At 33.0% G+C, this 120584-nt stretch overlaps 4 protein-coding genes across 11 annotated transcripts; 3 read left to right on the top strand and 1 right to left on the bottom strand.

Annotated features, from left to right (window-relative positions):
* The first annotated feature begins 2128 nt into the window (after positions 1-2128).
* LOC141345769 (trans-1,2-dihydrobenzene-1,2-diol dehydrogenase-like) lies at positions 2129-11010 on the top strand. Its single transcript, XM_073850667.1, has 7 exons — positions 2129-2288; positions 2380-2491; positions 2570-2733; positions 4999-5251; positions 8303-8427; positions 10541-10691; positions 10780-11010. The coding sequence occupies exons 1-7, from the start codon at positions 2199-2201 to the stop codon at positions 10887-10889; spliced, it is 1005 nt and encodes a 334-aa protein (XP_073706768.1). The 5' UTR covers positions 2129-2198; the 3' UTR covers positions 10890-11010.
* Positions 11011-18371: 7361 nt separating this feature from the next.
* On the top strand, positions 18372-28453 carry LOC141345955 (trans-1,2-dihydrobenzene-1,2-diol dehydrogenase). Its single transcript, XM_073850874.1, has 7 exons — positions 18372-18496; positions 18943-19054; positions 21068-21231; positions 22377-22629; positions 24601-24725; positions 26042-26192; positions 28344-28453. Exons 1-7 carry the CDS (start codon positions 18407-18409, stop codon positions 28451-28453), a joined length of 1005 nt encoding a protein of 334 aa, XP_073706975.1. The 5' UTR covers positions 18372-18406.
* Positions 28454-33773: 5320 nt separating this feature from the next.
* On the bottom strand, positions 33774-65724 carry pkma (pyruvate kinase M1/2a). Of its 3 annotated transcripts, none has more exons than XM_073850983.1 (11): positions 65584-65724; positions 54577-54755; positions 52902-52993; positions 49966-50097; positions 49610-49796; positions 48408-48678; positions 48164-48314; positions 47915-48067; positions 42444-42610; positions 38013-38194; positions 33774-34650 (listed from the first exon to the last, which is right to left on the bottom strand). In XM_073850983.1, exons 1-11 carry the CDS (start codon positions 65628-65630, stop codon positions 34544-34546), a joined length of 1668 nt encoding a protein of 555 aa, XP_073707084.1. In that variant the 5' UTR covers positions 65631-65724; the 3' UTR covers positions 33774-34543. The 3 variants fall into 3 exon arrangements, with proteins under 3 accessions (XP_073707084.1, XP_073707083.1, XP_073707085.1); XM_073850982.1 differs by lacking the exon at positions 42444-42610 and adding an exon at positions 45030-45196 and having other exon boundaries at positions 65584-65723; XM_073850984.1 differs by lacking the exons at positions 42444-42610; positions 65584-65724 and adding exons at positions 45030-45196; positions 63231-63381.
* Positions 65725-70991: 5267 nt separating this feature from the next.
* On the top strand, positions 70992-105367 carry LOC141345611 (protein mono-ADP-ribosyltransferase PARP6). Of its 6 annotated transcripts, none has more exons than XM_073850490.1 (23): positions 70992-71205; positions 75575-75705; positions 76763-76840; positions 78647-78741; positions 78830-78890; positions 79836-79926; positions 80020-80086; positions 81854-82003; positions 84518-84668; positions 84897-85028; positions 88643-88738; positions 88809-88901; positions 88993-89118; positions 90804-90869; positions 91780-91847; positions 91943-91991; positions 92673-92785; positions 95073-95145; positions 97608-97677; positions 100325-100404; positions 100496-100559; positions 100708-100792; positions 102656-105367. In XM_073850490.1, the coding sequence occupies exons 2-23, from the start codon at positions 75703-75705 to the stop codon at positions 102756-102758; spliced, it is 1914 nt and encodes a 637-aa protein (XP_073706591.1). In that variant the 5' UTR covers positions 70992-71205; positions 75575-75702; the 3' UTR covers positions 102759-105367. The 6 variants fall into 6 exon arrangements, 5 of the variants coding, with proteins under 5 accessions (XP_073706591.1, XP_073706593.1, XP_073706592.1 ...); XM_073850492.1 differs by having other exon boundaries at positions 92676-92785; XM_073850491.1 differs by having other exon boundaries at positions 90807-90869.
* Positions 105368-120584: the final 15217 nt, after the last annotated feature.

Here is a 120584-nt window from a genome sequence, read left to right on the forward strand (position 1 = left end):
ATATTATATCATATCATATTATGTTATATAATATTATATTATATCACAATATATGAATTTATTCATATATATTCATATATTATATCAAAATAAACAAATAAATGTAATATATTATATTATATTATACTAGATTAGATTAGATTAGATTTTATCAAATATCAATCATATTACATCATATTATATTATATGTAACCCGTGGCCACAAAACATCAAAATGTCATAAGTAGCAATAGCCAAAATAATAGTCAAAATGATATTTTTTTCTTTTATGCCAAAAAACATTGATATTAAGTAAAGATCATGTTCCATTAAGACATTTTGTAAATTTCATACCATAAATATATCAAAACCTAATTTTTGCTAAGAACTTTATTTAGACAACTTTAAAGGCCATTTTCTCAATATTTTTTTTCAGTTTTTTTCACACTCAGATTCCAGATTTTCAGATTCCTATTTATTTAGCTTTCAGATTATGTACAAATTTATTTATTTATTTTAAATAATTGCCGCATATGACTGGTTTTGTACCCCATTGTCACATATATCCTAAAAATATTTAAAATGTTCTTTAGGATATTTACAAATAAGGAAATAGAAACATAAACTAAATGTAATATGCTAATATAATACAATTTGTTTAATTTCCATGTTTCCTTTTAGATGTTTACTCTAATTCACATCAGATTTGAGCAGATACTGAAGTTTCCACACAAGGTTTCATTACACTTTAATTCTTCCTGTTTCTCTTTAAAAAATGTTATTAAATTATTACAACATGCATACAATTAATTATTATTATTATTATTATTATTATTATTATTATTGTTGTTGTTGTTGTTGTTGTTGTTGTTGTTGTTGTTGTTATTATTATTATATGCTGTTCTTTTCAACTTTTTATTGATCAAAGAATCCTGAAAAAGTATCACAGGTTCACTGAAAAAAAATAAATAATTGAATTTATAACATTTTTTTAAGGTAAGTGGTTGCAATCAATTTATTTTAGCTGCATTTAAGTAAAAAAAAATGTTAGTGAAAAAAGTTAGTCAACAAAATGTGTTTATTTACATGTAGCTAAAATTAATTGATTGCAACCACTCACCAATTAATAATTTTTTTCAGTGTTCCAAAAAAAAAAAAAATTCAGCTTTGCATCACAGAAATAAATTAGATTTTTAATGTATATTAAAAAGAAGAACATCATAAAAAATATTTCACAATATTACTTTTTTTCTGTATTTTTTTTTTATTTAAAAAAATAGCCTTGATGAGCATTAGAAATGTATTTAAAAAAAAAAAATCTCACATTCTCACAGTTTATTCGCTATAGTTTATATAGTTTTGGTCCCAAATCTTTATCACAAATTTTAAAAGTAATAATTTATTTAAAAAAAAAATAAACAACAAAAATGTACTGACCCCAAACTTTTGAACAGTAGTGTATATTGTTAGAATTGGAAAAAGATTTCTATTTTAAATAATTGCTGTTCTTTGTAACTTTTTATTCATCAAAGAATCCTGAAAAAAGCTATAACAGGTTCCAAAAGAAAATCTGTTTCCAACACCGATAATAAATCTAAATCTAAAGGATCACGTGACACTGAATATTAGAGTAATGATGCTGAAAAATTCAGCTTTGCATCACAGAAATACATTTGATTTTTAATGTATTTTAAAATAGAAGTACATTATTTTACATTATAAAAAATATTTCACAATATTACATTTTTTTCAGTATTTTTGATTTTAAAAAATAGCCTTGATAAACATTAGATGCACATTTAAAATCTTACTGATCCCAAACTTAAATATATAGTATATAGTATTTTAAAACTACTATGTGTGTGTGTGTGTGTTTTTAAACCTCTTGTGATAACGCTAAATATAAATTTGGCAGGTCTCCATTAGAGTGACACGACAGTTTCTTGATCTGCATTACACAAGCAAGAATACAGATAAACATGCTTTATCAACATTAGCAAGCACATTTAAGATCTGGTTCGTGCTGAGTCACAATGAGCTCATCATATTCAGCCGTGAATACATTATAGAGACAAAAACGACATTTACAACCATATCTGACTTTATAGTTACACTTTATCAGATCACATGACGTCCTGTGAGCTCACCTGCACTCTGAACCGCAGATAAAAGCCTTCAACGGCAATGCCAAAGCATGCACTCTGAGGGTGAAAGCAAACATGGCAACTCGCTGGGGAATCTGTGGAGCTGGAAACATCAGTCATGATTTCTGTGTGGCCCTCAAGACACTTTCTCATGAAGATCACCAGGTACTTTCTAAATCAATTTAACCCTATCTTAACTCAAATCTGATTTAATTATTAACTTTTCTGTCTCTGTCTGTTTCTGTGTGTGTCGTAGATCGTTGCAGTTGCAGCAAGAAGTCTGGAAAGTGCAAAGAAGTTTGCAAAAACTCACAAGATCCCGACTGCATACGGCAGCTACCAGGATCTGGTGAAGGATCCCAATATCGGTGAGTAACCAGCCAGAGCTTGAGAGACAGAATTAAAGGAACAGGCACTCATAATGATTTACAAACGTCTCCCGTCAGATGTGGTGTACATCGGCATTCTCCACACACAACATCTGCAGGTGGGTCTGCTGTTCCTCAACTCTGGGAAGAACGTGCTTTGTGAGAAACCCTTCGCCATGAACCTGCGAGAGGTCAGAGAGCTCGTCTCCGCCGCCCGGGAGAACAACGTCTTCCTCATGGAGGTAAAAGAAAGATCTGATCTACTAATGTAGAAGGGACAAAGAACAAACAAGGCACAAAAACTCTTTGGATTCTCTATGAAAGACATTTTGAGGTCCATGTATAACACACAAAGTAAATAGTGTCTAAACTGACATCAGTCTCCACTCTTAAAAATAAAGGTGGTTTAAAAGGTTCTTAACAGCGGTGCCATAAGAGAACCATTTTTGGTTCCACAAAGAACCATTGAGTCAAACGTTCTTTAAAGAACCATCTCTTTCTCACCTTTTATAATCTGAAGAACCTTCTTTCTCCTTTTGTGAAACAGAAAGGTTCTTCAGATGTTAAAGGTTCTTTATGGAACCGTTTAGACAAAAAGGTTCTTCTATGGCATCGTGAAGCACTTTTATTTTTAGGAGTGTGGGTGTTAATTTACAGATACTTTAACAGCATCATTATTGTTATTTTACTTACAATGGAAGCAATCAAAATCAACGAAGAGCAATGATATTCAAAGGCTACACTGTCTTGTTTCCAGCCAAAATATCTAAAAATTCTTAAATCAAGAAGGATTTTCTAAACTAATAAAAAATATACTTGCTTTCAGAAAAAAACTACCCAAAATTAAGTGCGTATTTGCTTGAAACAAGCTAAATAATCTGCCGATGGGGTAAAAAAAAAAAAAAAATCTTGTTTTCTGTTTGAAATAAGATTTTTTTGCTTACCCCATTGGCAGATTTAAAAAAAAATATATATATTTTGACTTTTTATTTTGAAAATAATTTTTACTCATCTAGAACATCCTTCTTGATTTAGGAATTTTTAGTTATTTTGGCTGGAAACGATAAATAATAAACTAAAACTAAAAATTCCTAAATCAAGAAGGATGTTCTAGATGAGTAAAAATTATTTTCAAAATAAAAAGTCAAAATAATTTTTTTTTTTAAATCTGCCAATGGGGTAAACAAAAAAATCTTATTTCAAACAGAAAACAGGATTTTTTTTTTTTACCCCATCGGCAGATTATTTAGCTTGTTTCAAGCAAATAAGCACTTTGTCATGCAAAAATTGTTCTATTCATTAAGTGCTTATTTGCTTGAAAATAATTTTTACTCATCTAGAACATCCTTCTTGATTTAGGAATTTTTAGTTATTTTGGCTGGAAACGATAAATAATAAAAAATAATGGAAATAATGACAAACAATTAAAAAAAACTCTAATTTATGTGAAAGATGTAAAAAAACATTATGACACATGCCATTATAAATATAATTGTGTACAATATTGTGGTATATATATATATATATATATATATATATATACTATGTACATCTCTCCCCACATTTTCATTAACTTAATGCATTTTACTTTTGTGGATTCTCATTATTCACATTCATAATTATCATTAAATTATTCTGAAAATAAAATCTTATAATTAAAATCTACATTAATCTACTGCACTACAAAAATGCATTACTACTATTATTTATAAATGCATTAATTTATTTTATTGATTAAGTTTTTCCAATAATTGCATTAAAGTAATGGAAATATAAGGGAAATGTGTTTACAACTTAACAATCGCTTTTTTGTCATGCAAAAATTGTTCTATTCATTTTAAATGTTATTTATTTTCACCTGGAGATGTTGACAGTTTTTTGTGATTCTATAACTTAGTTCTCTGATAAAATTTATAAATATATTCAACTGACTGAATTTAGACAGTACAAAAGCAAAACATCTTTGCACCGTATTTGCCATGGATATAATACATATTAGCATAATGTGAATAAATAAGATGAATAAATAAACAAGCTTTCCATGGATGTGTGGTTTGTTAGGATAGGACAATATTTGGCTGAGAGACAGCTGTTTGAAAATCTGCAATATAAGTGTACGCAAAAATTTAAATATTGAGAAAATCGCCTTTAAAGTTGTCCAAATTATGTTCATAGCAATGCATTTTAAGTGTTACTAATCAAAAATTAACTTTTGATATATTTACAGTAGGACAAAATCTCATTTTCATTTTTTGGCCTAAAAGAAAAATCAATCATTTGGACCCATACAATGTATTTCTGGCTATAGCTACATAAAAACCTGTACGACTTAAGACTGGTTTTGTGCTCCAGGGTCACATATTACTATCTTAAAGTCAACACACTGTCAGCTTTTGCACATTTTTTTTGCTCCACACGAGTCCAAAAGAACAGAATGAAGAATCTCATGACAGCTGAAATGAAAGATGGCACCTGTGACTTTCTCTCTGATTTTCTGTCTCTGTCAGGCGGTGTGGTCCAGATGTTTCCCAGTGTACGCTGAGGTTGGCAGGCTGCTCTCAGAGAAAACTATCGGGGATGTGAAGATGGTGATGGTGTATTTTGGCCTGCCTCTGCTGGACCGCGAACGCACCACACAGAGAGAGCAGGGAGGAGGAGCGCTGATGGACATCGGCATCTACTGCCTGCAGTTCGCACTCATGGTTTTCAAAGGGGAACGGCCAGAATCCATCCATGCCACAGGAGTCCTGCTACCCTCAGGTAAAATAACCACCACATTAGCTACATCCTATTTTATCTGAGATGCTTCTAAGCTTGTGGAAGGCATTTTTTAGAAAGAATGTTCACAGATGAATAAACATTAGGGTCAAAGACGAAAAAGGGTTTAAGCATAAAAACAATAAGTGTAATACTGCTTTAAGTTGTTGTTGTTTTTCCAAAAAAAAAATATTAAAAAGTTGTCTGTTTACTTTAATTGCATTTTTGTTTGTGTTTTTCTGAGCAAAAAAGAAATGTCATACATTTTTCCCTAATTTACAGAGGTCACACACTAAAATGTCATTCGGTGTAACAATCTTGTCAGGCATATTGACAACAAAAATCAATTTAAGACATATTAAAAGACAAATTGCTAACCCCAAATACTAATTGTAGTTTTAAAATTGAAATTAACCACTATAGGTTTTGCCCATTTGTCAATAATATTTTTTTACTCATTTAAATCACTATAAAATTGTATTCTTTTATATATTTCAATATGTAAGATGTCCTTATCAAAAGAAATTTACAAAAGTGATTTTTGTTTTGTCCATAGAAAGCACATTGAATGTAAGTTTAATGTAAGTAAGTGTCTACTTTTAAGGTTTCAAATAAGTTTTTGGAGAATAAAATGTCAAAATTTGGTTGAAATAATCTTACATTGTCATTCAGTGTATGATATTTATTTATTAGGGAAAAAATGTATGATATTTATTTTTTGCTCAGAAAAACAAAAACAAAAATGCATTTAAATTAAACATAATTTTTATCTATATATATTTTTGCAAAAACAATAACAATTTAAAGCAGTATTACACTTATTGTTTTTATGTTTAAACCCATTTTCATCTTTGACCCAAGTCAGAATAAGCATGTTGTTTGAAATTTTACATTAATATTGTGTTACACTGAATGACAATGTAACATTATTTCAACCAAATTTGAAACCTTTAAAATGGACACTTTACTTACATTTAATGTACTTTCTATGTACATACAATCACTTTTGGAAATTTCTTTTGATCTTAACGTCTTTGATTCTGAACAAACATTGCTCCAGTAGAGTTATCTGGTCTTTAATAACGTTTTCAGAACATTAACACAAAAAATGATTTATACGTCATTCATGGAATGTTTTTCTGAAACATTTTAGTTTTTACTTTTTTAAATGTAACTACTTTCTACTTTCAGATGGTTCAGAGATGATTCAAAAGTAACTTATCCATCATATTTGCAAAATGTTAAAATGTAACCTTCCCTTAATGTTTTCTTATCATATATTTGTCCCTAATTTACAGAAGACACCCACTAACATGTCATTCAGTGTAACAATCTAATCAGGCATATTTACAACAAAAATCAATTTAAGACATATTAAAAGACAAATTACTTTTACCCCAAATACTAATTAGTTTTAAAATTAAAATTAACCACATTGTCAGTAAGATTTTTTTTTCTCATTTAAAACACAATAAAATTTAATATGCATCCCTTATTCTTTAATATATTTTAATATATGGGTCAAAGATGGTATGATGTCCACCTCAAAAGAAACTTTAAAAAGTTTTTTTTTTTTTTTGTCTTTAGAAAGCACATTCACTGCAAAAAACAAACAAACAAAAAATGCTTTTCTTACTTAGATTTCCAGCCAAAATATCTAATAATTCTTAAATCAAGACAGATTTTCTAGACAAGTAAAAATTATTGTCTTGTTTTCAGAAATAATAAATAAATAAATAAATACAATTAAGTGCGTTTTTGCTTGGGGTAAGAAAAATAATCTTGTTTTCTGTCTGACATGAGATTTCTTTTCTTACGCCATTGGCAGATTATTTTGCTTGATTTAAGCAAAACTCACTTAATTTTAACTTTTTCTGACAAAAAGACGATAATTTTTACTCTTCTAGAAAATCCTTCTTGATTTAAGAATTTTTAGATATTTTGACCGGAAACAAGACAAAAAATCTAAGTAAAAAAAGGTATTTTTGCAGTGTAGACATTTGCACTGAAAAACAAGACAAACAAACTGAGGAAGAAGATACATTAAATAAAAGTTCTGTCTATATTCGAGCAGGTATTCAAGCATTTTTTTGTTTTGTAAAATAAAGTAAAAAGTAAGTTGTGTATTAAAATTTAAAGCATTGCCAATGCAAAACATTTACATTTAGAGACCAAATTACACTGTCAAAAATGCTTTTCTTACATTTTTTGTCTTGTTTCCAGCCAAAATATCTACAAATTCTTAAATCAAGGAGGATTTTCTTGACAAATCAAAATTATTTTTTTAGTTTTCAGAAAAACAAGTCAAAATTAGGTGAATTTTTGCTTGAAACAAGCAAACTAATCTGCCAATGGGGTAAGAAAAATAATCTTGTTTTCTGTTTGGTTTACCCCATTGCCAGATTATTTAGCTTGTTCTAAGCAAAAACTCACTTATTTATTTTTTATTTTTTTGCAAGCTACACTGCAAAAAAAAAAAAAAAAGAAAAAGAAAAAAAAATAGTTTAGCCTCTGAATTAACAATATTTTTCTTACACGATTGGCAGATCATTTAATTTGTTTTAAGCAAAAACGAACAACATTTAGATTTTTTGAAATTGTGATTTTTTTCCCCATAAAATTTTAAGTCAGTTTACCTGTCAAATAAATGCATCCTGATTTAAGAATTTTTATATACTAGTATAAACAGAAAACTTTTTTAAAAACAGAATTTATTTTAAATGCATTTAATTGTAGCCACTTAGTAAAGCTACACTGCAAAACTCACTTAATTTTGACTTGTTTTTTTTTTCTGAAAACAAGAAAATAATTTCTACTCATCTTGATTTAAGAACTTTTAGATATTTTGGCTGGAAACAAGAAAAAAAAAAAGTAAGAAAAGCATTTTTTGCAGTGTATTCCTTACATTTTCTTTAGTTTGTCTTAAAAAGTCTTACATTTACCTTCATAAAACCTGCAGAAAACTTGTGTATCCTATAATGGGAATGTTAGAAGATTCTCAGTGCATGTGTTTGTAATCTGGGCTGTTCTATATTTTTTTGGATCTTCCTTTAGGAGTTGACGAGTCGATGGTGGTGGTTCTGAAGTTCTCCGGGAACAGGATGGCCATATGCGCTTGCAACATCGCTTGTCATCTTTCAAACGACGGCACCATCTGTGGAACCAAAGGAATCATCAGAGTGAGTGCCTGAATGAGAGCAGACACACACGGCACACTTACTTCATTTCACATCAGGACTGAACTGAAAAACACTCTTATCCTACATCTTTCATTCATTCATTTTCAATTCATCCGTTGATTCTGTTCTTGTTGATGCATTTCTAAAACAAACTAATTTTGCATTTAAATGCAGTTAATTGTTGGCACTTGGTAAAGCTACACTGCAAAAAAAAAAACTTCCTTAGTATTTCTGTCTTGATTTCTAGTATAAATATTTATAGATTCTTAAATAAGGATGCATTTACTTAAGTAAAATGACTTAAGTTATTATGTTTTGTTTTCTGAAAAAATATCAAAACTTTTGCATTTGAATTAAGTTTTTTTATTTATTATAATTATTTTACCTGTCAAGTAAATGCATCCTGATTCAAGAATTTTTAGATATTTATACTAGAAAAAAAAAGACAAATATACTAAGAAAGAAAATCATTTTTTTTAAATTAGTAAATTAAATATAAGTATATAATACAAATTAATATATGTATATAAGTAATATACAATACAAAAACAAAACTACATGGCTGAATGTTATTTTAGTTTTTTTTTTTTTCATTTTTCATTTTAATTGTAGTTAAAGTATTTAAAGAAAATGTGTATTTTTGACTTTTTATTATTTTATTATTGCTATATTTTTGTTGTTATTGATTTAATTTAATAGAAATTTGAATTAGCTTTCATTTTTGTATTTTCAGTATTCTTTTTTATTGTTGCTGTAATTTTGCATTTAAATACATTTAATTGTTGCCACTTAGTAAAACTAAGCAAATAAATGCATCCTGATTTAAGAATTTTTAGATACTAGTATAAACAGAAAACTTTTTTAATAGCAGAATTTATTTTAAATGCATTTAATTGTTGCCACTTAGTAAAGCTACACTGCAAAAAAAAAGAAAAAAAAAAAAAGAAAAAAATAGTTTAGCCTCTGAATTAACAATATTTTTCTTACACTATTGGCAGATCATTTAATTTGTTTTAAGCAAAAACGAACAGCATTTAGATTTTTTGAAATTGTGATTTTTTTTCCATAAAATTTTAAGTCATTTTACCTGTCAAATAAATGCATTCTGATTTAAGAATTTTTAGATACTAGTATAAACAGAAAACTTTTTTTTTTTAGAAAAACAACAATTTATTTTATTTAAAAAAATATTTAGAATGTTTTTTTAAATTAATTCTACACATTTCTGGTACAAATTTGTGGCCTTGTTTCATTAATAGATTTTTCTTCTCCCTTATTCTTTATTTACTTTTAGGTTTTATATAATTATACATGGGTCAAAGATGAAAAAGGGTTTAAGCATAAAAACAATAAGTGTAATACTGCTTTAAATTGTTGTTTTTAAAAAAAAAAATTAAAAACTTTGCAGTAATTTAATTTAATTGCATTTTTGTTTTTGTTTTTCTAAGCAAAAAATAAATATCATATATTTTCCCTTAATTTACAGAAGACACTCACTAAAATGTCATTTGGTGTAACAATCTTGTCAGGCATATTTACAACAAAAATCAATTTATGACATACTAAAATATGAAATACTTTCATCCCAAATACTGATTAGTCATAATTCTACATTTTATAAATGTGCCACTATCCTAGTAAGCGAAAAAATAAAATTAAATTTAATATGCTCCATTATTCCTTTATATATTTTAACACGTACAAGTTAAAATAAGCATGTAGTTTACATTTTACTTAAATATTGTGTTGCACTGAATGACAATCTAACATTATTTCGACCAAATTTTGACCTTTTATTCTCAGAAAACGTATTTGAAACCTTAAAAGACACTTTACTTACATGTGCTTTACATGACCATTATTTTGATGTGGACGTTAAAATATTTTGTGAGTAAAAGACAATCACTAACCTTGTCATAAAAATGAACCGAAATGGTGCAGTAAATGCAATTCATAAAAGTTCATGTCAATTGCATTGCTGAAAATGTACTATGGTTAAATAAAATTTGCTGCATTTTTTCTCATTAATGTTTATATTGCTAAATAAACTAAGTGTAATGTCATTTTCAACAGAATAATGCTGTTTTCATCAGTTCTCTGCTTTGTGCAATAGGTTCCGCATCCCATGCATTGTCCAACCATTCTGGAGTTGAACGGGAACAAGACGGAGTTTCCTCTTCCTGAACCCGGCCTGCCTCTGAACTTCCATAACAGCACCGGACTGAGATACGAAGCGGAGGAAGTGAGGCGCTGCCTGCTGAATGGTGACACACCGTTAAACTGTTAAAGAGCATTAGTGGATGTAGTTCTGCATCAGGATGATGTTCATGTTTATGTTGATTTGTCCTGCAGGACTGAAGGAGAGCATCAAGATGCCACTCTCAGACTCAGAGCTGCTCATTGAGATCATGGATGAGGCCCGGAAGCAGGTGGGCGTGGTTTTTGAGCAGGACAGCCAATGACTGGCCTCCGTTCCTTGACTGACCTGATTGGTTGGTGCGACTCCACACAAGAAAACAATCATGCTTGAACATTTGTGTAATGAAAAGTTGTGTGTGCACAATAAAAGTGACATAAACACAGTGGAATCTGTTTGTCAATTCACTATGATAGTCAAAAGAGTGATTAATGATCTAATATTACTTTTTCCAAGTAACTAGTAAAGTTACGCATTACTTTTTAATTGAGGAGAAAACTTCAAAACTTACTTTCCCCCCATTTATTGAATAAAAGCTCTCCTGTCCCCAACAACAAAACAAACAAAAAACTAATTAATATGTAGCCTATAATTATCTAGGTTTTGCTACTCTTGAGAACCAATGCACATTTAAATCACATTTAAATAAATTATGATATTTAGACTCTAAATACAATTTGGTGATATTTATTATCATTCTTTGGGTCTGAATGAGTTAAGATGAGTTTTCCAACACAGACACAAGTGTTGCATTATAATTTTTAACATCTATTGTTGTATATTATGTACCTCTGTGTACTGTTTTGCTTTCACATGCAACTGAAATATGTAGGCAGTACATAATATATTGTGCAGATGTGCAGTATGTAGCCTCAGATGTGAACTTGGAATTCTGAGAAAAATAGTTAGAATTATTAGATTTAAAAAAAATAATTAGCTTTTTAATTTATTTATTGTTCCTGGCCAAAAAGCAAAGCTGACATGTAAACTTGGAATTCTGAGAAAAAAAAAGAAGAGAAGAGAAAGAATTGTGAGATAAATAAAAAAATCACAATTACCTTTATTTATTTATTTTTATTCCATGCTAAAAAAAACTGAGTCTGAGATGTAAACTTGGAATTCTGAGAAAAATAGTTAGAATTATTAGATTAAAAAAATTATAATAATTAGCTTTTTAATTGATTTATTGTTCATTGCCAAAAAACAAATCTGACATGTAAACTTGGAATTCTGAGAAAAAAAGAAGAGAAAGAATTGTGAGATAAATAAAAAAATCACAATTACCTTTTTTAATTTATTTTTTATTCAACGACAAAAAAAAAAAAAAAAAAAAAAAAAAAACTGAATCTGAGATATAAACTTGGAATTCTGAAAAAAAAGTTTGAATTTTGAGATAAAAAAAAATCACCAAAAATTCCTTTCTTTATTTATTTTTTATTCCATTATACAAAAAAAAAAAAAAAAAAAAAACAGAATCTGAGATGTAAACTTAGAATTCTGAGAAAAATTGTTAGAATTATTAGATTAAAAAAAAATTAGCTTTTTAATTTATTTATTGTTCCTGGCCAAAAAACAAATCTGACATGTAAACTTGGAATTCTGAGGAAAAAAAAGAAGAGAAAGAATTGTGAGATAAATAAAAAAAAATCACAATTACCTTTTTTATTTATTTTTTATTCAATGACAAAAAAAAAACTGAATCTGAGATGTAAACTTGGAATTCTGAGAAAAAAATGTTAGAATTATGAGCTTTGAAAAAATCACCAAAAATTACTTTGTATTTATTTTTTATTTCATAATAAGAAAAAACTGAATCTGAGATGTAAACTTGGAATTATGAGGTGAAAAAATGTTCAAATTGTGAGATTTAAAAAAAAAATCACAATTACCTTTTCAATTAAATTTTTATACCATGACAAAAATCAAATACCATGACATCCAACTAAAATATGCAGGCAGTACATAATATATTGTGTAGAGATGCAGTAGACCAGTGTTACCCCTTCAGTCGAATCACTTCGACGTTACATTGGGATCTCGCCTGAGAGACCGATCATCTCTGAGCCTTATATAAAAAAGGCCAATTGCAAATTGGCGAGTGGACGTGCGCGTCGGCCACTCCCCCGCACATGCGGGTATATAAGAAGGCGGCGCGCATCACTCAAACAGACTTTCGCTTTCAGAGCCGGTATGCTCAAGCCTTCTCTCCTCAAGAAAAAGGAAAACTTCACGTTCCTGCTGCTCTCTCTGCTGGTGTGCGCCGATTGAAAGAGACAAACTAAAAGAGTGAATTTCTCGGCGCCGCCAGCGGGGTCCCGCGGGCGGCCGTTTTCACGGCCATAAAAGCCTCCTGCGTTCCAGCGAGCAAGCCCCATTGAATGCACAGTGGTGCCGCGGTTTCCTCCCTGGGCAGACCGGGACTAAAAGAGCAATTTCTCACGGCTGTGTAAAGACGTTCTTTTCAGAATGGCTTTCCGGCCGTGCGCTTCTGGGTGTGGCAGTTTCCTCACCTCACTGGACGGACATGAAAGCTGCTTCACATGTCTGGGCATTGAACATGCTGAGGCAGCTTTCACGGATGGTTCATGCATTCATTGCGAAAGCATGACCATGGGAATGCTGAGGACTCGCCGCTCGCTCGCGGGCAGGCCCCCCTTCGCGCCCCACGGCCTGCGGAATTTTTCCGCCGCTGTGGCGAGGCACGAGGGGGAATTTCGAGTCACGGTGCCGAACGTTCCGCCGGCTCCAAAAGCCCTGCGGTCTTCCGCCCGCCAGCATACCCCCGTCGAGATGCCAAAGCAGTACGCCTCCCCGCCAGCCGGGCTGGGCGTCTCCTTTGGCGCTCCTCAGGAGGAAGAGATGTCTGACGCTGCGTCAGAGGGAGAGTCAGGGGGTGAGGACGCTCTTCCGGCGGCGCGGCGCCCCTCCGCGGTTGCTGCCCCGTCGGAGGCAGACTCCGAGCTCTCGACTATGCTCCTCCGAGCCGCCAGGGGGATCGGCCTGGAGGTTACTCCATCGGCCTCGGCCGATCCTTCTCGGCTGGGCGACTGGTTCCTGGGGACGGCTCCGGCGGCATCGCCTCGCCCTCCCCCGGTGCCATTCTTCCCGGAGGTGCACGAGGAGCTGGTTAAGACCTGGCGGGCGCCCTTTTCATCTAGCCCTCTGCCCGGCTCCTCTCCCCTCGCCACCCTTGATGGCGGGGCGGCCAGGGGGTATGCGTCGGTTCCCCAGGTCGAGCGCGCTATGGCGGTGCAACTTTGCCCGCGTGGCGCTGCCACCTGGCGGGGCCGGCCGCGTCTCCCGTCCAAGGCGTGTGAGCGCTCGTCCGCCCTTGCGGGCCGCGCTTTTCACGCTGCGGGCCAGGCCGCCTCGGCCCTGCATGCGATGGCAACCCTGCAGGTCTACCAGGCCAAGGGGTTGAAACAGCTGCACGAGGGTGGTCCCGACCAAGGTACGATGCAGGAACTCCGCGCTGCCACCGACTTCGCCCTTCGTGCGACGAAGGTCGCGGCGCGGGCCCTTGGTCAGGTGATGTCCACGGCTGTGGTCCAGGAGCGACACCTGTGGCTCTCTCTGGCCCAGATGGCAGATGCCGACAAAGCACGCTTTCTCGACGCTCCCATCTCCCAGAGGGGCCTATTCGGCGACTCTGTCGAGGACTTTGCCCAACAGTTCTCGGCAGCCCAGAGACAGACGGAGGCGTTTCACATCCTGCCCCGCCGCGATGCTTCCATCCCGCCGCCGGAGGCACCGCCTCCGCCTGCACGTCGCCGAGGGCGCCCCCCTGCGGCCGCAACATCTACGGCTCGCCCCACCGCGGAGGCCCACGACGCCAGGTCGGCGAGAAGGGCCCGCAAGCGCAGAGCCAGCCGCAGGAGAGTGGCGCCGCCCGCGGCACAGGGATCGGCCCGAAACACCCGCAAGAAAACTGCGAAACGTCCCTGACGCGGGCCTCCAGAGGTGATTGAGACTGCTCCTTAGGGGATGCTAACAATCTACGCTCCCCGCTCCCGGTGGAGGGCCGGGAGCCACTGTGTACTTCAATGCTGCCGTCGGCTTTCGTCGACGGTACCCACTTTTTCTCAAAAAGAGCAATTTCTCACCTCTGGCTTCGGCCTCGAGTTTCCTTCTGAGCAGCACTTACACTCCTCGGAACCAGACTCGCGGCCGGCCTTCGCCAGCGCGGGATCCAGGGAAGAAGGTAAGCACTGCTTAGTGCAGTTAGACACTTCTCCAGGACGTTCATCCTTCTGGGTTCTGTCTCCTTCCCTGTCTCCCCCTAGGCTGCCCCACCACGGTCACGTCGGTCAACGTTCCCTTGATACCACTACGATGGTTGATACGGACGGTACGGCCCGGCCCCAGGCGTCCGCCCAGACTCAGAGGTACCCCTTACTTTCTTATTCGGGCAGGCGTGCCTCTGTTCTGCTTGCGGAGGTCGCGTTCCTACTGGCGAAGGACGCGATCCAGCCTGTCCCTCCCCCGGGACGAGGTCGGGACCTTTCAGTCTCGACTTCACGTGTCCAGTTAGTGTGGTGGGTTAATACCCGCCCTGGATGGAGCTCTGTCCCGATCCCTTTCAGGCTGTCGGCACACTCGCTCACGACGAAGCACATACAGCTATGTTTCCGTCTCCAGGGCTGGGTTGCAGCCATCTGCCTGAAGGGCACCCGCTGTCTCGTCTCGATCTTCCCCGGCGCACACCCCTCCGGCGGTCTGCCCCGGGGGTCGAGCGCTCAGCGCTAGGTGCTTCCATTTGGCTAGTCCCTCTCCTTCCTGCCTTCTTTAGGCCATGGGAGCTCCCCTGTCCCCTTTTTCGGCAGACAGGTATTCGCGTCTTCAACCGTCTCTTCGACTGGTGCTTTACCAGCCCACTCGTGAGTTCCGTTGTGCGAACATAGGGACTTGGTGCCTCGGCACCCCCGCCATCTGGTCCTTCAGGCCAACCGAGGGAATTCGTTTCCTCGGTCGGGAGCCTGACTCGGTCCTTAAGACAGCCCGCCTTACTACCTAGAGCGCGCAGTCAGTGCTGTAGTTCCTGAGTCAATCAGGCACAACATAGCGGTCCTCTCAACTGAGGCTCCTGGGGCACATGACAGCTCTAGCCGCTAAGAGCCGCTAAGCTTGTTCATGTGAGACCGCTTCAGCACGATCGAGTCCCAGGATGGGCATGGCATCTCGGCCCACTCCGGACTGGCGTTTTCCCGCAGTTTGGCCGACAAGCCAGCCCGTGGCTTACCACGGGTTGGGTTGCCATGTACGACAGAGGCTTACAGCCTCTCCATCTGCTCCCAGGGAGTACGTGGCACATTTTGCTACTTGCCATTCACTTGAAGCAGGTAAACTCAACCGTGCAGCCTATCGGCTCTCACGGCAGTCCACCACCTGCAGGATGGCGACTCCACCCCGTGACGCAGCTAGTTTGGAGCATATCGGTAGGCCAGCCACATCCGCTCACCCCCGATTGCTCTCACTGCCAGCTGCCTCCTTCAGAGTAGCGCTGGCACTCAGCTGACCTCCGGGGCCAAGTACGCCCTTCCCCAGTGAGCCTCCTTGCACAGACTCTGTGCAAGTCCAGGGAGGACGAGGAGTAAGTCTGTTGGTTGCGCTACAAGAATGGCCCACCCGGACTCAGGTCTAGTAACCGTTCCCTCGCGGCAGTCCCTCCCTGTAGGGCACGGTATGACACCCAGACCTCTCCGGTCTTCTCAGGCCGTGATACAATTATCACTCAGTCCGAGCTCCCTTGACTAGAGGCAGGCTCGCACTGAGATGAGGTCTATTTGCTGGCTTTCCACAGAGTTACACGGTTGCAGTATGCTTCCCTTCCTGCAGGAGAGTTTGAGCGCAGACTGTCCCCTCACTCTTTAAGTATATGCCGCTGCTTCGCCGCGTATCACATGCAGTAGATGGAGCTAAGTAGGTAAGCATTCACTGGCCGTGAGGTTTCCCAGAGGTGCCCAGAACGCACCCCACACCCTCTTGGGGCCTTCCCGTCGCCTTCAGAGCCGCGGGACGCTCCAATTGAGCCATTGGCCTCAGTCGAGCTAGCATTACTGTCATCAAGACAGCGCTCCTGACCGCCCTGGCTCCCGTTAAGAGGGCAGGAGACCTACAAGTTTTCTCTGTCAAGTAACGCCTCATACCCTCTGGGACCCCCCCGTCGCCCTTCAGGGCCGCGGGTTGCTCCTTAGGAGCCTCGGGCCTCAGTCGAGTTAGAATTCCTGTCATTAAGACAGCACTCCTGACTGCCCTGGCTTCCTTTAAGAGGGTAGGTTACCGACAAGCTCAGGTTCCTCAGAGGTGCTTAGCACACACCTCATACCTCTTGGACCTCCCCGTCGCCTTCAGGGCCGCGGGTCGCTCCATTGGAGCCACTGGCCTCAGTCGAGCTAAAATTCCTGTCATTAAGACAGCGCTCCTGACTGCCCTGGCTCCCATTAAGAGGGCCTACAAGCTTTTCTGCCAGCAAAGTGTGTCGAGAATTCGGGCCCGGCGTCTTCCACGTTACCGTCGAGACCCCGGCCCGGTGCCCAAGGTCCCCACCACGCCTTTCCGCGATCAGGTGGTGGACCTGCAAGCTCTGCCCTGGAGGAGGCAGACCCAGTCGTGCTATGTTGTGTCGTTAAATATGTGAGACTGAATCACTCGGCACTTCAGCCGCACCAGCAGCTTCATCTGCCTCGGGATTCAGCAGAAAGGGAATGCTCCCCGAACTGAGGTTGGCTAAATGGTGGTAGATGCCTCTCCCTGTTATACCCAGGGACAGCCGTGATCCTTGGTTCATGGCACCTCACCAGCAGATGTATAAACCGGAAGCTGCGGGCTGGGCGACACCCTACCTTCGCTTGGTTCTCCAACCTTGCGTAGAGGCCGTTCTCCCGTGTCCTAACATAAGGACTCACAGGTGAGCGGGAAGACCGGCTGGTGTCGGCTTGCTGCGCCATTCCCACGTGGATCCGTGCGCTATTTCCCAGAATGTTCCCTCCGGCGAACCCTGGGTCCTCCTGCCCCGCAGTCAGGGCTAGGCGCGGAGTAGTCCTGCACTGTGATCCTGCCTGGGTCTCCTTCGCCCCGCAGGTTGTGGCTTAGTTTTTATTTATTCCAGCGGAGGAGACCGCTGTTTCCCTCGTGTATCCCTAAAAACCTTTATGGATATATTGAATTATTCTTATTTCCACATGTAGAATTTCATGTGCTCCGCCCCCCCAACCCATGCTTCAGTACAACTGGCATCCCTGGTGGGCCCCCTTATTGGGCCCCAGGGCGTTGGGAAGGTTACGTTACACTTCGCCTGCCGGCACGTATACTTGTCAGCACGTGAAGTTGTTGCGTAACGCGGCGTCAGGGTCGTGGCCTTTTCCATGGGCTTGTTCCCAATGTAACGTCGAAGTGATTCGACTGAAGGGGTAACGTCTAGGTTACGAAGGTAACCCACGTTCCCCGAAGGAGGGAACGGAGACGTTACATTCCCCTGCCACGTCCCTGGCGTCGCGCTGACGCCGGCTTGACGGCTCTTCAGCGAAAACCTGTTTGAGTGATGCGCGCCGCCTTCTTATATACCCGCATGTGCGGGGGAGTGGCCGACGCGCACGTCCACTCGCCAATTTGCAATTGGCCTTTTTTATATAAGGCTCAGAGATGATCGGTCTCTCAGGCGAGATCCCAATGTAACGTCTCCGTTCCCTCCTTCGGGGAACGTGGGTTACCTTCGTAACCTAGACGTTTGTCACCATCTGCTGGTTCTTCCAGTCTCTCACAAACATACAGACAGACGCCATCATGCAGATCAGATGGGGAATCTGCAGCGCTGGGAAAATCAGTCATGACTTTACAGTGGCACTGAGGACTCTTCCAGCAGAAAACCACCAGGTAAAGAACCGAAACACACACCTGCTGACATTACAACACCTCTGGAAACTTCATTTTACTGTCAAACTATGATATTAACACACATGTGCACTGAATGAACGCGATAACACAGTTAATCCTGGTGATACACATCACGGACACACACCTCAATCTCATGCATAAGACACTTTAACATGCATTTCATAACTTTTACATGACTTGCTGAATGTAAACAAAGCGCCCAGTTGAATTAGGAAGTTTTACTGTGTAGCGGGGAAACAGCGACACCAGTGTGATCTGGCCAACATCGGTATTGCACTGTGCTTACGGAAAGAAAACAAAACTCGCTGTTACATATACAATAGCATTTCATTACTTATAGAATGAATACATTTGTATTAAAACTAAAATCTGGTATTATTAATATTTAAAGAATGATACAATGATATTTCATGGCTAAATGACAGGTGGTGGCTGTGGCAGCACGTGACCTGAAGCATGCGCTGGAGTTTGCGCAGAAGCACAGCATCCCGAGGGCGTATGGCAGCTATGAAGAGCTGGCTAAAGATCCAGAGATCGGTGAGAGACTGAAACAAAACAACATCATCACGTGTGCATTATTTAAACCCCCTCCATCAACTCTAGTCAACAGAATCTCAATGATTGGGACAAGATAATAATAAGAATTCATCATCATTTCTTAAAGAATCGCTCAAATAAATTAAGAACCTGTTTTATTAACTTGGTGGAAGTCCATTGAAATGAATAAAAAAGTAACTGCAACTCTTTATCTGTCATTTCCAACTTTTTTTTAAAAAGTCAGAATTGTGAGATTTTTAAAAAAATCACATTACCTTTTTATTTTATATTCCATGGCCAAAATAAATAAATATATAAATAACCTCAGTCTGAGATGTAAATTTGGAATTCTGAAAAAAAGGGCTAAAATTGTGAGATTTAAAAAAAACCTTTTTAATTCTTTTTTATTCCATGACAAAAAAAAAAAAAAAAATCTGAGATGTAAACTTGGAAATTTGAAACAAAAAAAGTTAGAACTGTGAGATTTAAAAAAAAAAAATCACAATTACCTTTTTTAATTATTATTTATTCCATGACAAAAAATAAAAACCCAACAACAACAACAAAACTGAATCTGAGATGTAGATGTAAACTTAGAAATCTGAGACAAAAAAGTTAGAATTGTGAGTTTAAAAAAAATCACAATTATCTTTTTTAAATTATTAAATTATTATTTATTCCATGATTTAAAAAAAAAATCACAATTACCTTTTTTTAATTATTTTTTTATTCCATGGCAAAAAATAAAAAATAAAAAATCTGAGATGTAAACTTGGAATTTTGAGACAAAAAAAGTTAGAACTGTGAGATTTAAAAAAAAAAAAATCACAATTACCTTTTTTAATTATTATTTATTCCATGACAAAAAATAAAAACCCAACAACAACAAAACTGAACTTGGAATTAGAATTGTGAGATAAAAAAAGAAAATCACAATTACCTTTTTTATTTATTTTTTATTCCATGACAAAAAAAACTGAATCTGAGATATAAACTTGGAATTCTGAGGAAAAAAGGTTAAAATTGAGAGATTAAAAAAAATCACAATTACCTTTTTAAATTATTATTTATTCCATGACAAAAAAAATAAATAAAACAAACAAAAACTGAATCTGAGATGTAGATGTAAACGGAATACTGAGAAGTTAGAATTGTGAGATTGAAAAAATAAAAATAAAAAAAATACCTTTTTTATTTATTTTTTGTTAAAAAAAAAAACCTGAATCTGAGATATAAACTTGGAAAAAAGGTTAAAATTGTGAGAGAAAAAAAATCACAATTACCTTTTTAATTATTATTTATTCCATGACAAACAAAAAAAAAATCATAAAACAAACAAAAACTGAATCTGAGATGTAGATGTAAACTTGGAATTCTGAGGGGAAAAAAAGTTTAAATTGTGAGATTAAAAAATTCTCAGTTACTTTTTAATTTAGTTTTTATTTCATGGCAAAAAAAAAACAAAACAATAAAAATTGAATCTGAGATCTAAACTTGCAATTTTGAAAATAAAAGTCAGAATTGTGAATTTAAAAAATCACAATAAATATTTGTAAGTTGCCATATCAATTCCAACAGGTTTTATTTAATTTATTTGATTTATTTGAGATATCTAGATATCTTTTTTTACTGTTTATAATGTGTTACTAATGCAAAATGGAATCAGCAGTAGTTTAACAAGTTTTATATGTTTTTTTCTTTATATTTTCTTTTATTTAAATTCATTTTCATATCCTACAGCAACATTTAACATGCAACGATGTAAAGAGGAATTGCAACTTTGTGTCTCAGAATTGTATCTTGCAGTTCTGACCTTGCTGTTCATTCTGTGATAAAATGTTGCAGTCAAATGTTGCAATTTTCCTTTTTCACTGAGTGACTGTACTACAAAAATATTACTTGCAGAATATGAGGAAAATCATTAAATAAAGAGTAAAATAAATAAATCCAGTAGATTGATGCTGGAATCTGATGTTGGCTGATTGTGAAGGGATTGTTGTGGATGTGTTTTAGACGTGGTGTACGTGGGCACCATCCACCCTCATCATCTGGCGGTGGGCAATCTCTTCATGAACGCTAAGAAGAACATCCTGTGTGAGAAACCGCTGGCCATGAACCTGAAGGAGGTCCAGCAACTGATCGCCACAGCCAAGAAGAACGACGTCTTCCTCATGGAGGTCAGCAGACGCTCAAGTCTTTAAATTACAGTCATGCATGACTTTTTTTCAAAATAGAAATAAGTCTTTCCTATCACTTTGTATCAATATAACATAACCTTGCTGAATAAAAGTATTCATTTCTTTCAAAAAAAGAGAGAAAAAGAAACACACTGAGTGTATAATGTTTCAAAAAAAAATTCTGTTTTGAATAAATGCTATTCTTTTGAACCTTCTGTTCATCAAAGAATCCTGAAAAATAAAATGTACCACAGTTTAAACAAAAAACAAGCAGCATTTATAACAATCAGAAGTGTTTCTTAAACCCCAAATCAGCACATTAGAATGATTTCTGTAGGATCATGTGACACTGAAGACTGGAGTAATGACGCTGAAAATTCAGTTTGATTAAAGAAATAAATTACATTTTAACAGGTATTCACATAGAAAACAGCTATTTGAAATTATAATAATATTTCTAATTTTTACTGTATATTTGATAAAACCAATGCCGCAAATCAGCACATTAGAATGATTTCTGAAGACTGAAATGATGCTGAAAATTCAGCTTTGATCACAGAAATAAATTACATTTGAACAGATATTCACAAAGAAAACATATATTTTAGATTGTAATAATATTTCACAATTTTACTGTTTTTACCATATTTTTTAAATCAAATAAATACAGCCCTGATGAGCTGAATGGATGTCTTTCAAAATCATTAAAAATTCTTACTGATCTTCTGAATCATATGTATAACGTTTTAACTGGTTTAAAAATAATTTAATATTTTTTTTAATGAATTTGTGTACATTTTATTCAATTTTATTTCAGTTATTTTAGTACAAGTTTAAACACCACAAAAAAGGCGTATCTTAATTTGTCTTGTTTTTAGTCAAAATAATTTAAAAGAATTCTAAATTAAGATGTATTTACTAGATAAGCAAAAGGACATAAGATATTTAGTCTTATATTTAAGTGCAAAATTCCCCCCCCTGGAAACAAGACTAAATATCTCATGCTTATCTACTAAATGCTTCTTAATTTAAGATTTTTTTGATATTTTGACTGGAAACAAGACAAAAATAATAAATAAGGTAAGTTTTTTTTTTTGCAGTGAACTAAATGAAAATGCAAAAAGTAACTTTGGCCTTCTCCGCAGGCCGTCTGGACACGTTTCTTCCCAGTCTCGGTGGAGATCAATCGGCTGCTGTCCCGGGGCGAGGTGGGCGAGGTGAAGGTGGTGCGTGCGGATTTCGGCGTTCCTCTCACGCATGTGGTGCGCTCCGTACAGAAGGAGCTGGGAGGAGGAGCGCTGCTCGACATCGGCATCTACTGCGTTCAGTTTGTGCTCATGGTGTTCAACGGAGAGAAACCAGAGAGCATACAAGCAACCGGAGTCTGTCTGGACACTGGTACTCAACCAACAGAACATCACAGATATTAAGCACAGACTACTTTTATACTTTTATACACAAAATGCAGCTCAGTGCGCTTCAGAGGTCAACATTTAAGGCATTCAAAATCATTTAAAAAAAAAAATATATATATATATATATATAATAATTAAAAAATGAATACACTGACTAAAGGGACAATGGCATTTTAGTGCCACGTTAAAAATTAGACTTTGTTGTAATATTTCGACTTTATTCTCAAAACATTTTGACTTTATTCTCGTAATATTTCAGCTTTATTCTCAAAATACTTCGACTTTATTCTCAAAATATTTAGACTTTATTCTCGTAATATTTCAGCTTTATTCTCAAAATACATCGACTTTATTCTCAAAATATTTAGACTTTATTCTCAAAAAAATTTAGACTTTATTCTCGTAATATTTCAGCTTTATTCTCAAAATACTTCGACTTTATTCTCAAAATATTTAGACTTTATTCTCGTAATATTTCAGCTTTATTCTCAAAATACATCGACTTTATTCTCAAAATATTTAGACTTTATTCTCAAAAAAATTTAGACTTTATTCTCGTAATATTTCAGCTTTATTCTCAAAATACTTCGACTTTATTCTCAAAATATTTAGACTTTATTCTCGTAATATTTCAGCTTTATTCTCAAAATACATCGACTTTATTCTCAAAATATTTAGACTTTATTCTCAAAAAAATTTAGACTTTATTCTCGTAATATTTCAGCTTTATTCTCAAAATACTTCGACTTTATTCTCAAAATATTTAGACTTTATTCTCAAAAAAATTTAGACTTTATTCTCATAGTATTTCAGCTTTATTCTCTTAATATTTCAGCTTTATTCTCAAAACATTTTGACTTTTTTCTCAAAACATTTCGACTTAATTCTCAAAAAAATTTGACTTTATTCTCATAGTATTTCAGCTTTATTCTCTTAATATTTTGCTTTATTCTTGAAAACATTTTGACTTTATTCTCGTAATATTTTGCTTTATTCTTGAAAACATTTTGACTTTATTCTCGTAATATTTTGCTTTATTCTTGAAAACATTTTTACTTTATTCTCATAATATTTCAGCTTTATTCACATAATATTTTGACTTTATTCTCAAAACATTTTGACTTTATTCTCAGAAGATTTCGACTTTATTCTTGAAAACATTTCGACTTTATTCTCATAATATTTTGACTTTATTCTCAAAACATTTCGACTTTATTCTCATAATATTTTGACTTTATTCTCAAAACATTTCGACTTTATTCTCATAATATTTTGACTTTATTCTCAAAACATTTTGACTTTATTCACATAATATTTTTACTTTATTCTCAAAACATTTAGACTTTATTCTCTTAATATTTTGTCTTTATTCTTGAAAACATTTTGACTTTATTCTCGTAATATTTCAGCTTTATTCTCAAAATATTTAGACTTTATTCTCAAAAATTTCGACTTTATTCTCATAATATTTCGACTTTATTCTCAAAACATTTAGACTTTATTCTCAAATTTTTTTGACTTTATTCTCGTAGTATTTCAGCTTTATTCTCTTAATATTTTGTCTTTATTCTTGAAAACATTTTGACTTTATTCTCGTAATATTTCAGCTTTATTCTCAAAATATTTAGACTTTATTCTCAAAAATTTCGACTTTATTCTCATAGTATTTCAGGTTTATTCTCATAATATTTCAACTTTATTCTCGTTTCATTTTTACTTTATTCCCATAATATTTCAACTTTATTCCTGTTAAATTTTGACTTTATTCTCATAATATTTCAACTTTATTGTTGTTACATTTTGACTTTGTTATCTGAATATTATGACTTCAATCTCGTAATCTTAGATTTGTGGTACTAAAGAGACTTAAAATCCATTCATTTTAATATTTTTACATTTTTAAATCGTCTTTATTTGTCAGTGACAGAGGTTTGTTTCAATGTAATATTGACAGGTGTAGATGAAGCGATGATCGTCACGCTGAAGTTCTCTGGACACCGATTGGCCGTCTGTACCTGCACAATCACCGCTCAACTTCCAAACGAAGCCTTAATTGCAGGAACGAAAGGCACCATCAAGGTCTGTTGAATCTAAATCACGTGTTTCGTCTGCTTCTGATGTGTTTGTTAAACAGGGTTAAAGCACTAAAAGCTGTGCAGAAGATACTTTCCATTCCAGCTTACATACAACTCCACTCCTCTGTTTGAATTCTCAACTCATGCAATGTAAACATTTGGTGATATATTACTGGAACTGCTGACTAATACAGCTTTTAAAGTTAAATGATTGCCATACTGCTCAAACTCAATTACATTCACCCAAACAACTCACAATGATTATTCAGATTATTTACATTTGCATCCATTTTTCTGGCAGATGCTTTTATTCAACATTACTGCCTTGTATCTGATCCAGGCCTGCAGGACACATCACTTTTTATTGAAACTAGTTATATATCTTTTCATTTGTATATCTGTCACATAATTTTCACAATTAAAATGTGTCTCAATGCGTTTCCCTGGTCAGAATAACGAGATTTAAAGTGGTTAAAAATAACGAAAATAAATAGAATAAGAAAAAAATGAATAAAACAAATAAAGAATTAAAACAATGTTTTAAAAAGAATAATTTGACAAGAAAATTAAGGATTTTGTTTTGCAATGATTAAAGAGACTAATATATTTGATGTTAGTATTTTTATTTAATATGTTCATTTAATATGTAAAAAATTTCAATATCAATTCTAAAAATGAACTTTAAAAAAGCCTATAGCAAGAATATAGCAACTTTAAACTTGCTTTTTATATAGCCACTTTTATACATAAAATGCGTCTCAATGTGCTTCACAGGTCAGAATTACAGCATTTAAAGCATTTTAAGAATTATTAAAAAAAAATGAAATTCATTTGACAAGGAAGTGATGGAAGAAAGTAACAAAATAATTTAATACAACGACTAATAAGACTTTTTTAATACATTAATTCTAATAAGCAAATGCATTTAATGTTAAAAACATTTTATTTAATAATGTGATGCTGTTTTATGTCTGACGATTGTGTTCGATTACATGTGGAAGCATCTTTTTTTGGAAATTCTGTACAGAAGATGTGCAATAGCGACCCTAGTTGTGTAGCAAATTGAAGACACAGATTCTCAGAGCACAAGAACAGCTTAAGTAAACGTCAAGTACACTTAAATGTCTATTTAAGCATATTTCTGAGAAGCACATTTCTGAAAACTTTGCAAAAAGGAGACTGAAATAATACTTTCCTATTTTTAAGTTTAAAAGAAGTATACTAATACCACACTTGAAAGGGTTATCAGTCAAACTACAGGAGTTTTAACCTTGTCTTATAGGTCACTCATAAAGGTTTGGGGTTGTCTTTGTTGATCAGGTTCCGGCTCATATGTGGTGCCCGACGTCTCTGATGGTGAACGGTGTGGAAAGCCATTATCCGGTGCCGGAACCGGCTCTCCCGCTCAACTTCATCAACAGCACCGGCATGAGTTACGAGGCTGAGGAGGTCCGACGCTGCCTGCTTAATGGTACAGAACTATACAATCATCATTTCATCATTACATTCTGAAAAACACATTGTTATCAGGACCAATGAGCACCTTATGCTTATTTCTTACTAATTTTAGTCTGCTGATTTCAAAAATAGTGTCTTTTTTGCTGGACCACATCACACTTTTTCATCAAATTTGATGCATTTTGTAGCATTTTTGCTTTTAACTGTTATTTTTAAGCTGAAATCAACTTGAATTATCCTTTAATCTGAAGAAAAACACCACAGACACATGATTCCTGTCTGAATCTCAAATTCAGAATCAACTATTTGATTCATTCTCAGCAAATGTTTTACATGCGTGACATTATTTTATGCCCAATCCTTCTTATTTTTTATATTTTTTTGTCATTAAAACTAAAACTTTTTTATTGATTGATAATTGCATTAAAGTACATTAAAGCTGATGCACAAATTTGACCTGGACCACAAAACCAGTCATAAGGGTCATTTTCTTATAAGTAAGCTTTTTATTGATGTATGGTTTGCTAGAATAGGACAATATTTGGCTGAGATACAGTACAACTATTTGAAAAATCTGCAAAAAAACTAAATATTGAGAAAATCGCCTTTAAAGTTGTCCAAATGAAGTTCTTAGCAATGCATATTACTAATCAAAAATGATGTTTTAATATATTTATGGAAGGAAATGTACTAAATGTCTTCATGGAACATGATCTTTACTTAATATCATAATGATTTTTGACATAAAATAATATTTTGACCCATACCCCTATGTTTGGCTAGTGCTGCTTAAGACTGGTTTTGTGCTCCAGGGTCACATTTATCATTTGAAAAACATTTTTAGTGATATTTTTTAAACTCACCATTGTCATTTTTTTTTGTCAAGAATTGCACAACATAAACTTTTTTCATGCAATTATTTTTTCCCATTTTTATCTCACAATTCTGAAGTTTGCATCTTGTAATTCTGTTTTTGTTTTGCCATGAAAAAAAAAAAAAAAAAAAAAAGATTTTTTTTTTCTTAAAATTCTGATTTGTTCTCAATTGCAAGTTTATATCTTACTTTTATATTTTCAGAATCGTGCAATTTTGCCCTCATCTCTTATAATTTTATCTATAATAATTTTCAATTTTTTTCATCCCATGGCAAAACAAGTTTCATATACACTGCTGCTCAAAAGTTTGTGATCAGTAAGATTTTTAATGTATTTTAAATACACTTTTTCTGTTCATCAAGGCTGTGTTTATTAGATCAAAAATACAGAAAAAAATGTAATATTACGAAATAGTATTATGATGGAAAATAACCTTCTTCTGTTTAAATATACATTAAAAATGTAATTTATTTCTGTGATGCAAAGCTGAATTTTCAGCATCATTACTCCAGTCTTCAGTGTCACATGATCCTTCAGAAATCATTCTAATATTCAGTTTTAATATTTTCAGTTTCTATTTCTTTTTTCAGGATTCCTTTTTGAATACAAAGTAAAAAAAACAGCATTTATTTAAAGTATAAATCTTTATTTATAAATCTAAATTTAACAATATACACTACTGTTTAAAAGTTTGGGGTTAGAAAATTATTATTTTTTCTTTTCTTTTTGAAAGTAATTATTGCTTAAATTCACCAAAGATGTGATAAAAGTGATAGCAAAGAGTTATAATGTAATTTATATTTGGAATAAATGCTGTTCTTTTTCACTTTTTATTTAGCAAAAAAAAAAAAATAATAATAATAATATTTGGTTGCACAACTGTTTCCAAGACTGATAATAAAAGTAATAAATCAGTATATTAGAATGATTTCTGAAGGATCATGTGACACTGAAGCCTGAAGTAACAGCTGATGAAAATTCAGCTTTGCATCACAGAAATAAATTATAATTTAAAGTTTATTAAAATAAAAAAACATTATTTTGAATAGTAATAACATTTTGCAATATTACAGTTTTTTTCTGTATTTTTGATCAAATAAATGCGGCCTTGATGAGCAGAAGAACCATCCTAAAAAAACATTGCAAATCTTACTGATCCCAAACGTATATATTAGGCCTTTTTTGGTGCATGTGTGTGTTATTTAAGCATTAACCACAAGATGGCACTTTTGTGAGATGATCAGCATGACCTTCCTGTGATCGGGTCTCTGGTGGTTTCTGTGGTGCAGGTCTGAAGGAGAGCTCACGCATGTCTCACGCAGACTCCGCTCTGCTGGCTGAGATCATGGATGAAGCCCGACGGCAGGTGGGCGTGGTCTACAGCCAGGACAGCCAATGAGCTTTCAGCTGCCATCGCTGCTCATATCATCACCTTTAGTCAGTAAAGGTTTCTGGTGCTCATATTATATTGATTCAAACACAAAATAAAGTCAGTGTTTTATTCTGTTGACATCGTCAGTGTCTTTCTGTTTTCACTAAACACTTCTGCATATGGTATTTGATCATTCAGTCCCATTTCTTCATAATAATCCACCTGCTGCTTAAGCAAAAACTGTTTTTTAATGCACCTGTCAAGTTTGAGATTTTGAGCTTATTTTGTATTTCATCAAGTGTTTTTTCAGACTGGTGGAAAGAAAACACTCAAAAGACACTGTTAGGTGTTTCTTTTTCAAGTTTAAGTTTATGTCTCGCAATTGTAAGTTTATGGAATATACATAAACAGTCAGAATTGCGAGTTTGTATCATGCAATATTAAGAAGAATTAAGTCAGAATTGTGAGATAAGTCACAATAACCTTTTTTTCTTATCTTTTCTTTTTAATTAAGGGGAGACACTGCAGGCAAAAAACTTTTTTCATGCACCTGTCAAGTTTGAGATTTTGGGCTTTTTGGTTTTTCATTTCAACGTTTCTTTTCTGTTGCTTATAAACTTGCAATTCTGACTTTTTGTACCTCACTTTTTCTCAAATTTGTGAGATATATATCTTGCAATTGTGAGTTAGAAAGTACAGTTCTGAGGAGAAAAAAAAGTGATTTTTATATCTCACAATTCTGACTTTATTTCTCAGAATTGTAAGTTTATATCTTACAATTCTGAGAAATAAACAATATCATATCTTTTTTTTTAACATTAAGAAGAATTAAGTCAGAATTGTGAGATAAGTCACAATAATCTTTTTTTATTTTCTTTTTAATTACGGGAAGATACTGCTGACAAAAAAAAAAAAAAAACTGTTTTTTAATGCACCTATCAAATTTGAGATTTTGGGCTTTTTGGTGTTTCATAAAGTTTTTTTCCAGACGAGTGGAAAGAAAACACTCAAAAGACACTGTTAAGTGTTTCTTTTATAGCACTTTATCTATTTGTGTCAATAGATTTCAATTAACAGAAGTTTTTTCTCCTATGAAGCCATAAATCTCCACTTCAGTAGCGCTTACAACAAACTTTACATTTTTTATTCCTGTCTATATCCTGAAGGTTTTTACAGAGGGATTTGTTTTTACAGAGGGATTTGTTTTATACATTTTAGTCCCCAAAAATGGTAAAAAAAATAAAAAATAAAAAAATAAATAAATAGTGTTTCCTGTCTGTTCTAAGTTTTTTCTAAATTATGGAGTGACGAAATGAGATACTCTTTTAAAACATTTGACTCGAATATGTCAAAAAAATTTTAACAAGAATTTAGATTTTCTAGTGTCTAGAAATGTTTGCAAATAAGTGCATATTTCATTAAATAATGCCCCATTTGCATATTTCAACCTAACATTTTAGAAAACCTGTAATACAAAAAATGTTTGCAATTATCAATGTAATTTTGTGGTCCAGGGTCAAATGTGTGTATAAGCTTTAATGCACTTATCAAAATAAATGCAATCAAAGCAATTTAAATTTTAAAGTAATCAAATTTTAATGTTTTTTTAAGTCTCTTTTGCTCATCAAAGTTCCATTATTTGATCAAAAGCACAGAAAAAAAGTAATGCTATGAAATATTAGTGCAATTCAAAAGTTTTTAATTTGAATATACGTTAAAATATAATTTATTTTTGTCTCTTCTATAGTCTTCAGTGTCACAGGATCCTTCAGAAATCATTCTAATATTCTGACTTATTACTTTTATTATCAATGTTGGAAACAGTTGTGCTGCTTAATATTTCTTTGGAACCTGTGATACTTTTTTCCGGATTCTTTGATGAATAAAAAGTTAAAAAGAGCATTTATTTAAAATCTAACAATGTACTGTAGGTCTTTACTGCCACTTTTTATTGATTTAACACATCCTTGCTGAATAAATGTATTGATTTCTTTCAAAGAGAGAAAGAAAAAATGTCCAAAACTTTGAAGGTGTTCAAAAGTTTTCTTTTTTAAATAAATGCTGTTTTTTTTCTTAACATTTTATTCAAAGAATCCTGAAAAAAGTATTACAGGTTCCAAAAAAATAAAAAATAAAAAATAAAATCAGCATATTATAATATTTCTGAAGGATACAGCTTTGTGTTTAAAATATATTAAAATGGAAAAACACTATTTAAAATTGCTTTAACATTTTTGAAATATTACAGATTTTTTTCTGTATTTTTAATCAAATAAACAGCCCTCATGATCATAAAAGTCTTGTTCAAAAAGCATTCAAAATCTTATTGTTCTCAAACTTTTGAGCAGCAGTGTATATGTATTAATATTATTATAATTATTTATTTTTTTTGTGGTGACTAATACAATTGAAAGAATATTTTTGTTCCTTTTATATGATCCTTTTTGAACAGCTGATACTGATACGCCTGCATTAATGAACTTATCAGCTCTGGCTCAGTTTCTCATCTGATAAAGCTGGTTTGTTCTGTAGATGCTGTTATGTAAGTGACCTTGAGCAGGAACACAAAGGCAGTATTCATGAGGAAAGCACTGCCAGTACTTTATCCAGAGAGTATTCGACCTCATCTGTGATATAAAACCCACTTGTTGACAAATTGCACTTGTATTGTAAGAGATTAGACTGTCAGCTTTAGGCCTGAAGCTCTAATCAACAAATGCATGAATGCAAATGATGTCAAGTTTGATTTCATGCCTCATCGTGTGATGTATGCATTTCTCAGTGATACCTGAACAAAAGTTTTGCTGAACATCAGTTTACAAAACGTATTTTTAAGATCACTTTTTAAAAAATTTTAATATCTGAATACCTCAAAACAAATATTTTTTGTAGCAAATAGTAATTTAATAAATCAAATGTAAAAACAAACAAAGTTGATAGTTGTGGAATGAGAAAAAAAATATTTTGAAATATGCTTCCATTTCATGTTTGATGTTTTCAAGTCTTTAAAAACAAATTTTAATTTTTTAGCTTTTGAATAAAGTCCAGATATTTTACACTTTTTGTATTTATAGAAAAGTATACTATATGTATGATGTGATTTTTATTTTATTTTTTATTTTACTTTTTTACTTGCAGCATTAGTGCTATCTGAACAATAGTGCTGCTAAACATCATTTACAAAATATATTTTTAAGATCAATTTTGTAAATATTTTAACATTTTTAATATTTGAATACCTTAAAATAAATATTTTTGTAACAATTTATTTTTATAACAAATACGAATTTGATAAATAAAATGTAAAAAAACAACAACTAAAAACAGTATTGTATAAGATGATAGTTAAAAAAAACTGAAACATTTCCATTTCTTGTGAAAACAGACTTGTTTGATGTTTTCAAGTCTTTAAAAACAAATTTTAATTTTTTAGCTTTTGAATAAAGTCCAGATATTTTACACTTTTGGTATTTATAGAAGGGTATACTATGATGTGATTGAATGTGATTATTATTATTATTATTATTATTATTATTATTTTCACTTTTTAGTGCTGTCTGAACAATAGTACTGCTGAACATCATTTACAAAATGTATTTGTAAGATCACTTTTTAAATTCATTTTGTAAATATTTTAACATTTTAAATATTTGAATACCTTAAAATATATATTTTTGTAACAAATTGTTTTTTTATAACAAATAGTAATTTAATAAAATATATAAAAACAACCAAATACAGTATTGTATAAAATTATTTTTTTTTAAAGAAAAAAATAATTTTGAAATAAGCTTTCATTTCATGTGAGAACAGACTTGTTTGATGTCTTCAAGTCATTAAAAACACATTTTTATTTTTTAGCTTTTGAAAAAAGTCCAGATATTCTATACTTTTGGTATTTATAGAAGTATACTATGATGTGATTGTGATTTTTTTAAAACTTTTTTACTTAGTGCTATCTGAACAATAGTATCGCTGAACATCAGTTTGCAAAATGTATTTTTAAGATCACTTTTTAAAAATAATTTTGTAAAAATGTTAACATTTTTAATATCTGAATACCTTAAAATAATTATTTTGTTAAAAATTATTTTTTATAATAAATACTAATTTAATAAATAAAATGTAAAAAAACAACAACTAAAAACAGTATTGTATAAGATGATAGTTAAAAAAATTAAACATGCTTCCATTTCACGTGAAAACAGACTTGTTTGATGTTTCAAGTCATTAAAAACACATTTTTATTGTTCAGCTTTTGAATAAAGTCCAGATATTTTATCCTTTGGTATTTATAGAAGGGTATATACTATGATGTGATTGAATGTGATTATTATTATTATTATTATTATTTATTTTTTTTTTTTTACTTTTTAGTGCTATCTGAACAATAGTATTGCTGAACATCATTTACAAAATGTATTTTTAAGATCACTTTTTAAAAATAATTTTGTAAATATTTTATTTAACATTTTTAATATCTGAATATATTAAAATACATTTTTTTTTGTAAAAAATTGTTTAAAAAAAATTGTGATTTAATAAAATGTAAAAAACAAAACCAGTATTGTATAAGAAAATATGCTTTCATTTCATGTGAAAACACTCATTTAATGTTTTCAAGTCTTTGAAACTTTTTGTCAGCTTTTGAATAAAGTCCAGATATTTTATACTGAACATCATTTACAAAATGTATTTTTAAGATCACTTTTTAAAAATAATTTTGTAATTATTTTAACATTTTAAATCTTTTTTGTAACAAATAGATATTTCAGCATTTATTTTGAATATTTATATAAAAAATTATTTGAAAAGTAAAATGTAATATATATATATATATATAAATTATAAATATAATAGACAAAATATATAAAAATGTAACTATCTACAAATAACATTAGTGAATAAAAATATTAAAATATATAAAATCATAAAATTTACAATTTTAATATTTGATATATAAACTTTTTTGATATTTAAGATTTATTTTTTATATAAATATAAAATATTTTACTGAAATATAGACAATATCACAAAAAAATGTATGTGTGTGTATATATGTATAATTATATAAACTTCTTTGATATTTAAGATTTTTTATATTAATATAAAATATTTTACTGAAATATAGACAATATCACAAAAAATTTATGTATGTGTATATATACATAATGTAATAGAACATTAATGGTTTAAATTATTTTTTTAAATACTTAATTTAAATATACACACTAAAAATATACAAAATCATATTCTGTATATTTCTGTAAAATATATTTTTTATATAAACCACCCAAAAAAATAGACACATATATACATATTTCTTATATAACCACAGTAGTTCAGCCAGGTGCTTATCTCCTTTATTAATTCAGTCTTGAATAATACAACACTTCAGAATGATACTATAGTTTACTCTTACAGTTATAAGTACATCTTGCACTCTAGTGACACAAAGCAGGTAGATCTGAACACTCTCACTCTCACTCTCACTCTCACACACATTCAGGAGCAGCAAAGACAAACAAGTGCTTCTTGAGGGGATGAACAGGAGAGATGGATGCTGGGAATGCGACCGATGCTGCTCAATCTATGCTGCCATTCATCTCTGGGAAACTCTGCCGTTCTCTTACTCCACTAAACGCAATGAAATGAGCCGGACGTGGACAAGCCAACGATAACATTTCAAAAATATATAGCACATTGGTCGCCTCGTCCCAAATCAAACGCTCTCATGAACTAGTGCAACACAGAATGTAACATCATTAGGAGTGTGAACACAGAGAGCACACAGATAGACCAGACTAACACTACAATACAGTTACAGTATGAGTGAGCCCTTCGTCACACGCTCCTTTGATCAAGGGCAAAGGTTCATGCAGACAGACAGCTCTGCTTACATGAGTGTCAGACTGAAAAGGAAATGAAAGTAGTGAGAACAAAACGTCTAAGTGATGATGGTCCACTGGCCTGTGGGAGGAGCCAGGCTCATGATGAAGATGAAGATGACATCAGGTCACCGGTCTCAAAGCCTGCTGGAGTCGGGAGGGTTCGAGGGAAGGGAGGGAATGGAGTGATGTATGAACAGCAGAGGAGTGCGCTACGGTCCCGTTCAGCTTACTGCACTGGGACGACACGCATGGTGTTGGTGTAACCGGATCCTGGACGCCAGCCGGTCAGGACGATCACCACATCACCGGTCTTGAAGAACCCACGAACCTTACCTGAGAGAAAGAGCAGAGCATGAGGCTGTTTTCCCACACTGACAGCCTTTGTCTAATTTTTTATACATTCACATTATTATTATTTTTTTTTAAGTTAAAGGAGAAGTTCACTTCCAGAATGAATAGTCCAAGACGTCTTTCTTCAGAAAAACATTTCAGGATTTTTCTCCATATAGTAAACTAATGCGGTGCCCACCACAGAAAGAAGTGTCTTATCTAGTGGAACAATCTGTTATTTTTCTAAAAAAAAAAAAATAAATTAAAAAAAGTTAAACTTTATATACTTATCAACCTCTTGTCTAGCTCTGCGTGAACTATTCTGTGTGTATTCCGGTTCAAGATAGTAAGGTTCTTTCAAAAAACTCCCATTTCTTCAACTTCAAAATCATCCTACATTGCTGTTTTTAACTTTTTTTTTTTTTGTAAAGGGCGTTTGAGATCTTCTTTGTATGTTCACTTTTGCAGTGATGTAGGATGACTTTGATGGGCGATATATCGGCGGCCATATCGGTATCGGCCAATAAATGATATTTTTAGTATTATCGTTATCGGGCCGATAACAAATTAAGGTCAATATCTTTAAGGCGATAAATTAGGTATTATTTCTGCTGGCTGAACCACTTCACATCAAGGTTATTTTCGTAAACGAAAACTAAAACGAAAACTATTGATCAGAAAACATTTTCGTAAACTGAAATAAAATAAAAACGTCAAAATAAATGAAAAACTAGAACGAAACGAAACTAACAACTTTTATTGAAAAACTAACTGAAATAAAATAATAATTATCAAAAATAAATAATCGTTTTCATAATCATTATGTTCTCACCCCATGGCGGAAAAATAAAGACTGCGACCTGAACATCACCTGCATTAAATCTAGGCTACTGCATCAGTTATTATTGATGTATTTTATATAACACAAGCAATCAAACCAATATACTGGAGCTGCTTAATCATTAAAGGATAGAGATTCAAACACCCACGCGATCATTTGTAAATGACAACGATTCCTCATGTCTATTAAACCTTTAAAAGTCTTACCGGAACATTCAAATCTGTATTTGCACTGCCGATAACAGAGAGAGCAGTCATCATGTTTATGTAAAAAAAAAAAAACAGCTTCACAAACAGTCTTTTCAAATACAGTCATTCATATTATCACAGCAATAGTCTGATTAAAAGTCCTCGCTTGGATATAAACATTGATGTCTATGGCAGAGACCAAACTAGAGCACGTCATCTTTTGAAAGTAATTGGCGCTTCAAATAACGTTGGTGTCGATTGCATTGTTTGGCCACTAGATGGAGACAAGTAACTGTTAAAAAATGCATTTGTCAATGAATAGAGATTGATTCAAAAACGCAGATTCATCCAGTAATATTTTGTGAGCAAGTCATTTATTCATTCAAACCACTTTTTCATAAATTTAATATTTAAAAAATTAAATCTGTATTAAATATATTCTATTTTAAATACAAATATTATGTATTAAATTATTATTAATTCATTCAAATGAATTAAACACTTTTAAATAGACTGAAGCAATTAATATTTTGTCCCACATTATTTTGCTTAGTTTAGAATTGCGAGGAAATCGTGATCTCTATTTAATCTCTAAAAAACTAAAACTGAAACTAAACTAAATAAAAACTAAATAAAAATGTGTTCAGAAAATTGAAACTAAACTAAAACTAACAAAATTGTTAATGAAACTAATAAAAACGAAACTAAATTTTATTGCAAATTTGAAAACTATACTAAAATAAAACTATTTTAAAAAAGCAAAACTAAATTAACCTTGCTTCACATGCTTGCTACTGGCCACTAGGGGTTTAATCGTCGCACTATAAGAGCTGCTTCTAGAGAGAAGAGAAGATGTCAGCTGTGTGGGAGATTTTTGTTGTGAAAAAAAAAAAAAAAAAAAAAAAGAGGACAACAGACGTCAAATCTGCAACATTTCTAGTCATGCTGTATCAGAATTAACATTTTATTTATATATTGCAAATGTTTTTGTTTGATTAATATTTTGATTATGCAACTAATGTTGTTCAGTGACTTGTGAGTGTTGCTTTATTTATGTTTTATTTTTTTGTCAAGCAATATATGTTATGTAAAAGAAAGTTGGCCATAGAAATGAATAGTAACTATAGTTCAGAGATAAGTTCAAACTTTTCTGAAATTAAAGTTTTAAACTAAAATCAGTTGTTTACTGTATGTGTTTGCCTTTTGTTTTTCAGGCTCAGAAAAAAAAAAAAAAAAAAAAAATCAGCCTATATATCGGCTATCGGCCTCCAAACATAAAAGTTATTAGTTATCGGCCAAAATTTCTATATCGGTGCATCCCTATTGAAAAGTGAGTTTAACCTACCCTAACTGTCTTGAACTGGAAAAAACAGGAGACCTAGACATGACAAGCGTTTGAGGTTAAAAAGTATAGAAATGGTCAATTTGTTTTGAAAATTACTGATCATTTCCCTAAATAAGGCCCTTCTACTTCGGCTGGGATCGTTTAGAGCCCTTTAAAGCTGCATTTAAACTACATTTTGGAAGTTCAAACTCACATGTGGACCACTGAAGTCCACTGAATGGAGACAATTCCTAAAATGTTTTTCCTCAAGAAACATAATTTCTTATCGACTGAAGAAAGAAAGACATGAACATCTTGGATGACAAGGGGGTGAGTAAATTATCTGTAAATTTTTGTTCTGGAAGTGAACTAATCCTTTAAAAATAAGAACATAGATGCAAGTAACAAACTAAAGGACAAATACAATAAAACAGACACAAATTAATAGGGTCCTATGAAATCAGTTTTATTTCTTCCCAAAATTGCTTTTTTTTTTTTTTTCCAAATTCTGTTTTAATTTGTCTGGATTCCGTTTTTTTTTGTATACATTTTTTAATGGAAAGCTTAACCAAAAATCATATTTTTAAAGGCTCCATGAAATACTTTTTATTATTTTTCTTAAATTCTGTGAATCATTCCATTGTAATTGTATGGATTCCATTTTAATAGGTTAATTTAATTAATTCATAATTTTTTTTTTTTTATCATTTAAATTGTTTTATTTATTTTTTTAATTTTGAACTTTATTTTGATTATCATAGGGTCCTAAATAAACTCAAGTACCGGTACTAGTAAAATGCAGAATCGTACCATTTTTTACATCTATAAATCATAAATCTATTGCAGTGTGAAACATAACCAGTCACAGCTTATGTTCATTTTGAGCTTATTTTCAAACATGAATTTCCAGTTTTGTCTTACCATTGGGAATTGCGATGCATAGTGTTTTAATTATAGTACATTCCAACATTTTGTTTCTTGCATTATCATCACGACCACCTCTGTGTCTTACCGAGTTCCATGGCAAAATTGACCCTCAGGTCCACATCCTCGGCCCACACATCGTTGGAAGTTTTGTTGTAGAATACGGGGAAGATACCACGGTACAGATGAGCCTGTCGGGCCGTCTGCTCATTACGGGTCACGGCGATGATTGGGGCACGTGGGCGATACCGGGAGATCAGATGAGCGGATCTGGACAATCAGACAACAGCGTGTTAATAAAAGTTACTTAGTTATAATACATAATGTTTTAACACCTTCTGAGGAGTTGCAGGAAACACTTTTTATTGTATTTTTATTTTCAAGGACATCAGAATTTACCTACACCACAAACTAGGGCTGTTTAACGAGTAAATCGCAATCCAAAAAAAGAAAGAAAAAAAATTTCTTACATAATGTGTGTGTACTGTGTAGATTTATTATGTATATATAAATGCTCACACACACGCATATATTTCAGATAAAAAAAAAAAAAAAAAATTATTTTAATTTTTATATATATATATATATATATATATATATATATATATATAACACCAATTATATAAATCTAAATATTTTCAAAATATATATTTGTGTGTGTGTATTTATTTACATATGGGTCACAGACGAAAAAGGGTTTAATCAAAAAACTATTTGAAAAAACAAGTGTAACACTGCTTTAAATTGTTGTTTTTCCCAAAAAATATTTAAAGCGTTTTTCTTTTAATTTAATTGCATTTTTGTTTTTCTGAGCAAAAAATAAATAGCATACATTTTTCTCTAATTTACAAAAAAGGCACCCAGTAAAAATTTTTTACAACAAAAATGACAAATTATGACATATTAAAAGACAAATTGCTTTCACCCCAAATTCCAATTAGTTGTAATTCTACATTTAAAATTTTGTCCAGTTGTCAGTACGAATTTGTTACACATTTAAAACACAAATTAATATACTCCCTTATTCTTTTATATATTTAATATGTACAAGTCAGTATAAGCATGTTGTTTAAATTTGTACATAAATATTTTGTTACACTGAGTGATAATGTAACATTATTTCAATTAAATTGACATTTTATTCTCCAAAACCTTATTTGAAACCTTTCTATGGACATAAAATCACTTTATTTCAGATGTGATTAATCGTTTAACAGCACTACCACAAACCCACAGTCCTAACCCAGAGACAATCATGTGACTAAATTAAAGTACAGAGAATGTTAAAGCAAATACCCTACTCCATTCTATTCTGTTTGTAAAACACACATACTCAGGTCTCACACTCATAGCCATTCAGGAAATAAAAAAAGGGTCAGGGAATGATGATAATTTGAGTTATAACCGTCAATATTGATCGAAATTATTCTGCATCACCATGCTGCTCTTAGTAAATATACAGAAAGGAACCAGTTCAATAAACTGATCAAAAGTATCAGTTTTCACAAAAATATTGTCCAGCACAACCGTTTTCAACATTGAAGATAATCAGAAATTTTTCTTGTGCAGCAAATCAGCGTAACTGACACTGGACCACAAAACCACTCTTAAAGGTCCCATATTGTACACATTTCTGGAGGTTTATTTTAGTTGTTGATGTCCTTAAGAATATATATTTGCAGTATAAGTGACAAAATCCATCTCAATATATTTTTACAGCTCCTTTTTTAGGAGCTCTGTCAAGAACAGGTAAATTTTGCCCTATCTAATTAATATTCATGAGCATCTCTTCTGATTGGCCTGTTGTTTTCTGAGTGACGCACAGCCAGGCCAATCACAGGTAACTACGGTCATGTATCGTTGTAGCCGAACCCAGAGCCATAGAGAGAGCCTAGCCTGCTGATACTCAACAGGATATTTCAGAATGACCATTAATGTTTTTTTCCTTTTTCAAACACCGAATGCAGTAAGCTACATAACTGTTGCTTTAGTAAAGCCCCTTTCACAATTCGCGCTGATTCCGGAAAATTACGGGAGCAAGTGCTGTGTGAACAAAAGCCAGAACCATAAAGGCAGTGTTGTAGTGATGATGCACGTTACCCTGCGACTCTTCACAATGAAAAATACATGCAAAGTGGAATGAAGCAGCGATCAGGCAGAGCCAGCTCCTCACTATCAGCACTGAAGCACAGATTGTTCATCAGGTTAGTTTCAGTTCAGTGAAATGTACGCAACGCATTACATCTCACATCCAAACGTCACATGTCTTTATGGGTTGTGTGTAAAGCACGCACAGATTCCGGAAAACAACTGTGAATGAACCAAATTTAATAATTCCGGATCAAATCATGGGTCACATTATCTGTGTATTTTCCGGAATCGCTGTGTGAAAGAGGCTGAAGTTGACGTGCCGCTGGTCTTTTATATTAACGTTGTTTGGAAGCCTGTGCAATGATGTAGTTTCGACATCCATAGACTGAACAGCGCTTTCTCGACTTGTTTTCGTGTTGTTGTTGTTGCTTAGCAATAAAATGGAAGCGATATTGTCAGGGGTTTGACAAAAGGAGGGTGGGACAGTGGTTGGTGCTCTGGGTGGTGACTGAGTAGATCAGACGTCACATTTTTACAGAAGTCACAGCGCCTCGTGAAAAGGAACAGCTACTTTAAAGGAACACTCCACTTTTTTTGGAAATAGGCTCATTCTCCAACTCACCCTAATCTTATGTAGTTCCTAATCTTATGAGCCTAGAAACTTGAAGCTTTGCATTTCCACCGGTCTTAGTACACGATGTAACTACAGAAGAGTCAAGTTTTAAATACAACAAATATGGAAACTCGTTGGTCATTTTCGGGGGGAGTTGGAGAATGAGCCCATTTCCAAAAAAAGTGGAGTGTTCCTTTAAGCAGGCTGTGTGCATTTTACTGTGGATTGACTGCTTTGAAACTTATATGGTAGTTACATAGCCCCTAGACCTCAGTTATCATGAAAAAAGCCGGGAAATTTTGATTTTGACAATATGGGACCTTTAAGTAGCACGGGTATATTTGTAGCAATAGCCAAAAATACAATGTATGGGTCTAAATGATAAATAAATCATTAGGATATTAAGTAAAGATCATGTTCCATGAAAATATTTTGTAAATTTCCTACCATAAATATATAAAAACTTACTTTTTGATTAGTAATATGCATTGCTAAGACAAATTACAGGCGATTCTCTCAATATTTAGATTTTTTTGCACCCTCAGATTCCAGATATTCAAATAGTTGTATCTCGGCCAAATATTGTCCTCCTCACAAACCATACATCAATGGAAAGCTAGTTATTGAGAAAAATGGACACTTATGACTGGTTTTGTGGCCCAAGGTCACATATTAGAATGATTTCTGAAGGATCATGTGACACTGGAGACTGAAGTAATGTCGCTGAAAATTCAACTTGATCACAAAAATAAATTACATTTTAATTAGGGCCGGGACTTTAACGCGTTAATTTAGATTAATTAATTACACAAAAATAACGCGTTAATTTAACGCATTTTAATCGCACTAAGTTTTGCACCGCGGAACGTTTCTCACTGGATGAGATTCGGCGGACCGATTATACTGGAGCACAAACTAGCGTTCAGACAAGCCAAAGAACTTATACCAAAGAAGCTGCGTCCGTCCTAAATAGTAGAGTATGTCCCAAATCGTAGTATGTTTAAAAAGTATTCCAAAGATTCCCGGATGGTCTACTACTTAACGATCAATGCACACTCTTAACTGCTAATATTGCCCGCAACACACTGCACCGTGAACAAGGATTCGATTAGAACTACAAACACGCATAAAAAGTGTTAAAAAACTACAAACATGGAGGATATGCACGACCAACGGACAGGTAGAGAAAGGGGTTTGAGTGATAAATAATCAGTGTGTAACCTGATAAAAACTATTTTTTAAATGTTATCCGCGTTATATTCCATGTGCAGCAACATTTATAATGATAGGTTTGGTCATTAACGTTTAAATGCATAATTAAGCAAACACAAGAGCAGAGTTCTCGGCATGAAAGACTCGTTAAAGAACGTGCCTCTTGCTACACTTAATGGCAATATTGCACTGGTCTGTTGGACTTGGTTGAACAAAAATAAACAATATTTTGTTGCTTAAGCTTATGTATTCAGTCATTATTCAATGGTATACTAAAAATCCATGTAAAAATCTTAATTCTCACTGTTCTCAGGTCAAATATTTACATGCGATTAAAATGCGATTAATTTCGATTAATTACAAAGCCTCTAATTAATTAGATTAAATTTTTTAATCGAGTCCCGGCCCTAATTTTAATATATATTCACATGGAAAACAGCTATTTTATTGTAATAATATTTTGCATTTTTACTGTATTTTTTTTTTTTTTTTTTAAATAAAAGCAGCCCTGGTGAGCAGAAACAATAGCACTTAAAAATCCTACTGGCCTTTTTTCTTACCTGCACCAAGCTGAACTCTCACTTCAGACCCATCCCCTCTTACCTGCCAGTCTTGGTGAGCACAATAATGGCGCTGGCGCAGCATTTGAAAGAGGACTCGACCGCGCCCACAGCTACGGCATCTGACGGGTCGCGGGTCAGAATGGTGGAGCGCCGCAGCTCCTCAAACAGCTGCCTGTGGAACATGGCTGCCTCTGCCTCACGGGCAATCTGACAGCATCGGCCAGTGGGAAGGGGGAAGGGAGGGGTTACACACAATCATTCCATCAATCACTCAAACAGAGAAAAAAAATATAGAAAGAGACACATGTACCCGAACGCTTACACCAGTCCTGTACTGTTTTCGAAAGCTTTAGAAAAATCAACAGATAATTTACATTTACCTTGTCATTTAAAATGTACATGTCTTTCTTTCTTCAGTCGTAAAGAATTTTTTTTTTTTTTTAAGAAAAACATTTCAGGATTTCTCTCCATATAGTGGACTTCTATGGTGTCCGTGAGTTTGAACTTCCAAAATGCAGTTTAAATGCAGCTTCAAAGGGATCAAAACGATCCCAGCCAAAGAATTAGGGTCTTATCTATTGAAACAATGAAAAAAGCTGACAATTTATTCACTTTTTAACCTCATATGCTCATCTTGTCTAGCTCTGGGTGTACTCTGTGTATTCCGAGTCAATACAGTTAGGGTATGTCGACAAACTCCCATTTCATTTTCTCCTCCAACTTCAAAATCGTCCTACATCGCTGCAGAAGTACCAACCAAGTGTTAAAGTGAATGTGCAAAGATCATCAAATGCACTTTACAAAAAAAGGTAAAACAGTAATGTAGGGTGATTTGGAAGTTGGAGAAGAAATACAATGGGAGTTTTTTGACATTCCCTAAATGTCTTGAACTGGAATATACAGAGTACATATGTGACCCTGGACCACAAAACCAGTCATAAGGTTAAATTTGACAAAACTGAGATTTATACATCATATGAAATGCTCAATATGCTCAATAAATAAGCTTTCCATTGATGTATGGTTTGTTAGGATAGGACAATATTTGGCCGAGATACAGCTATTTGAAATCAGAAATCTGAGGATGCAAAAAAATTAAAGACTGAGAAAATCACCTTTAAAGTTGTCCAAATTAGGTTCTTAATAATGCATATTACAAAACAAAATTTACATTTTGATATGTTTACAGTAGGAATTTTACAAAAAATCTTCATGGAACATGAACTTTACTTAATTTCTTAATGATTTTTGACATAAAAGAAAAATCTAAAATTTTGACCCATGCAATGTATTTTTGGCTATTGCTACAAATATACCCCAGCGACTTAAGACTGGTTTTGTGGTCCAGGGTCACATATAGAGCTAGACAAGAAGAGCATTTGAGGTTAAAAAGTATATAAATTGTAAATTCTTTAAGAAAATAACTAGGAATGCACCGAATGTTCTACAACCAAAACTATTCGGCCAAAAATAGCAAAAAGAGCTCTTTTGGTGTTCGGCCGTTTAAGCAAAAAGGCTGAATAAATTATAGCAAACAATGACATGACACGATCAAATAGAGGTGCACACTAATGCAGCAAACATGTCTGCAGTGTGGAAGCATTTAAAACTGTCCGAGAAGGACTCAAAAATCATTCCAAGCATGTCTTCCATGAGAAGAGAACTGCACCAGTTTCTTAGCCAGGGTTCACAGTCCAAAGATGAGAATCATCAATCAAAAAGTAGTACTGAGGTCTTCTTGCGGGTTTCCACCAAAACAAGTCAACATTCATAAATGTTAGTATTGTAATTTTACTGTTGCTCTGCAAAATAAAATAGACAAAAATAATAATAATCATTACAACAGCTATATTATTACTTTTATTCTAACATTCTACTTTGCTCAGCAATGCTACATTTGTTTCTACATTAAAAACACATGCCTGATTCAAAAAGGGGGTCTTAAAAATGGCCACAGAATATTATTTTACTAATGTATTAGTTTTAAGCTAAACTGTGCTTTGTTGGTTGGCTATAATGTCTACTAGAATGTTAGAATGTTTTAAATTGTTGTTTTGTAATTGTTTTTTTCCCCCCCTTTGAATAGTGGCTATTTAATTTAATTTTAGGCTTTGGCCCAGTGTGTAATTTTGTTTAGCTTCAGCCTCAGCCAAGAATTTTCATTTCAGTGCATCCCCAAAAATAACCGATCGTTTCGCTAGATAAGACCCTTCTTCCTCAGCTGGGATCGTTTTGAGCCCTTTGAAGCTGCATTTTGGAAGTTCACTTGCAGGCACCATAGAAGTCCACTATATGGAGAGAAATCCTGAAATGTTTCCCTCAAAAAACAATTTCTTTACGACTACAGAAAGAAAGACCTGAACATCTTGGATGACAAGGGGGTAAGTATATAATTCAATAATACGTTAAATAATTCTAAAACTTACTATGATTTTTGAATTAAATTGCAATTTTAAATTATAATGGATGATTCTTTTTAAGGACTACAGGTAAACATCCATGGTGCCATGTGTCGCTCTCATTTCTCTCTCTCTTCCAGCCCTCTTCTGTCCCTGCTCTTCCTACTTCCTGACTGTGATCTGTGATGGATCTGGTTTTCCACATCGTTTTCAAGCCGCCTGCCTACCTTCCGGACCCAGTGAGGACTATAAATGCAGAGGCCAGGATTTTAAAGGATGCCTCCACTGCGCCAATGGCGATGGCCTCTGCGGGATCGGTGGAGTGGGGCAAACAGCGACGCAGGTCCTCAAACACCTGCCGGTGGAACATGGCCGCTTCTGCTTCGCGAGCGATCTGATGCAGCCGGCACGTGATACAACAGGAGGAACACAGCAGAGATAGAGAGACAGAGAGGAAAGATACACACATAAATGGGACAAGAAGGAGTGAAGGAGGTGATGAGTGAGAATCAAGAGTAAGAAGAAAAAGAAAACAAAGGAAAAACAAAAACGAAAGGAAAGGAAAGAGGAAATTAGTGAAGGTGTTAATTCAGAGGAAATGGTTAGTAGAAAAACAACAACAAAAATGAATATTAAAACACATCCAGACTCTCACAGTAAATTATTAATGCAAATTAATATTAATTACAACTAACCAACCACCCTTAAAAGAAAAGTTCAATTCCAGAACAAAACTGTAGTCATCCAAAATGTTCATATCTTTCGTTCTTCAGTCGTAAAGAAACTGTTTTATGAGGAAAACATTTTAGGATTTCTCTCCATATAGTGGACTTCTATGGTGCCCCCTTTGAGTTTGAACTTACAAAATGCAGCTTCAAAGGGCTCTAAATGATCCCAGGCAAGGAAGAAGTGTCTTATCTAGCAAAACGATTGGTTATTTTCAAAAAAAGAAAAAAAAAGAAAAAAATATATATTTTTAACCTTTAATGCTCGTCTTTTCTAGCTCTGTTTTCTGGTTCAAGATAGGTAGGATGTGTCTAAAAACTACCTTTTTTTTTCTTCAGCTTCAAAATCATCCCACATCTGTTTTACCTTTTTTGTAAGTGGCGTTTGATCTTTGCATGTTCACTTTTTATAAAAACTGGGTTGGTACTTCTGGAGCGATGTAGGATGATTTAAGTTGGAGAAGATGAGATGGGAGTTTTTAGACATACCCTAACTGTATTGAACCAGAATACACAGTTCACTCAGAGCTAGAGCAGAGAAGCATTTGAGGTTAAAAAGTATATAAATTGTAATTTTTTTTTTTAAAGAAAATAATTGATCTTTTTGCTAGAAAAGACCCTTCTTCCTCAGCTGGGATCACTTAGAGCCCTTTGAAGCTGGATTTAAACTGCATTTTGGAAGTTCGAATTCGGGGGCACCATAGAAGTCCACTATATGGAGAGAAATCCTGAAATGTTTGCCTCAAAAAACAGAAAGACATGAACATCTTGGATGACAAGGGGGTGAGTAAATTATCTGTACATTTTTGTTCTGGAACTGAACTTCTCCTTTAAATCAATGAAATTAATTCAAATATGGACATAAACAAAACCGTGACCAGTAAAGTGTAAGTGAATTGTGATGATATCAAGGTTAACTGTTATCATGCAAAAGCAAGTAAAAAGTTCAGAAGGAGTAAATAAGGAAGGAAAGTTGAGCACATTGAGACAGGAAATAAGACATCGAGCATGCTGGTTTTCAGAAAGCTTTGAGCTCACCCAGAATGAACAAACTAGCTTCAAGAAATTGTGTTTGTAAAAGCCAAGGGATTTAATCTGCTGGTGAATATTTCCAACTTCTGGAGTGTCTAAGTAACATGTGATTGTGAATGTGTTGGCGTGTTTTGAGTTTGCGATGCAGAGCATGTGGATAGGTTTAACAACTGGCAGACAGAAAAAACAATGTCTTCCATTTAAGACGGATAAAATGTTAAAATGGGCCGTGAGTTTTAGCGAAGGCTGTAACTGACCCTGACACAACTCAGACAAACAAAATCAGCTAGTGAAGGCAAAACACATGCGTATGAGAAAATGAAAGTCATGAAGGATGCTGTGGCATTAAAGAAATATTACGGGTTAAACATAAAAGATAAAATAGGGTCCAAAAGACAAAGCAATAATAACTAATTTAAACCTAATGATATAAATGTTACAAATTACAACTAATATTTCAGATTGCATTATTTATAGGTGACTACTCAAATGTACAGTTAGTAAATTAATGACATCTGCATTGCACAGACAAATATTTAGGTTCTATAAAAATACTTTCAAATTCATGTTAATTTTAAAATTTAACATTAACAAATATGCTGATTATATAATTTGGAAAGAATTAGAATTATTAGTGTATTACTGGACATGGGTCAAAGACGTTAAGATGTCCACATCAAAATAAATTTACAAAAGTGATTTTATGCCCATAGAAAGCACATTAAATGCAAGTAAAATGTCTTTTAAGGTTTCAAGAAGTTTTTGGTAAATAAAAAATGTCTAAATTTGGTTTAAATAATTGTCATTCAGCATTACAATATTTATGTAAAAATTCAAACAACATGCTTATTCTGATTTCTACATATTAGAATATACAAAACAATAAGGGAGTTTGTGTTCTTTGTGTTTTAAATAAGTAAAAAAAATACTGACAAATGGGCAAAACCTAGGATAGCAGATTGTCGTCAAATTACAACTAATTAGTATTTGAGGATAAAGTAACTCATCGTTTAATGTCATACATTTTTGTTGTAAACTTAGGGAAAAATGTAAGATATTTATTTTTTGTTTTTAGAAAAACAAAAAAATGCAATTAAATTAAACAGAAAACATTTTTTGGGGGGTATTGTTTTATGCTGTAAACCCTTTTATGTCTTTGACCCACATACAAATTATTTTACTTTTTACAGATGCTTTCCATCCTTAAGAACTTGTATTTAACCCGTAAAATTTCTTTGGAAATTCCTTTAGGATTTTTTAAGATGAGTAAGTTATGAGTGAAAATAGGAGTCAGGTACTAGAACATTAGCCGTCTTAACAGTGTTAATTTATGTGCCAGTAGGGGGCGCTCGTACCATGTGCTGGGTGCGTACGGCCTCCAGAGGATAGTCTCCCTTTGCGGTCTCTCCGCTCAACATGATGCAGTCAGCACCATCCAGAACGGCGTTGGCCACATCGCTGCCCTCGGCACGTGTGGGGCGAGGCTTCTTGATCATGCTCTCCAACATCTACAAACACACAAGACTTGAGTGCACTTGAGATTACAAGAAAACGTCTTTACAAGAAAGCTTTCATTAAAGCAACTAAACTGTAGCTTTGCTGACCTGTGTGGCACAGATGATTGGTTTTCCTGCTTTGTTGCAGCGACCAATCATCATCTTCTGGGCCAAGAACACCTTTTCTGTTGGGATTTCAATACCAAGATCCCCACGGGCAACCATGATGCCATCACTGGCCTCCATGATCTCATCAAACCTGTTGAATAAAAAAAAAAAAGATGCATTCAAATCCAAATCATTTTTACACTTCTAATACTCCATATTTTGTTCAGCTGGAGGATCCACTCACCTGCGCACACCCTCGTGGTTCTCCAGCTTGCTGATGATCTTGATGTTCTTGCCCTTCTCTCCCAGCACCTTACGCACCTCATGCACATCAGCTGCCTTGCGGATGAAGGAGGCAAAGATCATGTCGACTCCCATCTCCACACCGAACTGCAGGTCCTGGATGTCTTTCTCCGACACGGCGGGCAGGTCGACTGCAGCGCCCGGCAGATTGACACCCTTCTTACTACCCAGACTTCCTCCGTTCTCAATTTCACAAATCAGATAATCAGAGCCTGAGAAAGAGGTGAATATGGAAATGGGTAAAATTTAGGATTAGTTCGCAAAAGTAGGTGCTGCAAAAAAACTAAAATACCTAAAAATTTTCCCCAAGCTGACTGAAATCTAAAACACTTGAGTCTGTGACTAACGCTTTACGGTGTGTTCACACGGGGCGCAAGCGTCAACGTTTCCCATTGACTTTGAATGGGTGACGTCAAGCTTTGCCGAAAGGAATTGTGGATCCGTCGGCGGCGCTTCACTCGCGTTGCTCGCGGCAGAAGTTGAGAAATTTTCAACTTCTTCCGCGAGCAACGCCAGTGAAGCGCCGCGTCAGCCAATCAGATCGCTCTATGCAAATACAGTGGCCAGGCGGCAGCCAATCACGTTCATTCTGTTCAAGAGCAGCATTTCATTGGCCGACGCTGCTATGACCATAAACGTCAGCCACGCCTTCCGTTAAGCGTTAACGCTTACGCCCCGTGTGAACACACCGTTAGATGTTATGAGCGATTTCGTACTTTCGATCGCTGTAGCGCCCCCATCAGGCCGATTGGGGCGAGTCTTTGTGACTGTCCAGGCGTGTGAGTACTACCATCCCTCCAAGTTTTAAGTCTCTACAACTTACGCTTTGATCTGCACGATCAGTTTTACATGGAGATCACTGATCTGTGACCATTCCAACAATTACAACAGGGTTTCAGCATTCTGCATTTGAACCCCTAAATATTTGGATGAGAAAAATGAACAAAAAGTTCATTTAATTTATAATCTTAATTTAGGGATGTTTATGTTTGAACTGGAAAACGTTACAAAAAAGCACACAATTAATGCTGTAACTATTAATCTAAACTAGTAATCTGCTGAAGTGCACATTAAGACTGAAATGTTTTTAAGACCTGCAGAAACCCAATTAATTTTTATCACAGTGGCAAATCCGTCACTCACCGATCTCCAGGACCTGGAGAGAAATGAGTCCATCATCAATATAGACTTTGCTGCCCACTTCGACCACCTTGGTGATGTTCTTGTAGTCCAGCCAGAGTGTTTCCTCATCACAGTTCTCCATGAACGAATCGTCTAAGGTCACTTTGATCTTATTTCCCTTCTTCAGCTCGACCTCAGCTGTGCCGCTCTGGAACAAACAGACAGATGCATACTTGCACTATTAAAACAAATTGCCAAAGAAAATGATCTGTAGAACTAGGGTGCTGCACATCCATCACTATTAATCTTTGCACTAACAACAGGTAATTCAGCACTAAACACTAATCTTGGACCAGCAACCGAAAGAGTACACTTACCCCTTTAATGAGTCCGGTTCGGATTTCCGGTCCCTTAGTGTCCAGAGCGATACCCACTGGCCTGTACTGAATGCTGCCCGGCTCGAAGCTGGCACAAGCTTCACGTACATTTTTAATAGTTTCACCATGATACTGGAAAGAAAGAAATCAGAGATTAATAAAACAAGGAAACACTATAATTTCCTGATGTAACAGTGTTAAGTGCACTTGAAAGTCTCATGGCAGTACGACTGTTATCTGACTGCACAGGTTACATCATTCTTATTCCCTCTGTGGCCAGGCTTTATCGCTTGCAACTTAGCAACGCTCAAGGTGTGTGTCTAGACTATCGAAACTGGGTTACTCTCTTCCACTCAACACTTAGACTCGTGCACAAATGAGCAGACACTTACGTGCATGGAGTGTGTGATATGACAGGACACAAAGTCCATCTGCTAGAGTTTGATCTACTGACCATGCAGTAGAAGTCTGCTGTAATAAACCTGGTTATGTGAGTACCTTTGATTCATGACGTTAGTGCTGTCCAACAGCTGTAGTACTAATCACAATCCAGCTGCTTTCGTTTCAGTAGCTTGTGTGCACTGACAGCTCAAACTCTACACACACAGTCAAGGTCATTCTGTTGAGCAACCAACAGTCCCGTGTTTGTTTAGGAGTGTGAAACGTTTGGGCTATACAGCAGAATTTGTTTAACCCAAAGTCCTCGATCAGCAGAGGTATATCACGGTAAGTTTTCAGGTTTGAATAAACATACAAAATGATAAATTGATAACGGTAGCTGTTAAATGTTGACTTTCTTTTCTGGTGTGCTCATAAACATTTTTTGTTTTAAAGTTTTGCCAAAATGCAACCTGGGCTGTTTTTTTAATACTGAAAACGAGACAAACTTGTATCTAAAAGCATAATTACGACAAATGAGCCGTTTTTGAGATTGACCATGATTTTGTTTTGTGGTCAGTGAATGGGAGAGCTAGGGGCATAACTTTGAGCGCATCAAAATCGATATTTTTACAACACTAAGAAGGCTCGACACGACATGAAACTTTGCTCGAAGTATCGCCTGGGTCTCTACACATGAACTCCAGCAGTCAAGAGGTGTCGATCTCCGAATGCGAGGATGGATAGCTCCTAAAGCATATTTCCATATAAATGCACGGCTAATTCGTTGTTTTGTCGCAAGTGAAAAACAATATTAACCTTCTAGTTGTAAAAAGAGCCTCATACAAGCCTAATATTTCGTCCTATGGAGTCCATTCATTCGCATTCGGAGATCGACACTTCTTGACTGGCGAGATGGCCGCGAACGGAACCTCAAACAGTGAAAGTGAGTTGTTCAAAACCTTTCTTTTTAGTAAACTCTGTTTCATGGTGTGTCGAGCCTTCTTAGTGTTGTAAAAATATCGATTTTGATGCGCTCAAATTTCTGCCCCTAGTACTCCCATTCACCGGCCACAAAACGAAATCACGGTCAATCTTAAAAAACGGCTCGTTTGTCATAATTATGCTTTTAGATCTATGTTTGTCTCGTTTACAGTAAAAAGAAAAAAACAGCCCAGGTTGCATTTTGGCAATAGTTATCCTTTAAGGATTGCACTTCCAGAATCAATATTTCCTGATAATTTACTCACCCCCATGTCATCCAAGATATTCATGTCTTTCATTATTTCGTTATTCAGTCACAAATAAATAGTTTTTGAGCAGAAGATTCTAGCATTGTTCTCCAGCCAAGAAATAAAGGTGTTATCTAATGAAACGATCGACCATTTCCTCAAAAAAACAAACAAAAAAACTTTTTAATCACAAATACTCATCTTGTCTAGCTCTGTGATGCGCTTTTGTAGTTTTACCTCTTTTTTGTAAAGGACTTTTGATCTTTGCACTTTAAATTTATAAACACTAGGTTGGTTCTTCCGCAGCGGTGTAGGGCGATCTTGAAGTTGGAGGAGAAAATGAGATGAGTTTTTCCAACATACCTTTATTGTCTTGAGTGCACATTCACATCGCAGAGCGAGCATTTGAGGTTAAAATGTAAATAAATTGTCTTTTTTTCTCTTTTTGTAGAAAATAACCAACTGTTTCACTAGATAAGACCCTTATTTCTTAGAGATCATTTAGAGCCCTTTGACGCTGCATTTAAACTGCATTTATAACCTTCAATCCTTCGAGCACCATTAAAGTCCACTATATGGAGAAAAATCCTGGAATGTTTTTCTCAAAAACAATTTCTTTGCGACTGAAGACAGACAGACATGAGCATCTGGGATGACATGGGCGTACATTATCAGGAAATTTTTATTTTTTTATTTTGGAAGTGGAGTAATCCTTTTACCCATTCATCTTCAGGTTTTGGAAGGGCGATTGAATGATTTTGCCCTAAATGAACCTTTTGCTCCAAACATGTTAAGCTCCAAACAGCCCAGAACTGGATCAGATTGCTTCCACTTGTACAAATACAAAGAATGAATTCTATTCATGACACACTTCTGTCTATCAGTCAGAAATCTGAGCTGAATTGTCCAACTGCAGCTCACTTTCAGAACTGAAAATGACGTTCACCATGATCACGAGGCTTAGCTCATACCCAGCGACTCTTTTATGAACCATTAGTGTGTGATAAAACCTCACCCTTTATGCCGTAGACAGACGATAAACTCTTCATTGGGAGGGAACAGATAAACTATTTATAACAGCCTCAATGTAGATTAGGTTACGCTCGCTCTCTCTCGGTGGCCTTTGAACCTGGTTGAATACTTTAACTCTTCTTTCAGCCTACAAACCTAAAGCTGTGAGCTAGTTTGAGTGACTTATGTTATGTTTGTTTTGTTAGAGGATGACATGCATCGGTCAAATTCATAACTAGATATGAATAGAAGAGGATTAGACTGAGAGAAAAGAGTAACGAGAGCAAGAAAGTGTGTAAATAATGAAGTATGTACCTCGTGTGAGCCGTGAGAGAAGTTCATGCGAGCGATGTTCATGCCAGACTTAATCATCTCCTTCAGCATATCCACAGAGCGAGAGGCCGGTCCTGTGGTCACATGATACAGAATACACTTCCTGTTACCTCCAGACTAAATTACGTGTTTTTTTTCAAAATCCCATATCTGCTTCATGACATGAAATTAATCCAATAAAAGGTCTGGGAAACCGGTCTCAGCTAAAACTAGGGCTGTAATCAACCAAAGAAAATCTTGGTTGACTGAAGTCCAGAAACTTTCGACTAAAAATCGACTAAAAATTACGTTGTGGAGAGAAAAAAAACGTACATTACATTAATTAGATAAGTACTGTGCTCAGTACTTGGTAGCCTTGTTGTCTGCCTAAATTAATTATAAATAAACATAAAAAACGTATAGGCTTTTTGCAGTATAATTAATCGTTTTTGACCTAATTATTTTTCACTGAAATGAGTCTTGACACACGAGTCTGTCGTCTCTGACAGCGGTGCATCACGTGCACCTGCGCAATATCATAGCCTGTGATTTCTGAAAACAGTAGGCTACTATGTTGTCAACTAGTGATATCACAAGAACTTTTGAGGAATGTGCAACATAATTTAGAAAATTATTTTTGTCATATGTTATAAGTATAACTGTCAGACACTATCATTTCACCCGCTCTGCGCAGCTTGCGCAGAGCGAGGCTGAACATTAGAGCTCAGCTACGCGGCTGAGACACGAATAGACTTAACAATTCCTTCCGTGATATTATTTTTCCGTTTGGATGAGGGGCCGTTCACATGTCGCGCCTAAAAACGCGTGGAAACGCTAGGCGCGATGCTTTCTTGTCAACAAAGCGCTCGGGCGCTTGCTCTCCGGAAGCGTCTGCCGTTTCTAAGCAACCATCAGCTGCGCTCTAGCTCCAAGCCTATATGCGTATCATGCATTGTTGCTTCTATTAGCGTCAAAATAATGGAGGCTTGACAAATCATAAAGTTCAGAATATCCTTGGACCACAATGATGAGCTGTTTCTGCTGAGGTTTCAATGTAACGGAAAAACGTGAGGAAGCTGATAAAGCGGAAAAAACGAGCGCGTCGCACCGCGTGCGCGTCGCTTCCATTATGCGCGCGCAAGACGCGCATCTACATTTGAAATAACGAACTTGATCGCGCAAAAGACGCTACATGTGAACGGCCCCAAAAGCCTATGTATCTGTCTCTCTTCTCCAGTGGGTTGGGCTAATCCAAAACAGTGAAAACAATGGGGGTGTTCTGAAAACAGACTGTTCCCCGTGAAACAGGGGTGCTCTGAAAACACCCCCATTAGCAATTAGTGCTTTCCACCTGATGAAATAAGCACGGCCAAACTGATGAAATGAGCGCGGCAAAAAATCGACCAATCAGAATTTGTCGAACCAGACCGTATCGACCAATTAATCGACTAATCGACTGGGACGTTACAGCCCTAGCTAAAGCACAACAGCACTCATCAGACAGGACCTGGAGTAATTAAAGATTTAAACGACATATAACCCTCCAGAGCATGTGCGGAATTGTGATCACAGAAGCTAATGCATTCTATTTCTGCTGTATTATAAAGCTGTTTGAAAGAGTGGCAGTTAGAGCTTGTAGGACATTCGTTTTGAAATGTCTATCTGAGCATCCACTGACCGATGGTGCAGATGATTCCAGTGTTGCGGGCGATGGTGGGCTCAGAGTCGATGTCCAGGAGACACATGTGCTCCAGGAAGGTGTCGGCCATGGCAGCGTTGAGCTGCTGCGTCTGGATGAAGGCAGAGCCCATATCCTGAGCTTTAACGTGGGGCATATTGGAAGAGACTGGTATTATCCTACAGAGAGAGAGAGAGAGACCAATGTAATGACATCCACATGATCAATTGACTTGTTATAATGGATATAGAGACAACAAACAGGGTCAGTACAGATACTATAAAATTAACTTCTAGAACTTTCAAGGACTTTACGCACTACTTTTTCGTTTTTCAAACACTTCAATCAGAGATCTCACTTATCAAACAATGTCTTGTCTTTCAAATACTAAAAAAAAAAAAAAAAATGGATGGATAAATACATACTAATAAAACAAAAAGTGAAGCACATGCAAAGTACACTACACTTTTAATACAGTAAAAAAAACTAATTTGTATTCGTGTATACTTTCTTCATTTGTTCTATGTTTTGTTTTAATAACTGTACTGCCTTAATTGTTTGATGTTTTCTATCATTTAGAAAGAAAAAAAAGAAAAGAAAAGCAAAACCCCTCTGAAATCCTGATCTGAAGCAAATGATTTGCCATAAATAGTCTAAAGTCCCGGACTGAATCAAATCATTTTTGAACCTCACTCTAAAATCCCGATCTAAATCAAAAGATTTGCGAACTTGCACCAAAGTCCTAATCTGAATCAAATGATTCAAAATCCGTGCTCTGAAGTCCGGATCTCAAGCAAAAGATTCACGAACCTGCACCAAAGTCCCGATCTGAATCAAATGATTCACGATCCACACTCTAAAGTCCCAATCTAAAGCAAAATAGTTGCAAACCTACTCCAAAGTTCTGATCCGAATCAAATAATTGGCGATCCGCGCTCCAGAGTCCTGATCTGAATCAAATGATTCACAAACTTCTGCTCCAAAATCCAGATCTGAATCAAATGATTATTTCAAGTACCTCTTCAGAAATATTGCTATTTTCAAGATTTTACCAGGCCTTAAATTTCAAAAAGTCAGATTCAAGCACTTTACACACCAGGTACGAACCCCTGAACAAATGATTGAAAACTAGAGTACATCTTAAAGGTAAGGTAAACATAGCAGACTGTAGTGATTAACCCTGATTTAAACTCAATAGCATAAACAGTGACAGGTTCTCCGCAGGGAGCCTGACACCATAAAAAAAAGTTAAAAGCATTTTGCTGAAAATTTAGAGTCACATAAATTTAGCTAAAGTGCTATCCTCATGCCAGATTGAACAGAACATGATGTCCGTGTGTGTAGCGAAGGTGTGGTGAAAAGGAATGTTTCCTGTCCATGTTATGCAACAGATTCCAGTACTCCAGAAACATGAGAGTAGTAGCAAGTTAACATAAAACTTTCCACGCGTTCTGTGTTTCAGTGGTTTAGGCTTTGGTTTATGGCTTGTAACCAGAGGGTTTCAGATTTGTTTACTTGAAAGGTATTTCCTGAACTCACATCCAGTGTACTGAATCAGAGTCTTTCTGACAGGGTTCGTGCAGATACTGTAAAAATAAAAATTTATTTTTGAATTTCAAGGACTTCAATCAGATATCTTGCTTATCAAACAATGATAAGCAATTAAAACCATGGTTAATTTTCTTAACAGATTTGTTATCAAGTATAACAGTTTAATGTTTGCAGAAAAACTGAAATAAAAAAACAACAAAGCAATGACGACCTACAGTAGACGAGGAACTGTACATTCATTACAGAAAAATGTATCTATAGCTACAAAACATGTTAGGGCAAAGCAGAGTGAAGATCAAACACACAGAATACAGAACAGTAAACCAATTAATCTTATACAAACAAACTTACACACATCCTAAGAATGTGACCGAACAATGACATGTCTTTATGGTCTCTGAAGTCATACAGCACTAATCAAACACACACAACCCCACGAGCTGGTCTTTGTGTGCTTGAGCTGACCTTGATTTTGTATCTTAAGGGGGCTGTTACCAAAGCTCAAATTAAAACAGAGATAATCCACCTGATATAGCCTGAAGACAACCTGATATAGCTCTGCTGGCACACGCATGTCAAAACCAGCATCATGTCAGACTGAACTGTGAATCATAGCTTCGGAATCAAATCAGATGCATTCAACAATTTGCATAGTCATCTATCTGCATGAAATATTCCTACTGGAAAGTGAAACCAGTCACATGACCGCAGGATGGGTTTGGTGAGGATTTCACTGCACCTAATAAAGAAAAATGAAACAAAAGCACGCACATCAGTCTCAAAAGGGTGCTCGACCAAAAAGCAACAAGTAAAAAATAGAATATAAAGTCGGCAACACCAAAGCTCCAAAAGTATCAATAAATATTTTTGATACTTTTGGAGCTTAGGTGTTGCCGACTTTATATTCTATTTTTAACTGCACCTAATAAAGCCACACCGCATCGATGCCACGGTGGGCTGTCGTACGTGAGGAGATTCACATCACCACAAACACGCTCTTCCTCACGTAGTCATGTGATGACTAAGACAGGCAGAGTGGAAAATCCAGGCCCTCGTGCAGTGAGCCTCACTCATAGTGAAAGGAGGGGCTTTTCTGCATCTAGATACTACAGGAAATGATGCAGACTGTGGTTTGTGTAAAGTAATGAGATGCTACTTATGCTACACACATGCAGCTGTTTTCACTCCAGGTATTGACTGCATTCATGCTATGTAGCTCAATAGACAATGCTAGCAAGGACACTGAAGGTCAACAGGGTTAGCCTGGAAATGAATGTCACATGAATGTCTTGTTATTATAGGCCTGTTTTATAAGCACATCCCCTGCTTTATCTACAAAAATCCCAGCTATGCAAACACAGGCTTGATCTCAGAGCCCAATGAACAGGAACAATTTCACTTTCAAAGCAAACTGGACAACTGCAATTCGAATTCCTTAAATAATAAGGCTTGGGAAGGCATGGTATAATAAAATTAATAAATAGTAGAAAATACAAGAGTCATATTAAAAAGCACTTCTAATATATGCAGAGACCTATGTAGATCAGAACTCCTTTAAAGCAACCATAAAGGAACCCCCTAGCATCACTAATCACCTAGTCCAATGGTTCTCAACCTGATTCAGATCATCAGCTTATTATTAGACTCCAAAAACTGAAATGGGTGTGTTAGGCAGAACGTACAGTGTTGGAGGGCCTAGTCAATCTACTCTTTGAACTTAATATACCTTCTTCATAATTCATAATCATTATCACACATTTACTCTTTAAAAACTCAGTTACACTATAGTCTCCAGGCACCAATATTTCCACAATTTATATACAATGAATAACTGTTTGATCAGCTGAGATTTCAGTAAGATTAGGATCTTAATTTTTTTTTGTATTACAGCATACCGTTTGATTTTGGCATCCTAGAAATGGTGCCAGATTTTTTATTGTCATGTTTAACAGCTTAGAGATGTGCAAAAACATAGTTTAAAATCGGTGACAATATAAACAATCAAGGAATTGGTATTAGCTATATAGTACATATCACTTTGCGTGAGTGTACTGCATATAAAGTTGGACGCACTTATATAGCTGACTTCATACATTGCTGTGCACGATAATATAATTTTTCCCCCAGTTAAAGCCAGTCACACCAGACTTTGTGCATGTTTAATTTTTATGGATAGTGCAATGATTGTAACATCACTTTAGCAATCATGCACTCGTGTCTTTTTTTATTATACATTATAAAAATTTAAACAATAAGATTTTTATAGTTTTTTTTTAAAGCAGTCTCTTCTGCTCACCAAGCCAAAAACCTAAATATTTTTATTAAAAAAAAATGTTTTTTATTCAAATATTTTAAAATGTAATTTTAGCATCATTACTGCAGTCACGTGATCCTTCTGAAATCATTCTAATATTTTCATTTGCTGCTCAAAAAAATTTATTATTATTATATTAAAAACAAATTGAGTTGATTTAGGTTTCTTTGATAATTAGAAAGTTCAGAAGAATCTTTAGAAAGATTAAGTTTAGAAATGTCTTTATTATCACTTTAAAGCATCCTTGCTAAACAAAAGTATTGATTTCTATTTCTTTGCCAAAAAATGATACTGACTCCAAGCTTTTGAATGGTATGGTGTATATTATTACAAAAGCTTTTTATTTCAGATAAATGCTGGTCTTTGGATCTTTCTATTCATCAAGAAATCCTGAAACGGAAAATGTACTCAACTGTTTTAAATATTGATAATAATAAATGATAAAAAATGTTTCTTGAACAGCAAATTAGAATGATTTCTAAAGGATAATTTAAGACTGAAGTAATGATGCTGAAAATTCAGCTTTGATCACAGAAATAAATTACATGTTAGAATATTTTAAAATAAAAAGCAGTTATATTAAATAGTAAAAATATTTCACAATATTACTGCTTTTGCTGTACTTTGGATCAATAAATGCAGGCTTGGTGAGCAGAAGAGACTTCCTGTCCAAAATAGTTTGACTGGTAGTGTATAATACAGCCAAACTGTAAAAATATGTACTCTACTTCCCTTTATTGCAACACTGCAGTCCTGCAAATCATCTAAAAGATCATGCTGAACTTCCATTGATCACTAGTCGTCACATGATACAAATTCAAATAGTTCACCAGACTTTGGAAATTTCTTGCGTTTCTCCTGCATTCATATGCATATAAATGGAATTCAATGGAAAGAAAAGCGCAGCAGAATCAACCCTTAAGCCCTACAGCTGTGTCGGGTCATATCTATGATCTAGTGTTCCTTTGACCTCTGTATCTGTCACAGCACTGATGCTGTCTAACTTTAGTGCACGTCTATTAATCCACCGCAATCCCGCATCTAAACACACACACAGTCAATTACAATGATCTGAATGAGTTTGTACACAAACAATACATGCCTACAAGAACTGGTTGGTTTAGTAACTAACTATAAATGTCCTCTGGGCCTAACAAAACTTTCACTCATCAGAAACAGCAGTCTGACTCCTAAACCCACCTGTAGGCCCTTCGGCTTTGGGAAATAAGGCATTGTGTGTTTCTCAGAGCCCTGCAGAGCAGTGCCAGTGTGCGTGACCTTCTCTCCCCAATCGCAGCGCTGCAAACACGGATGCCAGCCAGAAAGAAGCAGCATATATCGTGCTGCCGAGGAGTTTGAGCACTAAATCCTCTTCCCCTCAGAGAGGATAAAACACGCAAGCAACACGCACACTTACTGTCCTGCACGAGCATTAAGGCTCCAGGCCAACATGAGTGCCTAAACACACTGGTAGAGTTGAGGACTGGCCACAACAGGGCCACCTTGTTTAGTGTAGATCACATTACAATGCTGGGCTAAAATAGGAAGTGGATGCCATAAGGACCAGTTGGGATTGCACCAGTATGAAACGGACTCACAGTGGGACTCAGAAGGACTCATATCTACAGTCTGTGAAGCCAAACAGGTGTTTTACTGCAGCAAAGAGCGGCTGAGGTGAGTCTGTTCTCTGTGATTCAGCATAACGACTAATAACTGAGCACTGGGACGTCCCTGGTGAGGTCTATGAAAGGCCAGTTTGTGTCACTGCAGAGCTGTGGGTGGCTATTTTACTGTTGGTCTCTTTTCTTGGTTTAGTGGAAGCTTTTGACATTCTGGTGTAACTCAACCGGATGTTACAGCAAATATTCCCATACTGCATCGACACACACTCACTGCAGAACTGAAAACTGCTTCCTTGAAAAAGCGTTGACAGTTTGAATAAGTCGATGTTGAAACAAGTGCCAACACTGTTTATAATAAACTTAATTTAATGCACACTTGAATTCAAGCTATGCATATTCAGCACAAATCAGAATTTATGCATGTGCTCTCCATTTCAATGTTTGAAATTGGAATGACAGGAAGAACAATTAACTGAATTGCATTTAATTAAAGGATTACTCCACTTTGAGAATAAACATTTCCAAAAAATGTTCTCACCCCCACGGCATCCTAGATATTCATGTCTTTCTTTCTTCAGTCGCAAACAACTTTTTCTCCATATAGTGGACTTCAATGGTGCTCAATGGATTGAAAGTTAAAAATGCAGCTTCAAAGGGCTTTAAATGATCCCAACCGAGGAATAAGGGTCTTAACTAGTGAAACAATTGTTTTAGATTTTTTTTTTTTTTTTAAAGAAAATAAACCAATGTATATGTATACACTTTTTAACCAGAAATGTTAAAGACAGTTAGGGTATGTCAAAAAACTCCCATCTCATTAACTTCAAAATCATCCTACATCAATGTTTTACCTTTTTTGTGAAGAGTGTTTTTGTTAGATAAGACACTTATTTCTTGGCTATTGTTTAGAGCCCGTTGATGCTGCACTGAAACAGCATTTTTAACCTTCAATCCATTGAGCACCTATGATGTCCACTATATGGAGAGAAATCCTGTAATGTATTCTTCAAAAAACTTAATTTCTTTGCGACTAAAGATAGATATGAATATCTTGGATGACATGGGGATGAGTAAATTGTTTATTTTGGATGTGGAGTAATCCTTTAAGTACACTTAGAGAAATATATAAATGCACATTTCTATGGGTGGCATTTCAAACACGATTACTCTAGCATTTCTGGGAATAGCCCATATATGATATAATTTATGGATAAAATAAAATGTACTATGTTTATATCATTCCATTTTAATACTAGCTTCTTAAATTCACTCATGTTCCATAAAATATTTTGGAAATTTCATACCATAATACATCAAAACTTATGGTTATATCCATTGCTAAAAACTTCATTTGGACAACTTTAAATTTTCTCAATATTTAGATTTTTTTGCAACCTCAGATTCTAGATATTCATATAGTGTTATCTCTGCCAAATATTGTCCTATGCCAACAAACCTTTCAGATGATGTAATAATCTCAATTTCACAAAATGAGTGGTTTTGTGGTCCACAAAACCAGTCTTAAGTTGCTGGGGTATATTTGTATTAATAGCCAAAAATACATTGTCAGGGTCAAAATTAATGATTTTTCTTTTATGCCAAAAATCATTAGGAAATTAAGTAAAGATCATGTTCCATGAAGATTTTTTTTGTAAAATTACTACTATAAATATATCAAAATGTAATTTTTGATTAGTAATATGCATTGTTAAGAACTTAATTTGGACAACTTTAAAGGTGATTTTCTCAGTATTTTGAATTTTTTGCACCCTCAGATTCCAGATTTTCAAATAGATGTATCTTGGTCAAATATTGTCCTATCCTAACAAACCATATATCAATAGAAAACCTATTTATTAAGCTTTCATATGATGTATACATCTCAGTTTAGTAAAATTTAACCTTATGACTGGTTTTGTGGTCCAGGGTCACATATGCTACGGAAGGTCATTCCACAACAGAATAAAAAAAGTAAATGCAACTTTTATAATTATTGTGAGTTTAACTCCCAAATGTGAAAACTGTGGCATAAAATAGTCAAAATTGTGAGATAAAAAGTTGCAAATATCTTTTTTATTCTTTATTTTGTGACAGAAAGAACAGAACTGCAAGGATGTAAACTCAAGCACAATTTAGTCTCAGAACAACAGGCACAGAACAACCTTAACCTTAACTGTGTTCTACATAAAGATGCCTTTGGAAGTATTAAAAGCTCTCAATTCATTTCTGAATGAGAGCCAACAAGCAATGCAGTTGACAAATCAATCTCGAACAAAAAGACACAAGGTAAGAGCCAAACTTGAAATCTGACAAGGCAAAAAGTGTCAATGCATGTGATTGCGAGACAAACACACAGAACTGTCCAATTCCTCCCTCGCAGAAACATGATGCAGCATCATAATTAGCACCCATCAATGAAGTGTGCGCTCCCACACGATGAGAGCCAGAGACTGCGCTTGAGATGCCCGCAGGGGCGCGATTTTAGGCCAGCACCATTCATTCATTACTGCATTTATATAACTTATAACTTAATGCAGTGCATAGTGCATAGCAAACTGAGCGTTTAGAGCCTCTCTGAAGATCAAACATCACCTTCTTCATCATCATCATCATCATCATCATTATCTGTGTTCACACAGGTGGTTTTGCTCTAGTCCTGCTGGGGGAGAATGTGGCGAATGTGGCGGATGCGCTGCGGGTCACGTCCCGCCTCTGCGTCACATTCTCCGCCAGCGCAGACTCTTGCGCGAGGGCGCGCACGTAAGCCTCCAATTCGAATGAATTCATAATGAACGACGGTTATTGATCAACTATCAATATTAAAATGACAAAGACGATGAATGTCAAGAGAGACGGTTAGAAAGGATAAAACAGCGGAAACCGCAGTGAAACATACGTTTAAAGACGTGCAGTGTGGTGGGAATCAACTAAAAATGAACGTTTGCCAAATTAAATACAAAACTAGCACAAAAACGGTTAAAATCCTCAGCAGGATGTGTAAACACCAACTGAAGATGAGCAAAACCTGCGCTATTTTATGAGAGCAGCTACTCTGACGGAAGAAAACCTAAGCTGAAACTGTTCACAACAACGTTGCTAGTGAAAAAACCTAACTGTATGATTATAGCAATGTTGATTTGTGTTGGTGCTGCAGTGAAGATACTCACCTGCGTTTGCTGCTAGTCGGCCGTGACTGATGCGCTCCTGATCGAGAGCTCAAGGTGATCTGCCAAACCTACCGGGAACTACTTCCGTCAAAGGCGCACGCGGATTGATACGAATGACGTCACACTATAAAAAATGCCACTATAAGTGTTTTTTCAGCGGTGTTTGATTATAACATTGCAGAGAAAGATCTCTAAAAGTTTCTTGACGTTTCGTCAACGAAAGGAAACTCAACAATGCGCTAAAGACTTGATAAACAAATCCAAGCTTCCTGATGGGGGATTATGAAACGCAATATGAGGGAAGTGGAATGATCCAATCAGAGCGCAGGAGAGGCACGGTGCCTGAGCACGAGGAGATCACGTGACATGAGGATGCTGTACTGTTCTGCTTTTAAACGGAAAATGAACGTCAAAGTGCTTGTTGATAATTTAAAACACGTGTTTAAATAATACAAATGACGTATTGGCCATATAAATCTACTCGTTTGTTTATATATAGAGTGCATACAGCGAAATGAATGCACTTCCGCGTTAATCCATCCTGATTCCTGTGGTTGAGACTTGCGCAGACGCACGTAGCATCAGCGGTCATCTTTTAACTCTTTAAAGAGCAAACACTGAGATATTTCACCGTTATATATCGCATATAGCTTACATTAGCGATGTAAGGACACTAAACATTAACAAACTATCATCTCTAAATTAATATGATTATATAACAAATGCCACTTACTCAACGAGTACCATAGTAGTAGGCTACTATGTTTTTTTATACGTATGGCATGTTCACATGTAAAACCTTGCAATGTTTTTTGGACGTGCACAATGGTAGCACTGTGCTTTTGACTGACACATTATGGAAAAAAACGTTTTTCATGACTCATAAAAGCTCATCAAAGCTGTCTGGTAATATGAATCAGTTATTTCCATGGGATACCATCATTGTACCATGGTACTAACACTGGTTAGTGATAGACAACTGTGTAATTTACAATAGGAATGTAAATGTGAAGTGATGAATTATATAAATAACAGTATACTTGTGTCTTTTGGAGACTTGGAGGCCTTCATTTGTTAATTAATAGCGCCCTCTAGTGTGCATATGCTGTTTTCAATGGCAGTGATTTTTTTCTGTCTCTTTATTATATGCACAGAATGTGGGCAGGAATAGCCAATGCAAGATATAAAAGATCAGCAGCATCAAGGTGAGTTTCAGAACAAAGCTAAAGATTCAAATGCACCCTTTTTATTGCACAGATTTGAAATCTGCACTATTCATTTCTGTACTTAAACCAGAAATGAAGGAATATTACACATGGAAATATCTGAATATTCTCAAAAGCATATGCATTGGACTTTTATTCCGTGTTTGATTCTCAAAACTGATGGTAACCTTTGCATTTAATTGCAACCTAATTGAACATCCACTTGTAATAGGAAATTTGAGCATTTTTGTGTATTTGAACCCTTTCCAACAATGACTGTATGATTTTGAGAGCCATCTTTTCACACTGAGGACAACTGAGGGACTCATATGCAACTATTACAGAAGGTTCAAACACTCACTGAAGCTCCAGAAGGAAAAACATGCATTAAGAGCCGGGGGTGATAACTTTTGAACAGAACGAAGATGTGCACACTTTTCTTAATTTTATCTTGTTGTTTTCAATGCCCTTCAGAAGCTACAAAAGATAGTTACATGTTTCCCAGAAGACAAAACAAGTTAAAAAATACCCTGATCTTCAATCTTCGGCTCTTCTAATGCGTGGTTTTTCCTTCTGGAGCATCAGTGAGTGTTTGAACCTTCTGTTATAGTTGCATACGAGTCCCTCAGTTGTCCTCAGTGTGAAAAGATGGATCTCAAAGTCATACAGTCATATTTGGAAAGGATTCAAATACACAAAAATGCTGGAAAACCAAAGAATTTGTGGAACCTGAAGGATTTTTCTAAAATGTTTTCCTTAACAGTTTAGGAAAAATAAGCGTATGTAATATAATAATCAAGCCTATGTACACTTTTAAACAAGGTCAGTTTTATAAATTCAACTTTTATTTTCTCTTGTGGACTATATGTAAACACCTTTTATGTGAAATATCTTTTTCAGGTCAGTACTAAATAAAAACTACCATGCATTTTGTATATCCCTCTTATTTTGCTAAAATAATGAACATTTCGCAGATTCTGTAAACTTTTGACCTCAACTGTATTTGAGGACTAGCATGTCTGAGGATGCATCATTTCAATAGTATTGGTTGTTGTTTGAAGATGAGTCTGTTTTGAGACTAGTTTGTTGCTGTCATGCTACATTGACCATCTGCACGTCTGTGTCCAGGTGAAGGTGTCTGGACTCACCTGCTCTCCACGACGGCTCCACCGCTGCTGCTGCTCCCGCTGCCCATGCTGACCGCTGCTCACCTGACGGCCGCTCGCTCACTGACCGCTGCTCACCTGCTGTGTGTCCTTGTGCCTCTCTCTCAAACCCATCTTCCAATCCATGCAAACTTCGACCTGTAAGCCGCCACTGCTGTCTGCAGACAGGCAGTGGTCAAATCCCATCATAAATCCCATTGATGCACTCTGGATTGGCTGTCAGCTGCATCAGTGTTCTGGACAGTGGCTCAAACTGAGTTCAGGTTTGCAATAACAACAAAGTCTGCAATCAAAAATCAATCTTAATCAATCTCACCTTACTTACCCAGTTTATTGATTACATTAATAATTGCAAACTTCTTTTTTGTATTACAAGTTTTCTAAAATGTTAGGTTTAAATATGCAGATGAGCATTATTTAATGAAATATCCACTAATTTGCATACATTTCTAGTACAAAAATCTAAACACTGGATGAAGTCAGTTTCAAAATTCTTGTTTAATTTGTTCAACATATTAGAGTCAAATGTTTATACAGAGGGAATTTTGGGTATCTCATATTTTCACTCAATCATAGTTAAGGAAAAACTTAGAACAGACAGAAAACTCTGTATTGTTTACCATTTTGGGGGGAATAAAATGTTGTATAAAATCAAGCAAATGATATATGAGCAAATCCCTCTGTAAAAACCTTCAGGATATAGACAGGAATCTGAATAAAAATGTGAAGTTTGGTGTGTGTAAGTGCTACTGAAGTGGAGATTTATGGCTCAGTGTAGGAGAAAAAACTCATTTTGAGGAAACAGCCTTTAAAAATCTATATTGTAATTGAAATCTATTGACACAAATAGATAAAGTGCTATAAAAGAAACACTTAACAATGTCTTTTGGATGTTTTCTTACCACTAGTATGAAACACCAACAAGCCAAAAATCTCAAACTTGACAGGTGCATGAAAAAACAGTATTTTTTTTCCACGTGCAGTGTTTCTTCTTAACTTTAACGCTCTATATTCTATACTGATTTTATTTTTCAAATACATTTTTAGAACAATAAAGCCGATACCTTATTAAGAAAGTTGTCTCCTTTATGAGGAATAAAAGCGCACATATACGAATTTACCAACAGATGCACATACTGAATGGTTACTTCATGTTTCTCTTAGCAGTGTTATTTCAGCATCATTATAGTTTCAATTACTACTATGAATTAATATTTTGAAGTTTATATATTTTTTATTTTTCATTTTTAGTTAAAGTTTTATTTTTAATTTTTTTTTTTTTTTTTTTTTTTTTTGAAAGTATGTATATATTATTTATTATTTGTGATCCTGGACCACAAAACCAATCTTAAGTAGCATGGGTATATTTGTAGCCATAGCCAAACAAACATTGTATGGGTCAAAATGATCGATTTTTCTTTTATGCCAAAAATCATTAGGATATTAAGTAAACATCATGTTCCATGAAGATATTCCTACAGTAAATATATCAAAATGTAATTTTTGATTGGTAATATGCATTGCTAAGAACTTCATTTGGACAACTTTAAAGGCGATTTTCTCAATATTTAGATTTTTTTTCATCCTCAGATTCCAGATTTTCAAATAGTTAGTCCTGTCCTAACAAACCATACATCAATGGAAAGCTTATTCATTCAGCTTTCAGATGATGTATAAATAACAATATATCAATATAAAATAAATAAATAAAATACTAATGATAATACAACTGATTATTTATGAATTTGAACTTCAGTTGAATTATTATTATTATTTCAGTCATTTATTATTAGTTAATTTAGTACATCAAGTTCATTAAGAGCTGTTGCCTGGGAGTTTTAGTTTTTTTGTGTGTTTTATTTCAGGTATTTCTGTATTATTTGACTATTATTTATTTACTAATATAGTATTTCTTAATATTTAATATTATTCTTTTTTATTTTTAAAAATCTTTTTAATTCAAGTTTTAATCATTTTATGTGCACTTTAAAAAATTGTTTTAGCTCAGATTTGAGTAATTTTAGTAAATGTTAGTGCTTATTTATTTTAGTTGGTTGCTAAAACAGCATTGTATGGGTCAAAATTATTATTTATTTTATACTAAAAATCATTAGGATATTAAGTAAAGATCATGTTCCAATGTAAAGATATTTTGTAAATTTCCAGCCGTAAATATATTCAAACGTAATTTTTGATTAGTAATATGCATTGCTAAGAGCATAATTTGGACAACTTTAAAAGCGATTTTCTCAATATTTAGATTTTTTATTTTATTTTTTTGCACCCATGATTCCAGATTTTTAAATAGTTGTATCTCAGCCAAATATTGTCCTATCCTAAACCAAACATCAATGAAAAGCTTATTTATTTAACTTTCAGATTATGTATAACTCTAAGTTTTAATAATATTGTGCTTTTTTTTTTTTTAATTTAATTGTATTAATTTTAGTCCTTATTAGTGCTTATTTATTTTAGTTAGTTACTTAAGCAATAATTCTCTTTTTTTTCTTTCCTAAGTTTAAGTTTTTCATCTAATATTTATCTTTTATTTAATTTTTAATAGTTCTAGTGTTAATAAATACATAAAAGCAATTTGTCACTGAATTACTTCTAAAACACACCGAACAAGATGTCCTCTACTGTCCTCTCATTAATTTTAAAGCAGTTCTGCTTTAGTCGATTCTAAAATAGGCATTTGCTATTTTAAGTGTTTATGAATAATTAATCCAAGTGTCTTTTTTACAGGACGGCAGGATATGAGACAGCGCTGTATCTCTCTCAGAGACGTGAGTCACGCAGCCGAGGACGAGCTGGATAATGGCTTATCTCTCTCTCTTTCTCTTTCTCTGTGTCTCTCAGTGTCTCTCGCTCTGGAGGTCATTGTGTGCAGCGAGGCTCTTAACGAGGTAAGCAGGGTAAACTCTGATTAATACGGTAACGGTTGAGGCCGTCACACCACAAAACTAGAGCTGGTGTACAGAGCAGGATGACATGAACATACTGTATACAAATGTCTTCAATTCACAATGATAAAAACACACAGAGATATAAATAGACTCTGCTGATAAAAATAGCACACTGCCATCGGCTAATGCAGCATCACGACACAGATGTTGCTTTATTCTCTTCATTTTGCTCTTTTTGTCTCCCTCAGTTGCAGTTTGTACATTCAAACACATCATTTAACATGATTTGCTTATAAAATTGGCAGTGCATCAAAAACACAAGATGCCAGCTATGTAATAAAATCAAATTAAAGATTAAAAAGACAATCATTAATCATCACAAATCTCAATTGAAAAAAAGGACCCTTTTAAAATTATTTATTGATTATTTATATTTAAAATTATGTTGAATTATTATTATTTCAGTGAATTATTATGTTATTTTAGTACATCAAGTTTATCAAAATAAAAACAAGAGCTGTTGCCTTTGCAACTGGCTGAATTAAAATATTTTTTTTTTAAATCTGTTTTTTTCAGTTATTTCTGTGTTATTTTAATATTATGTATTTATTAATATAGTATTTATTAATGCAATGTACTAAAATAATTAATAATAATTCACTGAAATAAAAAAATAAAGCTGAAATTAAATAAAAGATACACATTAGATGAAAAGCTTAAACTTAAGAAAGTTTATTTTTTAAAAAACAAAAATGAGAAATGTTGCTTTAGCAACTAACTAAAATAAATAAGCACTAATAGTAAATAATAGTAGATAAATAGTAATAAAATAACAGAAATAACAAAAATAAATACAAAAAAGAACATAAAATTATTAAAACTTAAATTAAAATTATTTTTAATTTATAATAATTATATATAATAATAATAATAAAAATAAAAATAATAGAATTATTTATTTATTTATCTACTAATCTACTATTTATTAATATTTTGAATTATTCTTCATTTTAATTTTATGAGCAACATTTCTCATTTTAGTTTTTTAAAAATGGAACTTTCTTAAGTTTAAGTTTTTCATCTAATATGTATCTTTCATTTAATTTCAGCTTTATTTCAAAAAAGACTTTGAATAGTTCTATTGTTAATTGATACATAAAAGCAATTTGTTACATTGAATTGCATCTAAAAATTTCAATTTCAAAACAGTGACCCTTATGACTTGTTTTGTGGTCCAGGGTCACATTTAATTTGTAAAATTATTTATGAATTTGAATTTCAGTTGAATTATTATTATTTCAGTGCATTATTTTAGTACTGTTTTAGTTTTTTCAGTTATTTCTGTGTTATTTATTACTATTAGTGCTTGTTTATTTTATTTAGTTGCTAAAGCAACATTTTTTTTTTTTACTTTCTTAGGTTCTGTTCTGTTTTTCATCATTTTCATTTAATCTCAGTTTGATTTCAATTTTTTAAAATTATTTCAGTTAATTATTATTAGCCATTTTAGTACATCAAGTTAATCAAATTGAAAAAAGAGCTGTTGCCTTTAGAACTGGCTGAATCAAATTATTTATCTACTAATATAGTATTTATTCATATTTTGAATTATTATTTTTAATTTTCGTTTTTTGTTTTTTTCGTTTTAATAATTTTATGTGCTTTTTAAATTTTGTTTTTCAAATGAAGTTTAAGTAATTTTTGTATTTGTTAGTGCTTATTTATTTTAGTTAGTTGTTAAAGCAACATTTCCCATTTTTGTTTTTAAATAAATTATTTTTTAAGCTTAAGTTTTTTATCTAATATGTATCTTTTATTTAATTTCAGCTTTATTTACGTTTTTTTATTATGTCAGTAAATTATTATTAGTCATTTTTACATATTATTTTTATTAGTTATTTTAGTACATCAAGTTAATGAATTAAATTATTTATCTAAAAATATAGTATTTATTAATATTTTCAGGTTTTTTAATGTATGTTTTAATAATTTTATGTGCTTTTTAAAAATATTTTTATTTCAAATTTAGTTTTAGTAATTTTCGTATTTGTTAGTGCTTATTTATTTTAGTTTGTGACCCTGGAACACTAAACCAGTCATAAGTAGCATACATTGTATGAGTCAAAATGAGATATTTTGTAAAAACTGCATCTTCATCTCACTCTTTCAGTTTTAGTTTTGACATTCAGACCCATCATTTAACTAGATTTACTCACAAATTTGGCAGTGCATCAAAAACACAAGGTGCCAGCAATGTAATAAAATAAAATGACTAAAAATACATTAAGAATCAATATACTGTTGCTTTTGAACATAGTGGGTTTGATCTTTTTTCCTGACAATCCATTTAAATGCATTGCCTCTCTCTCTCTCTCTCTCTCTCTCGCTCTCTCTCTCTCTCTCCTGTCAGCTGTAGGTCACATGACTCACTCTGCTGGCTCTCACTGAGCATGCTCAGTTCACTGTGTTGTCAGGCAAAAAAGAAGACAGCACTGGAAGAGACGAGATCTGCAACAGATAAACACACAGAGAGAGCCAGAGATGGAGAATTAGCATGGATGGCCGCTGCTAGTGCCCAGTAATTCTACCCCATCGGATGGTTCGGTGGCGTGTTTCTTTATGTATTGTGTTGTTGATCCACTGTCTGTCGTGTCGGAGGAGAAGCAGCCGTCTGGCGGTCGCTCCATCCTCGCTGAAGGTGAGCTGGATGTGGGGGAGGGGGTACCGTGGATGCTGGCCGTCTGTGTTTTTCGGGATGCATCGGTATGTCCTCCTGCGGGGCATTATGGGTGTGGAGGGGGGTGTTTGAGGACACATGGGGGATTGGAGCAGATGGATGCTGTCCAATATGATGATTAGACTCATATATTGGCCGTAAATCATTCGGTGCATGCGAATGCTTCATTAACAGACGTGTTGTTTCATCCTAAAATGTGTGCTTCTTATTTGTTGTCATTAATTTTCCTCTTTAGATGTCAGTATGTTAGTTTTTGCATCAAACGTTTGACTGATTTCATGCAGGTTTGATATAAAAGACACAAATGCATCCATTAGAGGGATGATATTCACAAAGACATGCATCATACAATAATATAAGACACAGACGCTGCTAGAGAGAGAAACTGTGACTCTATAGAAACAAAATGGCTGTTTTTCATTTGAGATCTGAATTTGACTGAAAATGTCACTGCTTTTATTATTATAAATTATTCTTTTATTATTCTGTTCTTTTTCTATTCTTCTGACTTGTTTTATTTTTATTAAAAAAAAGACCCTCTAACACTAGTTCCCTATTCTTTTTCTATTCTATCTACTTGTTTTTTATTTATTTACTATAACTGAGACTTGCTCTTTTGCACTCTCTCTATCTGCATCTGGTAAATTACTACTGTATTCATTTCAAATGAAGTTTGAAATTAGTTATTATTCAGGACAAACAAACAGGAATATGTGGATGTGCATCATTGACAATTAAATGTACAATTAAATAAAGTTTTCATTTTGATTTTTTTTGTGATTTTCCAGCTTATAGTTAAATTTATAGGGAAAGTTTCATATGCGATAGCAATTCAAATTGGCATAAAATAATAAAAAATAATCATAAAATAATCACAACAGATGTAGCAATGAAAGCTAAGAATAAACAAAATCTTTTTTTTTAATTGCAAATCTCATTACTGTAATACAATATTTTGAATGCATTAAAGTATTACATATAAATGCATTAAAAAAATTAAATACGAGTGTAAAAAATAGCACAGCGCAAAAAAAAAAAATCAATCCTAGAATAAAAATATTGGTGTAGAAATTAATTACAAAGAAACTGCAAGTAACATTGATTTAAACAAGAAAATTTGAAGTAGAAAGACTAAAATTGTATTTTCTTTGTAAAACATACTCATATTTACAATTTAAGACAATTCTGCATCTGCTTCATTAACAGACGTGTTGTTTCATCCGAAAATGTGTGCTTCTTATTTGTTGTCATTAAATTTCCTCTTTAGATGTCAGTATATTAGTTTTAGCATTAAATGTTTGACTGATTTCATGCAGGTTTGATATAAAAGACACAAATGCATCCATTAGAGGGATGATATTCACAAAGACGTGCATCATACAGTAATATAAGACACAGACGCTGCTGGAGAGAGAAACTGTGACTCTATAGAAACAAAATGGCTGTTTTTCATAGATGTTTTTGATCTGATCTGAAGGTCTGTAGACTAAATTGAGACTTAATTTGACTGAAAATGTCACTGCTTTTATTATTATAAATTATTATTTTATTATTCTGTTCTTTTTCTATTCTTTCGACTTTTAATTTTTATTTAAAAAAGACCCTCTAACACTAGTTCCCTATTCTTTCTATTCTATCTACTTGTTTTTTTTAATTTACTATAACTGAGACTTGTCACAACATTTATATATTGCTCTTTTGTTGGTTTTCATTTTGCATCTGCTAAATTACTAAATGCATTCAAATTTCAAATGAAGTTTGAAATTAGTTATTATTCAGGACAAACAAACAGGAATTATGTGCATGTGTGTCATAATTTTTCATGACAATTAAACAGATTTTCTTTTTCAGAAGTTTTAATTTTGAATTTTATTTGTGATTTTTAAGCAAGTTTATTTATATGGAAAGTTTCATAATCAATATAATCAAAATAATCGCAACAGATGTATATAAAAGATAAAAGTAGCAATAAAAACTAAGAATAAACAATCATTATTTTTCGCAAATCTCATTGCTGTAATACAATTATTTGAATGCATTAAAAAGTATTACATATAAATGCGTAAAAAATAAATTAAATACGAGTTAAAAAAAAAAAACATGAAATCTTGAAGCAGAAAGACTAAAGTATTTTCTTGTAAAACATACTCATATTTACAACTTAGAATGTTTTTGCAGTAATTTTATTTAAAATGCATTTAAAAAAACATTTAAAAAATAATTTCACAATGCAAAAAAATCGTAATGCTCCTAAATATGATATTTTAATGTAGAATATGTGTCTTAGGTCGCATGAGTATGTTTGTAGCAGTAGCCAAAAATACATTGTATGGGTCAAAATGATCAAAGTTTTTTTTTTTTTTTTTTTTTTTGTGCCAAAGATCTTATTCCATGAAGATATTTTGTAAATTTCCTACCGTAAATCTATCAAAACTTAATTTTTGATTAGTAATAATTAAAATGCATTGCTAAGAACTTTATTTGCACAACTTTAAAGGTGATTTTCTCAATATTTGCAGATTTTCAAATAGTTGCATCTCGGCCAAATATTGTCCTATCCTAACAAACCATACATCAACGAAAAGTGTGTTTATTCAGCTCTTAGATGCTATAGATAAATTTACCCTTTTGACTGTTTTTTTGCTCCATCTTTTGAATATTGGGGAGAAATATAAGGCATGCATGTACTTGGCAGGTTTTGTGACGTCAGTATGGTCTGTTTTTATCAGATATGACTTATGCACAGGACTAATTGGGAAATTGCTTCTATAAATTTGTGCCCACATACACACACACACACACACACACACACACACACAGTCGAAACAGTGACACAGACAGAAAGGGTTGTTGCTAGGATACACAGTGGCGAGATGGAGGAGAAAGAACAGAACGTTATTTTAAACGGCTGCGCTGAGGTGAAACCAGAGAGAGAAAGTCGGCTTGGTTTCTGTAGTTCTAGAGGAGCGGATAGCTGTCATTTACAGTCTCAAAAATATGACACTGGAATTTTTCATGTGAGGAAAATGTCAGCGATGTTTGACTGTGCAAAGGTCACGATGCGAGAGTGATGCTGACTGGTTGCTTCTGGGCGATTTGTTGTGCATTGCAATGTGGTTGCTAGGGTGCTCTGAATGGTTGCTAGGGTTATTTGTAGATGGTTTCATTATTTTTAATGGTAATTCTCATTAGATTCTCACTGAAGCGTATTTTTTGATGTATTAAATTTTAAATACACCTAAAAATCAATTATATAGAAATAAAAAAAAACTATGTAACAATGCAAAAAAAGTCATAATGGTCCTACAAATGGTAAAAATTTTAATGCATACATTAAATATATATATATATATATATATATATATATATATATATATATATATATATATTTAATGTATGCATTAAAATTTTTGGTAGGACCATTATGACTTTTTTTTGCATTGTAATGGGTCAAAGACGAATAATTAAGCTTAAAAAATAAGTGTAATACTGCTTTAAATTGTTGTTTTCCAAAAAACAAAGGTAAAAGTTTTCTCTTTAATTGCATTTTTGTTTTTGCTTTTCTGAGCAAGAAATAAATATCATACATTTTTCCCTAATTTACAGAAGACACCCACTAAAATGTCATTCAGTGTAACAATCTTGTCAGGCTTATTTACAACATATTAAAATATAAATTACTTTCACCCCAAATACTAATTAGTTGTAATTCTACATTTTTAAAATTTGACACTATATATACTGTGTTTGTGTATATATATATATATATATATATGAAATAAAAGAAAATATAAATACTAGATGAAACATGTAAAACTGGAAATGTAGCCTAGAGTACTAATATAATAAACACACACACACACACACACACACACACACATATATATATACACATACACACACATACAGTATATATATATATATACTGTATGTGTGTGTATGTGTATATGTATATATAAAATATCAAATAAACATCAAATTAAACACTACATTTAAAAAAAAAATTTACTTGAATGTAAAATGTTCTTGAATAATCTAATTTTAAAACATTTTTTCTTTCTTCAATGTTTGTTTAAATTATTTATTTTCAGATGTTTTATGTTCCAACAGATCAGTAATGTTTGTTTTAGCAAACAGCACTAAGCATATGTCTTCTTCCATTATTCCAGATGTTATGTAATCTTGATGATTGCGGATATTATAGATAGTATGATGCATAATTCTGCAGTAATGTGTTGTTTCTCTCGGCTAACTGGTTATTGAGTTAAATGTAGAGCTCTCTGTGGTTTTGATGAATTATTTATCTAATATTCGGTATATTCTTCCTCAGAGAGCCCAGAGCTCATCTTACTGAAGGTGTCTGCTGTCCTCCAGAGTGTCTGTTGTTTTGCGGTTTGAGCTGAAATGGATCAGAGAAGCTTCATCCTGTCAGAAACACGTCTGTGAACACCGGAGCCAATGGTGAGCATTCACACTTCATTACACGCAAACACCATCAGACACGGCCTGCGTTCACCTGCGGGTCTCTGAACACAAACTCAGTGCTGATGGTCGGCTCTGGACGCTGGCTGAGGAATGACAGATGTGAGATGACACACCACTCTTTATTTGACCTTTCATTAAGGTCCGCCCTCCTCATTACTGTTGCTCATTTAGAACATCCCATAGGAGACAAGTGAAAATCTGCATTTTAATGTGTGCATACACTGGAAAAAATTTATTGGATGTTATTCCAATTGTACTGTATATGAGCTGTAATAAATTGTGAGATGGTTGACAAAAAAAAAAGCCATTTTTCTTTCAAGAACCCCAACTTTAAGTTGTTTAATGAAATTATGACTTTTTAAAATGTGTTTAAGTTTAATGCATTTTATTTATTTCTGTGAATCGTTTTGGATATATAATTATTTTGATTTTATATGTTTGTGTTATGTGTTTGGTATATATATATATATTGTATTTTATTTTATTTCTCTTTAGGTTTACTTTAGGTTATTATCTTTTTTGAGAATTAAACTTTTATCTGAAATAATTACTAAAAGTATGTATATATGTGTGTGTATTTATTATTTTCTTATTTATATTTTTACTTTTAGTAATTTTAGTACTTCAACCTAAAGTTAGTTTATTTATTTTTGTATTATTATTATATATAATGTTTTATCTGTAATATGATTTAGTTTTCTTTTTCTTCTTTTTTAAGATTCTTTTTTAGTTTTTATCTTTTTTTGAGATTTAAACCTTTACACATATATGTATATGTATATATGTATAGTAAAAAAAGTATATATATATATGTGTAAAATAAAATTTGCCTTGGAACCTAACTTGAGGTTGAAGTATTAAATTTACTAAAACTAAAAATGAAATAAATATTTTAAAAATGAATAAAAATAGCACAAGCGTGTAATTCCAAAATTCAAATACAAACTGAAAATGTAAAAATAAAAGCTATTTTAAAACTGATATTATAATAGTCTAAATGCTACTAAAATAGCACTGTATGTGTTTTACTCAGGATATTAAAGGCCAGTGCTGGACGGATGAAGAATCGGATGGAGAGAATGAATCGGAGCAGTTCCTGTACGGCATTCAGGTAAAATACTACAGTCAACAAAACATTTTCCTTACATGTTCTTACATGTAATATTTAGTTTTTGTTTTAAAGATATATAATAGGTTTAATATGCCTTTAGGCATTTCGTAAGTAAGCTTAATGTTAGTAATGTTGCCTGTATTATAAAGCAGCAACATACTGTTTATATTGTTGTAGCAAATAGTGAAATAGTGTCTTTATATTAATTTGTGTACTGTCTCCTCATGTAAGAAATATTTGTGACCCTGTACCAATCATAAGGGTCAATTTTTATAAGGTTTCCATTAATGTATGGTGTGTTAGGATAGGACAATATTTGGCTCAGATTCAGCTTTTTGAAAATCTAGAATCTAAGGTGCAAAAAATCCAAATATTGAGAAAATTGCCTTTGTTTTTGTCCAAATTAAGTTCTTGGCAATGCATATTACTAATCAAAAATCTAAAGTTTTGATACATTTACGAAAGGAAATTTACAAAATGTCTTAATGGAACATGCTCTTTATTTCATATCCTAATGATTTTAGGCATAAAAGAAAAATCAGTCATTTTGACCCATACACTGTATTTTTGGCCCCTGCTACTTAAGACTGGTTTTGTGCTCCAGGGTCACATTTCCTTTTGGGGTTAAATCTCAAATGTATGTCATTGCAATAACAAACCACTAGTTATTTGCACCTTTAGTAGGGCTGTGCAATTAATCAAAATTCAGTTTCGATTTCGATTTCGGCTTTAAACGAATTATAAAACTACAATAATCGAGATAAAGCGATTATTGCTCCCGATTCCGCCCCTTTTTGTGCTCTTTCGCTCTATAAAAGCCCAATTTCACATGCAAATTCTTAAAATCATGTAACATGATGCATAAAATGGGACATGCTTGATTTATTAACGTTAATTTGATGTCGTGTTTTTAAAAGCACAAAGGATAATTTGCCCTGTTCTGTGTTTGCATTCAGAGACGGAGCAGAACATGGAAGTAAAGCGAATGTTTAGCTTAAGATGCGTATCTCAACAGTCAAATACATGCATATATATGTCAAAATGTGGCGTTTGGTGATTATTCGTGTAAACCTTCATCAGTTATGTCTCATATTAACGTAAACAGTTGAGAATGAACATATGTGACCCTGGACCACAAAACCAGTCATAAGGTTAAATTTTACAAAACTGAGATGCATCATATGAAAGCTCAAAAAATCAAAATACTGAGAAAATCACCTTTAAAGTTGTCCAAATTAGGTTCTTAACAATGCATATTACTAATCAAAAATGACATTTTGATAGGTTTACAGTAGGAATTTTACAAAAAATCTTAATGTAACATGATCTTTACTTAATTTCCTAATGATTTTTGACATAAAAGAAAAATCGATAATTTTGACCCATACAATGTATACAAATATACCCCAGCGACTTAAGACTGGTTTTGTGGTCCAGGGTCACATATGTGTGTGACAGTATATTGGATCCATGCAGCTCTTAAAACGGCCGCAAGTAATATTCATTCAGCTGTCTCTTTGCTTAATGTTCACCAAACAACAAAAGACAAAGACAGAATCACTCACTGCTCTTGACGGAGGGACTTTTGTAGTTTTTATAAGAAACAAAGCATGTTTAATTCTTACAGTGAAGACTATGCTTTAAATTAATCAATCATATAAAGTTCCAGACCCACTCATAATCATGTTAAATAATTGTGATTACAATATTGACCAAAATAATCGTGGTTATGATTTTTGCCATAATCGAGCAGCTCTAACCTCTAGAACAAGGTGTTTAATGTGTAATACCACTGTCCACCTGTAGGGGAGCTGTGCAGCCGATCTCTACCGTCACCCACAGCTGGACGCCGACATCGAGGCTGTAAAAGACATTTACACAGACAGCGCTGTGTCCGTCAGGTGAGAATGACCCTTGCTCCACATCTGATTCAGATCTGTGCATTCACACCCGATTCACTTTCATACTGACTTTGCTTTTTTCCTACAGAGAGTATGGCACTATTGATGATGTGGACATCGACCTGCAAATCAACATCAGCTTCTTGGATGTGAGAACACACACTTTCTACAGTGCCTTGCAAAAGTATTCATTTTTTTCATGTTTTGTTTTGTTGCAGCATTATGTTAAACTGCTTTAAATTAGTTTTTCCCAACATCAATTTACACTCCATACACCATAATAATGACAAAGCCAAAACCAGATTTGCTAATTTTACAAATGTATTAAAAATAAAACACTGAAATAAGTAGATTGCATAAGTATTCATACCCTTAACTCAGTACATAGTTGAAGCACCTTTACAGCCTCAAGTCTTTTTGGGTCTGATGTGACAAGCTTTGCACATCTGCATTTGGCAATTATCTGCCATTCTTTGCCTCACCTTTTCTCCTCTCCATCTCTGTCAGCTTGGACATTTTCTAGAGTCCTAGTTGTTCCAGTCGTCTTCCATTATGGAGAATGCTTCTGTCAACCTTCAATGCAGCAGATTTGTTTCTGAACTCTTCCCTAGATCATCGCCTTAACGCAAGTCTGTCACTGAGCTCTACAGGCAGTTATCTTGGTTTTTGTTCTGAGATGCATTTTCAGCTGTTAGACCTTTTCTGAGAGGTGTGTGTCTTTCTAAATCAGACTCATTCAAATGAATTTGCCACAGTTTAACTCCACTCCAAGTGTAGGAACATCTAGAAGCAATATGAATGCAACTGAGCTAAATTTCGAGTGTCCCAGAAAAGGGTATGAATACTTATGCAACGGGATCTTTTCAGTTTTTTATTTCTAATAAATTTGCAAAGTTGTTACAAACCTGTTTTGTCATTATGGTGTATGAGATGTAGACTCATGTGGGAAAAAAAAGTCATTTAAAGCAGTTTAACATAATGCTGCAACAAAACAAAATGTGAAAAAAGTGAATACTTTTGCAAGGCACTGTATATGAGCTATTTGACTTTCTAAACAGATTTTGAAATGAGAATCAAACGTTTCTGGTTTGTAGGAGGAGGTGGCGACCGCATGGAAGGTGATCCGAACGGAGCCCATTGTATTACGCCTTCGTTTCTCACTTTCGCAGTACCTGGATGGACCTGGTGAGAAACGTGCATGTGTGCATTTCTGTGGATGTTTGTTTACAGGCCTGTTATTTACTTTACAGTACTTTTATTTCTTTTTTTCCCCTACAGAACCATCTGTGGAAGTGTTTCAGCCATCCAATAAGGAAGGGTTCAGTTTGGGCCTTCAACTCAAGAAGTAAGTTAACTTATTGGCAGCCATATTAAATATACTCATTGTATTGTTCATTATGTAGTCATTCTAATTTGTTTTATTCAGCAAGGATCCATTAAATTGATCAAAAGTGACAGTAAAGTCATTTATAATGTTACACAAGATTTCTGTTTCAAATAAATGCTGCTCGTTTGAACTTTCTATTCATCAAATAATCCTGAAAAATAAAATGTATCATGGTTTTCACAAAAATATTGGGCAAATTTTATTGGTCATTTAATGTATACTTTAATTCAAATAAATAATAATACATTCTTAAAATGATTTGAATAATTTAACTTAATTAAATGTAATTTAATTTTTAAAATTCTAAATAAATAAATTATTAATTTTTAATTTACTTTATTTTATTTTAATTTAAAATTATCATTTTACTGTAATTTATTATTTAATGTATACTTTAAATAATTAACAATAAATAATAATAATAATAATATATTTTTTATATAATTAAATTAATTTAAATGCAAGTAAAATTAAAGCTATATATTTTTAGTAGGTACTATAATCCAATAAAAGTTTTCAACTGTTTTCAACATTGATAATAATCAGAAATGTTTCTTGAGCAGCAAATCAGCATATTAGAATGATTTCTGAAGGATCATGTGACACTAGAATAATGATGCTGAAAATTCAGCTTTGATTTAATATTAACATTTTCACATAAACAATGACAGTGGTTTAGTGCCATGTTAAAAAATAAAAAATATATAATATTGTGAAATTAAAGTCGTAATATTTTGAGAATAAAGTCGAAAATATGAGAATAGAGTAGAAATATTACGAGAATAAAGTTGGAATTACAAGAATAAAGTCCAAATATTTTGAGAATAAAGTAGAAATGTTTCGAGATTAAAATCAAAATTATGAGAATAAAGCTAAAATGTTTAGATAATAGAGTCAAAATGTTTAGAGAATAAACTCTAAATGTTACGATAATTAAAATCGAAATGTTACGAGAATGAAGTCTAAATGTTTTGAGAATAAAGTTAAAATGTTTACATAATAGAGTCGAAATGTTTCGAGAATAAATTCTAAATGTTATGAGAATTAAGTCGAAATGTTACGAGAATTAAAAAGTCGAAATGTTTAGAGAATAAAGTCATAATTACAAGAATAAAATCAAAATGTTTCGAGAATTTTATTCGATTTTATTTTTGAAGATTTTATTCTCGAAACGCTTCAACTTTATTCTTGTAATTTTGACTTTATTCTTAAAATATTTAGACTTTATTCTCAATATTTCGACTTTATTCTCAAAATATTTAGACTTTATTCTCAATATTTCGACTTTATTCTCAATATTTCGACTTTATTCTAATAATATTTTGACTTTATTCTCAAAATATTTTGACTTTATTCTCAATATTGCGACTTTATTCTCAAAATATTTCGACTTTATTCTAATAACATTTCGACTTTATTCTCATAATATTTCGACTTTATTCTCAAAATATTACAACTTTAATCTCGTAATTTTAGATTCATTATTTTTTTATGTGGCACTAAAAACGCCGTCGTAGAAAACAGCTATTTTAAATTTTAAAAATATTCTAATTTTTATAGTTCAAATAAATTGGCCAATCAGCATCTAGAATTGGAACAACAATTGAACATAACACAAAGATTCTTTTTCACTCACTACTGCAGTGACTTCTGATGAATTGATCGAACTAAAATTGTAACAAAAGAGTGTCAAACTGAAGCTAAAGCTTGTTTTGGTGTTTCTAGGATCCTCAGTACGTTCACGTCGCAGCAGTGGAAACACCTCAGTAATGAGTTCCTCAAAGCCCAGCAGGAGAAACGACACAGCTGGTTTAAAGCCGGAGGAACCATCAAGAAATTTCGTGCAGGACTGAGCATCTTCTCCCCGATTCCCAAGTACGTCCTCGTGGTTTGATGTGAAAACACGTCATGTACTCTGACGATCCAGTTCTTAAATCAAGATACATATAACAGAGATGCATAACGACATCAAATATTGAGTCTTGTTGTTGTTTTAAGCAAAAGCTAATTCTTCACAAAACAAGACTTAATATCCTATGTCATCTTGCATTTGAAGTTAATGTATCTTGAATAAAAGAAGTTGTTCACTTCCAGAACAAATATTTACAGACCCCCTTGACATCCAACATGTTTATGTCTTTCTCTAGTCGTAAATAAATGTTTTTTTGAGATTTCTCTCCATATAGTAGACTTCAATGGAGCCCACTAGTTTGAACTAGGGCTTTCAAAACAAAAATTGAATTTCGATATTCATTGAATTTAAAATAAAGACCCACATTTGAATACAAAAATGTTGCATTCGAACTTTAGGAGCGCTTTTTTTTTTTTATCACTGGCGCACAATATGCTATGTCATTGTCGTTGCATTATAATGTTGTTATTGGCCTATGCATTCGAATTTTTAAGAATTAACGTTATTTAAGAACGTTGCAGAAAAAGAAAAACATCAATGCGGAGAACATCTTGTTTACGTGAAAACTAAAACTAAGCCGTTTACACACAACACATTATTTCACACATTTTTTTAGAGGGACATCTGTCACTGTTGCGCTCGTGTCTTGCACAAGAGATTTGCATGTTTAGAAAGCCACATAAAATAATGCAAGTTCAACTTTGAAAAAACATATCTTGAGACTTTATGGTGTTTTAGGTTTTCCCCTCATCCCACTGCATCTCATGTTTTTAAATGAAAAAGTACTCCGTGTGATTGGCTTTCGGTCCTTTGCATTAAACTCATACATACATGGGTCAAAGACGTTAAGATGTTTACAACAAAACTTGTATGTTCATAGAAAGCATTAAATGTAAGTAAAGTGTCTAGTTTTAAAGTTTTTAGAGAATAAAATGGTTGAAATAGCACAATATTTATGTAGAAATTCAAACAACATGTTTATTCTGACTTATAAAATATATAAAAGAATAAAGGAGCATATTCAATTGTATTGTGTTTTAAATGAGTAAAACAATTGGGTAAAACCTAGGATAGTGGCAAATTTTTTAAATGTAGAATTGCAACGAGTTAGTATTTGGGGTGAAAGTAATCTTTTAGTATGTCATAAATTGATTTTTGTTGTGAATATTCCTAACAAGATTGTTACGCTGAATGGCATTTTAGTGGGTGTCTTCTGTAAATAAGGGAAACATCTATGATATTTATTTTTTTCTCAGAAAAACAAAAACAAAAATGCGATAAAATTTAACAGAAAACTTTTTATTTATTTATTTATTTATTTATTTTTTGGAAAAACAACAATTTCAAGCAGTATTACACTTATTGTTTTTTATGCATAAACCCTTTTTTGTCTTTGACCCACATACATGATGCTATTTAGTTAGTTGTTTAAGCAACTTAATTAATTAGAATTGGTTTATAAACATTATTTTAAACATCATGCAGTTTTTTATATTCATGTTATTTTACCTGTGGCCTCAGGAGAGAAGCCAAAAGCTGAAATTATGCATTTTAAATTTGAATATAATTCAAATTTTGAGAATATTTAAGTACAAAATTTTGACAGCCCTAGTTTAAACTTCCAAAATGCAGCCGAGGAAAAAGGGTGTTTTCTAGCAAAACGAACGGTTATTTTCTAAAAAAATAAAAAAATACAATTTATATGCTTTTTAACCTGAAATGTTCATCTTGTCTAGCTCTGCGATGTGCATGCATATTCTTTGTATTCTGGTTCAAGATAGTTAGGGAATGTCAAAAAACTCCCATCTCATTTTCTCCTCCAACTTCAAAATCGTCTACATTACTGTGTTACAGTTTTTTGTAAAGGGCGTTTGATCTTCTTTGCATGTTCACACTTTGTAAACACTGGGTCGGTACTTCTGCAGCAATGTAGGATGCTTTAGAAGTTGGAGGAGAAAATAAGATGGAATTTTTTTGACATACCCTAACTATCTTGAACCGTAATACACAGAGTTTACGCAGAGCTGGACAAGATGAGCATTTGAAGTTAAAACTATATAAATTGTCAATTTGTTTTAGAAAATGACCAATCATTTCACCAGATAAGACCCTTCATCCTTAGCTGGCATCATTTGGAGCCCTTTGAAGCTAGCATTTTAGAAGTTCAAACTCGTGGGCACTATAGAAGTCCACTATATGGAGAGAAATCCCAAGATGTTTTCCACCAAAAACACAATTTCTTTACGACTGAAGAAAGAAAGAACATCTTCGATGACAAGGGGGTGAGTAAATGATCTGTAAACTTTTGTTCTGAAAGTGACCTACTGCTTGTTTAGATGTTTGTACTGGAAAACGAGACAAAAATACGGAATAATGAGTCATTTTTGCTAGTCGGCAATCATAATGAAGGTAACTCCAGCGTGGCGTGAGCGCAGCATGAACTCATCCGCTGGCTGTGGCCTCCATCTTGGCTCCAGGTCTCCCAGTTTCCCCCTGATCCAGGACACAGTGTTGAAAGGCAAACTGAGCGTGCCCGAGCTCAGAGTCACCCGGCTCATGAACCGCTCCATCTCCTGCACCATGAAGAACCCCAAGGGGGAGCTGTTCAGCTACCCTCCGAACAGCCAGGTCAGCATCCCGTCTCCCCCGACTGCACGCTTTCCTTTCGAAACACTCTCTTCCCCGCTTCTCCATACCCGTGAGCCCTCATTAGGGAGCCCACGGCACAGGTTAGGATGCACAGTCAGAGCAGTCCCCCATCCCAACCCTCAGCCTCTTTGCCCTCCGACACCCCCCTCGCCTAACACGGCTGGCTGGCACCTTTCCCATAATGCTTTGTCTCCGTTAACCCATCAGACTGTGGCTGTCCCGGCGGGCAGGGCCCCTGCGCAGATTACCACCCGCCAGCTGATTGAGTTGTTTTTCTCATCCCAGGCGGGCGGACACTGCAAGAACATCCCCACGCTGGAGTACGGCTTCCTCGTGCAGGTACCGTCACACCACTGCCTCACCGACACGCACGACTTCATCCTTTCCCACGATGCCCTGTGTGCATCCCAACATCACATCCGTGCATGTCCAGTGAAGTGAGTGTCAATCTCATAAAGGGTCAGAATCGTGAAGAGGATTAAAGCACCTGCCAAAAATGTACAGCTTTGTTTTGAAGTTTAAAAATAAAATAAATTATGTTAAATAACAAATTAAATGAAATAAAAAAAGTATTTAGTATTAAATTATTACATTATTTTATCATTAAATGTATTATTAAATTATTATGAATTGATTATTATTTATTTTAATTAATTGTAAATGAAATGATAAATGAAATTAAAATTATAATTTGAAATAAATATAATTATTAAATAAAAAAATGGTAACAAAAAATTATAAAAATAAATTTAAAGGTTATAATACAATAAACTTTTATTGGATTATAGTACCTACTAAAAATATATAGCTTTAATTTTACTTGCATTTAAATTAATTTAATTATATAAAAAATATATTATTATTATTATTATTTATTGTTAATTATTTAAAGTATACATTAAATAATAAATTACAGTAAAATGATAATTTTAAATTAAAATAAAATAAAGTAAATTAAAAATTAATAATTTATTTATTTAGAATTTTAAAAATTAAATTACATTTAATTAAGTTAAATTATTCAAATCATTTTAAGAATGTATTATTATTTATTTGAATTAAAGTATATATTAAATGACCAATAAAATTGAAATGAAATTAGAATTATCATTTTAAATAAAAAATTATTGAATATTTTTTTTAATTAAAAAAACAGAATTAATACAAGAATTAAGTAAAGTTATGCATTAATGACACAGGATTATAGCACCTACCAAAATGTATAGCTTTATTTTTAATTACATTTAATTCAATTTTACTATTCAGAATTATTTAAAAAATGTATCATTATTTATGTATATATATGTATATATATTTATTTAAATAAAGTATACATTAAATAATAAATGAAATAAAATTTCAGATTATAATACATTTAATTATTAAATTAAATTAAATTAATAAAATTTAAATTTAATTATTAAAATAATTTTAAGAATGTATTATTTATTATTATTTAAATTAAAGTATACATTAAATTATCAATTAAATTAAATTAAATTAAATTAAATTAGAAATATCATTTTAAATTAAAATAAATAAAATTTAAAATCATTAAATTAAATAAAAGATAAAATAAAAAAACGTATTAATGCACAAGTAAGGTTATAATACAACAGACTTATATATACATTAATGACACAGGGGATTACAGCACCTACCAAAATGTACATTATTATAAGATTTTAAATTAAATTACATTTAATTGAATTAAATTATTAAAATTATTGTTATTATTATTATTTATTATTTGAAAATAAAATAAAATTAGATTAAATCAACAAATTAAATTACACATGAAATTATGAATTAAATATGTAAAATAAAAATATATATTTAATTTAGTTAAAGTTAAATGATAAATTAATTTAAACACAAAATGAAATAAAAAAGAATAAGCAACAGTCCACTAAATTATTAAAAAATTTATACAAACCAAAGGTGATAATATAACAAACTTGAATATGCATTAATTTACAAGAATTCAGTGGTCTGGAATAATTTATAACTTATAATATAACTTTTTTGCCAATTGTGTTTATCTTTATCAACATTTTTTTTTTTTTTTTTTGTTATGCTTAAAAGCCCCTTATTTCTTAACTCTCCTTACACTTTATATAAAGTATTTTTCTTAAAAATGCAGTTATTAGTTCAAAAGAAACATGGCGGAGTAATGTGCGACTGTAATGTAGTAAATAAATCTATAATTATTTCATAACCATGCTGTTATTACAGTAATAAGGTTCAAGAGGTCATGCTATAAAGTGAAAAATAGTCACAGCTTAAAGTTGTTTCAGTAATATTCACAATAGCATTATACAACGCAAACCTTATTGCTCAAATAACAGCACAGAGACATTTCAAACACATTCACATTCATTCAAATGTGATTTTGTGAAATGTGATGTACATAGTAGCTGTTTTACATCATTTCTGTTTGGGGTCAGTAGGATTTTTCTTTTTTTTAAAGAAATTAATGCTTTAAATGATGCATTAAATTAACCAAGAGTGATGTAAAGACATTTATAATGTTGCAAAAGATTTATATCTCTAATAAAGGTTCTTTATTTGAAATAATCCCGAAAAATAAAATGTATCATAGTTTCCACAAATTCGTTTTCAACACTGATAATAATCAGAAATGTTTCTTGAGCAGAAAATCAGCATATTAGAATGATTTCTGAAGAATCATGTGACACTGAAGACTGCAGTAATGATGCTGAAAATACAAATTTAGTCACAGATATAAATTACATTTTAACAGATATTCACATACAAAAAACTGCTGTTTTAAATTAAAAAAATATTTTACATTTTTGCAATATTTTTGATATTAGAATGATTTCTGAAGAATCATATGACACTGAAGACCGGAGTAATGATGCTGAAAATCCAGCTTTGATCACAGAAATAAATTACATTTTAACAGATATTCACATACAAAAAACTGCTGTTTTAAATTGTAAAAATATTTCAGATTTTTACTGTATTTTTCATCAAATAAATGCAGCAAATCAGCACATTAGAATAATTTCTGAAGAATCATGTGACACTTAAGACTGAAGTAATGGTGCTGAAAATTCAACTTTGATCGCAGATATAAATTATATTTTACCAGATATTCTCATAGAAAACAGCTATTTTAAATGGTAAAAATATTTCACATTTTTACTGTATTTTTGATCAAATAAATGCAGCAAATCAGCACATTAGAATAATTTCTGAAGAATCATGTGACACTTGGAGACTGGAGTAATGATGCTGAAAATCCAGCTTTGATCGCAGATATAAATTACATTTGAACAGATATTCACATAGAAAACATCAATTTTAAATTGAAAAAATATTTCACATTTTTGCAATAATTTTGATCAAAAAAAATACAGCAAATCAGCATATTAGAATGATTTCTGAAGCATCATGTGACACTGAAGAATGGAATAATGATGCTGAAAATTCAGCATTGATCACAAAAATAAATTACATTTGAACAGATATTCATATGGAAAACAGCTATATTGAAATGTAAAAATATTTCACATTTTTAGAATATTTTTGATCAAATAAATGCAGCCTTGTTGAGCATAAGCATTAAAAAATCTTACCGACCCCAAATTTACAGTAGTTTGTTTTATGTGTAATTTAAGCACAACTGGAACACTGGATTGACCAATCAGCATCCAGAATTAGAACAATAATTATTTTTCATCTACTTTGCAATATGTGTCAACCAATTGCAAGAAAAAAAAAAAACACTTTCTAATGCAGTTTCCAGATTGTCTTTGTGCTCATAACTGCCGTCATGATCATCATCATCATCATATTACACAACAGATTCATGATTGGCTCCAGTTCCTCTGTGATTGCTCTTTGATTGTCTTTGATCTTCCGATGACAGAGGATCCCATCAGCTCAGCGTTTTTTCTGATTATGGCCTGTCTTTCTTCTGTTAGATAATGAAATACTCTGAGCAGCGGATCCCGACTCTGAACGAGTACTGCGTGGTTTGTGACGAGCAGCACGTCTTTCAGAACGGATCCATGCTGAAGGTGAGCATCAGCTTTTATTGCTGACAAAAGCTCAGTTCATTCTTCTGATTGGTCCGTTTTTTCCCACCAGCCTGCGGTTTGCACCAGAGAGCTGTGTGTGTTTTCTTTCTACACGTTGGGAGTGATGTCCGGAGCGGCTGAGGAGGTGGCCACTGGTGCTGAGGTGTGTCACGAACTTGATTCTTTCATCTTGTGTCCAGAGGTTTAGTATTTGTAGAGTAAATGCATTATTGATATGTGATGTCCATTTTCAGGTGGTGGATCTTCTGGTGGCCATGTGTCGCGCCGCTCTCGAGTCGCCCCGTAAAAGCATCATCTTTGAGCCGTATCCGTCCGTGGTCGACCCCAACGATCCCAAAACACTCGCCTTCAACCCGAAGGTGACCGTCTCTACCTGCACTCATATGAACTATTTTTTGTTCTGTAACTCTGCAAATTCATCAGTATGAATCTAGATTAGAATATCTATTCTTTAGCAAAAAAATCTAGACTTTTTTCTCAGAACTGTGAGATATAAACGCACAATTGCGAGTTATAAAGTCAGAATTGCTAGATCTAAAGTTCTGACTAGTTTTCTCACAATTGCAAGTTAGTATTTTGCTATTCTTTTTCTTTTTTCTCAGAATTGTAGAAAATTGTGCACTTTTTTTTTTAATCAAATTCTAAAGTTCAGTTGACCTGAAGAGGAAAAAGAGACTGATATGTTCACACAATTGTGGGATCTCACAATTCTGACTTAATAACTTGCAATTGCGAGTTTATATCACACAATTCAAATTTTTTTCTCAGAATTGTGAATGAATAAAAAAAAGGTTATTGCAACTTGTCTCACAATTCTGACTTTATTTCTCAGAATTGCGAGTTTATATCTAACAATTCTGACTTTATAACTCACAATTGTACGTTTATATCTCATAGCTCTGAGAAAAAAAGTCAGAATTGCGAGATGTAATTTTTTGAGGATTTGTGGTGTTTTTGGTCAAAAATAGCCTTTTAAAAGTCTCTCTCTATTTGTCAAACTGAATTCTTTCATTTAGCAGAGTTTTTTTGTTTGTGTTTCTAACCCCATGAACAGAAATCTCACAACTCATTTAATTTTTTTTATACATTTTTCAAAAAACATTCACAAATGTTTTGATGTTTTAAAAAAGTCAGATTAGTGAGGAAAAAAGTCAGAATTGCAAAAAGTCACCTTTTATTTTTTATTTAGAAAGGCGCTTCCATAGATCAGTGAAGCACTACATAATTGCGTGTTTATAATCTTCTGAGACTACACTGCCAAAAATGATTTAGTGTTTTTTGTCTTATTTTGTATTTTGTTTTCAGTACAGATATCAGAACATTCTTAAATTAAGATACATTTCATTTAAATAAAAGTAAATGAAATGGCTTAAGATATTTAGTTTTGTTTCTTGATAAAAAAATTATAAAATTAAGTTAATAATTAATCCTTGTGTTGTTTTGTCATTTTGACCTGGAGAGGATTTTCTTTTTTCCCAAAAATACTAGTTAATGTTATCGCATTGGACTAAAACTTACTAACTTTAAAAGGTGTAACACATGGAAGCCTGTTTCCGCCAGTGAATTAAAAAAAAGGTTATTGCGACTCGTTATCTCACAGTTCAGATTTTTTTTCTCCGAATTGTGAAATTGCAACATGTAAACTCACAATTGCGAGAAAAAAGTCAGAATTGTAAGAGAAAAAGTTGCAGTTACCTTTTTTATTTTTTATTCTTAATTCAGTGGCAGAAACTGCTTATAAAAACTGGATAATTTTTGTACTTGTTGAGGACTTGTGGTGTTCTTGGTCAAAAAGATATATACATGCATGTGTGTGTATTTATATATACGTAATAAATATACACAGTACACACACACATAGTATGCAAATGTTTATAAACTTTTATTTTGAATCGAACTAATCATTTTGCAGCTCTACTTTGTATTAAGATTTATATCAGCTTGACTTCAACTTTAACCAGGATCAAATCTCTCCTTCCTTGTCTGTCTGAATGTGTGTGTTTGTGTTTGTGTGTGATCATTGTACTGCTCCTGTGCCGAACAGAAGAAGAATTATGAGCGTCTGCAGAAAGCTCTAGACAGTGTGATGTCTATTCGGGAAATGACGCAGGTACAGTGGCGGAAAGCAAAATTAATAAATGTGTTTATAAATATTTCATGATATGTCTGCTTTTGTTGTCCAGAATTGTTTTGTGGCTCTATTAGAAAGCTTTACTCTGCTTGCTAAAAATATATGCTCTTTCACACAACATTCATATGTGACCCTGGACTACAAAACTAGCCGTAAAGATCAGTTTTTTAAAATAGAGATTCATACATAATCTGATACCTGTATAAATAAGATTTCCATTGATGTATGGTTTACATACATACAATACAACTAGACTCTTAAAAATTAAGCTGCTTTAAAAGGTTCTTCACAGCGATGCATAGAAGAACCATTTTTGGTTCCACAAAGAACCATTCAGGCAAAGGTCCTTAAAAAAAAACATCTCTTTCTTAACTTTTTATAATCTAAAAGAACCTTCTTTCGCCCACAAAGAACCTTTAGTTTCTTCAGATGTTAAAGGTTCTTAATGGAACTATTTAAACTAAAAAGGTTCTTCTATGGCATCAAGAAGCATGTTAATTTTAGTGTATTTGAAAATCTAGAATCTGATGGTGGGAAAATATCAAAATATTGAGAAAATCACCTTTAAAGTTGTCCAAATGAAGTTCTTAGTAATGCATATTGCTAATCAAAAATTACTTCTTGATATATTTTCAGTAGAAAATTTACAAAATATTTTTCATGGACATAATCTTTATTTAATATTCCAATGATTTTTGGCATAAAAGAAAAATCTATCATTTTGACCCCTACAATGTATTATTGGCTATTGCTGCAATTGGATTTGTGCTTCAGGGTCACATATGGTATATTCATATTAAATCACACAAAGATTAAATTTAAAGTTTGGATAATATTGGTAACTGAGATATGAAAGGTTGTTTTTCTGTAACTGCGTTTGTATTTCCAGGGCTCGTATCTGGAGATTAAGAAGCAGATGGATAAACTGGATCCTCTGGCTCATCCGTTACTGCAGTGGTGAGTTAATAAGCGATAGTCCAGGAATAGTCCTGGCTTTACAGTGATTTTACCACAGCCTTCCTGAAGGTTTATTGCTTTGTCTCTCTCTGCAGGATTATATCCAGTAACAGGTCTCATATCGTGAAGCTGCCGCTCAGTAGGGTAGGATGAACGCTTTTTTTTTTTTAAACGCTGTTTTTTTTTTTTCAGACTAGTGGAAAGAAAACATCCAAAAAACATTAAGTGTTTCTTTTATAGCACTTTTTCTATTTGTGTCAATAGATTCAATTGCAATACATATTTTTAAGGCTGTTTTCTCAAAATTAGTTTTTTCTCCTACGCTGAGCCATAAATCTCCACTTCAGTAGCACTTACACACACCAAACTTGACACTTTTTATTCCTGTCTGTATCCTGAAGGTTTTTACAGAGGGATTTGTTCATATATAATTTGCTGGATTTTTTTACAACATTTTATTCCCCAAAAATTGTAAAAAATATAGTGTTTCCAGTCTGTTCTAAGTATTTTCGGAATTATGTCGTGACAAAATGAGATACCTAAAATTCGACCTCTGTAAAAACGTTTGACTCTAATATGTACTAGAAATGTATGCATTTGCATATTAAACCTAACATTTTAGAAAACTTGTTAAACAAAAAATGTTTGCAATTATCAATGTAATCAATCAACTGGGTAAGTAAGGTCATAACTATTCATTCACTAGTTATTTTTTATACCTTATTCACCTGCAGTGTCTCGCCTTAAATGCAAGAACAGTTTTAATTTTTATAAGCTTGTGTTTTTTTTGTTTTCACTTCTGTATGTCTTTTTCTTTGTTTATAGCAGTTGAAGTTCATGCACACATCTCATCAGTTTCTCCTGCTGAGCAGCCCGCCTGCAAAAGAAGCTCGCTTTCGCACCGCAAAGAAACTCTACGGCAGCACCTTCGCCTTTCAGTGAGTCACAGAGACCTGCAGAAACACACAATCAAACACACGTCAGAGCTGATCACATCATCTTCTGCACACCTTGTACGATGCACTGAACCCGAACGTTTCGGTTAGAATTAACAAAAATGTCTGCACTGAATGTTTGGGGTCATTTATTTGATCAAATGAATGCAGCCTTGGTCTTGTTTTAAAAACAAAAAACAGGACAGAAATAGCAAACTACAACACGCACTGCAAAAAATGCTTTTCTTACTTAGATTTTTTCTTGTTACCAGCCAAAATATCTAGAAAATCAAGAAGAAGAAGAAGTAAAAATGATCTTGTTTTAAGAAAAACGAAGTTCAAATTAAGTGAGTTTTTTCTTAATACAAGCAAAGTAATCTGCCAATGGAATAAGATAAATAATCTAGTTTTCTGCTTGAAATAAGATTATTTTGCTTACCCTATTGGCAGATTAGTTTGCTTGTATTAATCACACTGCAAAAAATGCTTTTCTAGTTTAGATTTTTTGTCTTGTTTCCAGCCAAAATATCTAAAAACTCTTAAATCAAGAAGGATTTTCTAGATGAGTAAAAATTATTGTCTTGTTTTCAGAAAAAAAAAGTCAATATTAAGTGCATTTTTGCTTGAAACAAGCAAAATTATCTGCCAATGGGGTAAGAAAAATAATCTTGTTTTCTGTTTGAAATAAGATTTATTTTCTTACCCCATTGGCAGATTTTTTGGCTTGTTCTAAGGAAAAACTTTCTGAAAACAAGAAAATAATTTTTACTCGTCTAGAAAATCCTTCTTGATTTAAGAATTTTTTGATATTTCGGCTGAAAACCAGACAAAAAATCTAAGCTAGAAAAGCATTTTTTGCAGTGCAAGCAAAAACTTTTGTAACAATAAACACCTCGTTCAAAGTTTAGGATCAGTATTTTTTTTTTTTCTTTTATCTCTTTGAAAGAAATTCAAAAAATGAAAAATAAAAAGTTATAGTTAAGACTTATATTGTTAGAAAAGATTTCTGTTTTGAGTAAATGCTTTTTTTTTTTTTTTTTACTTTTTATTCATCAAAGAATCTTTAATAAAAATCACAGGTTCCAAAAAAATATTGCTAAAAAGTAATAAATCAGTATATTAGAATAATTTCTGAAGGATTATATGACACTGAAGACTGGAGTTATATTTTAATATATATATTTTTTTATTTTGTATTGCAATATTTCATAATATTACTTTTTTTCTGGATTGCTGATCAAATAAATGGAACTTTGATGAGCATAAGAGACTTTTAATACAAAATTACTGATTCCAAACTTTTGAGCGGCAGTATATGTTTTGTGATAGGCTGCTTTTTACTTTATTTTATTTAGTATAATTCTTTAATATAATCTTTGTTTTGTGCTAAAGATCATTGGTTTCAGTCTTGTTTCCAGCCAAAATATCTAAAAATTCTTAAATCAAAAAGGATTTTCTAGCAAGTAAATTATTGTCTTGTTTTCCAAAAAAAATTTAATGAGTTTTTGCGTAAAACAAGCAAAATAATCTGCCAATGTGGTAGGCAAAAAACTATTATTTCAAACAGAAAACAAGATTAATTTTCTTACTCCATTGGCAGATTATTTTCATTGTTTAAAGTAAAAACTCACTGAATTTTGACTTTTTTTTTTCTGAAAACAAGACCATAATTTTTACTCGTCTTTTTGATTTAAGAACTTTTAGATGTTTTGGCTACAAACAAGACAAAAAAAAAAAAAAAGTAAAAAAAGCATTTTTTGCATTGTATTCATTTAAATAAGCCAAGAAAACTGCTGCTGATTTCAATGAAATGTTACCTATGCTCCGAACAAGGTAATATCAAAAGGATTAAAAATAATACCATGTTTATATCTTTATATATATTTAAACACCACTGGACAACAGTGCTATTTCTGTGCTTTTTGTTGTATTTCTGTGGACACATTTCCACTTTTAGACCATACGAGAAATAAAAGTCGTCCAAAAACAGCCAACAAAAGACTAGCCCAACTCAGAAATATCTCCAGACGTCTGTGTTTAAAAATACACTTGTGCCAGATTTAATAAACAGCCGCTGTGCTGTTCCTTCATGAGCGTTGCATCATACTGTACAGCTCATCAGATTTTTTTGTTCACATTTATGAAGCTGGATTTTGACATTTGCTGAAATCTTAGTGGTGCATGACTGTGCAAAACTCACAACCGTGATAATAAGAGGTGTTTCAGGCAGTGTGCTAGAGACTGGCCCAATAAAGTCTGTTTGATTATTGTCGCTTGTTTCTCTCTCTAGTGGTTCCCATATTGAGAACTGGCACTCGGTTCTGAGGAATGGACTAGTCAATGCCTCTTATACTAAACTGCAGGTATGTCATTGCCATCAGTCATCTGAACTCTCATTGGACAGCTCACCCTCTCTGCCATCCAGATGGTCTATTCTGAACATAATGGTTGTCCGAGTCTTTCATTCTGCATTTATGGCTAGAATCACATCCTCTTCTGACAGCAGCCAACTTTATTCTACTTCAAGTAGTAAAGGATAGGCGGTGTGTGATTCTGCGTTCTGAATGGAATACTAATTGATTACTGCACAGTACGTCTTAAAACATTGTTTCATGTTTAATTCTCACTGCAAAAAAAAAAACTTTGTCTTGTTTTTCAATACAAATATTTCAACATTCTTAAATCAAGATATATTTACAGTGCCTTGCGAAAGTATTCATACTCCTTTTTTTGGTACATTTTGTTATGTTGCAGCCTTATGTTAAACTGCTTTAAATTACTTTTTTTTTCCACATCAGTATACATCTCATACACCATAATGACAAAGCACAAAACAGGTTTGTAACAACTTTGCAAATTTATTAGAAATAAAAAACTGAAAAGATCCCGTTGCATCAGTATTCATACCCTTTTCTGGGACACTCGAAATTGATCTCAGGAGCATTCATATTGCTTCTAGATGTTCCTACACTTGGAGTGGAGTTAAACTGTGGCAAATTCATTTGAATTAGTCTGATTTAGAAAGTCACACACCTCTCAGAAAAGGTCTAACAGCTGAAAATGCATCTCAGAGCAAAAACCAAGATAACTGCCTGTAGAGCTCAGTGACAGACTTGCGTTAAGGCAATGATCTAGAGAAGAGTTCAGAAACAAATCTGCTGCATTGAAGGTTGACAGAAGCATTCTCCATAATGGAAGACGATTGGAACAACTAGGACTCTAGAAAATGTCTGCCAGCCCCCATCCAAGCTGACAGAGATGGAGAGGTGAAAAGGTGAGGCAAAGAATGGCAGATAATTGCCAAATGCAGATGTGCAAAGCTTGTCACATCAGACCCAAAAAGACTTGAGGCTGTAAAGGTGCTTCAACTATGGACTGAGTTAAGGGTACAGTATGAATACTTATGCAATGTACTTATTTCAGTGTTTTATTTTTAATACATTTGTAAAATTTGCAAATCTGGTTTTGGCTTTGTCATTATTATGGTGTATGGAGTGTAAACTGATGTGGGGAAAAACTCATTTAAAGCATTTAACATAATGCTGCAGCAAAACAAAATGTGAAAAAAAAATGAAGGGGTATGAAAACTTTTGCAAGGCACTGTACGTGAGATACAAAATGACAGAGGATTAACCAGTTTTGTTTTTTGAGAAGTTGATCGAAATTGACTGAATGGAGTCAGAAAAATATTAACTCTGAATGGTTGATATTTTATCTTAATTCAAGCATAAACCTATGTTTGATGATCAGAAAGCAGGACTTTTTATCTTTTTGCTGTCATTGATTTAAGATTACTATCTGGAAAACAAAAAAAAAACAAAAAAAATACTGAGGAAGAACACTTTATCCACTTGTATTCTTTAAAATAAATAGTTATTTTGCATTTTAATTGAATTTGGTGTAGAAATGCATGTTTAATTCTCGCTGAATTCTCAGTAAATTCATGTCTTCCTTCAGTGTTTTTGTTGTGTTTTCCAGAACAAATGTCTAAACGTTCTTAAATCAAAATACATTTATTTGAAATGCAAAGTGGCAAAAGGATAAGATTTGTTTTCTGAGAAATGGATTAAAATGAACTTAATTCAAAATTCAAAAGTTTATTTTTGCTGACTGGTTGATAATAAGACTCATCTTTTTGCAGTTATTTTGACTGAGATGTTAGAAATCACGACCGATATTAATTTCTGGTTCATTCATCAGACTGGAAATGGAAATTTGTTGCATTGAATTGTGGAATACAGCACATTATGATAGAGTTTTATTCTTAACATCACATGAAAAGAAATGTTGTTTTCAGGCGTTTCTTTGCACTTTACGGAAGACTTAGACTTCAACACTGAAGATTAGATTTTCCAGGAAAACAGCTAAATCCTCTTGGAATGATCTGTTTTTATAAGTGCTTTCCATCTTTGTTTCCATGTTGGTCATTTCCATGTCGCTTGTTGCTGTCATGCTTTTCTCCTGGATGGACGTCTATCATTTCATTCAGTCTCACAGTCTCACTCATGAGAGTGAACGTTCACAGCTCTGTATAATACAACATCATGCATCTTCACTGGAAACCATTACCATCATCATCATCATCATCATCCTAAGTGCATCATTCGTTGTTTCCTCATGCTTTCCTCTACCTTCCATGATGCTTTCTACTTCATTCATTGAATGCCCATCAGACATCTGTGATCGTGCATTTGCTTTCTGTTTCGTGCTGTGATTCTTCGGCCCACAGCTCAGATGTGAAAGCGTATCAGCTGTGTGTCTCTTCTTTTGTGGGGAGAGTGAGCACCGTCTAACTCTCTCCTCCTCTTGTTCTCTTTCATCAAAGCTGCATGGAGCAGCATACGGGAAGGGTATTTATCTGAGCCCCATATCCAGTATTTCCTTTGGATACTCAGGTACGATCCAGACCTGTGTCCTCCGTGTTTCGCTCTGGGTTCTTCATCACATTTCAGTCTCTTTCTCTCTGTAACAAACACCTCAGTCTGTTTTCTGATCCATATGAATGTTGTTTTGTTGTATGCAGAGACACTCTTTTCAAACTTTTCTTCCTTTCTTTGTGATTTTTTTCTGTATGTGCTGGGTTGTTTTTCTTTTTGTTTTCCAAACAATCATTTTCTTTATCAGTATTTTGTCTTCACTGCAAAAAAATGCTTTTCTTACTTAGATTAAAACGAGTCAAAATTATGTGCGTTTTTGCTTGAAACAAGAAAAATAATCTGCCAACTGGGTTAGAAAAATAATCTGGTTTTCTGTTTTATATACGATTTTTAGTTCTAAGCAAAAACGTATTTTTTTTTTTCTTTTTTTTTTTTTTACTTGTCAAGAAAATCCTTCTTGATTTAAGAAATTTTAGATATTTTGTCTGGAAACAAGACAAAAAAAAAATCTAAGTTAGAAAAGCATTTTTTGCAGTGTTGTTTTGTCTGAAAACATCCTTACAACAACATACAGTGAGGAAAATGTTTTTTTTCCCCTGCTGATTTTGTACGCTTGCCCACTGACAAAGAAATTATCAGTCTATAATTTTAATGGTAGGTTTATTTTAACAGTGAGAGACAGAATAACAACAGAAAAATCCAGAAAAGCAAAAAAAGTTGATTTGCATTTAAGGGTAAAATAAGTGTTTGATCCCCTATCAATCAACAAGATTTCTGGCTTCCAGGTGTCTTTTATACAGAGATTCAGAGCACTTTCTTAAATGGAGTGCTCGTAATCTCATTTTGTTAACTGTATAAAAGACACCTGTCCATAGAAGCAATCAATTAATCAGATTCCAAAATCTCCACCATGGCCAAGACTAAAGAGCTGTCCAAGGATTTCAAGGACAAGATTGTAGACCTGGCCTACAAGACCATCGCCAAACAGCTTGGTGAGAAGGTGACAACAGTTGGTGCAGTTATTCACAAACGCAAGAAATGCAAAACAACTGTCCATCTCTCTCGGTCTGGGGCTTCTCACCTCGTGGAGTTTCAATGATCATGAGAATGGTGAGGAATCAGCCCAGAACTACACAGGAGGATCTTGTCAATGATCTCAAGGCAACTGGGGCCATAGTGACCAAAAAAAAACAATCGGTAACACACTACACCGTGAAGGACTGAAATCCTGCAGCGCCCGCAAGGTCCCCCGCTCAAGAAAACACATGTATAGACCCATTTGAGGTTTGTCACTGAACATCTGAATGATTCAGAGGAGAACTGGGTGAAAGTGTTGTGGTCAGATGAGACCAAAATCCAGCTCTTTGGCATCAACTCAACTCACCGTATTTGGAGGAGCAGGAATGCTGCCTATGACCCCAAGAACACCATCCCCACTGTCAAACATGGAGGTGGAAAGACTATGCTTCGGGGGCGTTTTTCTGCTAAGGGGACTGGACAACTGCTATGCATCAAATGGACGATGGACAGGGCCATGTACCACCAAATACTAAGTCATGTTTTCACTCATTAAAATGCAAATATTTCTTAAGGGAATTGCTCGTAATCTCAGCTTGTTAACTGTATAAAAGACATCTGTCCACAGAAGCAATCAGTCAATCAGATTCCAAGCTTTCCACCATGGCCAAGACCAAAGAGCTGTCCGAGGATTTCAGGGACAAGTTTGTAGACCTACACAAGGCTGGAATGGGCTACAAATGGTCGCCAAGTAGCTCTTCACAAATAGATGAAACACAAAATAACTGTCAATCTCCCTCGGTCTGGGGCTCCATCTCACCAATGATTTCAATGATCATGAGAATGGTGAGGAATCAGCCCAGAACTACACAGGAGGACCTTGTCAATGATCTCAAGGCAATTGTCAAACATGGAGGTGGAAACATTATGCTTTGGGGGTGTTTTTCACGTTAAGACTGCACCACATCAAATGGACGATGGACAGGGCCATTTATCATCAGGGCCAGGGCATTGAAATTGGGTCGTGGATAGGTATGACCCAAAACACACATCCAAGGCAAAAAAGGAGTGTCTCAAGAAGAAGCACATTAAGTTCCTGGAGTGGCCTAGCCAGTCTCCAGACCTTAATCCCACAGAAAATCTGTGGAGGGAGCTGAAGGTTCCAGTCGCCAAACGTCAGCCTCGAAACCTTAATGACTTGGAGAGGATCTGCAGAGGAGTGGGACAAAATCCCTCCTGAGATGTGTGCAAACCTGCTGGACAATTACAGGAAACGTCTGACCTCTGTGATTGCCAACAAGGGTTTTGCCACCAAGTGCTAAGTCATGTTTTGCGAAGGGGTCAAATACTTTCACTCATTAAAATGCAAACTTTTTTGAAATGCAATTTTCTTTTTGTTGTTATTCTGTCCCTCACTGTTCAAATAAACCTAGCATTAAAATTACAGACTGATCATTTCTTTGTCAGTGGAAAAACATACAAAATCAGCAGGGGAATTTTTTTTCTCTCACAAAGCAAAAGAAGAAAATTTTGTGGACTGATTCTGTTCTGGCCTTATTCGAGCACCAGAATCATTTCACTGGAAATGTCTGGATGTGAGATCAAATGTTGATTTATTTTTTATATTTCTCTGTGTGTTTGTGTTTAGGAATGGGGAAGGGCCAGCATCGTATGCCCACTAAGGATGAGTTAGTCCAACGATATAATCGAATGAACACAATGCCACAGGTACGACATTAAATGTAACATTAAAAACATTTGATCTGTGCTCGAAAGAAGAAGTAAAAGAAGTAAATGTGTGTTCTTTGTCCTTCAACAGAGTCGTCCCATACAGTCGCGTTTCCTCCAGAGCAGGAATTTAAACTGCATCGCTCTTTGTGAAGGTAAAACATAATTTCAACAGAAAACAACAATTCAATCAGTTTTGCAAAGATGACAGTGTTTGTGTGAAGCATTTTGAGTAGAGAAATGGGAAAAAAAAAATTTATTGACTAAAATTCCCTTGTGTTTGCTTGTTTTCTGTGTTGACAGTGATCACATCCAAAGACCTCCAGAAACACGGGAACATCTGGGTGTGTCCGGTGTCTGATCATGTCTGTACTCGCTTCTTCTTCGTGTGAGTATGCATTTCTTATTTGTTTTCAAATCATGAATTCATTTTCTTGTGAACTCAACATTAAAGCTTGCTTTCTCATGATCATGACTTCAAATAACAAATAATACTGTGTATTTTTAGTATCATTATTTTAGCTTTTTTTATTTTCTATTTTCTATTTTATTTTTAGTTTAAGTTGTGGTAACGTTTAGTTTTTGTCATTTACAAAAAAAAAAATTCTATACATACATCAAGTTTAACTAATTAAAAATTAGAAATTATGCCTTGGCAACTAGCTGAAGTTAAAGTTTTTTTATGTTTAATTTTATTTCAGTACACTTTTATTACAAGTAGAGTAAATATGTTTTTAATGGGTTTTATTTTAGTTTCAGTTTTGGTTCAAAGTAAAATAAATAAATATATAAATCTTTAAGTTAGGTTTGTTCTAAGGAAAATTCTAAACATTAAATGTAACAGATTTCTGCTTTATTTAATCCAAAACAGAAATAGGTTCTTTTTATATTTTACTTTTCATGTTATTAGTCAGCATAAGTACAGTGCTCTTATGTTATGTCGAAAACCTTAGAAATTCACAAGAAACCTGCAAAAAAAAAAAAAAAAAATAAATTCACAAATCAAGATACATTTACTTAAAAAGCAAAATTACATATAATCTTTTTCCCCCAGGAAAATGTATGAAATTATTGCTAATTGTAATAAAATATTAAATCACATTTTCTTAGTATATTATTTTTGTAAAAAAATATTTCTAAAAAAAATATATTTTTTTTTCATTTAGATTTTGTATTTTTGTATTTATTTATTTATTATTTTGTGTTTTATACAGCAGTTCTGGTTCACTAAATTATTGGTTTACTACAGCTGTTCTCAATGAGGGAGCAAAATTAAAAATATCTGTGTTTTACTAACTTTGTTGTGTTTTTTATTTATTTTATTTATTTATTTATTTAGTTATTTTAGTAAACTAAATAAAAATGAGAAATTTTACCTTGGCAATTTTTTTATGTTTAATTTTATTTCAGTGCACTTTTATTTGAAGTAAAGTAAATATGGTTTTTAATGGGTTTTATTTTAGTTTTACTTTTGGTTAACTATAACAGCCCTAAATTAAAAATTATTAGAATGACTTCTGAAGGATCATGTGACACTAAAGACTGGAGTAATGGCTGATGAAAATTTCAGCTTTGCATCACAGAAAAAACTGTTTATTAAAAATGTTGAATTGCACCTGTACCTTTGGTAGTGTATGTTGAGTATATTTAAATTTGAATTTTGAAATTATTTGAATTTTGAATTTTTTTTAATTTATATTTGAATGATATATATATATATATATATATATATATATATATATATATATATATATATATATATATATATATAAAATATTGATGTATGGTTTTGATGTATAGAACAATATTTGGACGAGATACAACTCTTTTAAAATCTGAAATCTGTGCAAAAAAATCGAAATATTGAGAAAATTGCCTTCAGAGTTGTCCAAATGACGTTCTCAATAATGCATATCACTAATCAAAATTTAAGTTTTGATACATTTACGATCGCAAATTTACAATATATCTTAATGGAATGTTATCTTTACTTAATATCCTAATGATTTTTGGCATAAAAGAAAAAATAATAATTTTAACCTATATAATAACCCATATAAATTTTTGTTTTTTGGCTATTACTACAAATATACCCATGCTACTTAAGTCACATGTGCAAGATGAAAAGTTGTGACACATAAAGGCATATTGAATGTAAATATGGTACTATTGCACATTAATAAATATAATTTATTTTAGAATAATATTCTAGAAGCTGCAAAAGTACTATTATATTGATTTGATTTTTTAGATATGAGGACGGTCAAGTGGGAGACGCTAACATCAACACACAGGAGCCCAAGATCCAGAAGGAGATCATGCGTGTGATCGGCACCCAGATCTACTCCAGCTGAGCGGCCGAGACCGACTCGTTTCTGGGCTCCATTCTCACCCACGGGCGGAAACACGACAAGAGCCCGGCATCTTTCCTCAACTCTACTCCATCTGTACTTTCTTTGGTCCTGTCTTTCGTATGAGAGAATGAGATGAAGGAAAATTTGCAGATAAGCCCCGCCCACAAACCTCTGTCAGTCAAAAGCTGACAGGCGCCTGATTGGACGAGATGGTGCGCACCTGTCGCTCGTTTTCTCTTTTTGGCGTGGGTTTGAGGGATCGTTTCTCACATGAAATATCTATACACATACAAACCAGAAAGTCATTTCGAATGTTTATTGCGGTTTTTGCGTCTCTGGATAGTAAATGATGAATCTGTGCGTTTTGTTGTGTTCGTATCTTCTTCATCTTTCTCCTCCGCTGCTCTTTCTGACTGATGACATGTATTAATATCCCACATGTATTTATCTCTGAGTTTCCTGCCGAAATCAATTTCCTGTCTTTTGTTGCTCGGCTCCGCTTACACGCGTACGAACGCCCGCCGTGATTTATCGGCCGGCGGAACACGGATGAGAGGACGTCGTTACTCATGTTTATACTTTTATCTTCTGGATGGCGTCGTGACACGGTTTGGGTGACGTCAGAGAGCCTTTATTTACATTCTCAGACATTCCCGAGTGCTTGTGGGTGATTTCCACAAGCTTTCCTCTATTGGCCTGCGGTAGGATGACATACACTAGCAGTCAAACATTTGGACACATATATTCAGACTGATTGTTTTTTGCAAAAAGTCAGGATCAAATTCAAGTTGTGGTCGTTTTTTGTTCCCTGTTGTAAATGGTTTCTTCAAAATATACAATTGACTACAAAAGCAAAGACAAAAATGATTCAAATGGATCTAATTGCAAGCATTTAAACCAGTAAGAATAAAAAACTGCACTATTTATTTTGTTGCATTTTAAAATAAAATAAAATAAAATAAATACTTCACAGTATTATTATTATTATTAGTGTTTTAGCTGCTTTTACATGTATTATATGCATATTTATTATTAAATATGATTTTGAAACATTACATTGGACGATTTATGATAGTCAATCATTGTTTGGGAATAACAAAATTTAAATAAAACAATAAATAATAAATTTAAAAAAAAATTCTCAGCTGCTTCACAGTATTTATTTTGTTGCATTTTTATTTATTATATGCATATGTATTATTTAATCTGATTCAGAATTATTAAATTGAAAGATTTATGACAGTCAATCATTGTTTGGGGAAATGAAATGAAATGAAATTAAATTAAATTAAATTAAATTAAATTAAATTAAATTAAATTAAATTAAATTAAATTAAATTAAATTAAATTATTTATGCATATTTATTATTAACCCTGATTCAGAATCATTAAACTGAAAGATTTATGATAGTCAATCATTGTTTGGGAATAAAATAATAAAAACATTCTTCGCTATTTCACAGTATTTGTTGCATTTTTATTTATTATATGCATATGCATGCATATTTATTTTTAAAAAAATTCTGAGTCATTAAATTGAAAGATTTATGGCAGTGAATCATTGTTTGGGAATAAAATAAAATAATAATGAAAAAATAATTCTTACCTACTTCACAGTATTTACTTTGTTGCATTTTAAAATAAAATAAAATAAATACTTTACAATATTTATTTAGCTGCATTTATATTTATTATATGCATATTTATTATTCAGACTGATTCAATAAATTGAAAGATTTATGATAGTCAATCATTATTTGGGAATAAAAAATTAAACCATAAATAAGTCCAAAAAAAAAAAATTATCAGCTGCTTCATAGTATTTATTTTGTTGAATTATTTATTTATTATATGCATATTCATTATTTAATAAACCTGATTCTAAATCATTAAATTGAAACATTTATGACAGTCAGTCACTGTTTTGGGAATTAAATTAAATTAATTAAATAAAATTCAATTAAATTCTCAGTTACTTTACAGTATTTTTGTTGCATTTTTATTTATTATATGCATATTTATTATTAACCCTGATTCTGAATCATTAAATTGAAAGATAAGAAATAAAACACAGTATTTATTTTGTTGCATTTATTATATGCATATTTGTGCATATTTATTAATAACCCTGATTCTGAATCATTAAATTGAAAGATTTATGACAGTCAATCATTGTTTGGGAAAAAATAAAATTCTCATTTATAAACTATCCCATAAAAAACATTTTAAAAATTGAAGAAAATTTTTTTTTGTCTACAAATCTGATTTTAGTCATTAAAGCAGATGCTTCTTAGGATAATGTAATGTCCAAATGTTTGTCTGCTGGTGTTTCTCGTCGTTCTGTTGGCTCGACCCGGAGCGTAAGATTGTAAATGATTTTTGTTTCTTGAAGGGTGTTGCACTGATTCTCTCATGCACCTTTTCTTCTGGATCTGTGTTGGACATGCAGGCGTGATGGAGGCTGTAAATAATCGGACAGGAGGAATGTTGTCAGCAGGTTTCTGTTGTTTCTGATCTCCTGATCTTTGGTCAAGCTGAATCTAATGCAGTTGTACAGGTGGAACTGATGCTGAACTGAAAAAAAGAAATAAAAGAGAGATTTTGCACAATTTTAGAGGCTTAATTTCTCTCTGACATTCATTAATAGAGATGATGTGTGCTTTTTTCCATGCAGTGGTGTCTTTTTTACATCAGGTGGTGCTTTCGCTTCACTTGAAGTCATCTGGATCATCATTTGCTGTAAATGTCACACTAGCAATGGATTCTGAGGTAAATCAGATAGATGTTTGTTTGGGATTAATAGACTGTGTTTTCAATATTCAGTTGAGAAATTTAAGTACAAAAGCTGTCACTGGGCTGCTACGTTTTCAAAAGGTACACACTTTTGTATCTATTAGGTTCTAATATGTACCTTTGATGTACCAGAATGGACTTTTTAGGTACAAACATGTACCTTTTAAAAGAGTACCGCCCCAGTGACAGCTTTTCTACCATTATTTTTCAGAGTGTATTTGTACATTTATTTAGTAAAATAAATACTTTTTAATTAAATTTTTAATTTTTGTTGTTTTGTTTAGATATTTTTGAGTGCATTTTCTACAAAATATTGTGAAATTAAACATTGAATTGAATGTTCTTAATTTAAATTTAAAAATAAAAATGGTATGATTTGTTTATTAAAGCAGTATTTTTTTTTAGTAATTCAGTTATTTTAAATTTTATTTTTAGTAATTTTGTGTAAATTAAATACTAAATTAGAATTTCTTTGTTTCAGTTTTTAATTATAAATAGTATTTGTTTAGTAACAAATTGTAGTAAAAACTAGTAATTTTTTTTAATAATTCAGATATTTTTGTTAATTTTCAGAAATTTTGTTTAAATTAAATACTAAATTACAATTTCTTAGTTTTAATTTTCAGATATGAATTTGTTTAGTAAAAACAAATCCGTTATTGTCAAGAATTTTGTGTAAATTAAATACTCATACTAATACTATTAATTTCTTATTTTCAATTTTCAAGTATAAACAGTATCATTTATTTAGTAAAATAAGTTCTTAGTAAAAACTAGTATTTAGTAATTCAGTTATTTTTTAGTTAATTTTCAGACATTTTGGTTAAATTATATGTAGTATATTTTGTTTAGTAAAAACCAAGTACTTGTTTTTAAGTCAGATATTTTTTAGTTAATTTTCAGACATTTTGTGTGAATTAAATATTAAATTACAATTTCTTAGTTTAAATGTTCAAGTATAAATAGTATTGTTTAGTAAAAAAAAACCTAGTAATTATTTTAGTAATTCAAATATTTTTGAGTTAATTTTCAGAAATTATGTGTAAATTAAACACTAAATTACAATTTCTTAGTTTAAACTTTTAAATATAAATAGCATCATTTAAAAGGATAAATAGTATCATTTGTTTAGTAACAAAATATAACAAAAATGAATAATTTTGTAAATAATTCAGATATTTTTGAGTGAATTTTCCCAAATTTTGTGTAAATTAAATACTAAATTACAACTTTTTTTTCTAACAAATTTTTTTATTTCAAATATAAATAGTATCATTTATTTAGTAAAAAAAGTTCTTAGTAAAAACTAGTATTTAGTAATTCAGTTATTTTTTAGTTAATTTTCAGACATTTTGGTTAAATTATATGTAGTATATTTTGTTTAGTAAAAACCAAGTACTTGTTTTTAAGTCAGATATTTTTTAGTTAATTTTCAGACATTTTGTGTGAATTAAATATTAAATTACAATTTCTTAGTTTAAATGTTCAAGTATAAATAGTATTGTTTAGTAAAAAAAAAACCTAGTAATTATTTTAGTAATTCAAATATTTTTGAGTTAATTTTCAGAAATTATGTGTAAATTAAACACTAAATTACAATTTCTTAGTTTAAACTTTTAAATATAAATAGCATAATTTAAAAGGATAAATAGTATAATTTGTTTAGTAACAAAATATAACAAAAATGAATAATTTTGTAAATAATTCAGATATTTTTGAGTGAATTTTCCCAAATTTTGTGTAAATTAAATACTAAATTACAACTTTTTTTCTAACAAATTTTTTTATTTCAAATATAAATAGTATCATTTGTTTAGTAAAAAAAATGTAGTAAATGTATGTAGTTTATTTATGTAGTTTATTTTTATACAGCGGTTGTGGTTGACTCATTTATTGGTTAACTGCAGCTGTTTTCAATGAGGGAACAAAATCTAACACAATATCTGTGTGTACAGTGTCTACCACAGAATCAGACAGAGATTTATCAGGTATGTTTACACACACGTGCAATTTGTCTTAATGTGAGATACTAAGGTTTAACTTGAATGCTGTGGTAGAAAAGCAATAACACACTGACAGTCATGAAGCTGTAGTGAATCATCAGTCATGTGATCACCTGCGGCCCAATCACAGTCATCAAGATTTCAGCTCAACTGTTGATAAACTAACAAGCATTTTGTCTGCCATGGGTCTCTCTGCTCTCTAAATATCAGAATCAGCAATTCCGAATATAGAATCTCCACTAGAGGGAACTCAAGCGCTGTAAAGACTCTCTCTCTCTCTCTCTCTCTCTCTCTCTCTCTCTCTCTCTCTCTCTCTCTCTCTCTCTCTCTCTCTCTCTCTCTCTCTCTCTCTCTCTCTCTCTCTGTCTGTACTTTAGTCTTGTGCTCTTTCTGCTCTGATTCTCTGACAGCATCTTGAACACACTGTAATGAAATAAAGATCTGAACAAGCAGCACATTCTCAAGTCTGCATGAATGATGGAGGATGTGTTTGTGAATGTAGTAGATGCTGAAAGGAGCTGAAAGAGAGACAAACATCATCCGACTTCATTTCTCAGACTTTAAATCAGTAGTTCTCAATGTTTTTTGATTCAAAGTTCTCCCACTTTACAACAAAATATTCAAAGACCCCCCCTATATTAAGCAAAATATGAACTTTTTAAATAATTGATTGTGATTTATTATTATTAAACATTTCCATAATTATTTCAATATAAATATTAATTGTATAAAACTTTTATATAAATAAAATTCTACATTTTTATTAATATTATATTAATAAAATGGGGCAAAATAATTCAAAAAAATAGTCAAATAATATTTTAATTGTTATTTATTAAATCTTTAAATTTACTAACTGTTAATAAATGCATTTAAATTATTTTATCAGATTGTTTTAATATATTTATAATATTAGAAATAAAATTAAAATAGTAGCACAAAAATATTTTTTATTCATATTAATTGTATTAAAAAGGTTCAAACTAATTCTAAAAATAGTAAAATAATATTTTAATTTTTATTTATTAAATCTTAATAATAGTATTTTTTAAAATTAATATTAAATTAATAACATGGGGCAAAATAATTCTAAAAATAGTCAAATAATATTTTAATTTTTATTTATTAAATCTTAATAATAGTATTTTTTAAAATTAATATTATATTAATAACATGGGGCAAAATAATTCTAAAAACAGTCAAATAATATTTTAATTTTTATTTATTAAATCTTAATAATAGTATTTTTTATTAATATTATATTAATAATATAGGGCTAAATAATTCTAAAAATAGTAAAATAATATTTTAATGGTTATTTATTAAATATTTAGATTTACTAATTGTTAATAAATGCATTTAAATCATTTAATTTTGTCACATGGTTTTAATATATTTATTATAATATTAGAGTTAAAATAAAACTAATAGTAAAAAATATTAAGATTAATTGTATAAATAAAATGGGGCAAAAATAATTCTAAAAATATTATTAATTAAATCTTTTAATTTACTAATTGTTAATAAATTAATTTAAATCATTTTATGGTCCATTTGTAAGTGGCTGATGATCTAGGTTGAGCTCTAAATATAGTGTATATGAATCATATAGATGCCATTATGAGACATAAATGCTATTTTTGTGTGGTATTTCTGTATTAGTATTGGTTTGCCAGTGTCTGTCATTGATTGTCAGTTGTTGGCGTCAGTGAGCAGACGCTCCGCAGCTCTTTGTCTCTCTGCTCATGTCATTCATTTCTTTTTTAATGGTTTATTTCTCATTTAATCAGTTTTAGTCATTCTTTGTGTTGTGCGGCGTGTTAGCTGAGCGATTCTGTGTATCTCACCGAAGCCCCATGTTTGTGTCTTTGTCTTTGCTTTAATTCATTTTGGATTAATTCCGTCATCTACGGAGACAATCCTAATTCCCTATTATTTCCACTCTGCAAACACAGTCTTATCCATCAATCCCTTTTATTTCCTTTTTCTTTCTTTTTTTTTTCTAAGACAACACATGAGGTTAGCGATCAAAACCAAACACAAAGAGTTGAAGTTGATGATTCCTCACATCATGTGTGTGCTTTTTACTTTAGTAAGGGATCAGATGCAGCATTTTAACATGCTTTAAAACAAAGAAATAAACGCCACAGTCGCACATCTACAAATTAGAAACCTCTTTTCATACCAGAAAGGGGAAAACACTTTTTGAAAATCTATTTTAAATACACTGCTGATCAAAAGTTTGGGATCTGTAAGATTTTTAATAGTTTTTAAAAATGTTAAAAAAATCCAATAGTTGACCTTACTTAAATATGTTAGTTGTCTTTACTTAGTTGCTATACGTACTAGGTTTTATTAAGTTACAGCTACTTTCAAGGCAAGTAAAACAATTGACTTACTGCTTCGAGTAACGCTTCTAAAATGTTGTGTTTAAATATACAAATGAGGCATTACTTAAAGAAATATGCACTAATTTGCATACATTTCTAGTACAAAAATCTAAACACTGGACGAAGTCAGTTTCAAAATTCTTGTTTAATTTTTGTATTTGACATATTAGAATCAAAAGTTTTTACAGAGGGCATTTTGGATATCTCATTTTGTCTGAAAAAACTTTGAACAGACAGAAAACACTATTTTTACCATTTTGGGGGGGAATAAAACATTGTATAAAATCAAGAAAATTATATATGAACAAATCCCTCATTTAAACCTTCAGGATATAGGCACTAATAAAAATGTAAAGTTTGGTGTGTGTAAGTGCTACTGAAGTGGAGATTTATGGCTCAGTGTAGGAGAAAAAACTCATTTTGAGAACAGCCTTTAAAAATATGCATTGTAATTGAAATCTATTGACACAAATAGATAAAGTGCAATAAAAGAAACACTTAACAGTGTTTTTTGGATGTTTTCTTTCCACTAGTCTGAAAAACCAAAAAACGGAAAAGCTCAAACTTGATAGGTGCATGAAAAAAACAGCGTTTTTGCCTGCAGTGTCTTGCCTTAATATTTGCAGTAATATGCTGGAGTCACCCACAGACTTTAACAATCAGCATGTGAATCACAACAATGGTAACAATTCAATTTTGTTTATTTTTGTTAATTGTAACCATTTTATTTGCTCTTTTTGTTGTGCTACTACTGACACAAGACAGCCAATAAAATTTGCTGAGCAAAAGAGACTGTAGAGAAACATTTAAAAATTAAAAAAAAAAAAAAAAAAAAATCACCAAACCATTGAATGGTAGTCTGTGTGTGTATTGCCGTTGCTTTCTGACCCCTCTGTCACTGTGGCTAACTGAACGCCAGCTCAGATTCCTCCTCACAAATTAAATTACTTTCCTGTAAACTGACCGAATCCTCAACACACACACACACACACACACACACACACACACACACACACACACACACACACACACACACACACACACACACACACACACACACACACACACACACATGTTGGGTTTACATGTTTTATGGGGACATTCCATAGGCATAATGGTTTTCATACTGTACAACCCGTACTTTCTATCGCCCTACACCTACCCTACACCTAAACCTAGCCCTCACAGGAGATTGTGCACACTTTTACTTCATCAAAAAAACTCATTGTGCATGATTTATAAGCCTGTTTCCTCATGGGGACCTGAGAAATGTCCCCACAAGGTCAAAATCTACTGGTATTCCTATCCTTGTGGGGACATTTGGTCCCCACAACGTGATGAATACCAGGTACACTCACACACACACACACACAAACACACACTGAAGTCTGAACAGAAGTATAAAGCAGCAAAGAAGGACAGAGATGGTCCTCATTGTTGGCTGTGTATTTCAAAGGAGTAGTTCATTTCTAGAACGAAAATGTACAAATAATTTACTCACCCCCTTGTCATCCTAGACCAGCATTTGAGGTTAAAAAGTATATAAATTGTATTTTTTTTTTTTTTGAAAATGACAGATTGTTCAGCTAGATAAGACCCTTCTTCCTCGGCTGGGATCGTTTAGAGCTTTTGAAGCTGCATTTTGGACGCTTAAACTCAGGGGCACCATAGAAGTCCACTATATAAAGAGAAATCCTGAAATTATTTCCTCAAAAAACAATTTCTTTACGACTGAAGAAAAAAAGACATGAACATCTTGGATGACAACGGGGTGAGCTCTAAATGATCCCAGCCAAGGAAGAAGGGTCTTATCTAGTAAAACGACTGATTATTTACTACAAAAATGTACAATTTATACTCTGTGCTCTCCATTTCAAGACAGTTAGGGAATGTCGAAAAACTCCCATCTCATTTTTTTTAACTTATAGGATTTGCACTAACACATTTACATACATTTTATGGCTACTGCTGTGTACAATCTAATTACTATTGAAATTACATAATTATTTATTATAGAATTAATTAAAATCTACTTACCTAAGTTAAGTAAATTCAACAAAGAAAACAAGTAACTCTAGGTTGGCAAAAAGTCAAAGCTTACTTGGCAATACTTTTATTTGACTTAATACAGCACCTAAATAAATCATGCTTTTAAAGTACATGTTACTTAGAAACATCTAAGTGAATTAGACAATAGGTATCATGTAGACACCATATCTACATAATCAGCAAAGCGCTCATCCGAACACAGACCTCAATATTTGTACACAATACTCAATAACAGTAACATTCTGTGGTTTATTTCTAAGCATGGATGTGTCATTTTTAATAGAAAATTAACTCCATATGTAACAAATTATAAGCTACTAAATCTAACAACTAAAACAATGATAAAACGGTGTAAGTTCAGCTGGAAAACAGGTAGCAGAAAAGTTGAGTCGGTTTTACGTAATTTTATAAAGTTTGTGTTTACGCTTTAACTTTTACAAGCTTGAATTACCAAAATAGAATGTACTTTTTTTATCGCCTGTACATTTTCATGTAGAAATTACATTTGTTTTTCAGTTGTAATTACAACACCACAGAATAATTTTTACCTTAAGAAAGCTGCAATTAACACATTTGAACAAATGGGAATAAATGACTTTGTGTCTTTGTCTCCTGTGGCATTATGGGATGCTCCCCGCAGCAGGCCTGACATTTCGGCCTGGCTTTGATGGCAGTCTTTGAACATGTGTGTGTGTGTGTGTGTGTGTGTGTGTGTGTGTGTGTGTGTGTGTGTGTGTGTGTCACACATGTTCCCTGCTTTCCCTCCTGCTGTGGTGTCTTCAAAGATGCCTACAGTGTCTCTTTCTCTCCTGCCAACACAACACTGTTACTGATGCACACTTTATCCACAATCCCCCTCAACACTCACTGAGAGCCGTTTAGCTACTCCATCGCTCATTATAAAGTACAAAAAGTGAGTTTTCATAATCTTTTGTGAAAACATATGAACAAATCCTCTTGTTGTTTGATCATCAAGTTGATTCGAATCATTTTTTCTCTTTTGAATGCAATTTCATGTTGCCCTAAACATGACATGTTTAATGTTTCTGAAAGAAGTCTCTATTGCTCATCAAGGCTGCCTTTATTGGATCAAAAATACAGTAAAAATTGTGAAATATTATTCTAATTTAAAATAGCTGTTTTCTATGTGAATATCTGTAAAAATGTATTTTATATCTGTGATCAAACATGAATTTTTAGCATCATTACTCCAGTCTTCAGTGTCACTTGATCCTTCAGAAATCGTTCTAATGTGATGATTTGTTGCATTTATTGGATCAAAAATACAGTAAAAATTGTGAAATATTATTCTAATTTAAAATAGCTGTTTTCTATGTGAATATCTGTAAAAATGTATTTTGTATTTGTGATCAAACATGAATTTTTAGCATCATTACTCCAGTCTTCAGTGTCACTTGATCCTTCAGAAATCGTTCTAATGTGATGATTTGCTGCATTTATTGGATCAAAAATACAGTAAAAAAATTGTGAAATATTATTCTAATTTAAAATAGATGTTTTCTATGTGAATATCTGTAAAAATGTATTTTATATCTGTGATCAAACATGAATTTTCAGCATCATTACTCCAGTCTTCAGTGTCACATGATCCTTCAGAAATTGTTCTAATATGCTGATTTGTTGCATTTATTGGATAAAAAGTACAGTAAAAATGTGAAATATTATTCTAATTTAAAATAGCTGTTTTCTATGTGAATATCTGTAAAAATCTATTTTATGTTTGTGATCAAACATGAATTTTTAGCATCATTACTCCAGTCTTCAGTGTCACGTGATCCTTCAGAAATCATTCTAATATGCTGATTTGCTGCTCAAGAAACATTTTATGTTTCACAGATGAACAAAAAGTGCAAAAGAACAGCATTTATTTTAAATTTAAATAATTTGTTACTTTCTAAATATCTTTACTGCAACTTTAATCTATTTAATTCATGTTAGTGGCAGTTTAAAAAGGACAAAACCATAAAGAGACATTCAGGAAATTAATTTATTGGTATTTTTCTTCTTATTGGGACTCAAATAATACAATTTCATGCTTTTTTTTCTTTCTTATTTTTCCCAGGATAAGTCGCCTTTTTGGGGGTATAAATGAACTGAAATCAGAACAGTTGTTTATCGATGCTTGTTACAACATGGTCATAATTCCTGAACACGTTGGAATACAGACCTAAGGTTGGTCTCTTTTTAAAGAAGATTGTTGCTGAAAGGCATTTTTAAATTTCATTTTCAAAAAGCATTTCAAAAAAAGAAAGTACAAAAAAGATAGTGTAGTTACAAATGTGTAATTTTACATAAAATAAATATTTCATACAAATGTTGCACTCTAAAATTGCTCTAAAATCAAAGCCATATGTCTAACCAAGTTATGTTCCAAATTTGAAGTTGATATCACAAAAAATGTGGTTCCCGTGAGATTTTGTTTGGGCACTATACCAAAAATAACCACTGCATGGGCTACACCCAAACTTATTTTTTTTAATGCAGTTTCTGTCACAATAAAACTTCTAGTTCAAAACAGTTACACTGTAAAAAAAAATGTTGATTCAATCTAAAAAAATAAATGTTTGTGCTGCCTTAAAATTTGAAAAAGTTTACTCAACTCAAATATCCAAATTGATACGTTGTACAACTTAACATTTCATGTTGACTAAACTTAAACTTTTAAGGCAGCACAAACAGGTTAGGATGAAACAACTTTTTTTTTTTTACATAAACATGTAGATGTACCAAATATGGAACAAGGATATGTGTTTTTTCTAAACTAAAACGATTTGATTTTCTAAAACACAAGCCACAAAAGCAAAGATGAAAAAGGGTTTAATCATAAAATCAGTAATTGCAGTACTGCTTTAAATTGTTGTTGTTTTCAGTTTATGTTAATTGCATTTTTGTTTTAGTTTTTCTGAGGAAAAAACAAATATCATACATTTCCCCCTAATTTACAGAAGACACCCACTAAAATGTCATTCAGTGTCAATCTTGTCAGGCATATTTACAACAAAAATCAATTTATGACATATTAAAAGACAAATTACTTTCACCCTAAATACTAGTTAGTTGTAATATTAAATTTTTCAAATTCATCACATTTTTTTGGGTTATTCCCATTTGTCAGTAATTTTTTTTTTTACTTATTTAAAACACAATAAAATGTAATATGCTCCTTTATTCTTTTATATATTTTCAAGTCAGAATAAGCATGTTGTTTGAATTTTTACATAACATATTGTGTTACACTAAATGACAATGTAACATTATTTCAACCAAATTTTGACATTTTATTCTTCAAAATTGTTTGAAACATTAAAAGTAGACACTTTACTGACATTTAATGTGCTTTATATGGACATAAAATCACTTTTGACGTGGATATCTTATCGTCTTTGACCCTTTTATATTTTGATTTATACCACTTAAAAGGGCAACGTGTGTCAGTATTTTGTCTCTGTTCTGTTCTGTTTTCCCAATGTTTTTCCCCTTCTGTTTCTAGTCCATATGGTTTAGTCCTTGTCTCCCCCTTTTGGTTTGTGTTTAGTTGGTTCAGTCTTGCCCATATTTGTATTTCCCCCCTCATCATCTCATTATCTTGTTTGTAACCACGCCTTGTCTTCTGTGTATTTAAGTCTGTGTCTGAGCACTCCCCAGTGTCCGTCGTTAATGTTACATGTGCTCATTTCTTGCTCCCGGTTTTTGTTTGTTTGTTATCATTTTCAGTGTTTCATTTAATAAACTTATATATATTCATTTACTCCGGTTCTCCTCCTCCATCTCCACTCCTCAACCCAGCCTGACTGTGACAACGTGTCCCAAGATACATACATTTAGATACAGATTACAAAAAATGTAAGTATTTAATTCATAAAATTTCAGTGTAAACCTAATAATCTAATGGTAAACCAACTTTTTAAACAGGTAAGTTCCCTTCAACTAAATCAACTTTTTTCACAACACCCTTTCAAAATGAAACCAAGAAATAAGCTTTACTGCTTCTCCCCACAGCTCCTCAAATGTTTGTATCCACCAGGAAACGTCACCCTTTTTAGGGCTAAAACAGAAGTAGAATCAGCTGTACATCTGAAGATTCTCTCGTCTGAATGTGATTAAGAAGAAACGGTCCTGAGAGGCAGAGATGGTAATTGAATCCTAATTAGAATAGAGAGGATTCTTAAATAACGCCATTAAATCTGAGTGTTTCCATAGAATTGCTGACAGATGGAGGGGATATAGAGATGTACAGATTGTTGGTGTTTTTTCTTGCTTTCATTCAGCTTTCCTTTTGACTTTTTGCCTTGAAGGCTGGAGCAGATAAATTAACTTCATTTAAAATGAAATGAATCAAAATAGTCTGTATTTATTTTGCTAAAAGAGTAGTTGACCTAAAAATGAAAATGAGCTGATAATGTGTTCACCCTCAGGCCTTCATAAATGTAGATGAGTTTGTTTCTTTGTTAGATTTGTAGAAATGTGTCATTTCATCATTTGCTTACTGTAGTGAATGGGTGCCGTCAGAATGAGAGTCCAAACAGCTGATAAAAACATAACAGGTCCATCAGTTAACATCTTGAGAAGACAAAAGCTGAAACAAACCCATCATCAAGACATTTTAAACTAAAACTAGATAAAAAAGTTTGTCAGGACAAACTTTAAGTTGGCTTGAGAAAGCTGGACTAGAAAGTTTACAAAGTTTTAATTAAGTTTGACGGTTTTCAGTCTGAAATAGTTTGAAGTTTAAAGTAGTTTTAAAAGCTTAAAGTTTGATGATTGATAGATAGATAGATAGCAAGTTACTAGCATGTTGCTAGCATGTTGCTACCATGATTAGTAAGTTACTACCATGTTGTTAGCATGATTAGCATGTCACTAGCATGTTGATAGCATGATTAGCAAGTTACTAAAATGTTGTTAGTGTGTTTCTAACATGATTAGCATGTTACTAGCATGCTGCATGTCACAAACATATTGTTACCATCATTTGCAAGTTACTAGCATGTTGTAGCATGATTCTAACATGATTAGCATGTTACTAGCATTTTGTTAACATTATTGTATCATGATTAGCATGTTAGTAGCTTGTTAGTAGCATGTCTCTAGCATGATTAGCATGTTACTAGCACGTTGAAAGCATGATATTATCACGATTAACATGCTAGCATGTTTTTAGCATTATTTGCTAGTTACTAGCATTTTGTTAACATGGTTAGCATGTTAGCATGATTCTAGCATGAGTATAAATTTATCAGCATGTTACTAGCATTTTGCTAGCATGATTAGCATGTTACTAGCATTTTAGAATTTTTTTAGCATGAATATCAATTTATTAGCATGTTACTAGCATTTTGCTAGCATGATTAGCATGTTACTAGCATCTTGCTAAGATTATTTTATCATGATTAGCATGTTACTAGCATGTTAGGATTATTTTAGCATGAATATCAATTTATTAGCATGTTACTAGCATTTTGCTAGCATGATTAGCATGTTATTAGCATCTTGCTAAGATTAATTTATCATGATTAGCATGTTACTAGCATGTTAGGATTATTTTAGCATGAATATCAATTTATTAGCATGTTACTAGCATTTTGCTAGCATGATTAGCATGTTACTAGCATGCTGCATGTTACAAGCATATCGTTAGTATCATTTGCAAGTTACTAGCATGTTATAGCATGATTCTTGCATGATTAGCATTTTACTAGCATGTTAGCATGATTCTAGCATGAGTATAAATTTATTATCATGTTGCTAGCATTATTTTATAATGATTAGCATGTTACTAGCATGTTAGGATTATTTTAGCATGGATATCAATTTATGAGCGCATGTTACTAGCATTTTGGTAGCATGATTAGCATGTTACTAGCATGCTGCATGTTACAAGCATATTGTTAACATCATTTGCAAGTTACTAGCATGTTATAGCATGATTCTTGCATGATTAGCATTTTACTAGCATGTTGCTAACATTATTTTATCATGATTAACATGTTATTATCATTTTGTTAACATGTTTTTATCATAATTTGCAAGTAACTAACATGTTGCTAGCATGATTAACATTTTACTAGCATGTTGGTTGCATGATTCCAACATAATTAGCATGTTTCTAGCATAATTAGCATGTTACTAGCATTTGGTAGCATGATTAGTCAGTTACTAGCATGTTGCTAGCATGATTAGCATGTTACTAGCATGTTAGCATGATTCTAGCATGATTATCAATTTATTAGCATGTTACTAGCATGTTGTTAGCATGATTAAAAAGTTACTAGCATGTTGTTGTTAACATGATTCTAGCATGAGTAGCAAGTTACTAGCATGTTGTTAGCATAATTAGCAAGTACATTTAAATGAGTTTGATTGGATTAGAAATAGTAAGGAAGTTTGATTGAGTCTCAAGGGATTGTGGGAGTTTTGACAGTTAGAGTTTGAATAGTGTTGATCATTTGAACATTCCGTCAATGTAAGTCTATGGGATTTTTCCCAGTTTCAATCGTCATTTTTAGGAAAAGCGTAAATCGGATCAGTTAGAAAAGATCCAGCAACTGGAGTCAGATCAGTCTGAAGATCTGGCCTGAGTTTGGAGTTTGGAGAGTTAAAGCTCGAGGAAGAGGAGCAGTCAGAAATGTTAGTCTCAGAAGAAGAAGAAGAATTTTAAGTTTAAATAGCTTTCTCAAGCCAACATAATAAATAGCTGATATTATTACTAAAACCTTGCCATGACTTACTCCTATCCTGCAGTTTTTGTCATTAAATATCTTGTTACTAACAAACATGTCAAATTATGCAACTCTAATGTTGTTTCACATTGACTCTAATGTCTGTGACGCATGTCCATGTTTTAAATGTGAAGTGTGTTGAGTGCCATCATCTGTCTTTGTGTTTCTGGTGAGGAAAGGCTGTTTCACAGGTCAGTACTCTTTCATTGTAATGCTTATTAGTTAATCCTTAATAGGGAATTATCCAGTTCAGCATAACTTTCTGTTGAAAGCTTCGCTTACTAGAACTCAATGGGCAGCTGAATTATTTTAAGTCGATTTACGATGATATTAAAACAAACATGCAGAGAAACGATTAGCTGTAATCCTCTCAAAGCCTCTGTCATCTGAAATCTCTTTTTGAACAAAGCAATGTCTGATTTTTGTGCTTTGTATTCTATGTGTGTTTTTCTTGCACTTTGCTGCTCTACTATTTTCATGTTTTAGTTGTTCTACATCAGAAGAAGAACTAATGGCGTTGGCAAAAGCTAAAAACAATGCTTTATAATGTCTTTTCATCGTGTTGTAGCTCATGTAGAGTTGTTGTTTTGTGTATTTTTATTGGAGTTACTCAGTCACTGTTTTCTGTGCTCATGTTTGCTTTGTGAAAATAAATAAATAAAATACAAATAATTAAATAATTAAATTTTTACTCTGAAAGTCCACAAATTTACAGTATTTTATACTAAATTACATGTAATCTGATATAATTATTATTATTTTTTTTTTACTGTAAATGATATTCATTATTGATATTCTGTAAATGGTGATACATAGTTTTTACTTCCAAAGACCTTTTAAAATTTGACAGTATTTTACAGAAAATTTATAGTTTTTACTTTCTAAAAACCATCAAGTTTTACAGTGTTTTACAGAAAAATTACATATAATTTGATTGGGTTTTACTCCATGTAAATTATATGGTAATTCATATTTTTTACTTCTAAACACCATAAAATTTCACAGTATTTTACAGAAAAATGTCATATAATTTCATTGTTTTTTATTGTAAATTATATGGTAATTCATAATTTTTACATCCAAAATTTTTACCAAAAAATTACATATAATTATTATTTTTTACTGTAAATTACACGTTAATTTATAGTTTTTATTTCCGAACACAATAGAATTTTACAGTATTTAAAAAAAAAACTGTGAATTATATGGTTATTTATTTACATCCAAACACCATAAAAAATTGCAGTATTTTACAGAGAAATTACATATAAATTGATAGCTGTTTTTATTTACTGTAAATTATATGGCAATTCATAGTTTGTACTTCTAAACACCATAAAATTTGACAGTATTTTACAGAAAAGTTAAACATAATTTGATTTTTTTTTTATTTTTTTTTTTTTTTTACACTGTAAATTATATGGTAATTCATAGTTTTTACTTCCAAACACCATAGAATTTGACATTATTTTACAGAAAAATTACATATAATAATTTTTTTTACTGTAAATTACATGGTAATTTATATGGTAATTAATAGTTTAATTCCAAACACTTCCAAAATCTGATGTTTTCTAACTGTAAATTATATGATAATTCATAGTTTTTACTAGCAGAAACCATAAAATCTAGTCTTTTGAATAGTTTCCATAAATTTGTCAATATTTTAAAGTAAAATTGCATATAGTCTTAAATTTAGCAATTTACAGATTTTCACAGCATACATAAGGTAGTTTCTAATAAAACACATTTATTTTTACAGTGCAATCCTCTCTATGTTTTCTCTTAGTTCATAATTTAGTTTACTGATTGAAAAGCATAAGTATTTTAGAGTGTCAAAGTTATAATTCT

This window comes from Garra rufa, chromosome 11, assembly GCF_049309525.1.
Source record: "Garra rufa chromosome 11, GarRuf1.0, whole genome shotgun sequence".
NCBI lineage: Eukaryota > Metazoa > Chordata > Actinopteri > Cypriniformes > Cyprinidae > Garra > Garra rufa.

Coding starts and splice junctions, on each gene's coding strand:
- LOC141345611 (XM_073850490.1), top strand. Junction 95,146..97,607: donor CCTCTTATACTAAACTGCAG/GTATGTCATTGC, acceptor CTTTCATCAAAG/CTGCATGGAGCAGCATACGG. Junction 100,793..102,655: donor TGTACTCGCTTCTTCTTCGT/GTGAGTATGCAT, acceptor TTGATTTTTTAG/ATATGAGGACGGTCAAGTGG.
- LOC141345955 (XM_073850874.1), top strand. CDS start 18,407: ATGCAGATCAGATGGGGAATCTGCAGCGCTGGGAAAATCAGTCATGAC. Junction 18,497..18,942: donor TTCCAGCAGAAAACCACCAG/GTAAAGAACCGA, acceptor GCTAAATGACAG/GTGGTGGCTGTGGCAGCACG. Junction 24,726..26,041: donor GAACGAAAGGCACCATCAAG/GTCTGTTGAATC, acceptor TTTGTTGATCAG/GTTCCGGCTCATATGTGGTG.
- LOC141345769 (XM_073850667.1), top strand. CDS start 2,199: ATGGCAACTCGCTGGGGAATCTGTGGAGCTGGAAACATCAGTCATGAT. Junction 2,734..4,998: donor ACAACGTCTTCCTCATGGAG/GTAAAAGAAAGA, acceptor TGTCTCTGTCAG/GCGGTGTGGTCCAGATGTTT. Junction 10,692..10,779: donor GAGGCGCTGCCTGCTGAATG/GTGACACACCGT, acceptor TTTGTCCTGCAG/GACTGAAGGAGAGCATCAAG.
- pkma (XM_073850983.1), bottom strand. CDS start 65,630: ATGGGCAGCGGGAGCAGCAGCAGCGGTGGAGCCGTCGTGGAGAGCAG. Junction 48,068..48,163: donor CAATCATCTGTGCCACACAG/GTCAGCAAAGCT, acceptor GTGTGTTTGTAG/ATGTTGGAGAGCATGATCAA. Junction 34,651..38,012: donor CAATTTTGCCATGGAACTCG/GTAAGACACAGA, acceptor TCTTTCTCTCAG/GTAAGGTTCGTGGGTTCTTC.